We start from the raw sequence: 144,179 nt of genomic DNA on the forward strand, positions 1-144,179 counted from the left end.
ACTCAGGTGTTACTGCGGGCGACTTATCACTTGATTTGCTGTTGCTGTCACTGTCAGGTAACGGAGGATACAGCTTTGCAGGTTGTTCAAGCCGCTCAGAGGGGAGCGGGGGGGCGGACGGCTGGACCAGAGAGGAGGGAAGCGGGGGGGAAGATGGCTGGGTTTCTCTCTCTGCTAGAGACATTTCAGCTAACTGGCGTAGCGGTGTAGTATATACAGGCGCCATCACGAGCTGCTGGGCAGGTGTGAGATAAGGAGGTTTAGGGGTCTCATAAGAAGAGGCTAGGGCAGGTTGCCCAGAAGTTTTGGCAGCTTTCCCAGAAGCTTTGGCAGCTTTCCCAGAAGCTCTGGCAGCGTGCCAGGTAACTCCCATGGCATCCGAACTTGCTTCACCAAGTTCCCCATCAGAGCCCCCTTCTACCTCAGAGGCCCCCTCTGCCTCAGCCCCCCCGTCAGATTCTGTTATCAGCCCCGACTCTTCGTTCGCATCTTGCTCCGTTTCTCTCTCTACTTTCCATTCTTTTAAAGCCCCAAAGAGCGAGTTCCAGGTTACTGCTAAATCAACAGCTGTTTTATCTCCCGCTCGAATAACTTGCCAAAGTCTGTCCCCGACTTTCTTCCATGCCTTAACACTAAATGCTGTGTCGGGATCAGTGACAAAATTCTGTGATTTAGCCCACAGCAATATATTATGAAGCGCGTAGTCTGACGTATTAATTCCCTTATTTCTTAACAAAACTTTCCATGTAGACAGAACATTTTCTTCCTCTTTAGATAAATTTTGTCCCATTATTACTAGTTGGTGGCTTACCTACTTCCAGGTGTCTTGATTGGAGGGAATCAGGTCCGGACCTCCCTGTGGCTTCCACCTGCCACTCTCAGCTGCACCAACGCCGCCTCCGCCACTATGTCCCAGTGGGTCACGGTTGCCAATTGCTAGCACCCCGTATGGGCCCCCACCGACTATGTTCTTATCACGTCGGCGGTCACCAAAATGTCGCAGTCGAGGCGGTCACGACATAAAGCAGAGACCACAAGCAGTCTCAGTTGGTAACACTTGGCAACAGTTTATTAATGAAAATGGCTGATCTTTTATACACTTTCCAGTTGTTTACCCTTCTTCTACCTTAGCTATTGGCCACAATAATTCAATACCATGCCATTGGTGAAAAGTTACTCTGACTCCACCTAACTTCCGAAGAATGCTTCATCCAGCTGCAGAATGCTCTTATCTTCCTTCTCTCGATCTCCTTGGTTATGGCCTTGGAGAAAGGTCCTTATCAGCTTCTTCTTCTTCTTACTTCTCGCTCCTTTAGCTAACAGGCCCGCTGCTAGCCCCTTCCACACCAAAGCTTGATTGAAGTTGGTCAGTACTGTAGAGGACAATATAAAAATGCTTTATTAAACATGTTAATAGCAAAAGGCAGTGCAGAAATAATACCAACCTATTAGATAATGAGGATGGTCACCTCAAAAACAGGGACATAGATATCATAGCAGCGGGCCTTGCCAGGTAATAATGAGCATTGACTCCATGATTGCAGAAGGCTAATCAATCGCTTTATTATACTATATTATACTACTCTACTATTCAGAGGAAAACATTGGCCTTGCAGACAGTCCAATACAGACAGATCCAATTGGTCAATTGAAATCCAAACACCATCACCAGTGTCCAATTAAGAAATCATCCTTTGGTAAACAAATCTCCATAACACATTCCACATGTGCACAACAACAGGTGCAGCAAGTGGAGATAAGAATTGTTTCTCATTCTTTTCTCTGAGCTTTCTCAAAGCTTCTCACAGCTTCCCAGGGAAAACATGGGAGAGAGCTGTGTCTCTCTCTGTTCAGAGGATATGTGATTACCACACATAGACAAGGCAGAGATCTTTAATATTTTCTTTCCTGCTGTCTTCAACACTGATGATGGGTTCTGGGGCTCCCAGTACCCTGAGCTGAATGACCATGGCTATGACAATAATAAAATCCAAACTTGTGCAGGATCTGCTGCTCCAGCTGGATCCCTATAAGTCTATGAGGACTGATGGGATTGATCTGAGAATACTCAAAGAGTTGGCTGATGTCATCACGAGAACCCTTTCAATGATTTTTGAATGTCTTGGGAATCTGGAGAGGTCCCAGTTAATTAGAAGCTCACTTCAGTGCCTGGTAAAAATATGGAAAAGATTATTATGGGAGTGTTGTGGGTTTACCTGGGCCAGATGCCAGGCACTCACAAAAGCTGCTCACTCATTTCCATCTGAAGCTGAACAGAGGAGAGAAAATATAACAAAGGTTCATGGGTTGAGATAAGGACCGGGAGAAATTACTCATCAAATACCATCAAGGGCAAAACAGGCTCAAATTAGAGATATGAATTTATTACTAACAAAATCAGAGCAGGATAATGAGAAGCAAAATAAGCCTTTAAAAACATCTTTCCCTCCGCCCCCCCCCCCCCCCGCCCCCGCCCCCCGCCCACTCTCCTTCTATCTCTACCTCCTACCCCAATGGCCCAAGGAGACAGGGAATGGGGGGTATGGTCAGTGCATCATCTGTAGCCTCTCCCACTGCTCAGGGAGAGGAGTAGTTTCCCTGCTGCACTGTGGGGCCCCTCTCACAGGAGACAGTTCTCTGTGAACTTCTCTAACATGAGTCCATTCCATGGGCAATAGCCCCCCTCAAACTGCTGTGACATGGATCACTCTTCCATGGGGTGCAGTTCTTCAAAGACAGGGTGTTTCAGCATGGGAGCAGGGCCCCTCTCTCCATGGGTCTCCCAAAGGATCATAGCATCCTCCCAGGCATCCATCCACTCCAGCATGGGGCTCCTCCACGGGCTGCAGGTGGATCTCTGCTTCCCCATGGGCCTCCATGGGCTGCAAGGGGACAGCCTCCTTCACCATGGTCTGCACCACAGGCTGCAGAGGAATCTCAACTCTGGCGCCTGGAACACCTCCTCTCCCATGTTCTTCACCAACCTCGGTGTTTCCATAGCTGTTTGTTTCACACGTTCTCACTCTTCTCTGGCTGGAATTAAAACTGCGCAACAACTTTTGATTTCTTCTTAAATATGTTCTCACAGAGGCATTACTGACATTTCTAATTGGCCCAGGCTTGGCCAGCAGCATATCCATATTTGGATCCTCCCGGGATTGGCTCTGCTGAACATGGTGGAAGCTTCTAGCAACTTCTCACAGAAGCTACCTCTGTCACCCACCCTGCTACCAAAACCCAGGCCATGCAAACCCAACACTGAAAAACACCTGAAAGACAATGCAGTCTCTGGTCACAGCCAGCATAGTTTCATGCGGGAGAAAGTCCTGCTTGCCAAATCTGATTTCCTTTTATGACACAGTAGTCCACCTAGTTGATCAAGGTAAGCCAGTTGATAGAATCTTTTTGGATTTCAGTAAAGCTTTTCATACTGTTTCTCACAGTATCCTTCTGGATAAAATGTCCAGCATTCAACTGGATAAACATGTCACGCGGTGGGTGAGCAAGTGGCTGATGGGTTGGGCACAAAGTGTTTTAAGTGAATGGGGTTACATAAGGCTGGCTGGTCACTAGTGGGGTTCCACAGGGCTCCAGTGCTCTTCAACATCTTCATAGATGACTTGGATGCAGGACTCGAAGGGATACTAAGTTTGCAGATGATAATAAGTTAGGAGGAGTTCTTGACTACCTTAAAGGCAGAGAGGCTGTCATGGTTTGACACTGGCCTAATGTCAGGCACCCATGAGAGTTGCTCACTCACCCTCCCCTGCTACAGCTGAGCAGAGGAGAGGGAAAAAAAAATTAATGAAGGGCTCATGAGTGAGATAAGGACCAGGAGAAAACAATTCAGGGCAAAACAGTCTCCACTTAAGTTGCAAAGTAAATTTATTACTAACAGAATCAGAGGAGGATAATGAGAACTAAAATAACCCCTTAAAACCCTTTCTGCCCCCCAGCCCCTCCCTCCTTCCCACTGACTGCAGGGAGACAGGGTATGGGGTTTTTTTGGGTCAGTTCATCACTTAGATTTTCTTCTGCTGCTGTGGGGGAGGAGTCCTTCCCCTGTGAGACTGTGGGGTCCCTCCCATGGGAGACAGTTCTCCGTGAACTTCTCCGACATGGGTGCACTCTCACAAACAGCAGCCATACTGCTCCTGCTGCAACACGAGTCTCTCCCACGGGCAGACAGTCCTCCCAAAACTGCTGCGATGTGGGTCTCTCATTTCATGGGGTGCAGTCCTCCGAGGACAGGCTGCTCCAGCCTGGAAGCAGGGGCCTTCTCTCCACCGGGTCTCCCACTGGACCACAGACTCCTCAAGGCATCCACCTGCTCCAGCATGGGCACCTGCCCCACAGGCTGCGGGTGGATGTCTGCAACCCCCATGGACCCATGGGCTGCAGGGAGACAGCCTGCTTCACCATGATCTTCACGACAGCCTGCAGAGGAATCTCAGCTCCAGTGCCTGGAGCATCTCCTCTCCCTCTTTCTCCACTGACCTTGGTGTCACCATGTTGTTTTCCCTCACATGTTCTCACCTCCTCCTCTTCTCTGACTAGAAGCAAAAACTCACGACTTTGTTTTGATTTCCTTCTTAAATATGTCATCATAGCAGCATTACCAATCTCTCTCATTAGCCCAGTTTTGGCCAGCAGCATGTCCATCTTCAAAGCCATCAAAGATTGGTTCTGCTGGACATGGTGGAAGCTTCCAGCAGCTTTTCACGGGAGGCATCTTTGTGGTCCCCTGCTACCAAAAACCAGGCCATGCAAAACCAATACAGAGCTCCTGCAGAGAGACCTAGACAAATTAAAGGATTGGGCAATCACCAACAATATGAAGTTCAACAAAGAAAAGTGCCAGATTCTGTACCAGTGACAGAGCAACTCTGGATATATGCACAGACTGAGGAATGAGAGGCTGGAGAGCAGCACCACAAAAGGGGACCTGGGGATCCGAGTTGATGACAAGTTTAAGTCAGCCGTTTGCCCTGGCAGCCAGGAGGATCAACTGTGTCCTAAGGTACATCAGGCACAGCATCGCCAGCCAGTTGGGGCAGGTGATGTGCCTAGAGGGGAAGCCATACAAGAAGTGTCTGAGGTCACTTGGCTTGTTCAACCTGGAGAAGAAGAGACTGAGGGGAGACCTTATTGCAGCCTACAGCTTCCTCACAAGGGGAAATGGAGAGACAGGCACTGATCTCGTCTCTGGTTACCAGTGATAGGACATGAGGCAATGGCATGAAGCTGTGGCAGGATGGAGTTGAAAATTGGAGGCACAAAAGGTGGAGATCATGGGCTGAGCTAAGAAAAATTTACTGGAAACAGCAATGAGAAAAGAAAATGAACAGTAACAGCAACAATATCTGCTCGTTTTAGTGGGGTACCTTCTCAGAATGGCCAGAGGCTTTCCCATGTCGTAACAGTCAAGCTAGAGAGGTTGCTAAAAATCTGCTAAAGTAAATAATTTCTAGGTTTGGGATCCCCGAAGGTCTATCCTCAGATAATGGTCTGCATTTTATTTCAGAGGTAGTTCAGCATGTATAAAATTTTCACTGAATGAAATGGGATTTGCACACTCCCTGTAGACTGCCATCAAGTGGAAAAACAGAATGAATCAGACTCTCTTGAGCTAAGGGGATAGAAATTTTGCAGAAAATAAACCCCGTTGTGTTCCAGCTAGTCCTCATAGGTCAAAGGGGCTGGGTGCAGCTGGGTTTAATTTCTGATTAGAACCAATTCAGCACTATAAGTCTGGTCACATTCAATAAGATCCCAAACACACAAATAGTGTGGGTTACACTGTAAGTCTGGTCTTATTCTTGATCGCAGATTCACCAGTAGTGCAGTATACCAGTTTAACACTACAAATTTGGTTGTGTTCAGTAAGAACAACTACAATCACAGATTCACAAGTAGTGTGGTTTATTGAAGCAACAGATTATAGATTCTTCTTAGATTGATGGTGATAAATTCACTAGATCTACAAAATATAAGTGTATAACACTATAATAAAGTGCTCCCAGGTATACTCCGACATAGTCAGATGCACAAATCTTACCCAAGAGGTGCCCCTGCTTTGAGGAGGAGAGAGGAGAAAGCACATCAACTCGTCTGCAAGGTGGTCATATTCTCATTCTTGGGAGAAGTGGAGATGAGACTGCAGTCAAATATCCCATTACTGCCATCATAAATGGGGGAGGGAAGCCACTTTATATGTAAATTAGGGATATCAAGAGTAACAAAGAGAGATGTTACAAAGGCTCTGGATCTTGTGCAAGGGTGGAACAGAACTGTGATGCCTTAGTATCACTTCCTCTTTCACCTGGCCAATTGCAGGGATAAGGGCCATCCAGCATCTGCCCGACAAACTATCAGCCCCATCAGTAGGCTATCATGCTCACATTAATCCCTTCAACACATATTTTATGGCATATCTCATGGCTGTAGGCCTTATTCCTACAGATTCTCAAGAGGCAAATCACAAAATTACGTCAGGAAACACATCCTAAACGGGTGGAGGTTTTATCTGTTTTATTGTTGAGAATCAAGATAACTCTATGGGTTAGAGAGGGAGAAAGTCCCTTCAAAGTATTATATGGAAAACCATATCATGCCAGGAAATCAAACTGACCAAATGCACTTAGATGGGGAGGGGATTGTGAGAAATTATTTGCTGTCTCTTTCTCAGGCTTTACCCTCCCTGTATGGGTATCTCAATCAGTGGGCTCCACTTCTGGACTCTCCAGTACATTATTTCTCCTTCCCCCCCCATATAAGCTAACCCCCACAACAAACAAACAAACAAACAATAAGACCCCAAACCCCACCTCAACTCTGTTCCATCAGAAAACTTTTGTCCATCAAAACTGATTTATCATACCAATAAAATTTACTTTAAATAAAGCTATACATACTGTACACTTCTGTCAGAAACTCTCTTCAACTATCAGATACTGAGACAAAATAACCAAGGTTGCCTTAATGCATGATTGCCAAAAAACATATAAAAATTAAAAGATATTTGCACCTTGACACCTTGCGCTTGTGGTCAGCCTTACAAATTTGCAAAACAGGACCAGATACCATTTACAAATATTTGGCTTAACATACACAGAGACCCTTTCAGTGATTCCAAACCAATTCCAGATGAGAAATTGCTGCAATTTAAAAAAACCAAAAACCCTCTGCATTTGTTATATTGTACAATATTTGCAAACTTCAAAATAAAAGGGTAACAAAAATGAGTACACTAATTTATTTAGTACATCAGATTAATTTCTTACAAGGCTTAAAAAGACCCCACATAACACAAATCCCCACTTAAGTAGGATTAGAAACTGGTCTCATGTTGACATCTCAATCTCAGGAGTTTAAACTCAAACCATTAAGAGAAATCTTCCACTTTGAGATACAGTAATACAACCTTGCATTATGGGGACAGTGTGTGACACTTGAGGATAAAGAACTGGTTGTAACATGTACCTACGTATTAGGCAGACTATACCATATCCCAGTTCAGAACACAGTTACGGCAACTCCAGGGCTTAAGCAGCTTTAAGTTTGTTCAAATTCTGTGCTGTGCATATTCATAACTGGAACCGGTTGGCCTGGATTAGACTATTCTTATAGGTGTAGCTAGCATTTTTCAGTTAGACAATGACAACAACTCGCATTCATTTTCAGGGTCGAGACTTTACTGTTCATAGTATATGCCTTGTTTCCAGTCTCTAATCAGGAGAGCAATCTTTGAAAGAAAGTAGGTAATGAAGTTGACTTTGAAGAGAATGCTCATTGTTGAAAGCAAATGTTTTATGACATAGTTTATTGTGCAATGTTTACATCTATTAGTGCTAGATGAAAATGGAACTGTGGATAATTACATCCAGTTTACAAGAGAGTACATAGTTTTGTGCAAGTAGTAGCCAAGATTTTAACATTTAAGGTTCAATTTTGTTCTGAAAACATTGCAAAAACCATAACTGTAGTAGGATTTATGACATTGGTAGCAGAAGTCTACTGTTCAAAACTTTTTTAATCCCAAGCACAAGTAAAGGCTAGGCATAAAATGAATCAAGAATTAGCCCTGGGAGGACTGAGGATGGTTGTGGATGAGAAACTTGATAAAGAATCACAGAATGGCTGGGGTCAGAAGGGACCTTAAAGATCATCTACTGCCAACCCACTTGCCATGGGCAGGGACACCTTCCACTAGACCAGATTGCTCCAAGCCCCATCCAACCTGGCCTTGAACATTTCCAGGGATGGGGAATCCACAACCTGTGGGCAACCTGTGCCAGTGCCTCACCACCCTTATAATAAAGAATTTCTTCCTAAGATCTAATCTAAACCTTCTCTCCTTCAGCTTAAGTCCACTCCTCCTTGTTGAAACCTCCCTCATGGGTCCCCCTGATGGGGACACCCCTAAAAAGTTCTGTGCCAGGAATGAGAAACAGACAGGACTCTTGGTTTTTTGGGTCTTCAGGTTGTTGGTTTTCTCTTATCAAAAGTTCTGCATGCCATCTACATCTCAGACTTAGCATACAAAGAGAAGGCACCAGAAGCTACAAGACACACAGATTCAAGGTCTTTTAAAGCTATTTTGTCCAATTAACTCTTAAAATAAACTTTATTTCTATCTTTCCACCAATAACTAATTATTTTTCTGTCCATGCAACATCTGCATTGCAGTTCTTTCTAACCAATTACCCTGCGCTCCCAACACTGCAGAAAATGGAGTAGATGAAGAACAAGGAGATCAGATAACGCTCAAAATCCTCCATCTTGTCTCCGATCTACCTCCATACTAAAACCCCAAAACTTTAAGTTTTTCACCCTGTGATAAGCTATACTACTATCTATTTCACACACTCATAGATTCCAATTCATCCCAAAGTCTTGGAAGTTTTCTCCATGGACGAAGGTTAAAAGCAGTGTTCTCCTGGGGATCAGGACTTCTCAGGACAGGCAGAGAAATATTCCCTGTGCCCTGGGTTCCAACACTCCTTATCCTATCACTGCATACTCAGCTGCTTCAGTGAGGTGATTCTGCCCCTATACTCCCTTCTTGTGAGATCCCACCTGGAGTCCTGCATCCAGCTCTGGGGTCCCCAACACCAGAAAAGACATTGACCTTTTAGAACAAGTCCAGAGGAGGCCACAAAGAGGATCGGAGGGCAGGAACACCTCCCTATGAAGACAGGCTGAGAGACTTAGGGCTGTTCAGCCTGGAGAAGAGAATGCTCTGGGGTGACCTTATTGCAGCCTTACAGTACATAAAGGGGGCCTACAAGGTACATGGAGAGGGACTTTTCACAAGGGCATTGTCTTGGTTTGGAAAGACAGATGTCTGCTAAGAAAGGCAAGACCCTCCCCTGAAATAGAAAAATGTAAACCCCGTCCCTCCAAATTGTTATAAATTTGAAATTAAGGGGGGCTCTCAGGCAAAAATATGGTAGCAGGAATAGCAGTTCTTTATTAGGGAAGAAAATAAAAAGATAAAATAAACAGTGCAGTAAACTAAAACAACACTGACAGTGTCAGAACACAACCTGACACCCTGTTGGTCAGGGTATTGGTAGCAGTCCTATTGGAATTGTGGCTGCAGTCCTCCTGGAGTGTCAGGTGTGGTTCTGTTGGAGCAGTGAGCTTGTAGAAAGGTGTAGTCTTCCTCTGAAGATCCAGTGGAAGAGGCAGCTGTTTCTCTGGGAAACCCAGTGGAGAAGCCGTGCTGGTGTTCCAGAATCTCAAGATTATATCTGGGTAGCAATGCTTGGCTCCTCCCTCTGGGCAGAGCATCTCACAATGGGATGCTATAGTTCTTATCAGTCATGCAGTGACATTCAATAGCCTGTTATCAGCAGATGTCTCCCCAGAGGGAGGATTGATTGTGGAAGAGATAAAGAAAACTGCCCACTTAACAGAAGAAAACTGCCATACAGATGGCAAATAGAATACAATTGGCTTGGAAATGCAGGACAGGCATGCAGTGACAGGAGAAGGGGGAATTGCCTTAAGTTTGAGGAGAGGAAGTTTAGGGTAGATATTAGGAAGAGATTCTTTACTGTGAGTGTGGTGAGGCCCCAGCTCAGGTTGCCCAGAGAGGTTATGGACACCTTATCCCTGGAAGTGTTCAAGGCCAGGTTGGATAGGGTTACAAGTAACCTGGTCTAGTGGAAGGTGTCCCTGCCCATGGCAGGGAGTTAGAAGCAGGTAATCTTTAAGGTCCATCCCAACCCAAACCATTCTATGATTATATGATAAGCTGTTGTGATCAGTTTTAAATGTTCAACTGAAAAGTTGGACTATTAAAGCCACAATTTAAATGGCAGAGTTCACTATAAAAGCTGCTTTGAAAAACCTAAACCTATATATGTATTTTCAACTGCAATGTGAATTCTATAAAATATTTGGCAAGGTAGCATATGATATAAACAGCTGTATCAAAGTATGAACATATTTTTAAAAGTGAAAATTTTAGATTCTGGAATAGCATGCAAGAGGCCATTGAGCTGTGCTTTTAACTACATGTGTTTATAAGGAACAGGATTCTCAGCCTGCAGTAGCAACGGGGAACTGCTGTGCTGCTACCACACTAAGATATGAGTTACTAAATCTGCACAGATCAGGAACCTGCTGACAGTCCTCCTTCACAGAAGCAAATTTTGTTTCAGCCCACAGGGTGCCAAGTCTTCTCAGCATTCAACCTCTCACCACTGCTGTGACCTGAATTGTTCTACTTACAGCCCACAGAATTTCATCCTTAGTGCATTACAAAACCCCTACATACATTTTCACCTGGCTGGATTTGCATACATTTAATAATATTTATCTGTTATTAAAAGTAGAATATTATAATGCATTAAACTATTCTTTATCATTTACTTACCGTCAAATAAGAGGGAAGAAACAGCAGTTTTAATATATTACTGTTAGATGTTGACAATTCTGATCAACTAAGGCACAACTATAGATGCTGATCAAGTCATACTTAAGTCATTGAACTACATTTACTTACAGTGCATTAGATGTATGTATTATCAGTGAAAAAAGCAAGAAGGCCAGCATAACTTAAATATTTGAATTCTAATGTGCAATCAGCGTTAAGTGTTATGGACACTGCCCCAAGGGCATGACTTCCTATATCTGTATTATGCTATTGGACAGTGGACAATCAGAATTCACCCCAACTTCAAAATAATATACATAATGGACTATAATCATTCCAATCCCTCCGAAAATTGCATTCTGTGGCTAGTTTTTTCAGCACCTTAGTTAATTTAACTTGATTATAACTGGAAGCATCTGATTATGATTTAGGCATGCTTATTGCTGTAAAAGAAATAAGCCCACTTTTGAACTTACTGTGCAAGTATTTTAATAAGATTTGCACACATCTCAAAGAATTCTATTGTATGACTCCCTGGTCTTGGAGTTAATTCAGCCTTAGAAGAATCAATCAAAGAGGTTGCTGATGGTGTAAGGGACATATCTTCAGATTTTCCCTGTGCATCACCATCTGAATCTTTTTGACAGGATCTACAGTTGCTCACAGAATCTGATCTCTGTGGAGTTGCAGTCCCAGATTTTGCTTCAGTAATTTCATCTGGGGGACAATTGGAGAGAAGAGGAAAATTAATCATAAGAACAGCAAACTTCCCTTTTTCACACTTCCAGTCTTGATTTTCTTAAATGTTGATTAATACATAAACAGCTTTTGCAGCTGTATGTAGTCGATACAAAATTAAAGCTTATACATATATCAACAGAATTAAATGTCCTTATGCAAATTATTCTGGTGCTTTGAACTGTGCTCCAGGACTATCTCATCTAGTTTAGACCAGCACTCACCACATTTTTCATGAAGTAGTTTCAGCAGCTAATAGTCAAATAGATTTAGCTTAAACTTAAAACAGAAACATGACAGCATCATAAGGTTAAATCAAATAACAATTTGAACATTATGTAGATGCTTTTTGATAGTATTTTATTTGCTTTCTTTCTATTTGGTTATTCATACTGAGACAGAGTAAGGATCCATCCTGAACTAGGTGAAGTGTCTGGGAGAGGTGAAGGGTCTGTGGAGCTAAAGCTGAAGGAGAGGCCCCGTTCCAGAGACAGCAAGGAGACAGAGAAAGAAAAACAGAAAAACCACGGGGCGACCTAGGAATTCCTCCGATAAAGAAGAATTAGTGCTAAGTGTCATGCAAGATGAATATGTATGAACTTATTGTGAAACTGTATGCATATGCATTTGGAAGGGGGATAAAAGGAGCTCTGAAATCTTCAGGGGTACGCATGCCCTTTTGGGGAGTCTTGCGTCCGGCGCGCGTCGTAATAAAGCATACCGGGCTTTACAACTTTTACAAGTTGTGAGGTTTCTTCTTTTCTCCGCAAAACAATACTTTGTATTTCCTTATAATTCATTGATACATTAAATGCTAGCATCTACATCCTTCATTTTTGGAAGTTTTTCTCTTTAATATGCATTTGGGCTGCAACAGTTTACTTCTAAGATGGAAGCATTTCTACCTCATACTGAAGGTGATTTTCTGCTGAAGTATCTCTATTCTTACTTTAAATACTCAACATTAGTTTTGACCTGCACCTGTCACCAGAAAAAGTTATTTCTAAGAGAAGTTAGTGAACACAGAAGACATTGGGTGTTCACATCAAAGCTACATTAAACTACAGTTTGCAGGAGGGATAGAGAATGGCTAGCTGTGGTGGAGGCCAAGTCAGATCAGCTTTACTGTTGGAAGAGAGATGCCAAATCCATGCCCTCAGCTTGTATTTCCTCAAGAGTTGAGGCCAGGACTGCAGCTGCCCCAGCTGCGTGGCTCTAAGCAGGCATCTCCCCTTCAACATGAATGGCATTTGTCTTATGCTACAGTAGAGGTCAGTGCAGGAAAGGGATTAATGCCCTGTTTCAAATACTACTAGATCTAAGCAAGCACTTGCATGGTTAGAAGGGACAAGGCAAGAATTGCATTGCCAAGTCAGATCAGGTTAAACTGCCATGAGACAGCTGTAGGCATCCTGTACTATAATCCAGCCATATTCCAGTAAATCCTTTTTCCATTACAGGTTTTCCTAGGCATATCATGTACACTATTGGCTATGAATTGCTTTAGTCTACTATGCTCTAAAACAAGCATTATGGCCAGTCTATATTTGCTCCTCCATTTTCAGGAAGGTATGACTTGCAGTTTGTGCTGGTTTTCACTGGAATGGGTAGTTTTCTTCCTAGTAACTAGAACAGGACTATGGTTTGGATTTGTGCTGAAACAGTGTGTGAAAATACAGGGATGTTTTTGTTATTGCTGAGCAGAGCTTGCACAGCATCAAGGACTTTTCTGCTTCTCATACCACCCTGCCAGTAAGTAGGCTGGGAATGCACGAGAAGTTGGGAGGGAACACAGCTGGGACATCTGACTCCAACTGATGAAAGGGATATTCCAGACCATATGACATCATGCTCAGCATATAAAGCTGAGGGAAGAAGGAAGTGGGGGATGTTTGGAGTGATGGCATTTGTCTTCTCAAGTAACTGTTATGCATGATGGAAATGGCTGAACATCTGCCTGCCCATGGGATGGAGCAACCAAATTTCTTGTTTTGCTTTGCTTGCACGTGGCTTTTGCTTTCTGTATTAAACTGTCTCTATCTAAACCCATGAGTTTTCTCAGTTTTACCCATTTGATTGTCTCCTCCATTCTACCAGGGGAAAGTGAAGGAGCAGCTGTGTAAGGCTTAGTTCCCAGCTGGGCTTAAACCACAACAGAGTTGTACGCTGTGATATTGTCACTCTATAAAGGTTTTTTCTACAGATCTGTCCAACTGCTTTCAAGACTTCACTTACTGAAAGTGTATGCCCATCTTAAATTTTGTCTACTCCTAGCATTGTTGGGTTGGACTTTGTTGACAGCTAAATCCCCAGCCAGCCCTTCATTCACTCTACCCTAGCCTTAGTGCAATGGAGGAGGAGAATTGGAAAGACAAAAGTAAGAAAACTCATAGTTTGAGATAAAGAGCTCACTAAGATGAAGGAAGAAACAAAAAAAAGTCATGCAAAGGCAACCACGTGCCACCTCCTATAAGCATACTAACATGCAGCCAGTCTCCGAACAAGAGCTACCTTCCCCAAACTCCCATCCACTCAGATTTTTTGCTAAGTATGACATCATATAGCATGACATCACTTTGATCAAGCCAGGTCAGCAGTCCAGGTTACGTCCCCATAAAACTTCTTATTCACCCCCAGCCTACTCATTGGGTGCACCACAGTGAGAAAACAGAAAGACTAGACACTATGCAAGTACTGTTCAGCACTAGCCAGAACACTGTTTTAGTCACAGATCAAAACCACAGTACCATACCAGCTACAATGAAGAAAGTTAAATCCATCTCAGCCAGATGCAGTACAGCAATGCACAGCTAAAGTTAAATTTGCATGCCTAAATGCCAAACTTTATCTTCACTAGGAAAATATGTTCCCATACTTACTTCATATCTAAAGTTTAAATTTGGGGGTGAGGCCACAAAACCAGTTTAGGTTGATTCAAAACTCACCTCCAACAAACCTTCCCCTTTTGCACCAGCAATATTAGTGCTGGTGCAGACACAAAATGGAGCAGTTTGAGAGTTGATATAGCTAAAAAGTGATTATTTAAGGAATGAAACAGCTAACCATCTGATCATAGGAACACTAGATAAGGAAGGAATAAAGAAACATTAATACAGATCTAGCTTGGCTTAAACTAATAAAGGGCAACACTGACATCACTTATAAACAAGTAAGTTAAGACATGTTTGCATTTAAAATTTTTCCCCTTACAAGTTCATTGACTTATGTAAGTCTTTACATACCATCAATGCTACGGAAGTCCAGTAAGTACGTCCTGCTATCCACCTGATACAACTGTAGACTCATTTTGGAATATGCACTTGTTACTGGATTCTTGCTTCGAACACGCAGATAGTATGGATTTACAACCTAGTACACAAGAGATTTGACTTAGTAACTAGAACTGTTTTAGAAGCACTGCACATTGTTTTTCTTATTTCAAGTCACTGATGTTATTAAGTGATTTCAGGTTTACCTGACAGAGTTTTTATTACCAACAAAAACACACCAAAAAAACCTCAAACAAAACACCCTACTCAACATATTTCCAGAGCCCCAGTAGAAAGATTAAACACGTTAGCAAGATTATTCCTGCCAGCATAAATGGCCTTCCTCCCCAAACCCTTCCTGCACAGCAAACACAAGTAGTCAGTACAGGCATACAAGACTATTTTCCACAGCACAGGAGAAGACAGTTTCATACTTCAAGGCTATGTTATTACACAGTTCAAAAAAAATTTACTGTTGTCTGCTGCAAAGACCCTTTATTCTTTACCTTCCATTCATAATCCAGTTGTTTAATTGCTCGACAAACTTCAGACATGATATCATTTGGTCTACTCTGACTCCGTATTCCCAAGTGCCACTTGGCTCTTCTTACACCTTGGTGTTTTGACTTCTGTGGATTCAGCTCATCAAGAGTATGGCGGGGACGTGGTGCTTCAGCTACTAAGAATGGCACTCTTTCAGGATGAGGTCGAGACAGATTGTGATAATCAAGAAAAAAATCCAGTGGGCTTGTAGCCAAGTAGAAGTCTTTGGCCTCATTCATTATTCTCCTATTATCTATAATGAGGTGATAAGCAACCACTAAAGGATCCTGATGATTTTGGCTGTACAGACAACTTAGCACTTCTTCTTCAGTGCATTCAAACTTCTCACACACTTCTTTTAAGGCTTCATCATCAATCATGGTAGAACTATATGACAGGTCTTCAGGAAACAGGTACTTGGGAAGGTCCTGCTTAAACCATTCATGTTCTCTAGATTTAAAAATAAAATCTGAGTATCTATATGCAAAGCAAGCATTTTTATTATTAAATTATTTTTAAAATAAAATTATTCATAGTCTATACAAAAAAGATCAACAGTTGTCAATACAAGTCCCCTTCTGTGCAACACAACAGTACATAGTGAAAAGTAATCATCTCCTTCACAAGATTTTGCTAGACATTTTGCAGGAGACTGAAAAATGCCTCTTTCTTCTAAGGGTTTCAACTACCTGATCTTGAATAATATCTTTCTATAAGTCAACCAGCTTTTTATATAAATAGTTGTGGTTTTGGCCTTGGGTTTGTAGTTAGAGGTAGTAAAAAGAAAAATAATTTTAGTTTTGAGATATTTTCAACTGAAATATATATGCTACCCAATCAAAGTTGTTCCTCCCCAAGTACATACATAAGAATACTTAACAAATTAAAGAAATCTTGATACTGAATAGTTTTTTTTAGTAGATGTTTGAACACTGAAGTCACATGCTTCCCACCCCCAACAAGCTGCCTATGAGTTTTCCATTCAGAAAACCCCTGCTGTCTCTTCAAGCCTTAAAGAGTTGAGGGAAGGCTACAGAAGAGCTGATCTGTACCTCTTTACTAGTGTGTCCATAGGCTAAGAGTGAAAAGGAAATATATAGAAGGAACCAAATACTTAGGTTGCTCAATCATACAGAAATAAATAATTTTGTGTGCCTAGAGTAAGCTGTTTAATTAGTCAAAGGATATGATATTATGCTAATTTTATAAGTATTCTATTCTATAGCATAAAGAATTGCTACAGATTTAAGAGCAGTTATATTGATCAAGCTCTAGTCAGTATGAGCCTGAGAACATGCTTTAGCACAACTGAATTGGTCAAAATGTACTTGCATCATATGAAAGCAATTAACTTAGAAGTAGAAAAAGCATTTCCTATATGATTATAAAGCACAGCTCTAGCTGAAAAACTGATTATTTTGTCACTGTTTGTTACAGTGGGCCTCTTTGCATGCACATACTGCTAGAAAAATTAAGGGAGTCAAAGTCAAAAGTTTATCTTTTAAACTGAGATGATGTCTCATAGCTAACAAGACAAAATTGTTTAGGATTCAAAAATCCATCCATGCTCTGTAGGCAACAATTTTCAACATATTTTTTCATATCACTTGTCTTTCGGACTTATTTAACATGACTTAGATGAATGGATAGGAACTTAGCTTAAGTTTTACAATATTTAGTTCTCAGTACTTTGATTTCTGTAAGGCTTCTCAATGACTTCTATGCCTCAGTCTTCAACAGCAAGTGCTCCAGCCACACCCCCCAAGTTAAGCAAGGGAGTGGGAGAATGGAGTCCCTAAGCCCATTGTAGAAAAATATCAGGTTCAAGACTATGTAAAGAACATGAATGTGCACAAGTCCATGGGACCCAATGAGATTCATTCATGGGTCCTGACGGAGCTGGCAGAGAAAGTTGCTAAGCCACTATCCATCATTTTTGAAAAATAGTGGCAGTCAGGTGAAATTCCCAAGGACTGGAAAAAAGGAAATGCAATTCCCATTTTTAAAAAGGGGAAAGCAGAAGACTCAGGGTACTACAGCCCAGTCAGTCTCACCTCTGTGCCAGGCAAGATCATGGAGCAGATTCTCCTGGAAATTATGCTAAGGCACGTAGAAAACAGAGGTGATTGTGATTTGGTGATCTTCTGTGACAGGGCTACAGCATTGGTAGATAGGGCAGAGCAACTGGCATCATCTGCCTGAACTTGCGCAAAGTGTTTGACACAGTCCCGCATGACATCCATGTCTCCAAATTGGAGAGACATGGATTTGATGGATGGCCCACTCAGTGGATAAAGAACTGGCTGGTAGCATGCAAAGAGTTGGGGTCAACAGCTCATTGTCCACATGGAGACCAGTGATGAGTGGTGTCCCTCAGGGGTGGGTACTGGGGCCAATATTGTTCAACATCTTTGTCAACAACATGGACAGTGGGATCGAGGACACCCCCAGCAAATTTGCTGACACCATCGAGCTGTGTGGTGCAGTTGACACAATGGAGGGAAAGGATGCCATCTAGAGGGACTTTGACACACTTGAGAAGTGGGCCTGTGTAAACCTCATCAAGTTCAACAAAACAAAGTGCGAAGTCCTACACCTGGGTCAAAGAAATCCCAGGCACACCTACAGGTTGGGCAGAGAAGTGATTGAGAGCAGCTCTGCAGAGAAGGACTTGGGGGTGATAAGTAATGAAAAATTCACCATGAGCTGGCAGTCAGTACTCACAGCCCAGAAAGCCAATGGAATCCTGGGCTTCATCCAAAGGAGCATGGCCAGCAGGGTGAGGGAGGTGATTCTCCCCCTCTGTTCTGCTCTTGTGAGACTCCACCTGGAGTACTGCATTCAGGTCTGGTGTCCCCAACATAAAGACATGGATTTGTTGGAGCAAGTCTAGAGAAGGGAGACTAACTTGATAAGAGGATTGGAGCACCTTCTCTATGAAGACAGGCTGAGAAAGTTCGGGCTGTTCAGCCTGGAGAACTCACATCACCTTCCAGTATCTGAAGGAGCCTACAGGAAAGCCAGAGAGGGACTCTTTGTTAAGAACTGTAGTGATAGGACAAGGAGTAATGGGTACAAATTGAAAGAGGGGAAACTTAGGTTAAATATTAGGGAGAAATTCTTTATTGTGTGGGTGGTCAGGCACTGGGACAGGTTGCCCAGGAGGTTGTGGATGCCCCATCCCTGGAAGTGTTCAAGGCCAGGTTGGATAAGGCCTTGAGCTATGGAGAGTAAGACAGAGAGTACAGTGGAACTGATAAAGGAGCCTGATATCTTAGGCCTGATTGAGCAGAAACCATAGGAGAGACAGACACAGATAACTGCTCCCTGGTGTAGAAGCGACCAAGAGACATGTTGTGAAACTTTGTGATAAGATAATGATTACCAGGCAACGGATGTCATGCGTAACCAACAGGAGATTGTTACCAAAAATAGAACCCTATATGTGTCATACAAGTCAATCCTAAATAAATACTTTGTATTCTCAATAAAAATCATCTTCTGATCCAAGTTCAGATGTCCCTGTCTCTCCATCGTCAATAACTGGTAGCCCTGTGTGAGGAGCAAGAACCAGCCTATCTGGCTGCAGTCGGCAAGACCTCAGAACTGGAAGTGCTAGTGCCAGAACCAGGAGTGGGCCCAAAATAATCTCTCCACAAAGAAGGAGGTGAGTCAGGGGGAACATGGGACAAAGCATGTCTAAAGAGAGAGGCATTTTTAAACTAATGCTTGCTTTTCTTGTAAAACATTGCAAGTCCTTGCCAAAGCTGGACTTCAAGCTCATTCTAAAATGGGTGGCTGTTAAACGTTCTGACATCGCTGCCTCCTCTATTTTTACAAGTGCTGTTTGGGATGATGTGGGAGTTAAGCTCTATGATTTAGCCACTATAGGACACAAGTTTGCAATGTGTATGCTCCCATCCTGGATAATGAATTTTGAGACATTGAAAAAGCAAGAGCAGTCTCAGGCTGTATCCTCTGCAGATACTGCTGGCCTCCTACCCCACTCTGACTCTCCCTACCCACTTGAAACTGGCCCTCTGATACTGAAGAGTGGCTGCAGCTATCAACCTCCCCTCTGCCCAAATAAAGGAGGGGAAGGCATCTTGTCTCATGGTTGTTAACAGCCTAGATTGCTACCTGCGGCTGTAGCAGTGAGGACAGGGACCCCATCGACCAGGGACCTTCAGATAATAAGACTGATCTATTGCCTCCTGATCCTCATGATAACTGGATGCAGTTAAAGAAAAAGGCTCTTAAGGAGGGGGATTTTGATATCGCAGCGAAAATAGTTGTGCCAGTCAGGCTTTGCGGTGCCAGGGGAAACAACCCACAGTGGGAACCCCTTGCTATTCGGAAATTAAGGGACTACTCCACACGGCTACAGAACATGGGCTAGGGTCTCCCTATTTTGTTAATCTTTTACAGTCTACATTGTCAACTCATCCTATGACCCCCTCATAATTTCAAGGGACTGGCAAAAGTATTATTAACCCCAACTCAGTATGCTATTTTTGATGCTCAGTGGAAAAAGGGGTTAGAAGTTTTGCTTGTAAGGTTTGTAGGGCATACAAACCAGAATATCACAGCCCTCATGATTGACCACCTGGCCGGGGAAGGGGCTCACTCAGACCCTGTGGGGCAAGCCCGCATTCCTAGAGAAGCCCTTGAGGGCATTACTGAAGCTGCGCGTATCGCATTTTTAAAGGTTCCTGATGCTGCGACCCCCCAAAAAGTATTTACTACTCTAAAGCAAGGACCAGCTGAATCTCATATGCAATTTATTGACAGCTTAAAACAAGCTTGTGAAAGACAAATTGAGAATGACATTGTCAGAGAGGTGTTGCTTTTAAAATTAGCTGTTGAAAATGCTAATGAGGACTGTAAAAAACTGCTTAAGTCCTTGCCTAAGGAGGAACCCACCCTGCTGGAAATGATTGAAGCATGTAATTGCCTCAGCACACTTCAGCATACAGCAACAGTTACTTATGAGGCTGTGGGGGCTGGTATAGCTAATGCCTTTACAGCTTTGAAGATTATGCCAGGGGACCCACAAACATGCTTCGGGTGCAAAAAATCTGGGCATTTGAAAAAGGACTGTTTCCAAAAGGGGGAGGCCAGATCCAAAGCTCACAGTATTTGCCCTCAGTGCCATAAAGGAAGGCATTATCCTAATCAATGTCATTCCAAGTATGATTTTGAAGGGCACCCGATATAGAGAAACCGGAGCTGAAGTACGGGGTGGCACCGCGCACAGACACAAATGCCCCAGTGGATGCCTCAGAGCGGAACACAGCAAGCCTCAGTCCAGCCACTGCCACAAGCAGCCTTTGCCGGACCGTTGCGGATTTACAACTCACCACACCAGGAAGCACCGGACTGGACCTGGCAACCTCCATCACAGTAACATTACTTGATTCATCTGTTCATTTGCTTCCCACAGGAGTTTTTTGTCCACCAGGGCAGCATATGCATGCATTGCTTTTAGGTTAGTCATCCACCTCTTTGATGAGACTGTTTGTTCTCTCTGGGGTTATAGACTCTGACTCTGACTATGAAATTATGATTATGGCCTGGACACCTCAACCACCTTGCACCATTCCCCAAGGAACTCGAATAGTTCAATTGATTTTACTTCCCCAAACCATGAGCGTACCGTTCACAGACATAACGCGATAAGGGGAATTTGGGTCTACTAGGACACCCAAGTATGCTGGGTACAACCTATATTAGAACAATGCCCCTCATGCCGATGTACCCTGACATTAAATGGACAAGAGATAACACTTGTCAGTCTCATAGACACAGGGGTTGATGTTACAGTTATCTCTCAAGCTAAATGGCCCTCACAATGGTCCCTTGCTGAAGTGCCTCAGGCACTTTCAGGCATTGGAGGGAGCAGCTGCAGGTATCAAAGCTGGCACTTGATATAGATCAAAGGCCCTGAGGGACACCTCACCTCAGTCAAATAATTTGTGTTACCAGTGTCGATGGTGCTATGGAGGAGGGATGTTCTCTACCAATGGAACTTTAGAATTCAATCAGATTTTTAATGGGGGCCATTGAAGCATGCAACACTTTAAAACCAACCTGAAAAACAGAAAATCCAGTTTGGGTGGATCAATGGTCCCTACCATTGCAAAAACTGTGTGCATTAATGGAGTTGGTCCAACAACAACTCCAGAAAGGACATATTGTCCCTTCTACCAGTCCTTGGAATTCTTCTGTGTTTGTTATCAAAAAACAAACTGGCATGTTGCATTTACTCCATGATCTTAAAAAAATCAACGCAGCTATGGAGGACATGAGGGCATTACAGCCTGGTCTCCCACCTCCTACCACGATCCCCCAAAACTGCCACTTGACTGTTATTGATTTAAAAGATTGATTTTTTAATATTCCTTTACGTCCTGATGATGCGCCTAAATTTGCCTTTTCAGTTTTAACCACAAACATGCAGGTTCTCTTACAGTGATATCACTGGGTTGTTTTACTTAAAGGCATGAAAAACTCCTGTACTATTTGCCAGTGATATGTTGCTAAGGTCCTCAAACATGTTCGTCAACAAATGCCTAATATTCTCTTTTATCATCATATGGATGATGTTCTTGTAGCAGCTGAAGAATGGGAAGTCATGGAGAAAACCTTAGCCCTTGTTACATAAGCTGTAAATAATGCAGGGCTTTGCATAGCTTCTGAAAAGGTCCGAAAACACCTCCCATGGAGGTATTTGTGGTGGCACATTGGAGTCCATTCAATTTCCCCCCAAGCTCTGCAAATTCAGACAAACATTCGCACCTTACATGATGTGCAAAAACTTTTGGGAGCAATCAACTGGGTGTTCCTTGATAGGAATTTCAAATGCAGAGCTAAGTCCTTTGAATTGCTAAAATAAGACTCAGACCTTTTATCACCTAGGTAACTTTACAAGCTCAGCAGGTGCTGCAATGCGTATCTGATACCTTAGTAAGCCAACAAGCCGAACACTGGGCATCTGAACTGACTTTCTTTTTAATAATTTTGCGTCCAGCAAAAAGGCCCCACACTTTGATTTATCAATGAGACTCCAAGGCACCAGACCCTTTGTTTATCATTGAATGGATTTTTTTACCACACCAAATGACCAAAATCATCAGTACTCAACATGAAATTATGGCCCAATTAGTTGTTAAGGCCTGACAAAGACTCACTTCTGTTGAGGGAGTGGAATTTTCCACTATTTTCCTATCTCTTACCACCTTTTATTAGAATTGGATATTTCAGGAATCAGAGGATGTTCAGATGGCCTTTGCTGAATTCAGTGGACAAATCTCAATACATCCTCCAAAACATAAGCTTTTAATACCTCTATTTCAATTGATAGAAAAACCAAAGAAGAGTGAGGTTCCACTTCAAGCTTTAACAGTATTCATAGATGGTTCTGGTCGCTCTCATAAATCAGTGGTAATATGGAGAGATCCCTCTTCTAGTGCCTGGAGAGCAGATGCATCCACAATTGAGGGGTCTCCCCAAATTGTTGAACTTGCTGCTGTTGTCAGAGCTTTTAAAAAATTTTCTGTTCCTTTTAATGTGGTTACAGATTCAGCTAATGATGCAGGAATCGTGATGAGAGCTGAGGCATCAGAGAGGTTGAAAATTAACAACTTTTTAATTGGTTGCAGCTCCTTGTTTTTTTCTTATAAAATAGAACGTCCCTTTACTTTGTTATGCATATTCGATTGCATATAGACCTTCCCGGATTTTTGGCTGAAGGGAACAGGCAGGCTGACCTTTGAACAATGCCTGTACTACAAACTGTTCTACCTAATAAGATAGAACAGGCTAAATTGAGCCATTCTTTTTTTCACCAAAATGCTGCTGCTTTGCTTTGACATGATGGCATTACCAAAGCCCAAGCTTCAGCAATTATTGCTGTTTGTCCTGATTGCCAAAGGTGTTCTTTTCCCTCTGTTGCAGGTCTTAATCCCAGAGGGCTTCAGAGCCTTCAAATCTGGCAGTCAGACTTTACCCATTTTTCTGAATTTGGCTGTTGAAAATACATTCATTCCTCTATTGATATCTTTTTTGATGCTCTTTTTGCATCAGTCCATTCAAGGGCAACAGCTAAAGATGTCTGTAGACACTTCACTGCTGTTTTTGCAACTCTTGGTATACCATCTGAAGTAAGGACAGACAATGGACCAGATTATACTTCCCGTCAAGTTACTATTTTTTTTGCCTTGTGGGGAATTATGCACAAAACAAGTATTCCTCATTCCCCAACAGGCCAGTCTATCATTGAACAGGCTTATGGCTGCCTCAAGCATCTCTTAAGTCAACAGAAGGGGGAACCGGAGATGGCATCCCTGCCGAGAGACTACAGAAAGCCCTTTATGTTTTCAACTCTTTGCATTGTTCTTTGATGGACCCCAACCCACCGATTGTTCGACATTTTAATTGTAATTTACAATTACAACAAAAGGAAAAACCCCTTGTTTTAGTGAAGGATCCAGAATTCAGTAAAATACTGGGGCCTTACCCTTTGGTCACCTGGGGTAGAGGTTTTGCTAGTGTCTCCACAGAGAATGGTCCCAAGTGGATTCCAGCAAAGAATGTGAAGCTGTTTACAGAACCTTTGACTGCATCATCAGAAGATTCACCTTATCACCAACATCAGAGGAGAATCCTTGTGAACAGGATCTAGCCACATCAGCACCTGTTTGACCTATGCAAATGTGTTGAATATGGGATACTGTGGTACTGCACATCTCATAAAAGGCAAGGTGCTTGCTGTCAATGTGATCCAACAAGAAGCAGCAAAAATAACACAAATTCAACGATTAGTGTGTGGGTATAAGTTGGATCTACCTGAACAATTGGAAATTACTCCAAACCAGTGGCTTATTCCTACTGAGAATAAGGATAAATTATGACTTCCTGAATATTATAGTATTTACTGGGAATTGTTTCTAGTGCTCAGACATTGCCTGTTAACCAACCTAAAACAGATGTTTGGGTAACCTTGGTGAATGTTACAGGACAAGATATGTTGTGTTTGGCCACTGCATCCCCTGATAATCGTTTTTCAACATGCCTTGCTGCTCTGCCCTTAGACAATTGGCCTTGCCTGAGTCAGGCAAATACAATGTTGCAAAACAGCAATCATGCTGATGCCTGGGATCAATGGACCCCTTATTTTCCCTGGTGTCCCTTGAGGCTCGAGAGTTAGAACTTCTGGGCTCAGTGAAAATGGATCTTTGTAAAAGGTTTAATTATTCTGGGAAAAATCAGTCTAAGGCTTGGGCTGTTTCCCCTCATGAACCTGTGTATAAAAATGCGAGCACATGGTGTAATTATACATCCAGGATTATTTCTTGCTCAACCAATGCTCCATTACTTTTACCTCCTGGAGTATTTTTAATTTGTGGGGATTGGGCTTGGCCTGCCATCCCATCGCATAATAAAAGGAAGACCATGTAGCCTTGGGTGATTATCCCTTTTAACCCCAAACACATCCGTGATTTTTTGTCACGGTACGATAGGTTGGATTCAAACCTATATAGAGGACCCTCAGCCAACCCTGTTTAAGCTTAGAGGCAGGCACACCACTGGCCAGAGATCTAAGTGGGGAGAGATCTCAACCCATCAGCTGTTTTAACATGGGACTTTCAAACCCCCTATATAAAGAGTCTTCCATAATAAACCGCTGCTGTTTGTCTCATGATCTTCGGAGAGTTCATGTCATTTGTCTGTCTCTGACCACGACCTCACGTAACACGTGGTGCTCCTGTGTGAGGACACAGCCATCTCTGTGTACAGTGCAGGGGAGACAAAAACAGCATAGAAGCCAGAGAAGCTGGAAGAGCTGAAAAAAACCCCCAAATGGCAGAGGAGCTGAAAAAGCTGAAAAATAGAAGAAAAACCCCACCGAAAAAATCGTGGCTTTGTCTCTGTGCAGGATCATCCAGTTATGAAGGTATGGAAACTTCTTCTAGAGGAATGGGACGTCGATTATGATGAAGAGGCACTGTTAGCTTTAATAATGTGGGCTAAGAACCACGGATTGGACACAACTAAAGAGGCGGCCCTTGATTTGAATACCTGGGTGCGAACTGGCCAATTTATAATTCAAGCAGCTTCCAGAGGTGATGAAAGCCCAATAAAAGTTATAAAGCCCCGGAAAGTTATTTTAGATTTGATGAGTGTTGCAGTAAAGTGGAAAAATTATAAGAAAAAGGCCTCATAATATCAGGCCTGCTCTGTTAGCCTGTCATTTCTTCTAAGGGAAGCTAGCCCTTTGCAAGTTCCCATGTGAAAGCAATCCTGGTGTGAGCAGTTCGTTAGCATAACAATCTATTCCTGCGTGAAAAAACAACTAGCCACCTCTATGAATTGTTTTTACACCGTCATAAAAATGAAAACTATCTCTCACAAACAACTTTTCCTGCATGTACACACCGGGGGTTTGAGTGACCAGTCAATACAGGATAACAACTTGTTACTAACCAATAAAAGTAATTGGCAAGAAAGCTACTAACCAATTGGAGTCACACATGAGGTCTGTAAAACTGTATAAAACCGAGTTACATGAATAAAGAAGGGGCTTTTTCCACGATGAAGAAAATGGAGTCGGCATGATTAATTCCCATAGATGAGACTGTTAAATACCGGAGCACATGGTGAGGACTGGGCACCAGAGGCATTAGTGGGGGAGTTGGGCACCCTTCCAAGCCCACAGAGCATGTAGCTGGATGAAATGGTCACCCTGTGGGGCTCTGCCATCCTGTGCGGCTGTGTCACCCTGAATGTGCCCCCTGCACCAGCACCGTACCCTGGCAAGCCACTTTCCACAACCCCCACACGTGGCAGTGCTCCGGTGCACGGACAAACTGCGTCAGGCAACAATGAGCCAGATTATGCGATCGCTCCACGTGGCAGGGCTTCAGTGTGTTTCCACTATGCAACAGAGGGGAGCGGAAGAGCTCAGAGTGGCAGCAATTCTGCAGTGGCCAGTGGGGCCCCAGCAGCAGGCGGAACCACAGCAAGCAGCGAAGGTGCGCCTGCGCCAAGATGCTGGGCGGTGCTGGAACACCCTGTTCCCATAGCACAGGGATGCAGTGTGGTGCCAGAACGCCCTGTGCCCACGCTGTGGGGGTGCTGTGCAGCACCAGAGCACCCAGTGTCCACGCTGTGGGGCTGATGTGCTGGGTCAGACCACACCGCCATCTTGGCTGAGCATCCTGTGACCATGACACAGCTCCATGGGGCTCCCGGGATCACCCCCTCACCACCGGAGCTGCCCACGCCCATCATCACCATGGAAATGCCTGGATCGCCCCTGCCTGGAGCTGGTTGGCTCAGCCCACAAACTGCGCCCACAGTCCCAGCTCTGCTGGTCACGCCTGCTGCTGCAACACAGGGATGGGGCCCAAGATGATGTCACTAGAAATGCCTGGATGTTGTCACTACATCACATCCGGAAATGCACCGAAACCATGAAGTCCCAGCACCACGATGCTGAGTCCCGCTCCCAGCCCAGCACCTGTCGCTGCCATAGCACCATCACACCTACAGCCAAAGTTCTAAACCCAAAGAAGCCCTTGCAACCCTGCTGACAACAGCTCCAGCCTCTCTGATGTTCCGAGCAGAAACCATCCCCACTTGTGACCTGGTAATCTTCTGGATGGAGGTAAAACAAAAAGCAATAGAATGTGGGGATAGAGAGGGGGGCTGAACTAATTTTTGTACCCATGTATTCACCATCATCAGAGGACTAGCAGTGAGAGGGGGAGCAATTGCAGCATTCCCAGTTGTATGAGGTAATGGGACAACACCCGACAAATATGTGCCCTTTAATTGGCAAATCCTTTCAGAACTATGCCAACTGGCTGTTAAACACAGGTTAGGATCACCTGCTGTTGCAAATAGGCTTCGATTTATAACTGCTAGTGAATTAACCCCCTATGATACGAAGCAAATTGCAAAATTACTCTGTACTGCAGTGCAATATATGATGTTTGAATCAGCCTGGACGTCTTATGCAGAAGACCAGGGACTGCAAAATTCAAGAGCTTCACAGCAGGACCCATGTTTTGGGTCAGGGATTTCTCAACCTATGGGATTGCCCCCCATGGAAGACCCAAAAACCCAAGTACACCTGGACCCCTTAATCCTAGCCCAAGCAAAGGACTTAGAAATGCGAGCTCTAACAAAAAGTACAAATATGCCTGTGTCTTCCCAAAGTTATTCAAGTATAAGATAAAACCCCAACAAACTATATATGTGGTTCATAGAGCAATTACAAGATGCTGTGGAAAAACAGATAGCAAACAGAAAAGCAAGGAGCCAATTAATACTACAGTTAGCACAAGATAATGCAAATGAAGACTGTAGAAAGATAATAGATGCATTATCTAAAGAGAATCCATCCCTAGAGGATATGATAAATGCATGTCCTAAGGTTGTAACTGTATCTCACAACATGGATATGTTAGCTAATACTATTACAGCTGCTGTTAAACAAACTCACCATTGTTACAGATGTGGACAACAAGGCCATGTGAAGGTAAACTGGTCACACCAGTCCATATCACAGGGGACATTTCAAAGACAGCCCCAAATGTACTAGATGCAGGTAGAAAGTGACCAAAGACCTAATATGGTCTGTCCTGCCTGAGCCCACAAGCAGCATCCTTCTGACGGCCTGTGTAAGAGATGGTCCGAAGTTTCCCTCTTTTGCCCTACGACCGTTGCAAGGACAGAGACCAAGACCCTGAAGACCCTGACTGGAGTTCTGGCCTGGTTGAGGTAAATGATCACCAAATGATTGTTTGCAGGTGTGCTTGCTGTGTCACCACAGTCTTACACCTGCTTCATGCTACCTGCTCATCACAATAGCCCATGAATTTCCCCACCTTTTGGCCAGATGCCACCCTCTTTGGAGAAAGTCTGACTTCCTAGGGTAACTATAGTAGGAGTCCTAGTAAAATATTTGTACTGTATAAGTGGCCTTGCCCTGATCCTAGTTGTTCTAAACGGGCTGCAGCTGTGATGTCCTTAATTGGGCAGCATCTGTGGCTAATGAAGATAACTGGGATAAAAGGGGGTGGGTTGGCCAGTTGGGGAGAGCTTTGGAGAAGCCCTGATGAAGAAGCAGGAGCAACACTGCTGTGAAGAGCTGTGTGTGAGAAAACCACCCAGAAGGTACGAGACTTTAGAACTATGATAACAACAATAAGAGAACAACAAGTGGTGATCCCGACGTGATAGAAGATAGGACAGCCGAGAGCTGTGGCAGCCTGAGAGCTGGGACTCTAGAAATATAACAACAATGAGTGGTAATAGAAGATAGGACAGCTGAGAGCTGTGGCAGTCTGAGAGGTGTGACTCTAGAAATATAACAACAACAAGACGTGATAGAAGATAGGACAGCTGAGAGCTGTAGAAGAACGTGGCCTTTGAGTCGAGGAGCTGTGACAGCCAGGAGCTGTGAGAAGTATGGCCTTTGAGCAAGGAGCTGTGTGTGTTGTACATGGCCTTTGAGTCATGGGGAAATGTATGTATTGTACTTTAATATCTGTATTGTATTTGAATATCTATAAGTAAAAGAAAAGGGGGAAATATAGTAGGAGTCCTAGTAAAATATGTGTACTGTATAAGTGGCCTTGCCCTGATCCTAGTTGTTCTAAATGGGCTGCAGCTGTGATGTCCTTAATTGGGCGGCATCTGTGGCTAATGAAGATAACTGGGATAAAAGGGGGTGGTTTGGCCGGTCAGGGAGAGCCTTGGAGGAGCCCTAATGAAGAAGCAGGAGCAACACTGCTGTGAAGAGCTGCGTGTGAGAAAACCACCCAGAAGGTACAGGACTTTAGAAATATGATAACAACAATAAGAGAACAACAGGTAACTTTGGTGATCCCGCATGGAAAATCCCTCATCTGCCTCACAACCACCATGACGGACGGAGGATTGAAGCCCCCTCCCAAGGACTAAGACTGAGACCCTTATAATTCCAACACAGGGGCCCAGGCCTGACTGAAGTGGGATGTTTGCCAACTGTTGCCTGCAGATGTATTCTCCGGACCAAGAACAATGGGTCCTGCTCACTGCTGAAATTGACTTGCCCTGCTTCAGAACATGGACTGTCTGTACCCATTTTTCAATAGACTTATTTCTCCATTGTCTTTTACCTATTGCCCCCTTGTCAGAGGGCTATAATGGACCCCTGAGTTAACCAAGACTTTGAGATTCTCCCTGACGCAACAAGACAGATCTATTGGCTGGACCATGAGGATTTTGTCTCTCCGTTGGTAGCTATTCCTCCCCCCTTTCTCTCTCTCTCTCTCTCTCCCTCCTTTATCTCCTTTCTAATCCTTCTATTGCATTTGCTGTGGGCACTCAATAAAAGGTGCATTTGTTTTGATTAATACTGAAATCCCCTCTGTGTTGTTTTTGCACTCTGACATCAGTTAACGAACCATCACGACCCCTGCTTGTACTAGCGGATCGTGACAGCCTGTCAACAAACATTGTGCAGCCATGTGTGGAACAGTGATGGAAACAACTTGCTTACCTCATGGAAATCTGGGAGTATTGAAGTGACAGTTCATTTAAGGACTTTCTTAGTTTACCAATTGTTTTTCTGTTTACAAACTGTTTTTCTGATAATTGGGTTTTTCTAATGGTTCTAAGGGTTAAATGGTTTCTTAGTGGTAGAGTTAAGTTGTAACTTGTACCTATAAGTAGTTAACCTTTGGCATATTAGCCTGAAGGGTTGTGATCTTGCCTAACAGCTCCTGGAAGTGAGTGCTACAACTCCAGTGGTACATGGGACAGATTGCTGGCTGAGGGGAGCTAGGTTTGTCAAATTCGGTGGAAAACGTCATTTAAATTAGACCCATGCTGTCTTCTGTCACCCTGTCTGCAAAGGGCCCTTGCAGGTAGGATAACAGACAACATTTTACATTTTTTATTAAAAAGGAAAGGAGGAATTGTCACAATACAATAGGTTGGATTCAAACCTATACAAGGGACCCTCAGCCAACCCTGTTCAAGCTTAGACGCAGGCACACCACTGGCCAGAGATCTGGGCAGAGAGATCTCAATCAATCAGCTGTTTTAACACGGGACTTTCAAACCCCCCATATAAAGAGTCTTCCATAATAAACCGCTGCTGTTTGTCTCATGATCTTGGGGGAGTTCATGTCGTTTGTCTATCTCTAACCACAACCTCACATACCAATTTTTCAGCATAAATATCCCTCTATAAAGTTAAGCAAACCTTACATGCTTTTGACAAAGATTGTGATGACCGGTCTGATTTTTGGTATAAAGGACAGCAATGGGCAGCATCGTTTTTCCCCCGGTGTAGCAGCAAGAAAAGTTTTAGGATTACTTAACAAATTAGGTTATTGGCTAGCTAGACAAACTCATGCTATGTCCTTAGCATTAACAGGACTTTTAGCTGATGGTGACTCTATTAGACATGCTACTTTGCAAATTAGAGCAGTGATAATTTTTTTGCTTTTAGCACAAGGACATGGATGTGAGGAATTCAATGGAATATGCGGCATGAACCTGTCCAACCACTCTCAATCAATCCATGCAAGCATTCAAGTCCTGAAAGAGGGTGTAAACAAACTGCAAGTAGATGATGGATTTGATTGGCTAGGTAGACTTCTGGGGGATTGGGGACTTGGTGGATGGATAAGAAATTTAGTTAAAATAGGCTTATATGTATTAGACATTATATTATGTATTGTTATGGTTATTCCTTGTATTTTACAGTGTGTGAAAAAACTAATAGACAAGTCACTTGAGTGTATTTTTAGTTGAAAGGAAAGGGGAGGTATAGACACTAAGAGAGAGTACAATGGAACTGATAAAGGAGCCTGATATCTTAGGCCTGATCAAGCAGAAACCATGGGAGAGACAGACACAGGTCCCTGGTGTAAAAGTGACCAAGAGACATGTTGTGAAACTTTGTGATAAGATAATGATTACCAGGTAATGGATGTCATGAAGAATGTGTAACCAATAGGAAATTGTTACCAAAAATAGAACCCTATATAAGTGTCATAGAAGTCAACCCTATATAAACACTTTTTATTCTCAATAAAAATCGGCTTCTGGTCCAAGTTCAGATGTCCCTGTCTCTCCATCGCCAATATTAAGCAACCTGGTCTAGTGGAAGGTATCCCTGCCCATGGCAGGGGGGGTTGAAATTAGATGATCCTTAAGTCCCTTCCAACCGTTTAACATTCTATGAAACTACTTTCCATTTTAATGAAGTAGTAAGGGATATATGTAACACATTTTTTGTTTTGCTGAAAGAAAAAACATTGCTAACTTGATAACTTCCATTCCTAAATGAGGAAGCATCTTCACTAAGGTAGTATTTCAGAGCTCTCTCCTTAGAGCTTCTTACAAATAAAACAGGAATACCTAACTATGCTATTGCATGAACCTACCTTTTTTTTAATTCTACCCACTGTTCACTTGTCAAAATGGTCACCCTCTCCATAATTCTATCTTGAAATCTGGAGTCCATGATGGCTATCTCTATCTGCAGTCTTAAACTTATCAGTAGTCTATGTAGCAATTGTCACTCATACACAGGTTCATGGCAGGGTTTTCAAGCTAGAATAGTGAGTGCCATCTTATACATGGAATATTCAACCTCAATAGATTATTTTGCTGAGTCTGCAGAAATATTAATAAAATCAATAGTTATCAGGTTAAAGAGTCATAACTTCCCCTCAGACATTTACAATACAAAACAGCAGTTCACATCAGCAAATATTTTTCTTGCCCAGAGAAGTCAATACCGTACAGTTTTTGCAAACCATTCTGCAGGTAAACAGGCTTGCTTTAGCACTCTTAAATGTAGAATTTCACAGAATTTTTATATGCAACATATATATTTGTTCTACTCTGACCACCAGTAGATACTTCATTGGCCACAGGAGATCAGAGCCAGAGCTAAAGCCAAAAAAACAGAAGTTGAATTTTTCATCTCAGACTATGATCCAGGGACAAGCTATATAAATGATTTCTTTGTTCTGCATATTTTCATTTAAATTAACATTCCAGCCTCCTCTGATCAGATATCGGTTAACATTTTACCTAATGTTTCTGATTGTTGCTCTCTTCATTGGATCTACTTGCAGCATGTGTTTCAGAAGACTAGATACAGATGGATTCAGGTATTGAGGGGTATAAAAGATACCATCACATATCTTCTTAAAAAGGGTTGGCACATGATCATCATCAAATGGAAGTGTTCCACATAACAAAGCATACAGAATAACTCCACTGCTCCAAATATCTACTTCTGGACCTGCATATAATCTGGGAAAAAAGTTAAATATTAGCAATTTGAGCTTAATACATTCAAATAGATTTTTTTTTCTACATTCTTAAATTGTATCATGTTAATCAAGAGTATATGAACTTTGGACAACTAATCGGCACTCACTATACCATTCAGTACTACGCCTTGAACTCGTGTCTTTCCTCTTCACATATGTAACAGAAACTAGAAAAGTACTTTGTTTTCCTCTCTATTGCATAAAAATAATCCACAGATACAATTTAAGATAACGGCAAACTGAAAGAAACTTGCAGCTACTACCAAGAAAGCCCGTGTTATACATTGCTATCACTCTTTGAGTGCAATCTATGTAGTCATCTAGTCTCCAAGCCTTGGAGGCTAAGAAGTTTAAGACAAGTCCACATAGCAGAACTTGCCACATCTTCTATGTTACTGCATTAATAAAACATACATTTGGCCTCCAGTCAGCAAAAGATATTAGGGTAGTGAGCTGAAAGCAGCATATTTGACAATCACTGAGTAAATTCAGACTGAATATAGATTCTATGGCAGATATTTCACTGCTACTCAACTTCACAGTATACTTTGTCTGTATTTCTATCTGTACCTCTACTTCCAAGATCTGAGCTGTAAATGAGATTTTTTTAAACCAATTCAGGGACACTGTACACACTGTATTTGGGACATCAGACATCACCTCCACCTTACAAAAACTATTCAAAGCTCGGTCAAAGTCTTAAATATTTATGAAAAATTATCAAGGCAATTAAGAGTTCAGCCCACAATTTCTTAGTATAAAGCTTGTGAATTACACTATTTTGTAGCCTTTAGAATTAAGCAGCAAAATGACTGAAGTACATGCACATATGCACCCAATAGAAAAGAAGCTCATACATGTATCCAGTAGAAAAGAAACTACCTTCCTGAAATTACTTCTGGTGCAGCATAGTTAGGGGAACCACAGCTTGTTCTTAAAAATTCTCCATCTGACATCATATTTGAAAGACCTGAAAGTATATAAGAATAACTACTAAAGATTCACAGAGCAAAGTGATTTTACACTAGAAAAGATCACTGATAATTCAAATTAGAAAGTTAACTAATTTACCTCAGTAAGGAGGCAAAATTATTTGGAGTGATTGAAATTTTTATATGAGAAAGACACATGATCCTGCATTTAGTTTACCAGAAACTTGAGTAACATCAATCTATTATTGCACACAACCTAGGAATGTTCAAAAACATATTAATTCCAAGACAAAACCTAATCCATTCTGGATTACACAAGCATGACAGAGAACAAAGCTGCTCTAAAGGAGAGAGCAACATAGTAATACAGGATTTTGGTCATTAACACAAAAGTGTCTTAAAAACCATATTCTCTTCTAAATGCCAAAGAGGAAGATGCTACCACAGAATTGCCTAAAATTCTTTAAGAGGTTATATAGAATAAGGGAACTCAGGAGTGCATACAGCCTTGCCACAATTTAGACACCAAGAACTTGCTACCAGTCCTCACAGCAGCTGCGTTAAATAGCTACTATAAACAATTAAGCTTCTGATTACTTAGGCAGCTGTTATAAATTACAATATAGTATTGGCTTTCGCATTAATGTGTTAGCTTCTGCATGTTATTATTAATCACAAAGATTTTGATATGGTACAATTCATCATGTCTTTTAACTGCTTTTTTGTATAGTATAATCTGTCAGTTTATGTATGCACCATATAGCTTATATAAATAGTAGCATGATAAATATATCTCAGGCCTTAGCATAATATTAAAATAAAGACTATGTAATGGTAACATACTTTTATTCATGTAACTAACTCAGAGAATGGTGTAAAATAATTATGTTCTTTCTCACATTTGTGGACTATCTTCTCTGAATGGTAACAGTGACAAAAACCAGAGCACCAAGAGAAGAATTTACTGAGTCTTTGTTTCAGAGGGTGTAAAAACAACAAGATGGAACCATGAGAAAAAATAAAATATACTGATTTAATCTACAGGATGGCATGCAGACAAGTCAAAGGTTAAAACCAAGCAAAAGAATTCCTGAAACATCTAAACTCACAAGAATGTTTGAATAATGTATAAATGCTCACGAATATACATATAATGCATGTAATGTAACAGTATATAAGAACATTGTTTTAAGCCAAGTATGTTTTTGGCATATTGCCAAACACCCCAGCGCTGCATATTGTCCCTTTTATCCCTTGTTAAAGTTTTAAAAATTTCAGAGAGTAAGCTCTGTTTCTCACAGCAGTTATATAGCTAAAAGCACAGGAATTTGCAAAACTGTTCTTATTTTACCTTTTATGTTTTAATTACATTTTTCAGTCTCATCTGTAGAGCTTTTTAAGTCAAATTAGAGCAGTTTCTTAGAAGTAGTGTATTTTACTAGAGCAATGTAGTTCTTAAATATGATGAACTTTCCCTGCACTGTACTTAAAAGAGAGCTAAGCATCTGCATTTTATAGATAAAGAAACAGACAATCAGTTTTGAAGTGGCAAGGTGGGGAACTAAGTCTACTTAGCATTATCAGAGAAAATATTAAGCTGTGTCTTTAAGAACCAGCAGTGCAGCCAGGAACAGAATGGGGGGGGGGTGTTTTGAGGGAGCTTTTAGAGTCTGTTGGAACAAGCAGCTTGCCCCCTTTTGCCACATGGTTTTTGCTTTGCTGGCTGTTTGGACTTTGCTTAAGTGGAGGGGTTTTTTGGTTCTCTTTTGATTTGTTTTTCCTTGTCTCAGAGACACTGCAGTTAGCGGTTTTGAGCTGCCTTCGGGTGAATTCTACAGCTGCCAGTCTGCAGCCAGGGCATTGCACCAACCTCCCCATCCCAGTCCAAGTCGATGGTGACTCATCAGCAGCACCCGACCAAGGAGAAAAAACTATGGAAGTGGAGACTTTAGCAAAAGCTGTGACGAAAGAGAGAGAGGTGAGAGCTCTGCTTCGAAGGTGGTTGTTTTGGGTTTGCAACTGTAGCCACTTGTAAAGACTACATTTAGCAATTAGAAACTGTTTCAACCTGAACTTTGCAAACTGCCAGCAGCAAGAAAAGCGAGAGAGGTCCTGTGGTCAGGCCAGGATCTAAATTAACAGGATCTAAATAACACCAGAAATGTGATCAGATATAAAATAGCAATGCTTACCAAAATCAGCTATCTTGGCATTCATGTGTGCATCAAGCAGCACATTTTCAGGCTTCAGATCTCTATGTACTACCATATGCCTGTGACAGTAATCCACACCAGAAAGGATTTGCTGGAACAGATGTCTACTTTCCTTTTCATCAAGCTAAGACAAACAAAGGTTTTAAACAATTTTGAGACAGTGGAAGGATAACTTGATTTTCCCTTATATGAACTGAAGGAAACTTTTCAATGACCAAAAGCTATCATTTATAGTTTTGATATTTTATACAGCAGATGTTATATACTCAGTAATTAGAAATATTAGCACCCAAACATTAATTTTGTCTAATTAAAATATCAATTAACTTAGATATTTAAGCATGATATAAGATTAAAGTTGACAAAAGCTGATGACACTCAGTATATAAGTGATAAACTTTGGATACAGTTCATGTTCCTATTAGCAGCTAGCCCTAAACAGCAGACATAACTGGATATTTCCTATAAGCATACCCTAATCTGTGTCAAAGTTTTCTCAGTCTAACAACTAACTAAAGATATCCTGGATATCTAGATGTTTTGTCAAAAGTGACTTTAGGACTTTCACAGAAACCAGTCTAATAGTAGAAGAGGGTAATAAGGGCACAACAGTAGTTTTTCAATAATAGTTTATACTGAAGAAAGTTTACAGCTACTCCAATTGGGTAGTATATCCATCCAGTTTCTACACAGTAATTGTAAATGAACAGATCAGTATCATTTATTCTTCAGTAGACTGGAAAAATGCTACAAAGTCACATACAAAGATTTGAAACATGATGATATATAACCATTTTTATTTTCAAAACAAGATATAGTCATAAGGTATATTTTAATTGCTAACCGCAAAATTAATGCTGAATACATAAGAAACAAACCTTAACAGGAAGATTGCAAAAGCAATAATAGAATGCAAGTCATTGATTTGTAGAGTTAGACTACTTCTTACCCTTCCATTTTTACAGATATAATCAAACAGTTCTCCTCCTGAAACATATTCCATCACCATGAAAATGTCAGTTGGTGTACTGATGACCTGGTACCTGATAAGAATAAGTATCTGTTAGTCTATGCACTCAGTAAAACCAAAGTTTTGCAAAGAGTCAGATTAAAGGTATACTTGAAAAAAATTAACAGCCCATTTACAGCTACTGGAATGTTAATATTTTTCAGAAGCTATTTCCTCTCCTTTCACTATGTGATACCATCATCGCCAAGATCACCAGGGAATTGGTATTTCCCACGAGGAAGATCAGTCTTTGTACTTTCAGAGGACTACTCTGAGTCCAAATGTTTTCTGTGAAGCCATATACAGTGCTGTCTCACAGACATTTTAGTGTAATCAGGAAGGGATTCGAAAGGACTTTGCTAGTGCCTTAAAAAGCACACACCCTTCAACTTTAACAGGCAAAAACCCCTTGCCTTGTCATAAATAAAGTATACTTCAAGACTTGAAAAAATATTCATGATGATTGAAAGCAATTATCTTTCACAAAGAGACCTAAATTTCTCATTAGTACTTAAGAGCATTAACACCTTGGTTATATTTTTATCACTATACTTTAAAGTTAGCTTTGAGGTTTTGAAAAAACTAGTTTATGATCAAATTCTCCACTTAGGAGATTGATATGTTTTCTACATATCCTTACCTAAAGGTTGTTTAGTTTTTTTTCTTCTTCCAGCAGTCAGAAGAGACCAATTTTTAACATAGCAAGAAAATGCACACCGATAAACCCTCCGTCAAAAAATTCAGATACTATATTAAGAAGACAGGAGATAGCAATTGGATGCAAATGAATGCTTCAAGGTACTACACTTAAGCATACAATATCCCAATTGTAAAAAAGTAATTGAATTCACCCATACACTATAGAACTGAAATGTTCTTCCAAATGCTGATTCTAAGACAAGGGGAAAAAACAGACATGCTCCAGCTAACAGAGAAGTTTTTCTTGACAGCAGTGAGTTCAGACTATCCAGGTGAATGTATGTGTGCATGTATATATGTGTGCATGTATCTATTTTAACAGCTTAGCATTGTAGTGTAACATTCCAATAACATCTTATAGTCCAAGATGTTTTACCTTTACTAATTTTCTCTCAAATACCTTGGTTGAAAGTGTCATGCACTTGAACATTCTGAAGTCATCACTAAGACACTCTACAGAAATAACACTGTAATCCTTTTAATCCAAAAACTACAGTGCAACCTCATTTTTAACACCCCTACTGTTAATGAACTTTTCCATAGTTGTGAAATTATTAAGCTCTATGCTTCAGGCAAACATAAGCAAGCTTTTATTTTAGATCTTCACGGTCATTTTCCATCCTCTAGATAGTGAGATAGTGAGCAGTGCTGGAAGATAAACCTCTTAGCATCACTGAACAGAATGAGCCATTCTGCACCTCATATTTTCAGCCTCTTGGAAGATTCAGTCATGTTTCTCTATAGTCAGTTCATTTTTGTAGTTATGGAAAAAATGTGAAATAGTTACATACCTATAAGTAAGGTTATCAAACCACACAGCATAGATGACCAGAATGCACAAAGAGGCAATTTACATAGGAAAACAAGATGCATTCTATTTCTAAAGGTCAAAAACCACAACAGGAGATGCTCCAAAGGTTTTTATTTAAAGCATGGTATAAAAAGAAAATCTTTGTGAGGCAGCTTTGCAACTGCATATATTGGTAAAGCATTGTATGAAAAATTTTAATAAAGCATGCTGTTCCAAATTAGACATTGCCTAATTTGTAATATTCAGCTGAAATAATCTCATTACCTTTATGCCAAGTATCTTGAGCTGCTACCTAGTGTTGCAGATAGGTAAAACCTTAAAAAATGAAGGCCTTATAAAATCATGGATCACTCCTGTTACTTTGGCTAAGTAGAAAAGGACTATGGGAGTGACTCAGCTGAATTAGAGGTAGAAAAACAAGTTATATAACCATTATGTGTTCACATCGTGGTGTATGGTGGTTGCTTGGATTATGTTTGTTGTATTTTAAAAGTATGTAACTGAGAAAAGCTCATCTGCTTAAAAAGGCCTGGTTTTTGCAATAAAGGAGCTCTCTTTTGCACCTGCCTGAGGAGTCTGCATCACTCTGCTTCATAAAAACCTAGCAGTTCCCTAATACAGCTAATAGCACAAGCATCATGATCCAAAGTCACCAGCAAGTCTATCTACACAACATTATCAATTATAGCTCTGTGACGGTGGTCACAAGGGGTTTCAGGTGAAGAGAGAGGCGAGAATGTTGATTCCATGTTCAGAAGTCTTGATTTATTATTTTATGATATATATACTACATTATAACTATACTAAAAAGAAATAGAAGGAAAAGTTCTCAGAAGGATAGCTAAGCTAAGAATAGAAAAGAATGATAACAAAGGAGCTCTCTCCAACTCTGTCTCAGAGAGAGCTCAGTCCTTGATTAGCCATTAATAATAAACATCCAAGATGGCCCCATAAAAATCCACCTGTTGCATTCCACAGCAGCAGATAACCATTGTTTACATTCTTTTTCTGGGGCCTCAGCTTCCCAGAAGGGAAAATCCTAAAGAAAGGATTTTTATGAAAAGATGTCTGCGACATAGCTCAAATGCTATTTGCATTCAGGCTAATAACCCTTCTGTTTTGGAAATGCAGAATGACCAATTCAAAAGCTTGGGACCCATCAATTTTTCCATCATCTCCTTTGTCTTGACCTTTCTCTCAGCATGCAGAAGAGAAAATTCACCCCATAATTCCCCAATAATGAAATTGAAACCTCAAACTTGTTAAGATGACTTAGAAGTTTGGCAGCACCAGAAGTACACATTCTTGTTCCAGCCCAAATATCTCAATTGGCACACTTACACTTGGTATTTTGTTTTAGCTAAAGTAATATACTTTGGACTCATTCATGAATTCTAACTGGCAGCACTAGCAGCTCTGTAGCCAAATTTATCAGCTCAATAGTCTCCTGCAAACTGACCCACTGAAGAAGTCAGTGTGATCTGACACAATCAAATTTAGCTCCAGTATAAGTGCTGTTGCCAAATGAGTGTATAGGGATGGCATATATCAGTGAAAGCATGATCAAAAAAAAAAAAAATACTCTGCCAATAAAGAAAACCTTAACTCCAACACCACAATTAACAGTGAAAGTCACCCATATTCTAAATTTGCCCTGCTAGATGTACAGGTTGACTTTATAGAAAAAGTACAAAAGTCAATAGCATTTATAATTTATTTCCTCAGACCAGATACAAGGTGTCTACTCCGGGACATAACTGTATTCTGAACTCTGTTGATGAGCTACTGATCAAACAAATGTAAATGGGCACACTGTAAATATTGCATTTATTTAGTTAAGCGGCAACAGCTATATTGAAGAGCTCTGAAACATGAGATCACATTTAACAGACTGCACATCTTTCAGGAAAATCTTGTAGAGCACCATCTACACAGGAAGAGAACACAGCACTGACCAGCACAACCCTAAAAATTTTTGAGTAAAAAAAACACAACAAATTTACTATCAAAGTACCCTTTACAATCTTGTACTGAACTCACTTTCCAAACAGAAACAAAGCTCAAACATTACCAGAAAAAAGAAAACAGAAGCAGCAGCTAAAACAACTGAGATTGATGTTACTGTAAGCATCCATCATGCCACTACCTTCTCTATACCTGCCCAAAGAATTTGTAAGTAAAGAACTAATGGAAGCCCTCTGCCCTGCAGAATAATGAGTTTTGTGAAAATGCATTACAAAGTACACCAAAAATGGTTGCATAGTTGAAAACTGGTTACTTTCCTTAAAGTATACCACTAATAGTATTGCCCTTTAAACATGTTTCAGACCAGTGAGAGCAAGGGACTACTGTTTAAATAGCTACGATTATAGCAAGCAAAACTTACAGTTTAATTATATGAGGATGTCGGAAGAGTTTGAGGTTCTGGATCTCCCTGCGAATTTTTCCTACAACATCAAGGCTGCGAATCTTCTGTCGATTTAGGATCTTCACTGCGACTTTATGCCCAGTTAATTCATGTTTACCAACTGCAAGAAACAAGGCCAAGGAATATCACAATTAAGATGTAAGCATTCCACATTAGCTCCATTATCCTTGGGGAGGTTGAAAACCAGATGGCACATTGTTTCTTCTGCCCTACTCCAATTTCTCCCAGAATTCTATCATTAGAAGATGACCTGGATATGTAGGAACAAACCTTAAACCTAATGCTCAGAAGTCTTGCAGCATGACTATGTTTTTGCACTACGGTAAACATAGCATTTTATATCCCAAAACACTGCCATCCTTTCTAATTAAGGAGACCATTTTCTTTCCCTGTACAAGAAACTTCAAGCTTTTGGCTCACTTGGCAACCTGCTCAGACACACTCTTCTATTTTATCTGCAAGGATAATCTTACTAAGGACATCACCACTATCCTTTCCTCAAGAAGCCCATTTCTGCAATTACTCTGAATTACTGCTAAAAGTATCTAGTCGGTTTACTTAATAATTACTTATCTGTCTTTGGAACAGTCTAACCCTAAATAAGCTCCACATTCTGTGCAGCAAACACCAGGGCTTTATTATATAAAATAAGTGACAAAAGTTATATGAAATGCACAAAATAAAATCCAATAGTAACTGTGAGAAGCAATGCAAACATGCAACTTCTTACATTCCTCAGTTTCTTTCCTACTTCTGAGAGAGTTTCATTTTTCTTTCAACAGGGGAACTTGAAAATGTAAAACATTTCCTAGACAGGTAATCCTCTTCAATTCCTTAATTTTGCAGGTGCTATTGAAAGTAGATATAATAGAGTTGCTAAGAATATTTTTCTTAAACTCAACATTGTATTACAGATAAACCACAAAAGGTATCTCTTCCACTAGAAGGCTTCACTATCTGCATTAATTTCTGCATGCAGTGATACAGCACTAATACTATAATTAACTACATCACTTTCATCCACCACCCTGAATCCTACCATCTGAAGACGAGCCAGATTCCAGACACACACCTACATGGTTCATCCTTGTCCCCTTGAATGGACATTAGTAACAAACCTGTGCTGAACTCAAAATTAATTACAAAGATTACAAAGATAATCTTCACTTTGCTACATAATGTAATAGCAAATACAAGTTTTTCCACATGCATTTAATCAAGACAAAAACATTTGTACTTTTTCTACTGTAAGGCAGCTTTGCAGCTTTATTATTGTGTGTATGCTATCACATTAGAACTAAACTGTTAATCCCCTGGGCAGAGCATCTCACAATGGGATGATGTAATTTTATCAGTCATGCAGTGAGACTCAGTGGCTCATTAACAAAAGATATCTCCCCAGGGAGGATTAGTTGTGGAAGGGATAAAGAAAACTGCCCACCTGGTTTTAAGAGTGGGCCAATTACAGAGGATAACTGTCTCACCTCTAACAGATGGCAGTAGAACTCTCATCCCCCACCACATCTTGCCTTTGAAAGCCAAGACATTATCCACCCCTTATTCTATTACCATGTGCATCATGTCCAAATCAATAAACTCTACACAATATAACCTTACGCACAGATCTCACTTAAGATTGGGTTTCCCTGTGGTACACAAGGGGCTTCTCCATCTTTCTGCATTATCCACCAAGTGTAATCAGGTCCTTGAGCAAAACGGATGGGTTTGCCTTTGCCTGAGGTGGGAGTAATCCAAACAGTCTTTTCTAAAATACCTTTCACATGTACCACAGAGACTTTATCTCCATCCACTGTGTGCAAGGGCTCAGACTGGGCAGGACCAGCTTGATTGATGGACCCTTGGGTGTTGACCATTCAGGTGGCTTTTGCTAAATTCATTTCTCAATTTATGAAGATTCCCCTGCCAAGTGCCTTCAGGGTAGTCTTAAGTAGTCCATTTCACTGTTTAACTTTCCTGGCAGCTGGTGTATGATAAGGGATATGATATATCTATTCAATACCATGTTCTCTGGCACAGGTGTTTATAAGGCTGTTCTTGAAATGGGTCCCATTGACCAACTCGATTCTCTTAGGGGTGTTATATCTCCACAGGACTTGGTTTTCCAGGCCCAAGATGGTGTTCTGGGCAGTAGCATGAGGCACAGGGTAGGTCTCCAACCATCCTGTGGTGGCTTCCACCATGGTCAGCACATAGCGCTTCCCTTGGCAGGTTTGGGGAAGGATGATGTAATCAATCTGCCAGGCTTCCACATACTTATATTCCGACCATCGCCCACCATACCATAGGGGCTTCACTCGCTTGGCCTGCTTTATCACAGCACATGTCTCACAGTCATGGATAACCTGATAAATACTGTCCATGGTTAGATCTACCCCTTGGTCTCATGTTCACTTATAGGTAGCATCTCCGCCCTGATGACCTGTGGCATCATGGGCCCATTGAGCTAGGAACAACTCCCCCTTATGTTGCCAATCTAAATCTATCTGTGACACCTCTATCTTTGCAGCCTGGTCTACCTGCTCATTGTTTTGGTGCTCCTCATTTGCCCAGCTCAGTGACATGAGGATTTACATAACAGACTTTCACAGATAGCTTTCTAACCAAGTGGCAATGTCTTTGCACTCTTCAGCAGCCCAAATTGGTTTTCCTCTATGCTGCCAGCTGGCCTTTTTCCATCTTTCCAGCCAGCCCCACAGAGCATTGGCTACCATCCATGAATCAGTATAAAGGTAGAGCTTTGGCCATTTCTCTCTTTCAGCAATGTCCGGGGCCAGCTGAACAGCCTTGAGTTCAGCAAGTTGACTTGATCAACCTTCTCCTTCAGTAGCTTGTGCAGCCTGTTGTGTGGGGCTTCATATGGCTGCTTTTCACTTTCTTTTCATCCCTATGATGAGATGCGACAGGAACTGTCAGTGAAAAGAGTGTATCGTGTTTCTTCTGCTGGTAGTTGGTTGTAGAGTGGTGCTTTTTCAGCCCATCTTACTTGTTCCTGTTCCTCTTCGTCAGTGAGACCAAAGTTTTCACCTTCCAGCCAGTTTGCAATTATTTCCTCCAAAATCCCAGGGCGATTCGGGTTTCCAATATGGGCACACTGTGTAATGAGGGCAATTCATTTACTCCATGTGGCGTCAGGGGTGTGGTGGGTAGAGGGAACCTTTCCTTTAAACAACCACCCCAGCACCAGTAGTCGGGGTGCCAGGAGTTGTGCTTCTGTGCCAATCACCTCGGAGGCAGCTTGAACTCCTTAATAGGTGGCCCAGATTTCCTTCTCTGTGGCAGTGTCGTCGGTTTTGGATGTTCTGTAACTTCGGCTCCAGAATCCCAGTGGTCGGTCTTGAGTCTCCACAAGCACCTTCTGACACAGGCTCCAAGACAAGCCACTGTTTCCAGCTGCAGAGTAAAGCACATTCCTCACCTCTGGTCCCTGCCTGACTGGGCCAAGGGCTACCGCATGAGTGATCTCCTGCTTGATCTGGGCAAAAACTTGCTGCTGTTAAGGGTCGCAGTGGAAATCATTCTTCTTGCAGGTAACCAAGTAGAGAGGACTCACAATCTGGCTGTACTCAGGAATGTGCAAACTCCAAAAACTTGTGGCGCCTAGGAAAGCTTGTGTTTCCTTCTTGCTGATCAGTAGAGACATTGCAGTGATCTTATTGATGATCTCAGTGGGAATCTCATGCCATCCATCTTGCCACTTTACTCCCAGGAACTGGTTTTCTCAGGCAGGTCCCTTGACTTTACTGTTCTTGACGGCAAAGCTGGCTTCCAGCAGAATCTGGATGATTCTCTCTCCTTTTTCAAATACTTCCATTGCCATGTTCCCGTAATGTCCTGGTTGACTATAGGACGCTTTTATCCCCAATCATCTGTTCTGTTTATGCTGAAAAATAAGTTTTGCACCTTTAAGACTCATTCCAGAGAATGAAGAGGGGACAGAAGAAGCACGCAGTTTGTTTTCAGACACTGCACTCACTCCTCCACATTCCTGCTCCTGGACTGCTGTTGTCTACGGATGGACAAACAGCAGGACAAAGCTCTCCTTTGTTGTAGATAGTTTTAGCTAGCTGAGGGAAAGAAGTTCCCGCGACTGTAGTTTGTTTTTTTACCCTTTTCTTTAGACCTGTCTAAACCTGCTCTAGACTGAACACCCAGAAGAGCACCGGCAGCTCGCACCTGTGGCCCACTGGGCTGGGCCTGGGCCACGACATTTCCAGCGCCGGAGAGACTGATAAGAGACTGAGTGAGCCAAGCTGCAACCCAGGGAAGGGACTTTTCTGAGTTTGTCATCTTTTTTGGAGCAGCAAGAGGTTTTATTGTTTAATAAACAGTTTTTTCCACTTTTCTCCGAGGAGGTATTTTTTCCCAAACTGGTTGGAGGAGAGGCCAATTGAATCTGCTTTTCTAGAGGAATCCCTTTAGGGGTTAACTCCAAAATTTGCCCTGACAAATACATCTAGTGGCATTTAACGTAGAGGCCTTCATGTAGTTCTAGTCTCTAGGGTTTTTTGAGGTTTTAGTACCTTTCTAGTCACTAAGATTATTGTCTCTAACACGTAACTTTTACAGTAGAGGGGCAAGGATTAGAATACCTATTGTGCTGGGCTTGGTGATAATGACTTACTGAGCGTTTACGAACATACTGAAGTATGCTTATCCCACACTGCTAAATACTGTAAAGCAGCAGACAGAGGAAAAGGGGCAGGGAGATAAATAAGCAGCTACTCCAGTCACTCAGGCTGCAGCCAACACCCCAGCTACTCAAGTTGTAGCTAAACCAGACAGTAACCCTAAGCCACTGGCATTCCCTGCAAGAAAGAAGCACACAAGCAAAACCAATTGGCCAGTGACTGACAGTGATGATCCAAAAGAAAAACCCTCAACACCAATTACAGATACAAAAGCCAAAGTTTAAGCATTTAACATAAGATCAAAAGCCACTATTGAGTCCTATTCCCCGAAAGACCTTAGTAGCCTAAAAAAAGATTACACTCAAAGACCTGATGAATCTCTAATTAGTTAGTTAGTCCGTCTTTAAGATTCTGCAGGCAAAGTTACAATTTTAAACAGTAGTGAGACAAAGCATTTGAGATCCCTGTCACATAATCCCATCATCGACCAAAGAATGATAAGGAGAGCCAACCTTCTCAGCCTCTGGGCACGGGTCCTGGAAAGTGTAGCACAAAGATATCTGTATACAAATGATCTCTATATGCAACAAACTCAGTGGAAGACCATAGAACAAAGAATTCAACACTTGAAAGAAATAGTAGTAGCAGAAATTGTCGTCTCAGATGACATAAACACTGTAACTTAGTACCATGTACATCCGTGATGCAGCAGAAACTTGTATGACTTAAGCAACAAGAATATGCTTCTACTCTAGCAATAATGAAGCAAGATAACAGTAAAAATCTGTGCTTGATATGGCAAAAACCTTCTGAGCATATGCAGATACTATACATAGCCCAACACATGCCAAAATCACAACAGTAGAAACACGTCTGCAGAAATTAGAAGATCAGATAAAAGAAAATCACAAGAAACTCAGAGAAGAGATTAAAGAGAACTTTCTCCAAATCTCAGCAGTACAGTTCAGAAGCTCTAGTATCCAATGCAGAAGTTCCCCACATAGAGAGAAAAAGTACACCCTGTCGCAGACATCTTTTTCACTAAAAATCCTTTCTTTAGGATTTTCCCTTCTGGGAAGCTGAGGCCCCAGAAAAAGAATGTAAACAATGGTTATCTGCTGCTGTGGAATGCAACAGGTGGATTTTTGATTGGACCATCTTGGGTGTTTAAAATTAATGGCCAATCAAGGACCGAGCTATCTTGGACAAAGTCCGAGAGAGCTGCTTTTTGTTATCATTCTTTCTTTTCTATTCTTAGCTTAGCCTTCCAAGGAAACCTTTTCTTTCTATTTCTTTTTAGTATAGTTATAATATAATAGATATATCATAAAATAATAAATCAGGCCTTCTGAACATGGAGTCAACGTTCTCGTCTCTTCCCTCACCTGAAAACCCCTGTGACCACAGTCACAGTTGGTGACCCCTCGACTGAGGAAGACATTCATCAATTGGTGAGACACCAGAGGAGCATTGCTGCACTGGGTAAACCCCGAGTGTATGGCGTTGATGGTCACCTCACAAGTGACCACAGAAGTGGACTCTAGCCAGGAGCTGAAGAACTGATGATCCTGATTTGGACGGAGTTCACAGCCGAGGCTGACCACAAAGAGAACCTTCTGAAAAGCCTCCAGGAAGATGTCCGGAAAGCTCAGCAGCACCATGCAGCTGGCCAGAGAGTGCTGGACACTGTCACAAGGTACTTTTAGCTTTTCCCCTCCTGAAAATGCTGCCCTTCGCAGTTTGTGGCTGCAAATGTGGAGGACCCCTCCCACAGAGGCAGAGGTTCTTTTCTCCCCTTCAGAGCAGAAACTTGTTACCCTATGGCACAAATGGGGTGAAGACAATGTAATTCTCCTGTTGGAGAGACATTTCTATGAGTTTTTTAGATGGGCAAAGCTCTTTGGGTTTTTTAAGGATGTGCTGTATGCCCTTGATATGTTCGTATGGGAATGCATGGAATCCATTTTCCAAGCCGTTTGGGACCGTGGTTTGGGGTACACCCGCGTTTACCCAGTGTTCGGCGTACTCTTTTCGATCTTGAAACGGAGAGCAGCTGTTTTTCCCTGGATTGCTAACTGCACGGGGCAAGCCCCATTTCCCCCAATTCCCGCAGGAGAGGACCCTTTGGAGGGGGACAATCTGCTGCTTCCCAGGCCCCCTGAATCGCAGCGGGGGGGTGAAGTTTTTCCCGGAGCCAAGGAAGTTGTTTTCCCTGCATTTTCGGAGCATGCTCAGACAAAGCTGTCTTCCCCCCCGCCCCCCGTTCCTCTCCGGGGGATCCTGAGTGGGCTGCGCCGCCCCTGGCAGCCCTGCAGGTCCCGTCCCGGTTGGTCTCTTGGACCCCGCTCGCCCTGCTTGGAGATGGGGGAGGCCTCAGTCTTCAAGGTCCCGCCTCCCGGGCCCGCTCTGCGGCTGCCTCCCCAGCGGCTCCGCCCACAGCTCAACCGGATCCTGCGTCTACGACCTCCAACACACAGCTTCCTGCGGCTGCGCCAATATTGCTAGGCAACGGTGATCCAGCGCTGCTTCCGCCACTTCTCACGGCTGTGCCGGTGTTGCTAGGCGACGACGACGACGCTGCTGCTTCCAACCCAGTGGAGAATGCATTCTCTTCGGCCTCGCTGCCCCCGTCAGCTCCCCCGACGGCTTTGCAGCCTTCCGCCGAACCAGTCCCAGTTCAGGATGCTGCTGAAAAGGACGCCAAGCCCACGGGACCCTCGAAGCTGCCCGTGGTCCCACGGCCCCCGTGGCGGCTGCCGCGGTGGCTCCTGCATCCAGCGTGACTTCCTCCCCGAGTTTTTTGGATTGTCCCGGAGCTGCCCCTGCAGGGGGAGCTGGGACAGGGGAAGAGGGCGTCAGCCTCTCCTTCTGTGGAGGCATGGCCTGACAGCTGGGTGCGGGGGCAGCCCGGCTGCCTGCTTTCAAGATCAGCGTTCTTGGTGGGTTGGGGGGTGTTTGGTTGGGAGTTCCTCCTTGGAGGTTCCAGAAATCCCTGCTGCCCCTCACGCGCCCCAGAGGTGAGGGGCAGGTGGGTCCCGAAAGTTCTGCCTTTGGTCCCCCAGCCCAGAGGGGGTGGGGGTGGTACCGGGAGGCAGATGGGAGGAACACCGTTTACACTTGCATTGCAGAGGTAGAGGGCACAGTGGAAAGCCATCATCGCTTGCTTGCCTTGGGGAACAAACATTCCCAGACACGAGATGAAGATCCTTGGGACAGCTTCAATTCCCCTGCTGCTGGCATGCCTTGGTGATTTTGGGGAAAAGAAGCGTTTCATCACTCGTTCTGCCATTGTACTGGCAGCAGAGTGCAGGTCTGTGACTATGCAGAGCCTGCCTCGGGGCCTAGGCCTGGGGCTGTCTGGCTTGGTTGCTTTGGCCAGGGCCACCTCCTGGTCTTGTGTTGGCTTTGGGGGCTTTGCTTCCTCCTTCAGGTCCTGGGCCATTGTTTTGTGGGCCAGGTCTGGGGTCCCTGATCCTTCGACATGGGCCAGGGCCCCCCAGGGCCTCTCTCAGGCTCCTTTGCTGCTGCTGCTGCTCTTTCCAACAAAAAAAAAAAAAAAAAAAAAAAAAAAAAAAAGAAAAAAATGAAAATTAAATAAGTAAAAAGGGTTGAAAGAGCCGGCAGCAGCTCAAAAGCATTGAAGGGCCAAAAATTAGCTTCAGCCCAAGTTGTTCAGTAAAGGGCTGTGGCCAAGACATTCCACATTCCAGAAATTTTCTCAAATTGTTTGAAATTGTTTGATGACTGTCAATGGACTTTTGATAACTATTGATGGATTTTTCTGTAGCAAGCCTGTTTCAGGACCAAAAGGGACTTTCAGAGATGGCAAAGAGGAACATGTTCAGTCCATAGACTTTTCCTGAAACTTGGCTGTTTGGACTTGAATTTTCTTTGCATCGTTTTTGCATTTTCTTATATTGTAGGGTTGTTTTGGTGAGATGATAGAATTTTATGTTCTACAGATGAAGAAATTCCCTGTTCATTCCACACCAGCACTTGACTGAGGTTTGGATTGGCAAAAGACAACCTGTCAAGTGTTTGTTCTTTCCTCTGCATGAGCCCAGCATAGAAAATTACAAACACTTTTCTTTTTAATTGAACTAAATAAAAAGAGGTGACATTTCGGAGACATCTTTTTCACTAAAAATCCTTTCTTTAGGATTTTCCCTTCTGGGAAGCTGAGGCCCCAGAAAAAGAATGTAAACATTGGTTATCTGCTGCTGTGGAATGCAACAGGTGGATTTTTATGGGGCCATCTTGGATGTTTATCATTAATGGCCAATCAAGGATCGAGCTATCTCGGACAGAGTCTGAGAGAACTGCCTTTTGTTATCATTCTTTCTTTTCTATTCTTAGCTTGGCCTTCTGAGGGAACCTTTTCTTTCTATTTCTCTTTAGTATAGTTATAATGTAATAGATATATCATAAAATAATAAATCAAGCCTTCTGAACATGGAGTCAACATTCTCGTCTCTTCCCTCACCTGAAAACCCCTGTGACCATGGTCACAACACCCCACGAGCTGAGCTGTAGTTCTTCCTACATGATTGCAGAGAAAACATAAAGCGATAGGATGAAAAATCTTCTAATACTCTAGCACAACAGGAGCGTGAATTGAAAGAAAGGAAAACTCAGAGAAATTCTACCAAAAAAGAAACAATTCCAGTAGCCCATAACCAAACAACCATATAAAATGATGACAACGATATTTTTGATCCCCTTAAAAAACCCTCCAAAACATATACCCAAAGAAAAAAAGATAACCAGGCTTTGAGGGGCCCTGCCTCTAACTAAGTAAAGACTAGGGAAACCTGTGTTTTTTAGACTGTGTAGATTCATTAGCCTAACACATCTAAACCACAAAAATATAAAGCTTTAGTTGGCACTAGAGCGCAGTACACATTAATCCCATCAAGACATGTAAGGGCAATATCTGTTTCTATTACTAGTGTAAGAGGAAGATCAGAAAATTTTACTTTAGTAGAAACTGAAGCGAGCCTGACTAGAAATTAGTAGAAGAAACACCCTATTGTGACTAGCCCAGAACCCCCATACATTTTAGGCATCGATTTCCTCCAAAGTATTTCAAAGACCCAAAGAAACTCAAATAAGCATTTAAAATAGCAACTGTAGTAACAAAAGGCATCCAACGATTGAACACCTTACCTAGACTACCAGAAAACCCATCTGCAGTAAGACTCCTAAAAGTAGAAGAATGAGTACCAATTGCCACCTCAACAATGCACTGCCGACAATACTGAACAAATCAAAATACCATGATCCCCATCCACAAAATGATCCATGAGCTAAAGAACCAAAAAGTAGTCAGCAAAACTCACTCACCCTTCAACAGCCCCATTTAGCCTGTATGTAAATCTGAAAAAAAATTAACTGAAAAAAAATTAACTGAAGTAACTCCACTGCTAAGTTCTGCTGTGCCAAACATACTAAAACTCCAGTATAAGCTAAAGTCCAAAGCAGCAAAGTAGTACACCACTATTGATATTACCAGTGCATTTTTCTCCATTCCTCTAGCAGCAAAATAGAAACCTCAGTTTACCTTCACCTAAAGAAGAGTGCAGTACACCAAAAAACAACTACCCCAAAAGTAGAAACACAACCCCACCATCTGCCATAGACTAATTGCACTAAACTGCACTAAAAAAGAGTGAGACTCCAAAACATCTACAATATGTTGATGACATCATTGCATAGGAAAATGTAGCTTTGACTTTAAAATTTTAGTGGTTGCTTTTGAGTCTTACTAGGCACTTTTTGCTAAAGGCTTTAGGACAAACTGTGGCTCTTGGCTGCAGAGTAGAGGACATTTTTTACATTTGGTTTTGTCTTGACTGGGCTAAGGGTTACTGTGTGAGTGATTTCTTGCTTGATCCGGGCAAAGGCTTGCTGCTGTTAAGGGCCCCAGTGGAAATCGTTCTTCTCGCGGGTAACCAAGTAGAGAAGGCTTACAATCTGGCTGTACTTAGGAATGTGCATTCTCAAAAAACTTATGGTGCTTAGGAAAGCTTATGTTTCTCTCTTGTTGGGTGGTGGAGACGTGATCTTGTTGATATAAGTGGGAATCTGACGCTATCTTGCCACTTTACTCTCAGAAACTGGATCTCTTGAGTAGGTCTCTTGATTTTGCTCTACTTGATGGCAAAGCCAGCTTTTAGGAGAATTTGGATGATTTTCTTTCCTTTCTCAAACACTTCTGTTGCTGTCTTCCCCCACACAATGATGTCATTAATATATTGCAGATGTTCCGGAGCCTCACTCTTTTATAGTGCACTCTGGATTAGTCTATGGTAGATGGTGGGGCTGTGTTTCCACCCCTGGGGCAGTCAGTTTTAGGTGTACTGCATGCTTTTTTAGGTGAAGGTAAACTGAAGCCTGCATTCTGTTGCTAGAGGAATGGAGAAAAATGCATTCGTAATATCGATAGTGGCATACCACTTTGTTGCTTTGGACTTCAGCTCATACTGGAGTTCTAGCACGTCTGGCACAGCAGCGTTCAGCAGTGGAGTCACTTCATTTAATGCACGGTAGTCTACAGTCAATCTCCATTCTCCTTTAGATTTACGCACAGGCCAAATGAGGCTGTTGAAGGGTGAGTGGGTCTTGCTGACTACATCTTGGTTCTTTAGCTTATGGATTATTTTTTGGATGGGGATTACGGTATCTTGATTTGTTTGGTATTGTCGGTGGTGTACTGTTGAGGTGGCAATCGGTACTTGTTGCTCTTCTACTTTCAGGAGTCTTACTGTAGATAGGTGTGGCATTCACATGCCCTCTGAACAGAGAGAATATGTGAGAGAAGCAGAGAAAAGAGTGATCAAAAAAATTATCTCATTTGCTACTCCTGTGTTTGTGCCCATGTGGAATGTGTTCTGGAGATTGTTTACCCAAGGTGATTGCTTGATTGGATTCTGGTGATGGTTGTTTGGATTCATTGACCAATTGGATCCACATGTGTGTCGGGACTCTCAGGCAGAGTCATGGGTTTGTTAGTGTCGTGGGGTGACAGCCTTTATCCCAATATCGTGTGTTGTGTCTGGCAGCTGTGTTTTTTCTCTCTCCTCCCCCCCGGCCGTCTTGCTGCGGCGGGGTGGGGAAGAGAGGAGGGAGTGTGTGACTAGGCACTTTCGCTTTTGGCTTTGGCTGCTTGGCTTGACTAGCCATTTGCTTGCTTGCTTTCTGCTTTTTGCGCTGTTTTTTTTCCTTTTCTTTTGTCCCCTCTTTCTTACCCTCCCCTGAAGATACTGGACCGGCTCCGGACCTGACCTGAGAGCTCCAGGACACCCGGAGCCTGCTAGAGAAGCTCAGCGCCCTTCAGAACACAGTCTGGTCTCTTTTCTTTTCTTGTGTTGGGGAGTGTTCTTTTGTTACTTGTAAATAAATAGGTTTTGTTTTCCCCTTTGCTCCTCCGAGAAATTCCTTCCCGAACCCGGTGTTGGGGGAGGGGTGGTTGGAGGTTTGTTTTGTTTTGGGGGGCTCCCTTTTGGAGATTTCCCCTAATTTGTCCTAAACCACAACAGTTAGTTAGTTAGTTAGTAGTAAGTATGATATAGTATAGTATTTCTCTTTAATATAGTTGTAATGTAATATAGTATATTTTTAATAAAGCATTCCGAAGCCTTGGAGTCAGATGCCAATCATTCCTGTGATGAGGGCACCCAGCAATTACTATAGATGGGTTTTCTGATAGTCTAGGTAAGTTGTTCAATTGCTTGACGCCATCTGTCTTTACAGCAGCTATTTCAAATGCCCATTTGAGTCTTTTTGGGTCTTTGAAATAATTACTTTGGAGGAAGTTATTCTTAAAATGTATGGGGCTTCTGGGCCAGTCAGAATAGCGTGTTTCTTCTACTCATTTCTAGTTCGGTTCAGTTTCTACTAAAGTAAAATTCTGTGATCCCCTTGTCATATCATTAATAGAAATAGATTTTGCCCTCACATGGCTTGATGGAACTAATGTGCACTGCACACTAATGTTGACTAAAGCTTTATATTGTTGTGGTTCAGATGTGCCAGACTAATGAATCTGCACAGTTAAAAAACCAGGTTTTTTTTCTAGCTTCTACCTGGCCAGAGGCAGGGCCCCTCTAAGCCTGGTTATCCTTCTTTCCTTGGACATATGTCTTGGAGATTCCCTTAAGGGGATCGAAAATATCATCATCATTATCATTATATATGGCAGTTTGATTATGGCCACTGGAGCTGCTTCTCTTTTGGTAGAATTTTCTTTCTGAGTTTTGCTTTCTTTCAATTCACACACCTGTTGTGCTACAGCAGCAGTAGATTTTCTATTCTATTTCCTTGGGGTTTTTTTCTGCAAACATGTAGGAAGAACTACAGCTCAGTTCGTGGGGTGTCCCTTCTCTCCCCATCTGGGGAACTTCTGTGTTGGATACCAGAACCTCTGATCTGTACTGCCGAGATTTGGAGAAAGTCTTCTTTTATCTCTACCCAGAGTTTTTTGTGATTCTCTTCTATCTTATCTTCTTATTTCTGCAGAAGTGTTTCCACCGCTGTAATTCTGGCATGTGTTGGGCCATGTACAGCATCTGCATATGCTTAGAGCTTTTTCACTAAATTAAGCACAGTCCCTTCACTGTCATCTTGCTTCATTATTGCTAAAGCAGAAGCATATTCTTGTGGCCTAAGTCATATAAGTTTTCGCCACATTACGGATGTACATGGTAATAAGTCTGGATTTACAGTGTTTACGTCATTTGAGAAGACAATATCTGCCACTGCTATTTCCTTTAAGCATTGAATTCTTTGTTCTATGGTCTTCTACTGAGCTTGTTGCATATAAAGATCATTTGCACACAGATATCTTTGTGTTACACTTCCCAGGACCTGTGCCCAGAGGCTGTGAGGGTTGGCTCTCCTTCATCATTCTTCGGTCGATGATGGGATTATGTGACAGGGATCTCAAATGCTTCGCTTCACTACTGTTTAAAATTGTAGCTTTGCCTGCAGCATCTTAAAGACAGACTAACTAAATAATTAGATTCATTGGGTTTTCGAGTGTAAGCATTTTTAGGCTATGAAGGTCTTTCAGAGAATAAGACTTAATAGTGGCTTGTGATCCTGTGTCAGTTGCTTAAATTTTGGCTTTTGTATCAGTAATTGGTGTTGAGGGTCCTTCCCCTGGATCATCATCATCGGTTAGTGGCCAATTGGTTTTGCTTGTGTGCTTCTTTCCTGCAGCGACTGCCAGTGGCTTAGGCTCACTGTCTGGTTTAGCTACAACCTGAGTAGCTGAGGTGTTGGCTGCAGACCGAGTGACTGGGGTAGCTGTTGATTTATCTCCCTGTCCCCCTGCTTCTCTCTGCTGCCCTACAGTATTTAGCAGTGTGCGTTAAGCATAGGCCAGGGCCCAGCTTATTGTAATGAGCTTTTTCTCTTTAGAGTCATCATGGCACTTCTCTTTTAGGTATTTCCCCACTTTATTTGGCTCTGAATTTGTTCACATGGAGAATCCTAGGCACAGGGTCAGAAAATTCTTTCAGAGCTTGGCTCATATATTCTTATTCTCTACACCACTCAGGATTTCCCATGCCTGGGTCTACTTCTGGGTCAGGGGTCTCATTAGCTCCTCTGGACATCTCAGCCCTCATTCTAGAGAAGTTGTAGACCATATAAAGGAGGCTTACCAGATTAAATACTAGAAAGATGGTCTCTTTAACATTCAGGGGAAACTGAACATTCTCAAAAAGTGACATAACAGATTCAAAGGAGAAGAAGGAAAGGAAAGGCTGGAAAGCCTCATTCCCTGCTCTTTCTCTGACAAACCGGGTGCAATTACAAATAAATCCCCAGACATACTACCGGAACTGGGACACAGGGTAGGACAAAGAAACCGTAAACCATACATATCGTACACAGACTTCACTATCTTTGTAAAGGCCCTATAAATCATTATCAGTAAGCCCAGCACAATAACTGTTTTAATCCGTGCCCCTCTACTGTAAAAACTACATATTAGGGAAAATAATCTTAGTGACTAGAAAGGTATTAAAACCTCAAAAAAGCGTAGAGACTAGAACTACCTGAAGGCTTTTCCCTACCCCAAGAGACATTATGAATTCAGGCAACATGGCTACTGACTGCTTTAACCCACTACAGAGCAAGCATAATCAACATGCAATCAATAAAGGTTTTTTCCACCTTCTCGGGCCACACGTTGGGAGCCACTAGATGTATTTTTCTTTGGGAGAGAACCCCCAAAGGGATTCCTCTAGAAAAGCAGATTCAATTGGCCTCTCCTCCAACCAGTTTGGGAAAAAATACCTCCTCGGAGAAAAGTGGAAAAAACTGTTTATTAAACAATAAAACCTCTTGCTGCTCCAAAAAAGATGACAAACTCAGAAAAGTCCCTTCCCTGGGTTGCAGCTTGGCTCACTCAGTCTCTTATCAGTCTCTCCGGCGCTGGAAATGTCGTGGCCCAGGCCCAGCCCAGTGGGCCACAGGTGCGAGCTGCCGGTGCTCTTCTGGGTGTTCAGTCTAGAGCAGGTTTAAACAGGTCTAAAGAAAAGGGTAAAAAAACAAACTACAGTCGCGGGAACTTCTTTCCCTCAGCTAGCTAAAACTATCTACAACAAAGGAGAGCTTTGTCCTGCTGTTTGTCCATCCGTAGACAACAGCAGTCCAGGAGCAGGAATGTGGAGGAGTGAGTGCAGTGTCTGAAAACAAACTGCGCGCTTCTTCTGTCCCCTCTTCATTCTCTGGAACAAGTCTTAAAGGTGCAAAACTTATTTTTCAGCATAAACAGAACAGATGATTGGGGATAAAAGCATCATATAGTCAACCCAGGAGAGCATGAAAAGATGGTCCTGAGATTATTAGATTAACTAGCAACACATCTGACACAGACCTGGAAAGACTGCTAAAAACAGTAGACCAGTGGTTATCAAAGGGGTTTTTTTCAGCTCAGATGTAAACAACTTTTCCTAGTAGGGATGCAGATGCTATGCAGTAGGCTAGAAGCCTTGTAGAAATAGAATAGAAATTAAACTTTCCCTCGATGCCATTCACTACTGGTGAAAAAATTGCATTGTTTTAAGCTGTTACTGTTGTGTTGTTTGTGAGAATTGTTGAAATATTGAGGTATGCAAATTGAAAACATTGTTTTGCAAATGAGTTAAACTAGATTCAGGTTGTAGTCTTAAAATACACTGGTGGGGTTTTTTACGGTTAACCTAATGGATTTCTCATGTACCTAGTATAAACAGTAAAAATCCTGTTGTATTTAATGTGTTAGTTGTCTTTTAACATAATAGCTTTTTTTTTTCAGTGTAATGTTTCTATTGTATGTTCTTTGCACGATCTCTTTCAACTATTGGCATGTTTTGAAAAAATTACTGATGTTTCAAGTATTACCATGTTTCATTTAAAATTTGCCTTCTTTTAGTTTAAATTCTTCATCTCAGAAGCAGCATTAGATATGGGGCGTCTGTATGATTGAAAAAAGTGGAAAAGTGGGTGAAGAACAGATTATCCTCTCTAGAAATTGAAAGTGATGTCATGGACAGTGTTCTGCATTATAGCAGAACCAAATTGTACCTGGAAGTTGCTTGTTAACTTTTGTATATGTTATAGAAAATAGGGATATATTTGACTCTAAGAATATCTAGGAAAGCAGTGGAAGAACATCTTGATACTAAAGCCTGTTGACTCCTGTTTTTTTTCAAGGCTGGCTTATAAAGTGACACCACCACCCCCAGCCACTGGGGAGCAGTGTGTGAGCCAGCACAGACAGGATACAGGAACGATCACAAAATCACAGCTCAAATGCAGGGAGTATATTTATTTTCATTACCTCACCAACTGGGAGATACCCAAAGCAGCACCTGGGCAGAGGCACACAAGCAGGGGCAAGGGCACCACAGAGGAGGTCCAGGCTGGAGGATCAATGAACCTGTTGTTTTCACCTGTTTATCAAGTGTAGTGTACCACTGTGCTTTCGTCTTTTGCCACAGCAGGGCAGGAATCTCAAACATGTTTGCTAGGGTGCCTCTGAATCTATCACAGGCCTATTTTATCTAAACACAGATATTCTACTTGTCAAACACACAAGGCTAAACAATTATTAACGTGACATATGTATTTTTCTACTCTCCAGCTGCAGGTCATTCAAGCATGTTTGCAATCCTCATCTCCAATCTTCTGTTATTTTCCCACATTCCACTCTCTCAGTCAAGGGACCATTTCCAATGGGGCTGGCAAAGTTGGAGATGTCCATTTGGGCTTGCGGGGTGTAGGCCAGGGTAATTTACAGAGGCACATAATAAACACATATAGAAAAAGGAATAAACATATTCCTATAATGATAAAATCATAGAATGGCCTGGGTTGGAAGGGACATTAAAGATCATCTAGTTCCAGCCCCCTTGCTGTGAACAGAGAGACCTTTCACTAGACCAGGTTGCTCCAAGCGCCATCCAACTTGGCCTTGAACACTTCCAGGGATGAGGCATCCACAGCTTTTCTGGGCACCCCATACCAGTGTCTCACCAGCCTCACAGTAAAGATTTTTTTCCTAATATCCTAATATTTCGTAATCTAAACCTACTCTCTTAGTTTGAAGCCATTCCCCCTTGTTCTGTCACTACATGCCATGGTAAAAAGTCTCTGTCTTTCTTGCAGGCTTCCTTCAGGTACTAGAAGGCTGCAATTAGGTTACCCACAAGCCTTCTCTTTTCCAGGCTGAACAATCCCAATTCTCTCAGCCTTTCCTCATAGGAGAGGTATTCCATCCATCTAATCATCTTGGTGGCCTCCTCTGGATTTGCTCCAACAGGTCCATGTCCTTCCTGTGCTGGGGACCCCAGAGCTGGATGCAGCTCTGCAGGTGGGATCTCACCAGAGCAGAGGGGCAGAATTCCCTCCCCTGACTTACTGCCCCTGCTGCTTTGGATGCAGCCCAGGACATGATTTGCTTTCTTGGTTTGCAAGTGTACACCTTGCACTTGGTCTTATTAAACCTCATGAAGTTCCCATGGGCTGCTTCTCAAGCTTGTCCAGGTCTCTCTGGATGGCTCCATCCTTCAGGTATGTCACCTGCACCACTCAGCTTGGTGTCATCTGAATATTTGCTGAGGGTGCACTTGATCCCTTTGTCTATGTCATTGATGAAGATATTAAATAACACTGGTTCCAATATGGACCCCTGAGGGATACCACTTGTCACTGATGTCCATCGAGATTCTGAGCCATTGACCACTACCCTCTGGATGTGACCATCCAACCACTTTCTTATCCATATAGCAGTCCATTCATTGAATCCATCTCTCTCCAATTTAGAGAGAAGGATGTTGTTGGGGACCATGTCAAAGGCTTTACAGTAGTCCAGATAAATGATATCTGCAATCCTTGCCTTGTCCACTGGTATAGTCATGCCATCAGAGAAGGCCACTAGGTTGGTCACAATAATGCTTTGAATCAGGTGTCCCACTCATCCTGCCAGGGAATTAAACTACTCAGCTAGTCAGGCACCACCAGTAGATTCTTTCATTTGATGCATTACGTCCTGGAGACATTGAATGTTGTCCCCTATGCTGGCTGATTCATCAATTACATTGAAGTGACATATGCCTTCAAAATTGGAGCAGTGTTTATGGTGTCGAAGAAGATGGTCCACCACCAACTGATTTTGTAATGTTCCTTGGCACACAGCTGTTACCTACTCAGAAAGAATAACAATGAAGAACATGGATATCAAAAGCACTTGCATAGTATAATTCTGTAATATAGCTACTGGGATTGGCATGCCAATGGAACGTTTTCAAGAGATCTGCTATGGTATTCGCAGGGTGCCCCAATGAAGGAAGGAATGATGAATCTGACTTCATGTTCTCAGAAGGCTAATTTATTATTTTATGATACTATATTATATTAAAGAATACTATACTATACTATACTAAAGAATACTTACAGAAAAGTAAAAAGATAATAAAGAAAACTCATGACTCTTTCCAGAGTCCCGACACAGCTTGGCACTGATTGGCCAATAAGTCAAAATAATTCACACCAGAAACAAATGAAACAATCACCTGTGGATAAACAGTCTCCAAACACATTCCACATAAGCAAAACACAGGAGAAGCAAATGAGATAATTATTGTTTTCCTTTTTCTCTGAGGCTTCCCAGCTTCCCAGGAGAAAAATCCTGGGCGAAGGGATTTTTCCAGAGAATGTGAATGTGACAATCTGCAGCTGTTAATCCTCCCTCAATACAAAAGGCAGACAAGTTAGTTACAGTAGAGGCCAACTAAATGCAAGTATTTACATGTTAATCTCATGGAAATATATCCATGACATGTGCTTATAGTACAAGACTGCAAAGCATGATGAGCCAACCTGTGATAAGGGAGTCAAATAGGAATGTAAATTCCTTCTAGTAATACATATGCTATTACTCCAGCTCCTTCAGCTACTATTGCTCTGAGTTTGATAAACTGATATGGGGTAATTGCCCACATATATTGAAGAGCTTCAATTTGATGTTGGGTTTGTGACACCAATAACACCGCTCAAATACTGTCTCCTCTAGATAAGGCCCTGTTATTCATCAAAGATACCCAAAATAGAAGAACTTGAGAATCTGATATCAACAGAGGATGTAAAATAAGAGAAGCTGGGGTACAGAACCATATGGCATTCTGAGGGGGTTATTCTATGAATCTTCATGTCTAGGCTAATAGGTTGCAGTCCCACCATGCAATCTACTGGTGTAAACAATTTCCTTTGCCTTCTAGGTAATAATTTAGGAGAGATACCATCCGGAAGAAATTCAGTCCTTGCCATGTTTGTATGATCATTGGATGTTTGATTATGAATACTCCAGCTGTTTAACAAGAAAGCCTGCTTTAGTAAGATGTGAACACCACTGTTGTAAAATTTTAGTACTGGTTAGCTTTTTAAAATTATTTCCTCAATATTCCATTTGTTCTTTCAGTCAATCTTTGCATTTGGTGAGAAGGTATCCAGGGTTGAATATATGATGCTTTTATCCCCAATCGTCTCATTTTGTTTATTCTGGATAATAAGTTTTGTACCTTTAAGACTTGTTCCAGAGAGTGGAGGGGGGAGAGAAGAAACACACAGTTTTTTCATACACTGCTCTCACTCCTACACATTCCTACATTCCTCTGTCACCCTGTTTTTTTAAGATTTTCTAAGCCTTCTGATGTTGACATTCTTGTAGTGAACTTTCTCACACACTTTCTGTAAATTACTCACTGTTTTGCATTCCTTTATGGAGGAGGAGAGAGTTGATGGACTGTTGGTTTGACCAGTGTCATTGGAGAGGTGTCACTGTCACCCTCCAATCCACTGTCACTTTTGTAAAACTATAAATACTGGAGTCAGAAAATAAACTTCCCTTTTTTCCTTCACCTTAAGAACTGTGGTGGGCTTGTGTTCTTTCGTGTCCTAAAGCGACATCTGGTGACCGCCGAAGTGTATTGCAGCTTAGGCTGAGACACAGCGGACTGCGGTGAGTTTTTTCCCTCCCTCTTTTTGGTGCTTTGCCTGCTGTTCTTGGGGTAATGGCAACCTCTGTGGTTTTCGAGGATGATTCCCTCATTTTGGAACTCTGGAGGGGGGTCCTGGAGTGGAAACAGGTTTCTGTTTCCTGGGATGATTTTGAAAGATTGATTCTGTGGACCCGAGAGTGAGGGTTCTTTTCAGTTCCTGGGAAGGTGTTCTCCAGGGAGGAGTGGTCTCTCGTGGGGGTCCACCTCATGGAGACCCTCTTTGATGATTGCACTGTAGACATGGGATCACTGCTGGTGCAGTGGAAAAAATGTGAGGAGCTTTGGCGGGGGTCTGGTTCTGGTACCCCTTGGAGTTCCCAAGGAAGCCCTTCTGTCTCAGACGTGGACGAGGGGGAGTTTGAGTTTCTGTCCGATGTGGTGTCCCCCTCCCCGCCCCAGGACGGTGTGCTGGGGGGTGACGATTGTTCCCCCAGGGTGGATTGGGCTAACAGCCAGCAGGTCCCGGGTCCAGGGGGCGGAGCCCGGTGGGTTTCTGGGGGCTCTGTGGATTCAGCGGGCCATCCTCGCCCCACCTCACCCCGCGCAGGTGGCAGGGCGGGGAATGGGTTGCCTTCTCTTTGTGCCTTCCGGGCCTTGAAGTGTCAGCCTCCGCCTCGACTTGAGTCTGATTCGGTGACGACTTGTTGCCCAAATTGCCGTGTGTCCACCATGTTCCCCCTAAACGCGGCAGGGGCCGGCAAGCTCGTCCCCGAGTCGGCTTCCTCAGTGGGGGGGGCGACATCGCCCGTCTCTGGGCCTGCACAGCCTGCTGAGCATGCGCAGTCGGTGAAAGCAGCCGGGACCAGGTCATCGGTCGGTGCTCCGCCTGGCCCCACTCCGGTGGGCGGGCAGCCCGCTCCTCTGCGCTCGGTGGGGGCGGTGCCCACTGTGGAGCCTTGCAGCCTGGGGCGGGCTCTCATAGGGGGCTTACCGGGCTCCCTTGTGCCGCTCCACAGTGACGCGGCTCTGCAGGCCGCGCCTCTCTCGGCATCCTGCTCCTCCGCTGTGTCGGGGGCCAGGGGCCCCGCGCTGGTGTTGTCCCGGCCCGTGCTGGATTCGCAGGCCGTGCCGGCACCTGCGCCCGCCGAGGCGGCCCCTGCCGGAGCTGCAGAGCAGCAGGGGGCTGGTGTGTTTACCTTTAGCACAACTGCGGACACGGCCGGCGGGAGGCCGGTGGGTGCCCCGGGCCATGGCGCTTTCTCGTCAAATCATTGGACGCTTCCTGCGTGCCAGGTGACTGTGCGTCCGAGGCACCCCGAGCGTTTCTGGCGAGAGGCCAAAACCAAGACTGACGAGATGAATGAGCCTGTCTCCTCACGGCATCTGCAGGGTGGCGGAGTGGGCTCCTTTGGTTCTGCCGGTGCTGCAGGGGGCGCAGAGGTGAGTGGTGTTGACCTGGCTCCCAGTCGATCATCCTCTCTTGTCCCCGTGAGGCCCAAGAGCGGGGACACAGCAGATGCGGTGGCTTTGCCAGGGGGTCCCCAGGCTTTCCCTGTGCTCAGGGTCGTTGCTCATAACACCCATGAACCCCTTTCATATAAGCTGGAGAAGGAACTCCGTGAAGTGGTTGCTCAGCATGGTTGTGGGTCTGCGGAGGTTATGCAGACTCTCCGGAGGATTGCTATGGATGTGCTGACACCTCAGGATCTCTGTCGTGTGGCACATTCTGTTGGGAATTTAGCTGACTAGAGACTGGAAAAGTACAAAACCGTGGCTAATTCCAAATCCTGCACCTGTAAGATAGTGTGTCCTTGGGCCTAGCTGTAGTATGATACCAAATAGTGAAAGAGACATGAGAAAAGAGAGATGTAACCCCTAAGGAATGAGGAAGAGTTCATGGTATAGTTTAACCAATAGATTGCTTGGCTTACAGAATATTCATAAGCTTATTATTTGCTGTATAAGTGTTTGATGCTTTCGTCAATAAACTGGACCTGTGATGAACCAGCTGGTGTCCTGGTCCCCTTCCTTCGAAAACATTCTCTTTTTGACCCTGTGCAATTTGGTGTTTTTGAGACCAAGTGGGCTCGTTTGCCAGCCCAAGCAGTGGTGCAGAATGCTACACTGGCGCAGCAGGACCCCAGGTATTGGGTTGTTGCTGACATGCTGATGGGGACAGGGCTTTATGAAAGTGTTCAGGGGCAGGTTGGATTTGATCCCCTGGTGCTTGACCAGTGGCACACACTGGGCATGGCAGCGATTGTTCAGACCCTGGAAATGGCTGCTCCGAAGCAGCTGTTTTCGACCATTTTCCAGGGGGATGATGAACCTTTCATGGCATTTGCGGCAAGGCTGATTGCATCCGTGGAGAGGCAGGTGCCTGATCCTGTGGCAAGGAGCATTACGATTGCAAACCTTGTCAGGTGTAATTGCAATGCTGCTTGTAGGAAGGTCATAGTGGCTCTGCCTGGTGTTCCCACTATCTCCGAGATGGCGGAGGCCTGTGCGGACATCATTCCCTGGCATCAGAAGTTGGCCGCTGTGGCTGCCGCTGTGCAGCCAGTCTGGGCAGCACCACAGGGCAGGCAGCCACAGCAGGGGACTGCGCAGGCTGGCAAGAAGCGGAGGAAGAAAGCGCAGAAGGTCAAATTCCCCATGTTCTTGTGCAGTCGGTGTGGTAGGCTGAATCACATGTCTAATGTTTGCAAGGCGACTGTTCATGTTAATGGCCAGGCTTTGCCAGGCTCGGGAAACGCAAGTGGAGCGCGCAGGAGGGGCGCGTGCAGACACAAGCTTCTCTCCAGACCCCGGAGCCGATGGAGGTCTCCTTTGCCAGCTTGCAGCTGGCACCCACGGATCAGCAGGTGTGGATGTCTGCACCGCAGCAACAGTTGTCTTAGAATCTTCTGAGATATGCAAGGTTTCCCCGGGTTCCTTTGGTCCCTTGTGTGGGGGCATGAGTGCTCTCCTTATGGGGAGCTCTAGTGCCACCCTTCAGGGCATCATTGTTCACCTGGGGCTCATTGATGCAGATTTTACAGGGAAGATTTGTGCCATGGTCTCCACATCCACCCCCCCCGTCACAATCCCAAAAGGGACGCGACTTGCTCAACTTGTGCCTATTAAGTCCTCTGTTCACAGGACAGCTGACCAGTCACGTGGAGCTGGTAGCTTTGGATCCACTGGGCTGCCTCAAGTTCACTGGACTGCTGTCCTGACCAAGGACCCTTCCGAGATGCTGTGTATCCTGTCTGTTCCTGGTGCGATGCCATCAGAAATCCACCTCCGCGGGCTTCTCGACAGCGGTGCTGACGTCACAGTTCTCTCCCTTGCTGCCTGGCCCCCAGAGTGGTCCTTGGATCCAGAGGGGACGTCTGTCACAGGCCTGGGAGGGACAGCGCAATTCTACATGAGCCAGCGACCCGTGCTGGTCATGAACCCAGAGAAACAGACGGCCTGGGTTAGGCCTCATGTTACTTCTACTCCTGCCAACCTCTGGGGGAGAGATGTTCTGTCTGTTTGGGGGGTGCGCATTGGGGACAGATTTTTGATGGGGGCCACTGCAGTGAAGGGCGCAGAGCGTCCTACACCTCCTATACGGTGCCTGGTGGACAAACCTGTCTGGGAAAAGCAGTGGCCCCTCCCTCAAGATAAGTTGGACGCCCTTCTGAATCTGGTGCAGGAGCAGTTGGACCAGGGTCATCTGGAGCCTTCTAACAGTCCCTGGAACACTCCTGTCTTCTGCATCAAAAAGAAATCTGGGAAATGGAGGTTGTTGCAAGACCTCCGAAAGGTTAATGCCGTGATGGAAAGCATGGAAACATTACAGGCAGGCATGCCATCGCCTACCATGCTTCCCACAGACTGGCCGGTCCTCATTGTGGATCTGAAGGATTGTTTTTTTATGATTCCTTTGCATCCTGATGACAGACCGAAGTTTGCCTTCTCGGTGCCAGCGATTAACGAGGCTGAGCCCGCACAGAGATATCAATGGAGGACATTGACTCAGGGCATGCACAATTCTCCTGCCATATGCCAGTGGTATGTGGCCCGTGCCTTGTCTGGAGTTCACAAGCAGTTTCATGATGCACATCTGTATCATTATATGGACGACATTTTGGTGGCCACGTCCACTGAGGATGAGCTGCTGAGGATTCAGCCTCGGTTGCTCGATGCTTTGCATGCTCATGGACTGCAGGTGGCTCCAGAAAAGGTTTAACAAAAACCACCTTGGAAGTACTTGGGGGTCAAAATTCTGGAACGGACAATCTGTCACCAGGAGGTGCAATTTGTGCACTCTGTGAAGACACTGAATGATGCCCAGAAATTGATAGGTGTCATCACTTGGTTACGTCCGTACTTGGGACTAACCAATGCACAGCTGTCTCCTCTGTATGATTTGTTGAAAGGAGACTCTGATCTCAAGTCACCTGGCACACTGACCCCTGAGGCGCGTAAGGTGTTGGAGGTGGTTCAGCAAGCCGTTTCGGCTTGTCAGGTTTATCGCATTGATCCCTCCGTTGATGTCACTGTGTTCATCACCACTCCAGATTCGCATCCCACAGGTATCATTGGCCAATGGAGTGACAAATGGTCTGATTCCTTGCACGTTCTAGAATGGGTTTTCCTGCCCCATCAGCCGCAGAAGACGGCAACTGCATTGTTTGAGCTGATGGCTCACTTGATAATCAAATGCCGACAACGGTGTTTGCAATTGGTGGGTGCGGATCCTGCAAAGATCATACTCCCAGTGCAACGGGAGGATTTTGACTGGAGCTTTGCAAACAGTGTGTCCCTGCAGAGTGCTCTGGAAAATTTTTCAGGGCAGATCATTTATCATCTGCCCAGCCATAGGCTGTTGCATATGGCGAAATCCACACAAATTTCTTTGCGGCCCAAGAATAGTCAGCAACCCGTGCAAGGACCCACTGTCTTCACTGATGGTTCAGGGAGAACAGGAAAGGCTATTGTTACCTGGAGGGACAGATCTGAGTGGCAGGTTCTGGAAGGCCATGAGGATGGGTCAGCCCAATTGGTTGAACTGAGGGCTGCTGTCATGGCATTTGAGAAATTTTCCCAGGAACCTTTCAACTTGGTCACGGATTCTGCCTATGTGGCTGATATCGCACAACGGTTGGGTCATTCGGTTTTGAAGGAGGTCAGTAATCCTGCCTTGTTTCATTTACTGAAGACCTTGTGGTGTGCCACTGAGGCCTAGGTTCATCCATTTTATGTTCTGCATGTGAGGAGTCACACCGATTTGCCAGGCTTTATAGTAGAAGGTAACATGAGGGCTGACAAGTTGGCTAACCCAGCGTGGGTAGCGCCTCAGCCTGATACACTCGCACAGGCCAAGGCATCGCATGGGTTTTTCCACCAAAACGCACATACCCTGCAGAAGCAGTTTCAGCTGACGCCAACTGAGGCTCGTGACATTGTTGAGTCATGTGATGACTGCCATGCGCTTGCTCCGCCTTTGCCGGCAGGGGTAAACCCCAGAGGCCTTAGGGTCTTGGAGCTTTGGCAGACCGATGTCACCCAGATTGCCGAGTTTGGCCGGCTCAAGTATGTGCGTGTCACTGTGGACACGTTCTCCTCTTTGATGTGGGCTTCGGCTCACACTGGGGAGAAGGCCCGTGATGTCCTTGCCCACTGGAGGCAGGCCTTTGCTGTTCTGGGCATACCTTCTGCTGTGAAAACCGACAATGGTCCTGCTTACGCATCGCAAAAGGTGCCGCAGTTCCTGCAGTTGTGGGGGGTCTCTCATAAGTTTGGTAACCCTCATTCTCTGACTGGTCAAGCTATTGTAGTACGCGCTCATGGTACTCTGGAGTGGGTTCTTCAAAAACAAAAACGGGGAATGCAGGATGAAACCCTGCAGAGTCGGTTGGCAAAAGTTTTATGCACAATCATCTCACTGTGCCGCAGAACTCAAATAACCCTGTCATTTTGAATCCCCATCTCTCGTTGCAGGCTGCTTACAAGGCACATCAGCCTCGAGTGAAGGTTCGGGTGCGGAATTTAGTCACCAAACAGTGGGAAGGTCCCTATGACCTTATCGCTTCGGGGCGCGGGTATGCTTGCGTATCCACAGATACTGGGGCACTCTGGGTACCTTCGAAATGTGTTCGCCCTGACCTGCGACCGCAGAGGCAGAATTCAGCTGATGAGCAAGATGGAAACCGTGACCAACCTGAAAGGCATCAAGCGGGTGAATCATTGAGTGATGACTCGGATGCAGATGATGAGAGTGATCACTCCGATGATTCCACCCCAAGTGCACACTGAACATTGTTCATGTTTTCTTTTTCACATAGTTCATTTTCTTTTCTCTTTTTCTTTTTTAAATGGAAAAGGGTGAGATGTCACCCTGTTTTATAAGATTTTCTAAGCTTTCTGATGTTGACATTCTTGTAGTGAACTTTCTCACACACTTTCTGTTAATTACTCATTGTTTTGCATTCCTTTATGGATGAGGAGAGAGTTGATGGACTGTTGGTTTGACCAGTGTCATTGGAGAGGTGTCACTGTCACCCTCCAATCCGCTGTCACTTTTGTAAAACTATAAATACTGGAGTCAGAAAATAAACTTCCCTTTTTTCCTTCACCTTGAGAACGGTGGTGGGCTTGTGTTCTTTCGTGTCCTGTAGCGACATTCCTCCTCCTGGACCGTGTTGTTTGTGGATGGACAGACAGCAGGACAGAGCTCTCTTTTGCTTTTAGTTGGTTTAGCTCGCTGAGGCAAAGAAGTTCCCTGGACTTTTGATTTTTCCCTTTTCTTTGGACCTCTTGAAACCTGCTCTGGACTGAACACCCAGGGGAGCACCGGCAGCTGCACCTGTGGCCCCCCAGGCCGGGCCTGGCCTGCGACATTTCCAGCACTGGAGGGACTGATAAGAGACTGAGTGAGCTGAGCCGCAACCTGGGGATGGGGTTTTCTCAGTTTGTCATCTCTTTTGGAGCGGCAAGGGGTTTTATAGTTTGATATTGTTTAGGTTTTATTGTTTAATAAACAGGTTTTTTCCACCTTTCTCCAAGGAGGTATTTTCTCCCGGATCGGTTGGGGGGAGGGGCAGATTGAATTTGCTTTTCTACCGGAGCCCCTTTGGAGATCCTCTCCCAAATTTGCTCTAAACCAGGACAGAAGGTCCATAGTGAAGAACAAGTTGTTCTAGTGCTTTAATTCTATTATGTTGATTAGCATATTTAGTCGGTTTAGCAAAAAAATTGTCTCGATGCTGTATCTACAGCAGAGAATACATATCACCACCTTCTAGACAAGGGCAGGGGGCCAATGTAATTGACCTGCCATGTATTCAAGGCCCACCAAACCTATTTTATCCTTGCCCATGGCCTATATTATGTCCTTAAATATAGCTGAGTACAAACAGTATAATTACATACACATGGCTATAAATGCTTAACGGCAATGGAACAGAAAGCATTAGCAAGATCTATTACCACCTTCCAGGGTTGTAAATTTCTTCTTTTTTTTTTTTTTTCTTTTTTTTTTTTTTTTCTATGAGGGTAACCATGTCTGGCAGTGTAACTGCAAGGGGGGGTGACTTTCTTAAATTCTCTATAATCTGCAGTCATTCTCCAAGTGCCATCTGTTTTTTTAACAGGCTGCCAAATAGGATTGTTAAAAGCAGTCATGGTTTCCTTAACAATTCCCACTTGTTGAAGTGCCTGAATGATTGGAATAATTTTCTATTTTCCCTAGGAATATGATATTGTTTTGCAGTTACAACCGTGTCAGGCACAGGCAGCACAATGGGATCCCACTTTGCCAATCCAATCAAAACTCATAAATTCCAGTTGCGAAGTCCTGAAGCAGAACCAACTGTTTAACATTTCAACTGTTTTTCCTGCCAACATATCAATATCCACAATAGATTTTTTTTAAACTGGGACAGTTAACACAGTTGTGGTAAATTGAGTGGCTTTTCCTATTAAGGTAACCTTAGCTCAGAGGGCTGGGGTTAAATTCCCCTAAATCCACAGGTCTGTGATGCGGCTTCTTTATTAGCGATATCATTATGTAATACAGTAACCTCAGCTACAGTATTCATCAGAGCTAACACATGAAAAACTCCCCAGACCACCACTTTATAATTAAAGGAGCATAGGGACATTGGTTCCCCTCACACTAAGAGACTACAGTGGTAGCAATTTTGGGGGACCTGCCAAACCTTAATTTCTGACATTTGGGCATTTTCCAGGTAGTGCTTTGCCTTGAGATGGAAGTTGGGAGTGGGGCTGGAGTGGTTGACTTTTTTGCATAGATGCTAACTTTTGCTGTTGGTGGAACATTTCTGATGCCATAATCTCATTTCTCAGCTTAGTGGGGATACCTTTTTACAGACAGGTTTCTCTAACTTGAAGACAGGTTTGTTGCTTTCTATGCAAATTAGTTCTCACATGCAGTCTTTCTGGAAATGGGTCAGAGGTTTTAGGGGTCTTGGGTGGTCTTGGTCCCCCCCTACAGTTCATGCCCACTACTCAGCCTCATTTCCTCATTTCTGTGCTTGTGATGTGCTGTGTTGTGCTTATCTCCAGGAGTTACAAGAATGTTTGTCCCAGAGAAGTGCTGTCCTACTTCTGCATGGCCCCTTCTCCAGCCACATCCTGTTCTTTCCTACAGATTACCAACAATCCTTGGTTGGCTCCACTGCTATCTGTCTATTGGTGTTGGAGACATACATATTAGCCCCTTATCCTCTGGGATTCTACACCCTGTCTGGATTGCATGCTGTACTCACTGCACAAGACAACTGTTATCATAATGCTCCCAGGCACAGCAGAGTAAGGTGATGAGTAGCACAGCACTACAGCAGCAATTAAACAAAAAGTGGTCACTAACAAGCACTAGATTCTAAGAGGCAAGTGAACCCCACGGCAAGCACAGGAGCATGCCCATTTATACACTGAACTGAAATAACAGCCACAAATTCGATCTAGCACATCCCCAACAAACCTGTTATCTCGAACCCCTTATGGCCTATATTGGATGTCAAAAAAGGACTGTTGTGGTGGAGCTACTGTTATAATTTTAACATGTCCTTGAATGTCACTCCTGTTGATATTTCATCTAATAAAATTAACTTGAAGGGCTAATAATCTGCCTTATTGACACACTTTCTTTAAAAAAAACCCCAAACTTGCCAGTTTTATTATTGCTCTATTTCCATAATTCCCCTCAGTGTACCTTATTTGGTTTAAGTTGGGTTTTCTTTTAGGCTGCTTTGTAGTTACTGATCGTGTGAAGAGTACACACATATATGTATGAACATCACTTTTTAAGAGTAGAGGTGATAGTAAAAGATTTTAAAATCATAGAAAATTTGGGGAGCTAGAAAGAAAGTTAGGCTTAGTAGGCCCTGGGAAAATGTTAAAGGTAGGCCCTGGGAAATGTTAGGCCTTGTATTTGCTAGATCATGTGAAACTGCACCTGTGTAGTCAGTATATGATAAATTATATAATTGTTAGATGTGATTGGATATAATTATTGTTTAAAGAATCATAAGAAACTATGTTAGGGGTTTGAGGGGGATCACGAGAAATCCATACTTGGATAAAATCAATGTATACAATAGAACAATGTAAGTTTAATAATTAATATGTAAGTTATATAACAGTAGATTATAAAACATGTATGGCTCGAAACCATGTCGGGTTAGATTTGGGTCTGTGAACCCCTGACACCCAGAGCTCTTTAATAAATGCACCTGCATATAATCATTCCATGATTATGTGTTCCTGAATGCTAACATTTTTGGCGACCCTAGATGGAACCCTGTGAGTGCTGCTGAGCGAGTTTGCGACTTGATCACACTCCAGCCAGCACCAGGGGATTCTCAGGAAGCCCATCGGCCGCAACCGTCTCCACTGCTCACAATGTCCCCGGGAGAGAGGTAAGGTGCTTTTACTCTGGTTTGATTGCCTGCCAATAAGACACAGTGAAAGCTATGCTTGGTCGGGCTAAGGAATTCCTGGTGGTATTGCCTAGGTGTCGTCCGTTAGACAATCGCGAAAGCATTGAAGGCTCGGCATTTGCGGTTTATTGTAGTTGTAATATGGAGAAGCTTAAAAGGATGTTGGGTGGCAATGCCCCCATACCGCAAACTTCTCCTTTGAGGTGCTTATTAGCACATTAGAAACAGAGTAATTTTGGGGAAGAGTTGTGTAAGGCTAAGTTGACTGATTATTCTAATACATGGTGGCCAGAATATGTCTTGGAGGATGGCGAAAAGTGGCCAAAGAATGGGTCTTTGCAATATAACACCATTTTGCAGTTGATGTTGTTTTGTAAGCAAGAAGGAAAATGGGATGAGGTTCCGTATGTTGATTTGTTTTCCCATTCGCAAAGTAAGCCAGAATGGCATGTTGAATGTGGATTAATGGTGGTTAGAGCATCTGCAAGTGATCAGTGTTGGGTTTGTGTAAAAGAGAAACATTGTCTAGAACACTTGGCGTTGAAAGAAAGTCTGAGTAGGAAAAATGATACAGATGTTGATTTACAGGTAGTTCCAACAAGACCAAGAGAACCTAACCCTATCCTGCCTGCTTCACCTGCCCCTATTCCACCGTCTGCTCCTACTTCACCTAATTCTATCTTGCCTAGCCCTATTTCACCCTTCTCTCTTTGGCCTCCTTTCCCGCCATCACCTGATCTCTCTTCCTCGGGAGATGATCAAAATCTAACTGTGATACAAGGAAGGGGGGAGGATGTAAGTGAAGGAGATAGCAATAGTGGAGGTGAATCAGTGACACCAGTATCTCACAGGACTCGAAGTCGGTAAAAACTTGCCCTGGTCTTGGCTAGAAAAGACCTGGGCAGACAAAAGCGGACCGTGATTGCTTCCTTGCAACAAGGAGTAGGAGTGGAGGGGCCAGTGTTTGTAAAAGTGCCTTTTTCTCCTGCAGATTTAGTCATTTGGAAACAATCGGCTGGGACTTATAGGGAAAATCCTGATAAAGTGGCACAGGTGGTAAAAATGGTTATGAAAACTCAGAATCCGGATTGGGAAGATATACAAGTAATATTAGATACTTTAATGGATTCTACTGAGAAAGAGATGGTACTTTAAGCAGCCAAGGAGAGGGCAAGGGAAGATATCAAAAATGGACTCATAACAGGAACTCTAGATGATAATTTTCCAACCAAGGATCCAGGGTGGGATCCCAATGCACCTGGGTGTTGGAGATTTTTTCAGAAATGGCTTAGAAGGCAGCTGTGAGGAGTAAAATTCTCACAGCCGGTTTCTGTAAACAGTAGAAGTTCTCAGGTTGTTTTTAATTACAAGTAGAAGTGACAAACATGAAGACCTTGAGAACCTTGCATACCAGAGTTCTCAGGCAGCTTTCTCATAACAAGTAGATATTCTATCTTTGGCTGTTTTGGGAAAGCAAAAATAATTTTGAGAACCCAAATCTTGGTATTGGAAACATAAGGAGGGGTTGGTGTGTTATCTCTGACCTATTGTGAGCTCGGGTTTGCAATATGCATGAACTTAATTAACACGGTTATAAAAAGTGATTGATTGAGTGAATAAACAGAGTCGATGCTGATCAACAAGGATAGGTCTTCTCCCTCCATCTTTAATACCTGGGCATATGCGGAGGCTGAAGAAATATCAGGAGTGGGTCCAGATAGGAGTTAAGAACGTTGTGCCCAAGATTATGAATTCGTCTAAACTGTATGAGGTCCAACAGGAAAAGAAAGAATCCCCTACTGCGTATTTGGAAAGGCTTAAGGAGGCAGCGAGAAAATATACAGATCTCAGAATAGACACAGAACAAGTGAAGGTTCAACTTGCTCTCCTATTCCTGGGGCAGTCACAGGATGATATCATAAGGAAATTGCAAAAATTAGAGGGGGAGGAATTAAGGAATCTGGATAAACTCCTTGAGGTAGCCTGGAAGGTATACAATAGTAGGGAAAAGGAGGCTGCTAAAAGGCAGCAGCAAAATCTTTTGGCAGTAATACAAGGAAAAGGGAACCCAGATTTCAGGGGATGTGGCAGAGGTGGTCATGGACTGGGTAGAGGTGGGTTTGGCAGGGGCTGTGGAGGACTAGTCATGCAAGGGTTAGGCTTAAATCAGTGTGGTATTGCAAGCAGGAGGGGCATTGGAAGAGAGAATGCCCAAGCAACTGAACAACCAGTTTAACCAGGGCAATCAGTTCCAGCACGAAGATGTTGCCAAGGCAATGGTACTAGGAGAATATCACAGCTGACTAGAAACGAAACAACCCACATAGGAACATTTAGTGACTTTATTATTAGGTGACAGAGAGGTGAAATTCCTGGTGGATACAGGGGCCACGTATTCTGTACTAAATTATTTGCAAGGGCAAATTGAGGACAAGCAAACAACAATGGTTGGGGCCACAGGGAAGCAGGAAAATCAGCCATTCTTGCAACCCTTAGATTTGTGGTTAGGGAACAAGATTTTAACACTTGAATCCTTATATGTACCTGAGTGTCCAATTCCGCTTTTAGGGAGGGATTTGCTGGCGAAACTTGATGCGGTAATAACCTTTGAGAACGGGAAACTTCTAATGAAAATACCTGAATCAAAGATGGGGCAAATTTTAATGATCAAAGAAAAAACAGTCCCCTCTATCCCTAGGGAAGTAGAAGATGCAGTGATCCCCTCTGTATGGGAAACAGATGTACCAGGAAAATCTAAATTGGTACAGCCAGTGCATGTAGAGTTAAAAGAAAGGGCGAGGGCTGTACAGGTCAAACAGTATCCCATAAAACCAGAAGCATGGCAAGGAATAGCAAAGATTATTGATAAATTCTTGAAATACCAAATTCTAGAGGAATGTGAATCAGAATTTAATACACCAGTATTTTCCAGTGAAGAAACCAAATGGTGAGTATAGATTAGTGCAGGATTTGAGAGCAATAAACAAAATAACAAAGGACATTTATCCAGCGATAGCAAATCCCTACACATTGCTGACATCCATAAAAGAGATAAATAAATGGTATACTGTAATTGATGTAAAAGATGCCTTTTTCTGCATACCTCTTGACAAATAAAGTAGGAAACTGTTTGCCTTTGAGTGGGAAAATCCAGGGAATGGAAGAAAAACCCAGCTCACCTGGACACGACTTCCACAAGGAAACAAGAACTCGCCGACTGTATTCGGAAACCAACTGGTGAAGGAGCTGGAGGTTTGGACTGAGAATGGGCAAGTACCAAGAGACCAATACCCGTTGTTGCAGTATGTTGATGATATACTGATTGATACAGAAGAAAAAGCAACCTGCATAAAGGTAACAATTGAGATTTTAAATTCACTGGGAATGGGAGGTTATAAAGTATCCAGAGAAAAGGCACAAATTGCCCAACAGACTGTGATCTACCTGGGATGTGAAATTTCACAAGGGCAACAAAAACTCGGTACTAACAGTATCCAAGCTATTAGTGCTGTTCCAGAGCCCCAGAATCTACAGAAGCTGTGAGTCTTCATTGGGATGGCAGGGTGGTGTCACCTGTGGATCATGGACTATGGACTAATTGTGAAGCCCCTGTACAAAGCCCAGAAGACACAACCATTCACCTGAGGCAAACCACAGAAAGAAGCCTTCCTAAAATTAAAAGAAGCACTGACAACTGCTCCAGCATTAGGGTTACCTGATCTGTCTGAAGATTTTCAGCTGTTTGTACATAAAAGGCTGTGCCTAGCCCTGGGAGTCCTGACCCAACATTTAGGAAGCTGGAAAAGGCTGGTGGGCTATTTTTCCAAACAACTTGACAACGTAAGTGCCAGATGGCCCACATTTCTGCGAGCAGTCACAGCCACTGTGATGATACAAGAAGCCAGGAAGCTCACTATGGGAAGGCACATAGATATCTATGTACCACACATGGTAACCACTGTCTTAGAGCAAAAGGGGGGCCATTGGCTATCTCCAAGCAGGATGATAAAATTCCAGGTAGCCCTGACTGAGCAGGATGATGTCACATTACAGACAACTAACCTTTTGAATCCAGCTTTGTTTCTAGGTACCACAACTGAAGAAGGCCCATTAGAGCATGACTGTGTAGAAGTAATAGAGTACTGTCATGGACATATTTTATGAAAAATCCTTTTGCTAGGATTTTTTATCCTGAGAAGCTGAGAGGCCTCAGAAACAAAATGTAGACAATAATTATCTGCTGCTGTGGAATGCAACAGGTGCATCTTTGATTGGTCTCATAGGACTGTTTTTAATTAATGGCCAATCACAGTCCAGCTGTCTCGGACTCTCTGGTCAGTCACAAGATTTTATTATCATTCCATTCTTTTTTATTGCTTGCTAGACTTCTGATGAAATCCTTTCTTCTATTCTTTTAGTATAGTTTTAGTATATAATTTTCTTTTAATATAATATATATAATAAAATAATAAATTAGCCTTATGAAACATGGAGCCAAGATTCTTGTCTTTTCCCTCATCCTGGGACCCCTGCAAACACTACCATATAGTACACCTATTCCGCGAGAGAAGACCCGAAAGACGTCCCGCTAGAGCAGCCAGAGTGGGAGCTATTCACAGATGGGAGCAGCTTCGTGGAGAACAGAACCAGATATGCTGGATATGCGGTTACAACAATCAGTACAGTAGTGGAGGCAAAAGCACTACCACCAAATACATCTGCCCAGAGAGCAGAACTGGTTGCCTTAACCAGAGCACTAGAACTAAGTGAAGGGAAAAGGGTAAACATATGGACTGACTCAAAGTATGCTTTTGGAGTGGTGCATGTACACGGAGCACTGTGGTAAGAAAGAGGACTACTGTCTTCTCAAGGTACGCACATTAAACATCAAGATGCGGTCCTGCAATTGATAAAAGTAGTACAAAAACCTGAACAAGTGGCAATTATACACTGTAAAGCACACCAATCAGGAAACTACAAAATTTGTGAGGGAAATCGAAAGGCAGATTGGACAGCCCGACAGGTTGCTTGAGAAGTGCAAGCAACAATGGCATTGATACCTTTAAAACTTAATGTATCTCAATTCAATTTGCCTCCAAAACCAAAATATGCAGTAGAAGATGAGAGATTGGGACGTTTGCTAAATGCACAAAAGAATTCAGAAGGGTGGTATGTGACTGCACAAGGACAGATAGTGGTACCCCCCTTGATAATGAGAGAAGTTCTATTGAAGTGGAGGGAGAAGACCCACCTTTCTTGATCAGCATCGACTCCGTTTATTGACTCAATCAGTCACTTTTTATAACCGTGTTAATTAAGTTCATGCATATTGCAAACCCGAGCTCACAATAGGTCAGAGATAACACACCAACCCCTCCTTATGTTTCCAATACCAAGATTTGGGTTCTCAAAACTTATTTTTGCTTTCCCAAAATAGCCAAAGATAGAATATCTACTTGTTATGAGAAAGCTGCCTGAGAACACTGGTAGGCAAGGTTCTCAAGGCCTTCATGTTTGTCACTTCTACTTGTAATTAAAAACAACCTGAGAACTTCTACTGTTTACAGAAACAGGCTGTGAGAATTTGCTCCTCACAGTTGCCTTCTAAGCCATTTCTGAAAAAATCTCCAACAAAGTTCTACAAATTAAACATAACAAATGTCATAGGGATGCAGAGGCATTGGTAAAATCACTAAAGCAAAGTTTAATCTTGGTACGGATGTTAACAATGGCAAAATCAGTAATGTCAAAATGCGAGATCTACTTGAAGAACAACCCAGTGGCTAGATGGCAGGCACAGCTAGAAAGGATTCGGATAGGAATAGAACCAGGGGACTATTGGCAGGTGGATTTTGTAGAATTGCCAAGAACTCAAGGATACAAATATCTGTTAGTGAGGGTTGACACATTTTCTGGATGGCCAGAAGCCCTTCCCTGTTGCACAAATCAAGCAAAGGAAACAGTTAAGTGGTTACTACAGGAGATTATTCCCAGGTTCGGGGTACCTCTAGGGATATCATCAGACAGGGGGCTGCATTTTATAGCCACGGTAGCAAGAGAACTAAGTAGATTGCGGGGAATAACTTGGGACCTCCACACACCGTGGAGACCCCAGTCAAGTGGACAGGTAGAGAGGATGAATCAGACACTAAAGAGGCAAATCAGTAAAATATGCCAAGAAGCCAAATTGCAGTGGCCCCAAGCTTTGCCAATAGCACTGTTGAGGATTCGGATAAAACCTAGGAGTGGAATGTCAGTCAGTCCTTATGAGATATTGTATGAGAAACCATATGAATCTCCTGAACCTAATCCAAACGTACATGTCACGGGAAAGCAGGAAGTGTATAATTATGTTCTGTCTCTCGGGAAAACTTTAGCTCGGCTTTGGAACGTCCTCGTGTGGAATAGGCCACTGACTCTTGAGAACTCAGTTCATGACATACATCTGTAAGATGAGGTGTACATTAAAAATTGGAACGAAGAACCACTGAAAGAAAAGTGGACTGGACCCCATCAGGTACTGTTGACCACCTTTACAGCAGTCAAAGTAGCCGGTGTGGACCCCTGGATTCACTATACCCAAGTGAAGAAAATCCATCCCGGATCATGGACTGTGTAAATTGTGGAACCAACAGAGCTGCAGATAAGATGTGTTTAATTGCGTCAAGAATGTAATCAGTAATTGTGTCAATGCTCATTTTATGGTTATTAGTATCTTTGGGATGTGGAATGCAAAAAGATCAACTAACCACTCTTCATTCTAGAATGAAGAGAGAAGTACAAGCAGAAACACAGGTGATAAAAGTTTCTAATGCAATTTGGGCTAACAATATAATGATTGGACTAGTAGAAGACTTGGCTAAAATGCAAAACACCAGCAGAATTAACTGCTTGTCTGCCAATACCAAAGGCAGTGGGAGACCCAATAAGTTGGGGAATCATAACATCAAAATTACCTGAAATACAAAAGAACAAAACAATTGAATGTAAACAGGTACCGGAGTTGAAGCAAATAGTCAGAGAAACCTGAAAAGTAACAGGAGAGTGGATGACACCTCTGAAGAAACAGGACTGTATTTTAAGTCATGGCAGGGTAGGACAAATCATAGGGTGGTGGGTTAAAGACATCACAAATTGAGAATGCTTTTTGCCACACTATAAAAGGATTATAGGGAATATTACAGAAACCACTCTGGTATGGAAGTGTGAGGCCAAGGATCAGAAAGATCAGATAGAGCCTTGGGACAGTGCATGGTCCATGAATATACTTCAAAAATTCCAATATAGGGCAAACACCCCTTGGTGTATTAAATGGGAAGGTTCCAAGAATGAGACAGATCCAGCAGTAGTGAACACTGCCACTAGTAGTAGAATGAAGGCAGACAAAGTGAGTTGGTGGGCATGTAATAAAACTTATGATTGCACTTCTGATGATATAGAGATAAAACAAATGCCACCCCTGGTAGTAACCCTACAAATTGGTTGTGCCTGCAGAGGGATCAAACATAAACAAGGTAAAGTGAATTACAAAATACTCATAGGATGTACCAAGAGTACAATCCAAAGTCCAGGACAATTTGTATGGGCAACAAGTGATGGCACCTGGACAACACATCTGCCTGTAGATGGGAAAGTAAAAGAAATTAATTTGGGCCTCCCTAATTTATGTCCAATTTGGAAAAAGTCCCAATTTAATGGAAAACGTGAACTTCTGCAAATAAGAACAAGATGAGACGTTATAGACAATGAAAATCAGGATGACACTTGGCAAGAACCCTCTAGTGGAGTGAAATTTGGGTGGGCCCTAGAGTCTTTGCTCGGTCCCATAGCAAACTACCAGAATAGAGAAATGTTGTACAAACTTACAGGTCAGGTAGATAGACTAGCAAGAGTCACCCGGGAAGGATTTAAAGAACTAAGCGTACCATTACAAGCCACCACAAAAATGACTTTACAAAATCGACTGGCCTTAGATTTGTTACTCCTGAAAGAGCATGGAGTGTGTGGATTTTTAAAGGGATGGATTGATCATTGCTGCCTCCACATCCCAAATGTAACTGCAGATGTAGAATATGACATCAATCAGTTGAAACAAATAGAGCATGAAGCACAAGAAGAGCAAAAGGATTTAACTACAAGCTGGTTAGGCAAAATCTTCAAAGGGTTAGGGTAGAATGCGAGTTCATGGATTAAATCTATCATTGAGAGTGTGATAATCTCACTAATTGTATTCTTAGCAATTTGGTTAGTTTACAACATCTTAAAGGGAGAAATACAGAAGAAAACGTCCTGGAACTGAAAAATAATAAAGGCACTGACACGAGATCCACACCCACCATCTTCCGGTTCTCCAGTTCATGACAGCATCCATGACAACGTTTACATCAACCATGAATTTGAAGAACATACGTATAAACTTAGAAACAAAGGACTATATCAAGTGAAAACATTTGCACTTATAGTGAAGTGAAAATGCTTTCAAAGGGGGGGAAATGATAGTAAAAGATTTTAAAATCATAGAAAATTTGGGGAGCTAGAAAGAAAGTTAGGCTTAGTAGGCCCTGGGAAAATGTTAAAGGTAGGCCCTGGGAAATGTTAGGCCTTGTATTTGCTAGATCATGTGAAACTGCACCTGTGTAGTCAGTATATGATAAATTATATAATTGTTAGATGTGATTAGATATAATTATTGTTTAAAGAATAAAGAGAAACTATTTTTGCAGTTTGAGGAGGATCACAAGAAATCCATGCTTGGATAAAATCAGTGTACACAATAGAACAATGTAAGTTTAATAATTAATATGTAAGTTATATGACAATAGAATATAAAACATGTATGGCTCGAAACCATGTCGGGTCAGATTTGGGTCTGTGTCCCCTGACACCCAGAGCTCTTTAATAAAAGCACCTGCATATAATAATTCCGTGATTATGGGTTCCTGAATGCTACCCGAGGGAGAAATCACTTTGTGGTAAAATGCAGCATCGTTCTGCATACTGACTTGCCTACCATAAGTGGTCTGAGAATTTATTTAGGAACTGAAAGCAAGTGTTAGTGTTCATGGACTAATGCTCTGTTTCCATAAAAAAAAATGCGTTATCTTGTCCCTAAATAATGTGCTATGTTGTTTTCTTCTTGCTCTAGCTGTACTTCATAAAAAGGGCATATTTTATCTGTGATGCACTAGTTTCCTTCTTGAGCACACATTCATTTAATACTATATCTGTGATTGTTTTCCTGTAATCTTTAGCAACTTCCCTTTCTGGTGATTGATATGGTTTCATCAATTGACAATAAAAGGATAAACTAACAATTATTTTTTTTATTTAGGATTTTTCTTGAGAGCTCATGTAATGTACCATATGGCTTCTTGAAAGTGGGTCTTTAGTTTTAACAGTGGTGTCAGCCCCAAAAGATGAGTGGGAAACCCAGTGCTTAATAATTCTTAAAGGGCTCCTGCTGTCAAGATAGCTGTTAGTTTAATTCACTCTGCTATTTACCCTTTTACCCTCCCACATAACTGGGAAAACATCACATCAGTACCAGTTTAGCTTTTCACCTGGCTGTGCTAGCCTGAGTCGAATAGTGACAGGCTTAGCTCATTTGACTGTCCCTCAGATGGGCAGTCATGGAGAAGAAAGCTGTTTCTAGCCAATATCCAGTCAAAGCTAAAACACCACAGAGCTGAAAAGCTGTGGTGTAAAAGAGTACTGGACCAAAATCAGTTATGTGTTAAAAAACCTGATGATTCCTGCTGCAGTCAAATGCAGATGTCCAAATTTTTTTAATAGTTAGACTTTCAGTGATTTGTACTGAGAAAATGAGGGTACAAATTACCTTTGTAAATATTCAGAATTTGTTCAAGGATGTAGGTTCAAACCCCTGGTCTGTATTGCCTGCAAAACTGATGTAAATTGGTCTTCCTGATTAAGGCAGTGATAAGAGATCTGAGAATGGACAATGAAGATCAGTTTGCTATCTAATGTTGCTGTGCAGCAATATGCCTTTGCACAGCATCACAGCATTAACTCTTTTTTTTTTGTAAATATTAATGAAAACATTTAGCTCCTATTTCTAATTACTACCTTCCTCTAAGCCTTGGGTTGGCCATTTGGCATATGACAGAAATGCCTCATTAGACACAGCATATGCTTGTTCAGCTTTTTTTCTACAGCCTTTATGACTAGTATCTGCATTTCATAAGAATGTCATATTTACTCTGAATGTCCTCGTGATCTGTTTTTTTTTTCCAGTTGAAAGCCAGGTGAACTAAGTTTAGACACCGTTGCTCTGCATTTAAACAGTTCAAACGAGTCATTGCTGCTTTAAGACTGCCTTAGAAATGTTCATGTTATGCATAGCCATGGCAAAACATGAAGGCAATTGGCATTATCAAAGAATAAAGAAATAGAAGGAAATGTTATATCTGTAAAGGGAGTTTTTTGCAGTGATTCTTTTGAAGGACTGATAGCTCATTGAGGTTTAGGGTGACTAATATAAATATATTTTGATTGCTTCTTATTTGTGAGGCTTCTTAGGTAATTTCTGTCAAGAGGTAATACAAAGTAGCTTTCATAAATATAACACTGGCTTCTTTTCTACATGATATTATCTGAGGTGTTGCTTTCAGTTGTCTTTATGCAAAATTCAAAAGTAGTCACCAGTCTGTTACCAGTTAGTATCTGCTGTTTTGCTGATACTAGATATTTTGAACTGCTTCATCTCTCTTAGGTTGCAAATGCAAGATGTGGTGGGGGCTGTGTATTCTATTTACCATCTGTTAGAGGTGGGACAATTATCTTCTGTTAATTGGACTACCTGTTAAAACCAGGTGGGGCAGTTTTCTTTATCTCTTCCACAACCAATCCTCCCTCTGGGGAGATATCTTCTGTTAATGGGCCATTGAGTCTCACTGCATGACTGATAAAAATTACATTATCCCATTGTGAGATGCTCTGCCCAGGGGGAGGAGCCAAGCACTCCTACCTGGATATAATCTGAGATTTGGAACACCAGACACAGCCTTTTCCCACTGGATTCCCAGAGGAGCAGCTTTCTTTTCTACTGGATTCCCAGAGGAAGACCAGGCCCATCTACTCCACCACTAGACCTTCAGAGGAAAACTACACCCTTCTACAGGATCACTGCAGCCACCATTTATTCAGACTGCTACCAACACCCTGACCAACAGGGTGTCAGTTCATATTTTGACTCTGTCAGTGTTGTTTTGTATTACTGCATTTTTATTTTTATTTTGCCTAATAAAGAACTGTTATTCCTATTCCCATATCTTTGCCTGAGAGCTCCTTAATTTCAAAATTATAATAATTCAGAGGGAGGGGGTTTAACATTTTCCATTTCAAGAGAGGCTCCTGCCTTCCTTAACAAACACCTGTCTTTTCAAACCAAGACAGATTTTGGCACCTAACGTGAGTCATGAGGGCATCTACAGAAAAAGGGTGAAAAAGGAATAACAGTTCTTGAGTAACCTAATTTTTTTCTGCTGGATTAAGAAATCTCATTAGGTATCGCCATGTGGTCTAGCTTACCCTGGTTTGAGTGGCACGTGGTCATGGCTATATTTCTCCCATTTGCAGCCCCTTATCTAAACATGGGTCCTATAACTTCAGGCTACTGTGGCTGTTATCCAGTTTGCTTTATGGGTTAATGAGGTGAGGAATTAATAGATTTTTAACTTCCTCTGGAAGGTGGGCACATTGATTCAGAGCTATCACACACTAACTATATGTTTTTGGGGTTACTTTAATAATGGTACTTACTGTGAGGAAATTACACTGGGGGAAATTTTTTTTCCAACCCTTCAACCAGCTCTTTGGGTCTACCCCACCAGTTTTCAAAGGGTTCAAATCTTCTCTAAATGCTAATGATTTCATACAGTGGTTGGTGTTGCTGATATGTCTGTTAAGCCTGTTCATTTTAGCATTCAGAGATAAGGGAAGATTGACTTGGATAACCACCCTGATACCTACCCCAGAGAATAGGGATGTTGCCCCAGAACCTGACACTGCCCCAGAGACTAGGGATGCTGCCCCACCGCCTGACCCTGCCCTGCAGCCCACCTCAGAAATTAACCACCCAGACTGGGGCTCTGGTGAAGGAGATACGCAAGATGGGCCAGATGCTGAAGAACTACATTTCCCCAGCTGGTGAGAAACCCTCTCCCTGCCTCGAAGAGGGAGAGTCTGATGGTGCAGCAGTGGAACCCACAGATGTTACAACTACCCAGGTTCCAGCTGAACCACAGGGGCAGTCACAGCCAGCAGCAGTCGCCCCCTGTGGAAACGAGGAAGTCTAAGATGAAATCAGAGCACCCAGATAATAAGGATAAGAAAGGAGGGCCCTCACAACCCACAGGGGAGCCAACAGTTGAGATCATCACCGAGTCCCTGAGATATGAAATTCTCCGTAATCTGCATAAAGACATTGTACAATGGGAGCGTGAGGCTTATACAGCCTGGCACAGGTGTGCAACTGGATGGTGCTGAGGCAAGGAATTTGGCACCCTTGACCCAGGACTCAGGTGTGAATCAGGTATTTGTAAGGGAGCCAGGGCCCCTTTCCCTCTGGGAACAGCTTTTAATGAGTGCAAGGGAGAAGTTTGTCCACAGAGAGAGAATGCAGGAGTACCATCATAGAATGCGCTAGGAGACCCTTGAGTGTTAGGAAGGATGAAAGTTTGACAAGAAGGTCTCACAGATATGTATGCTTAGCAGAAAGATTTTTAAATGCAGAGTCTGATGAAGGAATAGAGATGGAAGCAAGTTTTGATATAGAAGAAAAGAATTGCTGAGCTAGTCTTACTGGCTAACCAAGGAGGCAAAGGGTATGTTAGTTAGAAGGGGTTTTTATGGCTTAGAGCAAAGGATAAACCCACCTCAAACAAGAAGATGTTTTCACCAAGCAGAAAGATAGCACAGGCAAACAAGTCAGCAAAGTTGCAAGTAGAAAAAAGGTCTCAGAATTTTCCACTGCAAGAAAACTGAAAAACAACTTCTAGTTTAAACTCTAATGTACTAACTTTTAGTGATTGGAGAATAGTAATGTGAATATGGTAATTATAGTAGTTATGATAGGCTATAGATAATAGTTAAGGTATAGATTGGTTCTACTATATTAAGATGCTAAGCAAAGAAAAGTATATAATGCATTGTAACCAAAACCAAAGGGTCTCCAGGCCTGCCTGCAGCTGGAGCTGACAGCTGTAGGCACAGGTTCTGTCGCCCACGACCCTGGACTGCTGTAACCTCTTGGATGGAATAAACTGCATTTTGGAGAGCCGCCTGGAGTCCCACATCTCTCATTTAGGCTCTTACACTTGAAGAAGGGATCCAACAGCTGAGAGAAGTGGTGGTACTGGAAGTACTCTTTGAGAGGGATTGATGGCATGATAATGACCCCAACAAGGTCAGGTGCACAGGGCAAATGTTGTGGAATCTGGCAAATCTATGGCCATCTCAATACACCACCTTGATTGCAATGATTAATGCTGATAACAACTGATACAGTGGGTTCTGTCACCAACAAGCTTAGAAATTACAAGAGTATGATCAATGGCCCAATGCAGGCACATGTCTCTGCTGTGATTAAGGACCTCAAAGAAGGGATGAGTGAGGTGGTGAAGGAGGAGGTGAGGAGGAACAGTTCCCATTTAGCACCATTGTGAGTCACAGGCCCCGAAGTCACAGCCCAATGTCTCCCAGCTAGAGAGAGAGGGTACACCTCACGAGCTGACCTGTGGTTCTTGCTGCGCGACCATGGGGAAAACATGGGAAGGTGAAATGGGAAACCCACTTCTGTCCTGGCAGCATGGGTGCTTCAACTCAAAGAGAGAAACACTAACCAAGCGAGTTCCACTAAAGTGAAGGTAGCCTCAACCTCCCATGACTGAGCTGCTGGGTATGATCTGTCAGATCCCCTTGAAGGAACCTCTAGTATGTATGCCCAGGAATAAAATTATAACCAGGGTTAGAAGGGCCCTGCCTCTAGCCAGGGAGAGGCACTGGAAAACCAGGTCTTTTAGATGGTGTGGATCTGATGGCCTAGCACATCAGAGCCATAAAAATATGAAGCATTCGTTGATACTGGTTCACAGTGTACCCTAATGTCATCGGGACATGTGGGGGCAGAACCTGTTTCCATTGCCAGGGTAATGGAGAGATTGCAGCTATTGACCCTGTTGGAAGCCGAGATGAGTCTGACTGGGAAGGAGTGGCAGAAACATCCTATTGTGATAGGCCCCGAGGCCCCATGTATTCTGGACATAGACTTCCTCTGGAACAGCTATTACAAAGACTCAAAGGGACACAGGTGGGCTTTTGGAATAGCTGCTGTAGAGGCAGAAGACATTAAGCAATTGAACACATTGCCTGGACTATCAGAAAAGCCATCTGCAGTAGGACTTCTGAAGGGGGAAGAGCAACGAATAGCAATTGCCACCTTGACGGTGCACCGCTGGCAGTATTGGACAAATCGAGATGCCTTGATCCCCATCCACAAAATGATCCATGAGGTAGAGAGCCAAGGGGTGGTCAATAAGGCCCACTCACCCTTCAACAGTCCCATTTGGCCTGTGCGCAAGTCTGACAGAGAATGGAGATTGACTGTGGACTATTGTGACTCGAATGAAGTGACTCCACTGCTGAGCACTGCTGTGCTGGACATGCTGGAACTCCAGTACGAGCTGGAGTCCAAGGCAGCGAAGTGGTACGCCACTATTAACACTGATAATGCATTTTTCTCAATTCCTCTGGCAGCAGAATGCAGACCGCAGTTCGCTTTCACCTGGAGGAGCGTGCAGTACACCTGGAACCGACTGACCCAGGGGTGGAAACACACCCCCACTATCTGCCATGGACTGATCCAGGCTGCACTGGAAAAGGGTGAAGCTCCAGAATAACTGCAGTATATTGATGACATAATTGTCTAGGTTTCTTGGTTTAGGGCAAATTTGGGAGAGAACTCTTAAAGGGGTTTTTTTAGAAAAGCAGATTTAATTGAAAGTCTGCCCATGTCCCTAAAAGTAAAGCCAATAAAGAGCACCAAAACAATCAGCAAGTAGACCAAGATGCAAAAATAGAAGTATCAATAATAGACTTAGATTAGCAACACAAAAAAAGTTATTCCTAACTCAATAAGCCCATAATACCTCAAGTCATCAAAGTAGAGATACCACCTATAAGTAAGCATGAAACCAAATAGTGAATTTAACCATAGACAGTATTTCTCAAGTTATCCATGACTGTAAAACATGTGCTACCATCAAACAAGCCAAGTGAATAAAGCCCCTGTAATATAGTCGACAGTAGTCCAAATACAAGTATGGAGAAGCCTGACAGATTAACTACATCACACTGCCCCAGACACGCCAAAGCAAGCCCTACATACAATAATAGAAGCCACCACAAGATAGTTAAAAACTTACCCTGTGACTCATGCTACAGCCCATAACACCATCCTAAACCTTAAAAAGCAAGCCCTTTAAAAGCATAGTTGTGGCAGTCATATTTTCTGGAAAAATCCCTTCGCCCAGGATTTTTCTCCTGGGAAGCTGAGAAGCCTCAGAGAAAAAGGAAAACAATATTATCTAATTGCTTCTCCTGTGTTTTGCTGCGTTGGAATGTGTTTGGAGATTGTTTATCCAACAAGTGATTGTTTAATTGGTTTCACGTGAATTGTTTTGACTTAATGACCAATCACAGTCAAGCTGTGTTGGGGCTCTGGAAAGAGTCACAAGTTTTCATTATTATCTTTTTAGCCTTCTGTAAGTATCCGTTCTTTATTCTTTAGTATAGTTTAGTATAGTATTCTTTAATATAATATAGTATCATAAAATAATAAATTAGCCTTCTAAAACATGGAGTCAGATTTATCATTCCTTCCTTTGTCTGAAAACCCTGCAAAAACGATACATGGTACCCCTGAGAGGACTGAGTCAGACAACAAGACTCATTTCAAGAACAGCCTTATCAACACCTAAGCTAGGAAACATGACATTAAATAAGTATACCATATCCCCTACCATACAGCAGCTACAAGAAAAGTAAAGAGGTACAATAGACTATTAAAAACCACCTTAAAAGCATTACGTAAGAAATCTTTCAAAAATTAAAAGCAACACCTGACAAAAGCCACCTAGTTAATTAACAACCAAAGCTCTACTAACCGAGTTGGCCCTGCCCAATCTGAACTTTTACATAGAGTAAACAAAGTCCCAGTAGTACATGTCAGAAGTTTGTTAGAGAAGACAGTTTAGATCAATTCTGCCTCAAGTACAGACAAACCCATTCGTAGAGTTGACTTTACTCAAGGACCAAGTTACACATAGTAAATAATACAGAAAGATAAAAGAACACGATGCATACATCAAAGAAATCTGATTGTTGATTAGAAACTATATATAAATATCACTGTTTGCTGAATGTTACTGCCATTGTCTGTGTATAACTGTATATTAGATGTATAATATATATGTTTATAAATTTAAAATATATATTAAATTTAGTAGCAAGCTAACAATATGGGAATGAGGGGTAGAATGTCCTGAGTTAACTATATAATATTTTATCCCAAATCATACGTTCTGTTTATGCTAAATAATAAGTTTTACACCTTTAAGACTTATTCCCGAGAGTAAAGGAGAAAGAGAAGAAGCACGCAGTTTGTTTACAGACACTGCACTCACTCCTCCACATTCCTACTCCTAGACTATTGTTGTCTACAGATAAACAAACAACAAGACAAAACTCTCCTTTGTTTTAGCTAGTTTTAGCTAACTGAAGCAAAAAAGCTTCCCAAACTGTAGGGTTTTTTTCCCTTTTATTTAAACTTGTTTAAACCTACTCTAGACTAAACACCCAAAAAAGCACCAGCAGCTCACATCTGTAGCCCACCGGGCCGGGCCTGGGCCGTGACATTTCCAGCGCCAGAGAAACTGATAAGAGACTGAGACAAGCTACAACCCAGGGAGGGGACTTTTCTGAGTTTGTCATCTCTTTTAAAGCAACAAGAACTTTTATTGTTTGATATTATTTAGATTTTATTGTTTAATAAACAGGTTTTTTCCACTATTCTCCAAAAATTATTTTTTCCCAAACCAGTTAAAGGAAGAGCCAATTAAATCTGCTTTTCTAGAAGAACCCCTTTAGGGATTGTCTCCCAAATTTGCCCTAAACCAAGACACATACTTATTTCTCCCCTTGATAGAGTGAAGCATCTTGTCTCCCTTATAAGGGTATCAAGTATTAATATTTGTGCAGCAAAACATACATACGGCTCAAGAATTAAAAATATCTACTTTCATTACATATCTGATGATGATTTATATAAATGCAGCATAAGTCGCTTCCAACAATTATTTCTGTAAATACAGAAGAGAAAAATTTTGCTTTTCCCTATGATTACTTCCCATTAGAAGTCCCTACCCCAGAGAAGTTAGCTAATACAACTCCCCTTTCCTGAAAGATGTTCACAGCATCAGATAATATTTCCACACCACCACACCCAGTCTACATCATTCAGAATGTAGCCCCGGCCACCACCCTGTAGCCACTACATCTGGGGGTGAGGCTCCAGTTAACAGCCTGTGAAATGCCTTCTTGCAGTCACCCCAAAAACATGTCAGCCCTATATCACTCTCCCTAACCCTTTTCCCACCACCCCTGTCAGCCCCCGGTGCTAGGGCAGTCACATGCCAGTGACCCACCGGGCTCGACAGATACAGCCGGGCACTACCCCCAGTGAAACTCAGACCACATCCCCAACACTCTGAGAAGGAAACAGAGCAGGACCAAGCCCAAACTAAGGTGGCAGTCCAGCCCCAAGATGCCCCACCACTCTGATCAGGCCTCAACGGTCACCTGATTTCAGCCCTAGAGGACTGGCTGCCGTCAGGCGACCATAGGCAGCCATGTCCCTCAGCCGGAAATGGAGACTCTGCTGCTCAGCCCAACACACCCACCCAGCGCACTACACCCCGCAGCCCAACTGAACCATGCACTCCGTGGAGCAGGTGAGTCTCCCACTCCCTGCCACTCACCTTTGACTTTGCCGAAGGTACCGACGCCGAGCGTGTCGCCCAGGATATAGTGCCCAATCTTCACCCGGCCGTGCTCGTGCTTCTGTTTATCCGCCACTGCCGCCGCCATCTTGAGCCTAGGGCCGAGCCTGCTCATAGAGTGCGCCCGTGCCGCAGTACTATCAGGGGAGGAGCAAACAAATAACACTCATCAACCCAATCAGGAAGTGATCTCATCACTTATCACTTTCCTGCCCTCCCCTGGGGCAAATCCTTGCTGTTGGGTGGGGGAGGGCTGGGTCAGCTCAGTGGCACCCTAAGGGGTGAGGCTTCTGCAGGTGGGCCCTGCCGGCAGGGCATAACGGCGGGATGGAAAGAACAGCCCCCGGAAACTGTGGGGCGGAGTGAGGGGGCTGGGGTGTTTTTATGCCACCTTCCCCGGGAAATATTGGAAATATGCAAAGATTTCAGGACCGGGAGGGAAGGCGGTCATAGAGTGCTTCTCAGCAGCGGTGGCAGTTTCCCTCAGCTCTGGCGTGGTGCAAGGAGCTGACCTGGGCCCACTGGCATCAGAAGTGGCACTGCCTGGAAGTTTAAGCTCCCTCGTATTCCTGGCTAGCACTGCAATCGCCCGCGAGGTCTGTGCCTGTAGGCAGTGGGAAGCTAGGGCTAACCGCTCCCCCCAATACGGGTTGTCCTTCCTGATGCTAAAGTGAGGAGATGTGTCGAACATAGACATACTTTCAATTGAGAAATTGTGATAGCACAATGAGATGGCTAGGCTGTCTGCATTGTCACAGCCACAGGGTGCCATGCAATGTGCTGCTGCACACTGCAAGGCCTGCCTGTGGAGAGCATACAGCAGCTCTCACTGGGGTGGTGGCTTGTATTGATTTGCACACCCTGGTTTTTGGTAGCAGGGGGACCACAAAGATGCCTCCTGTGAAAAGCTGCTGGAAGCTTCTCACCATGTCCAGTAGAGCCAATGGCTGATGGCTCTGAAGATGGACATGCTGCTGGCCAAAACTGGGCCAACGAGAGAGGCTGGTAATGCCTCTGTGATTAAATATTTAAGAAGAAAATTAAAACAAAAGTCATGGGATTTTGCTTTTAGTTAGAGAAGAGGAGGAGGTGAGAACATGTGAGGGAAAACAACATGGTGACACAAAGGTCAGTGCAGGAGGGGGAGAAGGTGCTCCAGGCACCAGAGCTGAGATTCCTCTGCCAGGCTATTGTGAAGCAGGTTGTCCCCCTGCAGCTCATGGGTCTATGGGGGATGCAGACATCCACCCTCAGCCTTTAGGGTAGGTGCCCATGCCAGAGCGGGTGGCTGGCTGGAGGAGGCTGTGATCCAGTGGAAGACCTGGTGGAGAGAGGGGGCCCCTGCTTCCAGGATGGAGCAGCCTGTCCTTGGAGGACTGCACCCTGTGGAAGGAGAGACCCACATCGCAGCAGTTCTGGGAGGACTGTCTGCCCATGGGGGGAGTCCACATTGCAGCACGTGCGGTATGGCTGCTGCTCGTGAGAGTGGACCCACGTCGGAGAAGTTCATGGAGAACTGTCTCCCATGGGAGAGACCCCACAGTCTCACAGGGGAATGAGACAGAGTGGAAATTATCCAGAGTAGAAATCCATTCCTATTTAGGTAAAAAGTACATTTTGAATTAAGTCTGTAGCTTGTGAACATAGCTGTTTAGTCTGACTGTGCGTTCTCCCAAAAAACCTATGTTCGAAGAAACTGCTTCAGCTGAAGGACAGAGATAACGGGAGACATAGAGGCTGCGGGAGGAAGGACAGGGTGTCCCACGAGTTCTTTTTGTGCTTTCTGATAAAAAAAACTAGCCGCAAGTGTAACGCGAAATCAGTAAAATGAATATTTATGAACCTGGTGTGAAATTCTATGCATATGGATTGGCAATGTAATATATGGTAGAAATAATTCATGCTATTAAAGAATGTATGTTCTAAAGACTGTAAAATCCAAAACGTGTCTCTGACCACATACGGCCAGAGAAGCAGATGTCTATTCAGATTCCAAAGAATTCCCTGACACGGCTAAGATAACGATCGATGCTTTAGCATAAGAATAGACGCTTCCAGGACGATGATCACCGGTATGAGTCATCAGAAACCACCTAAGAGCAATCATCGCCCTGTCAATTACATCAATCAAGATAGCCAGGGAGCCAGAACTATACATCTGAATACATGGCTTCCCCGGAGCCCATCACCACTAACTATCCACCTGGAGACAATCTTTGTCCAGGTCTGCACACTGAAAGAAACAGCCATGAATGCAAAGACTTACAAAAGAAATTGGAACTCCTTCGCCTCGGGCACAATAAACTGTATAAAACCTCACCACAAGAAGCAGATCTCGTGAATGGGAGGGATTCTGATGTGTAGAGGTCAGATCCAGGTTCACCCAGTGCCGATCCCGGGCCCGATGCTGTCTCTTTGGCTGTGGTGGTTTCGAAGACCGTAATGTGTTCGCGCAGAAAGATTAATAAATCTTTTTGCAATTTTTGATAATTTGGCTCACGATTGATCATTTATAACAGTAAGGAAGATAAAAAGAGATCTGGAGTTCCCAGAGGTACACTTGTGGGGGGGGGGGGGCTATGCAAAGTGACTCCAGGACCAGCATGCCATGAGAAGCTACTGCTTCTAGGTTGCTAAAAAAGACCCCCAACCAAGAGTTGAGAGATTTGAGTGATGTCTGGACATCAGGAATGGAGTGCTGAGCCTGCAGAGATGCTGAACACCTTCGTAGTCCCTCTCACCCTGAGCACAGGAGTCGTCCCAACGCCAGGAGCAGACAGAGCGGGTCGGGGAAAACCAACATCCGAAGGGGTCACCACGCCCTAAAGGCTCCCACGAGGACTGGGCCCCCAGCTCTGCCCCTAGTGGACAAAGCTGCGCATGTCCTCCTCCTCGTCGCCCTGGGAGAGATGATGGGAGACTGCAGACCCCTCCGAGCTGCCCAATCCTGAGCTGATCACTTTTAATAAAGGCATTAAAAGGAGAAAAAGTCTCCTGCCCTGTTTATTTCAATCCCCACATGCGTCCAGTGCTATAATACACATACCAGCTATACAACTTTCACAAATTTGTGGAGTTTGTTTCCTTTTCCGCAATTCAGGGAGGACTCCTTTCCCAGAGAAAACCTCAGGTGACCAAAACTCCCACACTGTATCCCTGTGTTGCTGATGGGAAGGAGGGAGGGGCTGGGGGGAGAGGTGTTTTTAAGGGCTTATTTAACCTCACATTATCCTCTTCTTTTTCTCTTAGTAATAAATTTCTGTTTCTGATAGTAATAAATTTCACTTTGCAACCTTAAGTTGAGCCTGTTTTCCCCTTGAAGTGTTTTCTCCCGATCCTTATCTCAACTCAGGAATCCCTCGTTTATTTTTTTTTTCTTTTCCCTCCTCTGCCCAGAGGTAGCAGGGGAGGGTGTTGGGGATTAGGTTTCTTTCCTTTTGTTCGTTTTTACTTGTAGAATTTTTTTCCCATTAAGTTGCTAGGAGACACTGACAACTGGGTACTTAAGACAACAAAGAAGTGGCCAAAGCCTCAGGGGAGGAAGGCATCTGGTTGCATCTCTCTTTTTTGGGAGTTTCTTTTCGAGGGGCAGATACCGTGAGAATTGGGCAGGTAAAGGAGCGAGGGCAGCTACTAGGCACTCTCTCGTTATCTGTTTTGGAGCAGGACGGTCGAAGCTGCTGCTTAGGAAAAAGAATTCGCTGCCACCGCCATAACCCAGCCCAAAGCCTCTGCTCATGAGAGGAACAACTGAACTAGGACCTTATTATCACCTACCTCACTAAAAGAGGGACGCATCACCATCTGCTCGGGTGCCCGGGAATCCTGAGCTCGCCTCTCCCTGCCCTGCTGGGAGCCGGGCCGCCGCTGCCCCGCCCCCACCGGTTCTTCGGCACTGCTCTGGGTTTCTCCACGCTGTAGCCCTGAACCCCCTCCCCTGCCGGGACGTCCCGCATTTCCAGCTACCGCCGCAGAGCTTCTGATACATCTCGTCCACCACCCCAGGATTTTTGCTCATTCCTGCCGTTCCAGCTTGGTGCTCCTCAGAGTCCTGCTGGGGCATCGGGAGTCACCAGCGCCCCTGCCGTCTGTGACCGTAACTGCACCAAAGGGGAAAATGCCTGTGGCTGAGAAGGCTGTTACTGGGTTTGTGGTTCTGGTTGTTGTTAATGCCATAGTTGTTGTAGTTGATTTGCCTTGTTATACATACTAGTAAAGAACTGTTATTCCTATTCTCATATCTTTGCCTGAGAGCCCCTTAATTTCAAAATTATAATAATTCAGAGGGAGGGGGTTTACATTTTCCATTCAAGTGCAGCTCCTGCCGCCCCTAGCAGACACCTGTCTTTCAAACCTAGACAGAGCATGCGCGAGTGACTCTTGTGGATGCCTGGCATTGGACCAGTGTCAAAACACAACATGGCTGAACACCCACATGCAGACAGGGTTTCAGGCACTAATAATGCAGTGTGTTGCATATGGTTAAAAAAGCATTTTTTCTAGTAATAGTCTTAAATATGATTCAGAGAACATTCAGTATTACTTGTTACAGTCATGAATTTAACAGTTGGAAAACTAATTTGGATCCCTGAAAAGTCTTTATTTGTTAAAGCATCCCCCTAACCTAATGGGACAAAATACTAAAACCCATCTGTTCATTACTATGGAATAAAAATACGAAAGCTTTAATAAGAAATATGGTATGAAAAAAAATTTCATAAAACATTACAGACTGTGTATGGTAATAGTTATGTACAGAATCACAGAATTTTAAGGGGTTGGAATGGACCTTAAAGATCATCTACTTTCATCCCCCTGCTATGGGCAGGGACACCTTCCACTAGACCAAGTTGCTCCAAGCCCCATTCAACCCGGCCTTGAACACTTCCAGGGATGGGGCATCCACAACTTCTTTGGGCAATCTGTTCCAGTGCCTCACCAGCCACACATTAAAGAATTTTTTCCTAATATCTAACTCAAATTTCCCCTCTTTCAATTTGTACCCATTACTCCTTGTCCTATCACTGCAGTTCCTGATGAAGAGTTCCTCTCCAGTTCCCTGTAGCCCCTTCAGGTACTGGAAGTTGCTGTGAGGTCTCCACAGAAGCTTTTCTTCTCCAGACTGAACAGCCCCAACTTTCTTAGCCTGTCTTTGTAAGGGAGGTGCTCCAGTCCTCTTAGCAATATCGTTGGTCCATCTCTGGATTTGCTCCAACAGTTCCATGTCCTTCTTATGTTAGAGGCACCAGAACTGTACTCAGTACTCCAGATGGGGTCTCACAGGAGCAGAATAGAGGAGTAGAATCACCTCCTTCATTCTGCTGCCCATGCTCCTTTGGATCCAGCCCAGGATTCTGTTGGTTTCTGGGCTGTGAGCACTTACTGCTGGCTCATGGTTTTTCATCACCCATCACCCCCAAGTCCTTCTCTGCAGGGGTGCTCTCAATCACTTTTCCCCCCAACCTGCAGATGTGCCTGGGATTGCTGTGACTCAGGTGTAGGATCTTGGACATAAAGGGGGCTGATCTAAAGTACCAGTGAACACTATGCAGAGGCTTAATTCTAACTCATAATCCTCAAGTTAAGATTATTATAATAAGATCTCAAAAGATCATTTATATACTGTAAAATCATTGAGGCAGTCAACCTTTCAACATTTAACAAAACACTACAAAGAACTGAAGCACTTCAGAAACTATATCTAGTAAAGCTTTTAGTCCAAATATGACTGACATGTAATAGTGAGCTACCTAAGCTCTTTTGAATAGGTTTGACGTAACCCAAATTAACTGATCTCCTGCCCTGTGGGGGCCTGAATACATGTTGTATTGTAAGATCTGTGTGGGTCCGAGTTGCTCCAAACGAGCTACAGCTGCAAAGGCCTTAGTTGGGCAGCAGCTGTAGCTCGTGATGGTAACTGAAATAAATAGGGGTGGGTCGAGAGCCCAGGAGGAGCTCCTGAGAAGACAGGAAGGATTGTGCTGCAGAGAATGGAGAGGAGCCCCAGCAGAAAGGCAAGAACAACACTGCAGTGAAGATTACAACACTGCCCCTCACCAAGAATTTTAAAGGAGATTAAAATACAGCAGCTGTTAAACTGTTCATAAAATTCATTCTTGGTATAGCTAAAATTCCCCCTGAAAGGAAGTGCGTAAGTTTTCAAAGTGACTGCAAGCCATTGCAAGTTTCAATCAGTATTACCTTGATATGTTTTATATTATATAAATGCTCATTTTTCAGCAGTGTGATACAGCATAATATAATTTAGGCTGAAGAGCTAACAGATAGAAGCAGCAAATAGCTAATCACTTGCCTTTTCAATATTATGTTTGTGGGTCAGCATAACAGGCTGTGGGATGATGACCGAGAATCTAGGCAAGGGCTAAGACTTACTATCTATCTGCAGCCCACACTGCATTCCCTCTGTGTTATTTTTGTAGATGGATATCTGTGTAGCTGACATCAAGAAAGGATGAGTTGGCTAAAGAAGGTCCTGTGGAGATAGGATGCTCTTGTTTTGGCTCAAACTAACAGCACAGGACAGAACAAAGTCATATGACTGGAACTTGACACCATGGCCAAAAATTAACTTTTGCCTGATTAAGGGTCATTAAAATGCACACCCCTGCATATGTTAATAAGCTTAATGAAGTACATGGTACCACATATATGACAATACTCAACTCTTAACTTAGATCATGCTATACGTTGCATAGGAGGAGGAAGATAATATAGGGCTATATATAAGGAGGGTAGAAATTTCACTTAGTGAGGAAGATGCAAATAGACTTTGGAGACAGTTGATGGGCTACTCTCCTCTCCTCTCCCTCCTCCCAAGCAGGGACACCTTCTTGATAAGATTTTGTGTACGATTATTATTACTCAGGTTAACACAATATTATTATTCCAAATCTGTATTTCTGTTCCTTCAATATATCCCATTATTTGTGAGTCTGTGATCGATCACAAGATTCTTATTGAATGCAACCAGACCTATATGATCAGACTGGTAAACTGCACTATTTAAAAATCTGTGCTCATGGAAGTTCCTACTGAACAGGACCAGACCTATAGAACTAAATTGGTTCTAATCAGAAATTAAGCCTGGCCGCACCTAGCTCCTCTGATCTCTCTGACCAGCTAGAATGCAAGTGGAGTTATTTTCTGCCAAATTTCTTACTTTTAATGCAACACAGGCTGCTCAAAACAAAAATCCCATGTTACACAAAGAACATCATATAAGACTTTGCAAAGCAAAGGTTTTCATTCCCACCCATAGTCAGAACACCTGCCATCCAACAGTACTATAGTTTAAAAAGCCTTTAGTGCCTTGCTGACCTGTTTTAAGATGCTCTGAGGGGTTATTCTCACTCTGAGAATAACAAGACATTTATGATTACTTCCTCTTACATTTGTTTCCCAGTATATAATCAAACAACACATTTTAGATGCATTCCTGAGCCCTGTGAATACATAGATGTGCAATATGTACAAAATGTATTTTTAAGTTAACAGCTTTGACACCACTTACTTTCAATCTCTCAGGACCAATTAAAAGCAGAGTGAGTACAATATATTTGTTACATGCTAAGAGAACAGCAGGACAATATTTCTCTTTTTGTTTACAAACAGCCTAAGTAGATACACTCAATTATCCAAAAGTATTAACTATACTTCATTTAAAATATAAGAAAGTGCAGTCAAGGGCACTCTAATTTCAAACCCGGCTGAAAATTTCTTCAGTGATCTGCACAAGCTGATACATTTGTGGACTGCTAATCCTTCAGTATTGACAAAGCAGTATGCTACTTCTATAAATTCATATGAAACCAAAGGAATAATAGAACAGCCTCAGAAGCTTAAAATATTAGAAGTTTTTGATGGTTTGTTGGTTGTTTGGGTTTTGGTATTTTTTTGGGGGGGGGGAGGAAGAGAGGTGTGTGTGTTAAGCATTTTCTCTCTAAAGCATCTGAAATCCTCTAAAGCCTTGCAGGGATTACCATCTTCTAAAATTCCAAAAGTTTTACCTTACAATCACGTTTTTAAAGCTGAGTTTGAAAGCTAGCTGAGTGACACAGTAACACATCATGTAGGGTGCAAGTTTATCAGGTACCAATCCATAATTCAAATGTATCTCAAAGTCATGGACTTCTGTATCATACTACCTACCATTTAATGTTTTCACCCAGCATAAAATCCTAGAATCATTTAGGTTGGAAAAGACCTTTAAGACTGAGTCACACTTAACCCAGCACTACCAAGTCCACCACAAAACCATGTCCCCAAGTGCCACATTCACATGTTTTTTGAACACTTCCAGCAATGGTGACTCCATCACTGCCCTGGGCAGCTTGTTTCAATGCCTGACCACCCTTTCAGTGAAGAAATTTTTCCTAATATCCAACCTAAACCTACCCTGATGGATCTTGAGGCCATTTTCTCTTATCCTGTCACTTGCTACCTGGGAGAAGAGCCCAATCCCCCACTCAGCTATAACTTCCTTTCAGGTAGTTGTAGAGAGCTTTAAGGTCCCGCAGAGCCTCCTTCAGGCTAAACAATCCCAGTTCCCTCAACTGCTCCTCATAAGACTTGTGCTCTAGTCCTTTTACTAATTAACTCTGATCTATTTGTGTATCAACAATAACAAATCTCCAGTCCCTTCATGTCTGGCAGTATGTGTGCTCCAGACTTGGCAGTTTCTTTTTACCCAAGCAATGACCCACTGAATAGGCAATACTTTTGCAGGCCTTTCAGAGCCACAAAACAGTGAACAATGTCTCAGACTGAGAATCCCTCTTAAACTATTCCCTCCCAGAACAGCACTTAGAGCCATTATTCAATTACCATCTTTGCGATAAATTCTGACTCTACATGCTAGGACACAATGAAACTCAGTCCATAGTGCCAATATTTCATTTCTCTTGCAGGAAAGGTGAGTAACATACAACCCTCTTTTTAAATTCAGCACAGAGATGATGGCCCTTTTCAAGGTGAAGGTGCTATCAAATGAAAAGTCAATTAAGGGATTATTTATAAATAATTGCTTCAGTGCATACCATCAATAATTTGTATGTGTAAATACATGCATTTTCAGGAATCCCATGTGTAGTGGGTTTGCATGGCTAGGTTTTGGTAGCAGGGGGGCTACAGGGGTGGTTTCTGTGAGAAGCTGCTGGAAGCTTCCTCCATGTCCAGCAGAGCCAATGTCAGCTGGCTCCAGGATGAATGGGCATAACATATTTAAGAAGAAAAAGAAAAAAAGTTTTTGTGCAGATGTAACTGTGGCCAGAGAAGAGTGGAGTGAGAATGTGAGAGTAACAGCCCTGCAGACACCAAGGTAAGTGGAGAAGGAGGGACAGGAGGTGCTCCAGGCGTTGGAGCTGAGATTTCCTTGCAGCCCATGGTGAAGACCATGGACAAAAATTCGCTCCACAAAAACCAAAATAATATAATCATAACACAGAACAAAAATGGACAACTTACACAAAATCCACCCCTTGTCCCTTTGACACAATTACAGCAATTCCCCACGATCATTCTACTCTCTAATATTGTTCGGTACTTGTTTTGCCCATTACCTCTCTCAATTACTATCCTTATCTCAAAATCCTCATGATCTGAGTGATGGCACCAAAAAGACTGTAGTGGGTTGACCCTGGCTGGATGCCAGACATCCATCAAAACCTCTCAATCACTCCTGTTCACAGCTGGACATGGGAGAGAAAATATAACAAAGGATTCATGGGTTGAGATAAGGACAGAGAGATCACCCACCAAATACCATCACATCATGGGCAAAACAGACTCAAATTAGAGAAATTAATTTATTATTAACAAAATCAGAGCAGGATAATCAGAAGTAAAATAAGACTTTAAAAGCACCTGGATAAGGATAATGGTGGTTATGACTAGTTCATCACACATGGTTCCTGCTGCTGCTCAGGGAGAGGAGTCCTTCCCCTGCTCTAATGTGGGGTGTGGGGGATGGGTCCCGGGATGGGTCCCGCCCACAGGAGACAGTTCTCCACGAACTTCTCCAGCGTCCTTTCCACAGGCAACAATCCTCCCCAAATTGCTCCCACGTGGGTCCCTCTCCTCGGGGTGCAGTCCTTCAGGCACAGCCTGCTCCAGCGTGGGTCCCCCATGGGGTCACAAGTCCTGTCAGGAAACCTGCTCTGGCATGAGCTACTCTCTCCATGGATCTGCAGGTCCCTGCTCCAGCACGGACCTCCCAGGGGTTCACAGCCTCCTCTCAGGCATTCACCTGCTCCAATGTGGGGCTCCTCCACCAGCTGCAGGTGGATCTCTGCATCCCCATGGTCCTCCGTGGGCTGCAGGGGCACAGCTGCTTCACCACGGGCTGCAGGAGAATCTCAGCTCCAGCGGCTAGAGCACATCCTGCCCCTTGTCCTGGTTTTAAAAACTCATCGGGGAAAATAAGGCCACTCGAGCCGCCCGCTTTTCTATAACGTTGAAGTAAATACTAAGGAAGATTGAAGCCAAAGTCACAATTTACTAAAGAGGCTTGCAATAAACACAGCAATAATAATAAACGATTGTACAAAAAGAAAATGGTATAACCAACAAAGGCGATATGAAGCCTGAAGCAATATGACCAAGGGTTCTGCGGTTTAACACCCTCCCTCCCCCGCTGCCAGAAAAAAACAAAACAAAACCAAAATAAAAAAACCAACCAAACACCCCCCAGCCAAAGAAAACAAAAAGCCAAACCAAACAAAAAACCCCAACAAACGAACCGAAAATACAATGACTAAACAAACCCCCCAGAAGCTCGGTCGTCCAAGCCGAGTCGACTCTCCCTCCGCTGAGTTCAGTTCGGCACCAGGGTCCTGCACCGCCTCTACCACCAGTCCACTGTGCTGGGGGTGTGTGTGGGTCGGTTCTGCCGCTTTGCTGCCTCTTCCCAGTACCCCGCTGGACTCCTTTTTCGGCTTGGCTAGACTCAGCTGATATCGGCGCCGCCGTCTCTCCTTAGCCCTTCGTCCTGCAAAAACGTCCTGGAAGGACGGGGAAAGAGGGGAGAAACGGCAGGGCGCAGGGTGCCGGGGTCCGCAGGCTCCTTAGCTGAAGTGAGCCAGTCAAAACTTGCCACATTTGTTTCCGGCCGTGGCATTTTCCCCCTACCGGAACTACTCCCCCCAGCAGTGACGTGACTAGTATTAAATACACAGCGCTAAAAGCGTCACCCCTCCTTCTCCACTGATCCTCCTCTTCTTCCTCCCTTTCTAATTGATGATATGGACCTGTAGCTCGTCTTGTTCATTTTTTTTTTTTTCACTACTGGGGCAATAACTGTAATTGTTCTTTGTGTCCCTATCTCAGCCATTATTATCCTCAAATGCAGTTTGGGTTCCTACCTCAACTACAGTCCTCTGAGAGTACTGAACTGAGGCTCAATAGGCACAGGCCAGGCCCCAGTACAGGGTGAGGGGCTGCTGGTTTTCGGTGGGGTAGGCAAGGCACACTTCTATCAGTTGACAGGTCAGTTTGTCAGGGTTGATTACCTGTTCAGGTATAAAGTGACAGGTAATGGGAGGTGAGAACTGCCCTAGGAACCTGCCCAAATCCTTCCACCCACCCTCCCAGTCAGGAACTGGATGCCTCAGGGCAGATTTCAATATCTGCTCACCTTAAGTTTGTTTTCTCTCACATCAGGATGACACCAGATTCCATGAACTCCATAGTGTACCAATGGTATTAGCTAATATCGTTAACAGCATTAAGCAGTTTACATAAGGATGAACAATGACCACGGGAAGCTGCATTATAAAAGCCTTCACAGCAATCTCAGGCAGGCAGAGGGAAGTGTATTCCCTCATTGTTCACATAAGACAGTTCCCCCAGCATAACAAGGCCATCAGTGTAAGGGCAAAGCATAGAGCCATTGTTTGTGTTACATGTTTCCAAACTCAGCAAAACAGAGATAAGGAGTGCAGCTGACAAACTCCATGCCCCCCATAGGAGCTTGCTACTTGATAACTATTTACTATAGGATGCTTTATATATTTATATAAATTTAACTGCACTTGTCTCACCCCACAGGTTGTGTGCTGAAAAAGGACTGTAGTGGGTTGACCTTGGTTGGATACCAGGTGCCCACAAAGCTGCTCTATTGATCCCTTTCCCAGCTGGACAGGGGAGGGAAAATAAGATGGAAAACAACTTGTAGGTTGAGATAAGGTAGTTTACTAAAGCAAAAGCAAAAGTTTGTGCACACATGAGCAAAGAAAAAAATGGGTTTATTCTCTACTTTCCATTGGTGAGTGATGTTCAGACACTTCATGGGAAGCAGGGCTTCAGCACACAGAGTGGTTGCTCTGGAAGGCAAACACTGTAAAGTAATGAATACCCCCATTCTTCCTTCCTACCTTAGCTTTTATATCTGAGCTGATGTCAGATACCTTTGGGTAATTTAGGTCAGCTGGTCTCGTTGTGTCCCCATCCAGGATCTTGTCCACTTCGAGCCCCTTGATGGGGGAATGTTGGAGAGACAGCACTGATGGTGTGCCAGTGCTGCTCAGCAGAAGCCACAACACTGGTGTGTTATCAGAACCTTTCCAGCTCCCAATGCAAAGCACAGCACTGGGAGGGCTGCTGTGGGGAAACAAACTCCAGCTCAGCCAGACACAATATACCATGTTTCACTGAAGTAAAACATGTACAAAAGATGACATTTTCTGGATAAGACAATTTATTTTAACAAATACATGTATCTTTATGATGAACTGGAGGCTGCAACAGCTGCTCTCTTGGGCTTTGGCGTGGCTCCCTCACGGAATCCATTCCTACAAGTAGAAATATGGTCATCATTTTTTGAAAGGTTGACTTTTGCTCCAAGTTATTTTCCAAGAAGCAATGTTTCAGATCAGGTTCACCAGCTTTTTTCAGCTTCTCTCAGTAATGCACTGAAATCACTATGGAGTTCATATGTTCAGTGGTTTTTCTTAAGAAACATAATTCACAAACTGTTTGGAATAAGCAATATGGTTTTCTCTCTTTTCTACTGAAGTAAATGACTTCTTCAAACAGGAAGATTTCATTAACTGAGTAAACATTGCAAGACTGAATTCGATACAGCACATCCACTGAAGGCATGCCTAACTTTATGTTCCTACTAAGCAGCTCGGCAAAAGATTTTGCATTTGTTAGCACTGAAGTGCAAGTCAATTTCTTACAGAAATTGACCCCAAGCTTACTTTTGGAGATGACATTTCTACTTCAGCAACACTTGGTAGAAATCAGGCTGCAGTTGCACATTGTAAGGTGTTTTCTGGATGCTTCTGGGTAAGACTATGCTTACCAAAAAAACACAGATGAATGGATCCCTCAAATACACCTAGGTCCGGGACTTAAAAGACTTACTTTTCACTATTAAATCTAATCTACATTTTTAGGAAAATACTTTTGAATTGCTTGGGTTTTTTCATCCATCTTTCTGGTGTATCAGGCCAAAAGTTACAGAGCTGTGCTTTAGTACATGGAGGTCATATAAAATGAAATTCTTAGCAAGTTTAACAGTACAGTACCTTTTAAGTACAACTCAAAGCTTTATAACAGATTTTAGAAACCTGTAACTCAGAATCAGATGCTACTTACTAATTGTACTCCAAATTAAAGAGCAACCACTGAAGTATTTAAATCCTTTTCTTGTGGGCAAGAAGGGATTGGGATGCGTTTCAAGAATTGTTTCTTAGAAAAATCCAACTTCAGTGCAACCATCAATTTCAGACTCCCAAAAAGAGGTGATGCTACACAAAGTATGCCTTTTCAAATGTGAGTTGTGAGTGTTTTATTACAATACCCTCTGTGTTCTGTACTATCTACAATTAACAGAAGCATCAGAGTTTGCTATACAGCCTATATTTTAACAATGAACGAGCTTTTTATAATTGGCAGTATATTCTTTTGCAGATATGACATAATTTATTTTCACAATATATTTTAAAAGAAACACCATACCTCATCAAGCATACTAAATAAGTGGTAACTTGGAATGATGAATTTCATAATTCAGTGAAATCCATTGAAGATGTCAGATTACACTAGTTTGTAATAAAATGTTGTACCTGAATCGACGGTAGACCCTTTTCAGGTGCCTCATGCGACCAGTACCAGTGGTGTTGCGTCTTTTAGCCTTTGCACTCCAGTTATCTAGAACACAGAAATTACTGTTATTCATGTACACCAAATAATTAGTTGCATGGTACATTTGAATAGCACAACTATTCAATTTCACAGAAGAAAAAAAAATTATAAATTAAGTAAATTATTATTCAGTAATACTGCATGTTAGCTGAAAAACAGTTAAATCAGTATTAATTTCAAAAAATTTCCTACCACCGTAAGATGATACAGTATTCTTTCTTGGTTGGAAAAAAGCCAGATTATTGAAGACGACAAAAAAACACAAGTTTTCAAACTCAACTCTTACTTACAATTTCTCTTACGCTTAGCAGGGTAACCACATTTCCCACAGGTAGATTTCTGCAGATGGTACGCCTTGGACCCACACCGACGACACAAGGTGTGTGTCTTATTTCTTCGCTTACCAAATGATGATGTACCCTTTGTCTGAGAAATATTTCAAGACATTGCACATTGTAAATATCACTATCACATAAAAGTCATGTAACTCAAAACACAGGCTTCTCTAAAAAACACTCTTAAATTCACCAAGTTCAGTAAACATGGCAGAGGCACACTGATCTCTGAAACACTGACTCAGTTTCTTTTATAGGTATCCTCCATTTCAAGAAACCAGTTTCTTACACTTCTCTTTGCCATTCCTATCCTTCTGCCCAGTGCTGAAATAAAATGAAGCCACCGAGTGGTTATCTCCAACTCCTTTCTCATCTCCCTCAAATTTATCGGTGATGAACAGTAAACTGCTTTTTCCTGAAGAAATGTATTTATTTTCATAGATTAACCGTACACTCACAAGAGGCTTTGGCAATCAAATTTCCTCTTACTACGTTCTCTGAAAGGCTCCCTCATCACTGGGAAGAGCGCTGTCCCGGCCAGGCCCGCAGCAAGCACGGAGGAGACCCCGAAGGAGATCCCGTGGTAGCACAGCCCTATACCCCATCGTTGCCTCTTCGCCCAGGACGCGATGTCCCACGCCCCCACACAGGCCAGGAACGGGGCCTTCAGGCTCAGGTCCCAGCCTCGTCTCCCCGCAGCGCAGCCCCACCGCCGAGCCCGGCCACAGCACGGCGCAGGGCCGCCCCACGCCCCAGACGGGGCCCACGGCCTCACAGAGCCCGGCACGGCGGCGGATGATGACAGATATCGCCGCACCCAGGTCCCTGCACTCACCATCTTCTCCGGGGGTTAGCACCAAAGAGACTATGCCCCGCCCCGCTTCCGCTATAGTCCGGCAAGTGCTTCCGGAGACGTGTTTGGGACTGTTTGGTTGGGCATGGAGGAGGCATCCGGTTCGGTGGCCCAGCTGGATAGGCCCGGCCCGGCCCGGCCCGGCTCGGCAGAAAGTGAGTGCTCTCCTTGTCTTAGCCGCATCTCAAATTGTACTCAGGAGTCCCCCCCATGTGATGTCCCCTTCCCGCCGGGCCCGGACTACTGGGATAGGCAGGGTCCCTGAAAGCTGTGGTGTCGTGAGCGAGACCCTCGGGGGCCAGACCCCAAAGGTTCCTCGGTGACATCACACAAAACCTGGTGCTTATTAGGGCGACACAATGTGTCCTAGGCCATGGTGCAACTGGTCCTGGAAATTATTAAGGGGTATTTATGTGTAAATTTAGCACACCTAAGTTGCCTTATTAGGACATAATTTTTAACTCTAATGCATCCTCCCTGCAATAGTACCCATGCTGCTATTTACAGGTGCCTACAGCTCCACTTCAGGCTGCAGAATCAAGTCCTGGCCTTATTTCTACGTCAAGTGAAACCTATTTTCATGACTGAAATGAAAATTTCCCCTTCAGGGACAGGATATTTGTGGCTGTAATACATACTTTCAAAGTGAACTGCTATAAAAAATAGGCACGCTGTGCTTGTGAGTGTACCTCCCAAGCCCCACATACGCAAGGTGACAGTCTGCCTAAAGCATTGCAATGGACATCATTAATGTAAAATTGTTTTTTATTCCGATGCACCACTTAGATTCTTACATGCCAGCCGTTTTGGTTTAACCCCAGCCAGCAACCAAATCTCGCACAGCTGCTTGCTCACTCCCTCATCGGTGGGATGGGAGTGAAAATCGGAAGGTTAAAAGCTAGAAAACTCATGGGTTGAGATAAAGACAGTTTATTAGGGAAAGTGTGAAAAACACATTCATTCTCCTGTGAAAATTTAAACAGTTTAATAAAGGACAATAGGAGACAAAGACAGTAAAGCAAAGATTACAGCTGGGTGTGCCTTGGCACTCAGCCAAGAGCACACCTTCACCTTCATGGATACCCCTTAAATACCTTTTCTATTATATCAGCCTGTTGCATATTCATAGACCCTTATGCGTATCCATAAGCTAGTTTACATATTCCAGGAACTATTTTACATGGCCCCTCCTCGGGTCCACCTTTTTAGAGCATGTGTGTTTCTTGGCTGTGGTTTTGGCTCCTTCTCCTTATCACTTCCAGTTTGGGCTTTGGTCCATACTTTCTTTGGACAGCAGATGCTGATAGCTGGCATATCAGTAGCAGGGTCTTCATTACATGTTCAGTGGATGTTATCCCGACCAAACAGGCAGTTCACTCCTAACTATATCAGCTACCCCTACTACTATATCTAAGTTTTTTGTTAATAGCAGAAATAAAAGCAAAGTTATTTTAACATTATACATATAACATTCATCCTAATATTTGCGAAAAGCCAACAACATAATATGTACTTATAACAATCTATCCTCTTCCCTTTTTACAAATCATTTGGCTTGAACAGTATTTCTTGTTTTCCATCCTCCATTATTTGCTTATTTTTTCATAAATCATTCTTGCTTCCTCCAAGAGGTCTTCCATATTTTGTTTCTTTAGCACCATAATCTTTTGTGCAGTCCCAGATGTAGTCAATTTTGGGTCTATAGGCATTGTTACCACTTGCTTGCCCCAGACTACACTGGAGATGAGCTGAATAAAGCAGGGGATCAAGCAGGGAAGAAATATCAAACCAGCTGTAGCACATAAAAGGAAGAAGCCTAGTTTCTTCCACCATTCTATTCCCAATACTTTATGCCACCAGCTAGTTTTTAGCATTGATTCCCATTTTTGAACTAGTACATGGGCGATTTTTCTGATATCATTGGCTATATCCAGGACGGCATCTCCGTTATCATCTATTTTCAAACAACAATCTGATGTATTAAATTTTCCACAAACACCCCCTTCTTCAGCTAATAAATAGTCTAAGGCCAACCTATTCTGATAAACAGCAGCTCTTGTTTGGCTATGTTGCCTTGATATTAATTCCATTGCCCGACCAGTTCTGTTAGTTATCTTCACAACTGCTTGGAGTCTTATAATACAATTCAACATATAAATTGGGGTCCGACATCCCCAACTCCCATCTGGTGCCCAGGTGGCTGGCCCATATATTTCCACTATGTATTCTTGGGGCCACTCCTCATCTCCCCATTTTTGGGATCCCCCAATCAAGTCCCTTTTATTTCTTTTTAGGTCCTCATAAACTGGTATTCCCAATTGATCTCCATTTGGTCCTGGTAGAAGAAAAAATCCTGGCTGTATAATTCCCAAAGCGCAACTCCCTCTCAAACTAGAGGGGAGTCTTGGGTATGCTTTCTTTCCACATATCCAAAATAAGCCATCTGGTGCCTTCCAATAATAATTTTTCTGTTTATTTATATTTTCCCAAAATTTGGATATTTCTGGGATCCCAGAATAAGGATTTTTGCCTGTATAATTTCATTGAAAAAGTCCAATTTTGTTTTTATATTTACAATTCCTCTTTTTCATTTCTCCTCGAGTCCAATACTGAGTTGGTTCCTCTGGGATCCACCATGTAGAAGTTCCATTGCTAACTTTATATCTCTTACAGGGAGTATTTCCTACTTCATTATGAACATTTTTCCAAGTATGTCAGAGACATTCCTCTCCTATCACTGTTGAGCTTAAAATCCACCCTTCAGGTCAGTTTTCCCCCCTTGTATTTGCCGGGTTCCACTTAAGGAGTTCAACTGAGCCTAAGCTACTGCCTTTCCATGGCCATTCTTCTGACATCAAAGCTCCCCCACAAACCCAGCAGTAGGTTATGTCAAGTTCCTTACTGTTGGGAATTTGGCTGGCTAAAGACTGGAAAAGTACAAAACCGTGGCTAATTCCAAGTCCTGCACCTGCAAGATAGTGTGTCCTTGGGCCTAGCTGTAGTAGGATAACAAATAGTGAAAGAGACATGAGAAAAGAGAGATGTAACCCCTAAGGAATGAGGAAGAGTTCATGGTATAGTTTAACCAATAGATTGCTTGGCTTACAGAATATTCATAAGCTTATTATTTGTTGTATAAGTGTTTGATACTTTCTTCAATAAACTGGACCTGTGATGAACCATCTGGTGTCCAGGTCCCCTTCCTACGACACCTTACTTATTCTTTCCCCTAATTCCACAAACAGATTTTTCCCCAGTCTTGAGATATCTATTTCCTTTTCTAATTGCTGTTCAAGTTTTGTATATAAATCTTGAAGTGAAATTGGCACAGATTTTGATTGCTGTACTGGTTTTGCCTTTCTACTTACTAGTTGTTCTTTAATCAAATCTTGGACCTTACTCCCACTAGCAAAAGTGAAACAAACCCATCTCTCTCCTTTAGGACATTTACTTCCCAACCTGTTACCACTTGTTCCCAAATTCTCCGCAATCCACTACTTTTTCTCATTTTGTATACAATTGCCTAATTTGGATGGGTTATAATAGCGACTGTTGATATGGGTGTGTGTAATAAAAAAGGAACCTTGGTGTCTTTCCATATACAGTTTTCAGTAACATCTGTGACATGACTTTGCCGGTATCCTGAAAGGGAAAAGAAAAGATGAGTGACAGAAAAAGGAATAATAGAGGTCTGGTATGGCTTATACTCCCACCTCCCATGCCTGTGTGGTTTCTACCCATAGCAGGTGTATATGACCTTCTCGGTGGTGAGTACAGCGGCCAATCCAGTCTTGCCCTCTTTTTTCTTGTCACTTCCTTTTTGCTAATTTCCAGGCAAATAGTTTTTGACATTCCTTAACTGTAGTTTACCACCGTTCTTCAGGTATTTCCCATTCAATAGGCACTAATAATTCCCATCCACAAAACAAAGTTATTATTTCAGTTGTTTTGAGTTCTACCTCGATAGACAATAGATTTGGCACTCAACACTTCCAGCAAGGAGAGCATCAGTTGTGTGAACTACAATACCAATTTTTCCCATAATTTAAACATTTACATTTAACCCAGCTAGCATGTCCGGTATTTGGAGGAATCAAACAGGGTATACGATATGGCACTGATGGAAGTTGTAGTTCCTCCTCTTCTTAGTATAAGTCAAATGCTAAGGTCAGAATACAAGAACTCTCTGTCCAAAACAGTCCTGATCCTCCTGTTTGAAATGGAAGTATCCCTCCCCAAGGAGGGTATTGGAGGTGTCTCAGGAGTTATCCAGGCGGTACTTAAAACCACTGATATATGCTCGGCTTTATTTCCCAATTAAGTGTAATTCTTCGTACATTCCTTGATTCATTTGGGTCCTCCCAGTTCACTACCACCTGGTCCCCACTTGAGAGTCAATTTGGTATCACCCGATTTAGATGTTATTGTCCATTCCTTAGGTTCTTCCACAGGTCCTTTGATTCTGCTGGTGTGGATCCACCCTTGTTCCCTGGTCCGGATCGCTGCCTCAGTCGTCAGTAGTACCTGAAAAGGACCTTCCCATTGTGGAGTTAAAGATTACTCTTTCCATGTTTTCACTAGTACCCATTCCCCTGGATGAATATTATGAATTTTAAATTCTAAAGGTGTAGTTTGAGGGATTATCCCTTTCAACCGCAAATTTTCAGGAGTTTTTGCAGTTGTGGTGACATATTTTCTAACACTCATTTCCCCTACTTCATAAATAGCAGTTTCATGTTGGGTGGTCAGAAAGGGTAATCTGAACATCATCTCATAGGGTGACACTCCCAAGTCTGACCTGGGTTGTGTTCAGACCCTCAATAGAGGCAAAGGTAGGCATTTTACCCATGACATCTGGGTTTCAATCATTAATTTTGTTAAAGTTCTCTTTAAAGTCTGGTTCATCCTCTCTACCCAGCCCAAACTCTGTAGATGCCATGGGATATGTAATTCCCATTTTATTCCCAAGGCTTGATATTGGAATATGAATCCCAATATAACCAGTTAGATGGTACCTGGGCCAGTTCTGACCCTCGCTGCTGGGCCAAAGGCAGCACTGTGGTGTTTTACCCCAGAGATACCTTGGCTGCTGGAAAGTGCAGCAGGGCACAGACGCAAGTCCAGGCTTGTCAGGACTCCGTTTACCTCAGGAGAGAGAGCTTCTGGTGATGGTGAAGAGAAGGAAGGAGTGGATTCTGCTGGAGGGTTATATCCAGATGTTTATTCCATGGTCACAGAGGTCTGAGCTGGGGCAATTCCTCCAACAGAATAGAGGCCGCATGGTCTCATTAACCTTTTAAGCTCAGGGCAGGGGAAGGGGAGGGGACAGGTGAGCTACCAACCAGGTGAAGGGGCAGGGTCTCAAGGGACTAGGGACACCTATCACACGACGCCTTGCTGGTATGTTAGCCTGATTGACAGGGCACACTCAGCGAGGGGCGAGGGGGAAGGGAGAAGGTAAAACAGGACCTTGCAACACACCGCAACATCTCCCCCTAGTTTTGTTTAAAAAGAAGAGGACTGTGTTTATGGTGCAGAATGATTGCCAAACCATGGTTGGTAAATCGGTTCTTCTTCTACAGGAGGGTCAGTGTTTTCCACTGAGGCCTCCAGGTCATCCACTGGAGCACTGAGGGCTTCCAAATGGTTGACCTCAGGAGGGGGAGATGAGCTTGAGATTAACTTGAGAACCATGCGTTTGATTAGTCCAAAAACAATGCTAAAAACTACAATAACTATAACTAAAATAAACAGCACTAAAATTACAGTTTTCAGAATAGATCCCAACCAGCCCGCGAGTCCACAGCCTTTGAACAGTCCATTCAGCCCGTTGTCAGTTTCTCTGTTGATGTCTGAGAGCCTTTGTCAAGGCAGTCCATATGTGGTTTGGGCTGCGATAGGAGATCACAGGTGGGATGATCACGAGTAGGACAGAAGCAGGCTCGGTCTCATGGCATCTCGAGGCTTCACACGAACAGTGGGATCTAAACTGGTACAAGGAACTTGAGACAGACATATATTACAAGCTATTCCAGATAGGAGGCTTAAATGGAAATTCCTCCAGAGAACGTATGTGGCGTTTTCTACTCCAGGCAGCGTGAGCAACCTGGGGTGCTTCTGCAGATTTCCCTGAGACTTTGGGAACATAGGGCTTTACCCATTTGGAAGGAACCCACCTTAAACCAGAGGGGGTGGACACACAGGCATATCCACGTCCCCAAGTAACCAATTTGTAAGGTCCCACCATTTTCCAAGTCTCAGGGTCCTTTACTAAAACTGGAGGTTTTTCTTTTATCAACCTATGACTGCTCCCCCCAAAGTGGCGTAGGATGGGTGGGTTCAGGCTGTCAAAAGAACAATTCAGAAAATTGATTGTGAATAGTGCCCTGGATAACCGGATGTGGGGAGGTTCTAGCTTCAGAACCTGTTGTTGCTGGTCCAGGACCCTTTTAATATCACGGTGAGTTCTTTCTACAATGGCTTGACCTGTAGGGGAGTAGGGGATGCCAGTTTTGTGCTCTACTCCCCATTGCTGCAGGAAGCTCCCGAATTCCTTGGATTTATAAGCGGGCCCATTATAAGTTTTCAGCTCCTTGGGGATGCCCATGAAAGAAAAAGCCTGTAAGAGGTGCTTAATAGCATCAATAGATGATTCTCCTGTGTGGGCAGAAGCATAGACCGCTCCAGAAAAGGTATCTACACTAACATGAACATATTTCTGCCGTCCAAAAGCCTGTATGTGTGTCACATCCGTTTGCCACAGTTCACAACTGTTCAGTCCCCTTGGGTTTGCTCCCGTACTCACTGTAGGGAGTGCATGTTGTTGGCAATTTGGGCACGTGGCCACAATCGCTTTGGCCTGTTCTCGAGTGATGTTAAACTGGCGAACCAGGCCAGGTGCATTTTGGTGGAAAAGCTGGTGGCTGATTTTTGCCTGTTCAAAAACATTTGGGAGAGTGGCCATCACTGCAGGTGCAGCAAGAGCATCTGCCCTTCTGTTGCCTTCAGCGATAAACCCTGGCAAGTCAGTGTGTGACCTGACATGCATCACATAAAATGGTTGCTCTCGGTGAGTGACTAACTTTACCAGTTTGGAAAGCAATTCAAAAAGTGCAGTGTTAGATACATCTTGCAGTATTGCTTGATCTGCTCTGGATACTACTCCTGCCACATATGCAGAGTCCGTAATCCGATTAAATGGTTCTGAGAACCTTTCAAAAGCCCTAACAACCACAGCCAATTCAGCAACCTGAGGTGAACCTTCCACCTCAGCAATGTCAGTCTCCCACTGCTGGGTTTGAGGATCCTTCCAAGTCATAACGGACTTGTGGGACCTCCCGGACGCATGTGTAAAGACAGTTAGAGCCCTTTTTAAAGGTCTCCTACTCAGAGCAGTTCTTAATTTTAAAGTAAATTGAACATCTTGTTCAAACAATTTGCAAGCGGGCCGTGCTACCGAAAATTGTCCTGAGTAGGAATCCAGAGCAAACTGCAACACTTCATTTTCTTGAAACAATTGTTCCAGTATTTTCATAGTATTTTGACCTGATTTTAACTCAACTGGAATGTGAATGCACTTAAAATCACATCCCGCTAACTCCCTGATCCGGGTCCTTGCTTTCCGGATCAGTTCCGCTATCAGTTCCTGAGGCTTTGTCAGTCTCTTGGACCTTTTGTGACTGAGGAAAACCCATTCTATGATCAAGAGAGAGTCCCTCTGGTCCCGGTCCTTTTTTGGTGTGTCCTTTTCCTTAGGTGTTTGTTTTTCCTCCCACTGGAAAATAATTCCATGGAGGTGTGGCAACTTAGTTCAAACGATAAATTTGAATGGCAGGTCAGGCCGGCATCGGTGGGCCTGTCTTGTGGACATTGCAATCTGAACCTTTTCTAGAGCTTTCCATGCCTCTGGGGTAATAGACCTAGGAGCACCTGGGTCCTCTCCCCCTTTCAATAAATTGAAAAGAGGGGCAAGGTCTTCATTAGTCAGACCAAGCCATGGTCTTACCCAATTCAAAGACCCACACAACTTGTGGACATCCGCAAGGGTCTTGATCCTTGGATTGATTTCTAGTTTTTGAGGAACAATGGTCCTATTTCCAATTTCTAAGCCCAAATACTTCCAAGGTGGCATCTTTTGAATTTTCTGTTCCTGGAGCTCGAACCCTGCAGCAATCAATGCATCGATCGTTAGGTCAAGCGCATGTGTGAGCAAATCATCATTGGGGGCACCCACAAGGATATCATCCATATAATGATAGATGATGGCCTTCTCTGCGGCTGCACGCACTGGGGAAAGCAGGGAAGAGACATACCACTGGCAGATAGCTGGAGATACCTTTAATCCCTGAGGAAGAAAGGTCCAATGGTACCTTTTCATAGGAGCTTCTGAATTGATAGAAGGGACTGAGAATGCCAAACGCGGTGCATCGTCAGGGTGCAATGGGATTTGGAAAAAACAATCTTTAATATCAATAACAGCTAATTTCCAATCTTGGGGAAGCATTGTTGGAGATGGCATACCAGGTTGGGGAGAACCCATATCTTTAATTACATTATTAATTTGTCGGAGGTCACAGAGGAGTCGCCACCTCTTTTTGTCAGCTTTTGGGATGACAAACACTGGAGAGTTCCATGGGGACATGGTCTCCACAATGTGGCCCTTTCGTAGTTGCTCTTGTACTAGTTCCTCAAGCACCTTTATTTTTTGTTTACTGAGTGGCCACTGTTTTACGTCAACTGGTTTGTCTGTTTTCCACTTCAGTTTTTGGGTGGGGCGCTGTTGTTCAATGACTGCTGCACAAAAATGCTGTGGAGAGTCTGGAATATCGATTGTGACACCCCACTGGGCCATTAAATCTCTCCCAAACAAAGGTTCTGAATAATCTAACACAAATGGACAGATATTTGCCAATTGTCCGTTTGGACCCTCGAATTGAATAATGCTTTTGGATTGTTTTGCCAATTGCAGACCTCCTACACCTCGAAGGTGACCAGCAACATTTTGTAAAGGCCAGTGTGCTGGCCAGTCTTGTACTGGAATCACTGTGCAGTCTGCACCTGTGTCTACAAGCATCTCAATGCGTTTAGACTCCCAACCCCCACTGACATTGCACCACAATTTGGGTTTATCTGTCCCAATAACTTGGACCCGGGCGACTGTGGGCCCTTGTTTTTCGATATTTTCAGGTAAAGATGGCACAGGGATAGCTTGAGCAACAATTTGTCCCTTGGGAAGAAACAGGGGTGGGTGGAAACAGTGCAGGCTGAGAACAAATTGCTTGGGATCTGATGTTGTCATTCCCGGAGCAATTTTGATCTCTTGTGGTGTGTGTTTGCTGTCCCCAGTGATGATGTACTTACAACGAATTTGGTTCCAAGTACCCTTCTGTTCAGGATTTACAGAGACAAAATGCCAGTCAGTGTCCTTCAGGTGGAGTGACTCTGTCAGCTGCAACCTGTAAGGCTCATTGACAGAAGATGCGGTTAATACAGAATCACTTAAATCACAACAAAGGTTATTTTGTTTCACTTTCAACAGTGGACTAGCAGACTTGGTCTTTGAAGCACCTGCTTCACTTACACAAATGTTATAATATTATCGCGCGCTTGGTTTGTTTTGCTACCCTTATTCTCTTGGCCTGCTCTTTTTGTGTCTGTATGCCTGGCAGGCTGGCGCTTTATTTTCAGTTTTTTTGTTGTTGACCCCCAGGGAGGGCTTGTAGTTCTCCTCCCCTGCCATTTCTAAATTCATCAAATTGCCTTTTCAGGGGGCACTGGTTACTCCAGTGTCCTAGCTTATTACAAAGCAGGCATGGTTTAGTGGGCTCAACCATTGCTGGTCTCCGCTGCTGCCCAGGGTACTGCTGTGCTGAGGGAAAAGGTGCAGGGCTGGCAACAGCGACACGCTGAGGTGGTCTTGGCAGCAGCCTTGGTCTGGTGTCTTCAGCCACAGTCATCAGAGGCACTTTCCTGTTACAGACTAAAAGCATATCTTTTAATGTAGGGGGAGGTTCCATGGGAAGGCTCAGGATTGCCGCTCGACACTGTTCATTTGCATTTGTAAAAGCTATTTCTTCTAAAATTGCTTCCCTAGCATTTTCCTTTTTAACCTGTATTTCAATGGCTCTAGTTAGCCTTTCTACAAATTTCAAAAAAGGTTCTGATGGTAGTTGTTTGATTTTACTATAGGGCTCAAAAGGCCCCTCAGGTTGGAAGGAAAAGAATGCTTTTTCAGCTGCTTCTTTTACTTTCTCCAGTGTTTCTGCAGGAATTGCAGCAGCTTGGATTGAGGGTAAAGACCATTGACCCTCACCACAGAGGTGCTCCATGGTGATAGGGTTACCACTGTTGTCTTTTGCTGTGTTTGGATCAGCCTGTAAGCCTGGGAGAGCATCTTTTAGCAGTTGTTTCAATGCTGATTCCCATAATTTGAATTCCGTGGATGTCATGAGACATGAAAAAAGCTGTTTTAAATCATGTGGAATTACAACAGTCCTACTAATTCAGAATTTAAAAGGCCACAGAAATATGGACTGTGTGGACCATATTCTTTATGAGATTTACAGATCTCTTTAATCAATTGTCATCCAAAAGAACTCCAATTAGCAGTTGGGGCTGCTCCTCCCTGAGCTGCAGGCTGAAACGTAACAGGAGCCAGTGACAACATGGGACTGTGCATTGGGTCTGCTGTCCCCTGCTCTGTATCCCTGGAATCAGAAGCATTGGGATCACAGCTACAGGTTTGGGGACAGGCAGTGGGTGTGTCCCCACCGTGGGAACCCGGGGAAGGGGGCGGGGACAGGGAGCCGGCAAGGGGCGGGGAAACCGTGGGAACAAGGGGCGGGGTCAAGGGGCAGTCAGGGGGCGGGGATACTGTGGGAACAGGGGGCGGGGTCAAGGGGCTGGCAGGGTGTGGGGACGCCTGGTGACATCACGTCAGCAGACGCCCCCTGGGAGGAGTAGAGGGGCGGAGCCGAGGGTACTGCAGGAAAGGCGGGGGGAGGGGGGAAGGGGTCACGAGGAACAGGAGGAGAGGGGGATGGGGCAGGAATTTTGGGATGCTTAGGCCGATTTTGGGAGGAAGAAGACCAGGTTTGGGAAGATGCCACATGGCATCCACCATCTTGTGGACCCCCTAGGGACTGGGGGCCATTTTGGACATCACTGCTCTCCGGAAACCTAACACGTGCTCTGGGTTTTAGAGGAGGGGATACAGGGGCTTGGGAAAGCCATGCAGCCTGGCCAGGGCTTTGTGAACAAGACGACTCAGGTATTCTTGCACTCTCTGGGAGCTGACTTCCCAATGAGTGTGCTCTCTTTAAAATACCAAGTTTTGGGGAAAGAGGTTTAGGGGTTTTAGAGAGAGAGGGAGGAACAGGGAGAGCAGGGGTACATGGCTTTACATTTGGCTTTTTCTCCATTTCCTTTTGTTTGAGCAATGCTGTTCGAATTTGTAAACTCCAGAACACAAATTTAGCTGAGGGTGATTTGCCAGATTGTCCTAAGGTTATCAATTCATTCCCAACTTTATCCCAGAATTGAATATTGTGGATTTCTTCAGGGGAAATGTTTGGGAACTGCAGAAAAAGCCATCTTATAAACTGTTTCAATTTTCCTTTAGAGAATTTCACATTACTCTTGACTAAAATGCTAACAATATTATAATACACTCCCCTTTGTACAATGCTAAGTTTGGAACCCATGTTAGATGTAAAAAGCAAAGTACTTAATCCCGCCTGACTAAAAACAAAGCTAAAATCAGCTACCAATTTCTAAAAAAAACCACAGATAGAAAGCGATAACAAGCAGACAAAAGCTTCACAATGCAGCTGTATATACTGCTTTTAAAATTCCCGGGCAGCAGCAGCAGGGCACGCCCTGCCGAGCCGAGGCAGAAACAAAGCCTCCCCCGCCGTGGAATGCAGCCCCCCCGCGGAGCAGAGAGAGCAGCCACTCCACGTGGCAGCCGAAACCGGGAACGCCCCCCCCGCCTCGTGCAGAGAAAGAGAGAGTGTCCTCCGCGGAGCAGAGAGCCGAGAGCCCCCCCTCCCCCGGCCACGTGGAAAGAGAGCCCCCCCCCCTCCCCCGCGGAGCAGAGAAAGAAAGAGAGTCTCCTAACACGTGTTCGAGCACGCTGCTGAGCCGGGGGGGAAGGGCAGAGAGCGATCCCGCTTCGGCGCGAATTCTAAAAGACAGTGAAACGCGCGGCAGAAACTAAAGCTAGAACGCTATGAATTCTCATCTGTGGGGCTGCGCAGCCAAAAATGCCAAGGCAAAAAAGGAACAGAACTCGCGGCAGAGTCTGTTTTTGAGCTTCTGCTCTACCGAAAGCAGAGATACTCACGTGAAATGGAAGCTGTAGGCTGGGTGTAGGCAGGCAGGTCTCCACCGGAAAAGGACCTCTCTCTGGGTGCAAGAGAGGCTCCCCTTTTCTTCCTCTGGAAAATCTGCTCACCACAATGAAGCTGGACTTTCCATAGGCGCCGAACAGTCCACGAAACTTTTTCTGGGAATATTCCCAAAGTCTCTAGCTGAGGGCGATGCAACCAAGGCCCTTCCAGCTGGATGCACGGCTGGCAGAAACTTCTCTGAGGTACTGCGAGTCTGTTTTCGGGCTGCGGAGTCACTTTGCCCGCCTCAGGGACGCCATTATATTGGAATATGAATCCCAATATAACCAGTTAGATGGTACCTGGGCCAGTTCTGACCCTCGCTGCTGGGCCAAAGGCAGCACTGTGGTGTTTTACCCCAGAGATACCTTGGCTGCTGGGAAGTGCAGCAGGGCACAGATGCAAGTCCAGGCTTGTCAGGACTCCGTTTACCTCAGGAGAGAGCTTCTGGCGATGGTGAAGAGAAGGAAGGAGTGGATTCTGCTGGAGGGTTATATCCAGATGTTTATTCCACGGTCACAGAGGTCTGAGCCGGGGCAATTCCTCCAACAGAATAGAGGCCGCATGGTCTCATTAACCTTTTAAGCTCAGGGCAGGGGAAGGGGAGGGGACAGGTGAGCCACCAACCAGGTGAAGGGGCAGGGTCTCAAGGGACTAGGGACACCTATCACACGACGCCTTGCTGGTATGTTAGCCTGATTGACAGGGCACACTCAGCGAGGGGCGAGGGGGAAGGGAGAAGGTAAAACAGGACATTGCAACACACCGCAACAGCTTGAGTTATTTACTGTAAGACTTTTGATGTAAAATGTGTTCCTCTGTCTGAGTCTATCCTATTAACCATTCCATACCTGGGAATAATTTGTTCCAAAAGGGTTTTACATACTACATTGGCTGTGGCTCTGACAGTAGGAATAGCTTCCTCCCAATTATTTAGATGGTCTATTATTGCTAATAAAAATGTCCATCTCTGCACTTGGAGGAAGTTCAGTAAAGTCCACTTGGATACTTTGAAATGATCGAAGAGCTGACTCATGGCCTCTAAATTTTGTTTTCCTCATTACCTTTTGTGGGAACCCAGGGCCCAGGGAACATTTCTCTGTCTGCTCTGAGGGGTTCTGAACCCCAGAGAAACACTGCCTTTAACCTTTGCCCATGCAGAGGACTACCGGGACTTCGAGATAGGCTAGAATCTACCAAAGTGAGAAATAGATTATAGTGAGTAATATAGTATGTCACTTGGGTGAGAAATCTAGGTTTTGGGATTTTTAGTATGGTGTAGATAGGAAGCAAGATGGAAGAATTTGGGTGTAGTCCCTGTCTTCTTCTTCATCTACTCCATTTCCTGCAGTGTTGGTGGCACCGTGTGATTGGTCAAGGAAAGCAGAGTGCAGAGCTTCTGCGGACAGTCAAGGGATGAGTTATTGGAAGATAAGTAGAAATAATGTACATTTTAAGAGTTAATTGGATGAAGCAACTTTAAAAGACTTTGAAACAGTACATTTCAGGGCCATTTTGTGGTGCTTTTCCAGCATGCTGAGCCTGGTGTGGACAGCATGCAAAACTTTATATCAGATAACAATAAACAAGAAGCTGAAGACCGAAAACGTCCCGTGCGTCTCCTTTTTCCTGGCACAGAACTGCTACAGGAGGGTTTCCCCCATCCAGAGAGCCCTAGAAGGGCCCAACATAAAACAAACATCAATAACTGGTGCCCCAACAACCTTTTTATTTACCTTTTGACAAATTATGCACCTTTCAGTTACTTGTTTTGCCAATTCAAAAATCCCAATACACCCATAATTCCTTAGAAAGTAATCACACAGAGCTTGAGTACCCCAATGAGTTTTCTGATGCATGTCTTCTAATATTTTCCTAGTAAGTGGCTTATTAAGTAATTGTCTCCCATCAGGGAGTTTCCATTTCCCTAACTGATCTTTCTCTCCCCCTATCCTACTTAGTTCCCCCTCTTCCACCTCACTAAACTTTGGAACTTTCAATTCTTCGTTATCTGGAGTCAAAATTACTATAACCCTTTTGGTCCCATTTTCTGCTGCATCTCTAGCTATTGGAATAATTATCAATATAGCTGGATGGGATCTGCCTGGGCTTGTCTGGCCTTTGCTGGTTGACCAAAAGGCAGCAACTGTGGTGGTTTCACCTCAGGGACACCTTTGGCTAGCTGGATGTTGCAGCTGGGCACTTGGAGGCAAGTCCAGACATGCAGGAGCTCAGTTTTACCTTGGCGGAGAAGCTTTAAGGCAAGGATGAAGGAAAGGAGTCGGTTCTGCCAGAGGATTTTCAATCCAGAGCTTTATTCCTGGCCCACAGGCCTCTGAATGCAATAACAGCTCCAACAGAACTACCCGAATCGCGTGGTTGCTGTTCCTTTTAACCCTGGGGAGAGGAGGAGGGAAGGGGTAGGGATCCCACCAACCAGGTAGGGGGGGAAGTCTCAGGGGACAAATGACACCTGGATGGCCCAATGTCCTCCAGGGGTGTAAGGCATCTTTTGAACTCTGCCAATCACTCGACACCCTTCTGGAATACCAGGACTGACAGACAGCACTCAGTAGGGGGCAAAGGAGGGGGAGGGAGAGGTGGCTGACAAACGTGGGGAAGGACCGGGATAACTGAGGCAAGCTATGATATCACACCGCAACATCTAGCCTCTTGATCTACCAAATTATTTCCTCCTATTTCTAAAGTCATTCATCTTTGGTGTCCTTTAACATGTACTTCAGCTATTTCTTCAGGCAATTTTAATGCCTCTAAAATCTCCAAAATGAGTCCTTCATGTATCAGTCCCTTTCCTTTTGAGTTTAGTAATCCCCTTCCCAAATTTTTCCAAAGGTGTGCATTACCCCAAAAGCATGCTTTGAATCAGTATATATGGTTCCTCTCTTGTGTGCCAAATATTCCAGTGCTCTTTTTAGAGCATATAATTCACAAGACTGAGCCAACCAATTTGAAAGTAATTTTACTTTTTCAGTGGTCTGAATCATTTGCCCATCAACCAATGCATATGCTGACATTCTTTTTCCTTGTATGCATCTGGGTGAACTATCAATATATATTCTTTCCCCTTCTGGGAGGGCTTGCTCAGCTAGATCTTCTCAAACTTTAGTTTGGTTTTGTATAATTTCTAAACAATTATGTGTTAAATTACTTTTTGGTTCGCCATATAAAAATTGTGCTGGATTCAAACTTTTGTTTACTTCTGGTGTTAAGTCATCACTGTTTATCAAAATAGCTTCATATTTTAATATCCTAGAATCTGTTAACCACTTTTCAGCTTTTTGATTTAACACATTTTGGGCTGCATGAGATGTACACACAATTAGTTTACTTCCAAAAGTAAGTTTACGGCTTTCCTCCACCAAAATAGCAGCAGCTGCTGTAGCCTGAATACAAACTGGCCAGCCATGGCTCACTGGATCCAACAATTTTGATAAATATGCTATTGATCATTTTATTCCCATCCATTCTTGGACTAAAACTCCATGAGCTACTCCACCTTCCACATTCACATACAGATGAAAGGGCTTTTCTAATGAAGGTAAGCTCAGAGCTGGTACCAAGGCTAGTTTCAACTTCAATTCTTCTAATTTATTGTTATCTTCCCTACTCCAATTTATATAATTTCCCTCTGTCAATTTTTCATATAAACATTTTACTCCCTGTGTATACCCTTCTATCCATAATCTACAATATTCCAATAATCCAAGCAGCCTTCTGACTTCCTTCTTTGTAGAGGGAGGGGGAAGAGATAAAATCCCTGCAACCCTCTCAGGATTCAGCTTTCAGCTACCTTTGGTTATTAAGTGGCCGAGATATTTTACTTCTGGTTCCACAAATTGTAGCTTCCCTTTTGATACTCTAAATCCTTTTCCCCCAAGAAAACTAAAAAGTTTTATAGTAGCCTCCCTTATGTCAACTTCCTCTTCTCCTGATAGTAAAAGATCATCCACATATTGGGTAATTTGCATTCCAGGAGTGGAGAAAGTTTGTAATATTTCCTCTAAAGCTTGTCCAAATAGGTTTGGAGATTCTGTAAATCCCTGTGGTAACTTTGTCCATCTTAGTTGCTGTTTTCTCCCAGTACTTAGATCCTCCCATTCAAAGACAAAAATATTTTGGCTTTCCCCTGCTAATGGGCAAGCCCAAAAAACATCTTTAAGATCTACCACACTAAACCACTGATGCTGGGGTGGGACTTTACTTAAAAGAATATAGGGATTGGGTAGCACTGGGTAATGGGTCTGAGTTCTCTTGTTAACTTCCCTTAAGTCTTGTACTAATCTAGAACTCCAATCAGTTTTTTTTTTTTTACTGGGAGAATAGGAGTATTATGAGGAGACACACAAGGTTCCAATGTTCCATCCTTTACCAATCCTTCTATTACTGGCTTTAAGCCTTCTCTTCCTTCTATGGATATAGGGTACTGATGAACACGTATGGGACATTCTTCTCTCTCAGTCATGACCCTTATGGGATCAATATTCAGTCCCCCCCTATTTTTTTCCCCAGCCCAAACCTCTTTGTTTATCTTTTCCTCATCTTCTTGGCCCAGCTTTAACACTTTAACTGTCATCTTTCCTTCTTCTGGTATGACCCCAATTCCTAGTTGCACCTGTAAGTCTCTCCCCAATAAGTTGCTGCCTGCTCCAGGAACTAATAAGATATCTCTTGTAAATAGCTGTTTTCTCTGGAGTGTTTGGGTCCAATCCAACTAGCTCTGGACCCTGGCCCCTTGCAGCCTTTACAAGGACAGAAGTAAAAGACTGGAGGTGCTCTTTTCCTCTCGGGACCAACAATCCCACAGCTTTATTGTGGAATTACTCCAGGGGATCCTAGATGGGAAGGAGGTAGTGTCCCAGGAGAGAAAAAGAGAGCCTGGGGGTCTCCTCTCAGGAGATTTAAGCTCAGGGAAAGGGGGGTGGAGGAAGGGGACCACAGCCAAGTGAGGAGGGGGCGAGGGGAGGAGTAAACCTGGGACAAACCACTACCACCGGGGCTTAGGGGAGGGAGCCCATATGATAAGAGAGGATACAAACATACTATTCAGTGCAATAATACAAAACTCAGTGCAAAACAACTAAATAAACTATTTAGTGCAATACAGCAATCTCTCATCCTTATTCTGGTATCCCCTTCAATTACTACATTTTTAATAACAGTGACTTTAAACGCCTCTCCTTTTGCTCCTGTTACCTTCACAGTGTCATTACTGACATCACATCCCTTAGGGATATTTGCCACACAAGTTCTCTCTGCCCCAGTATCAAGTATTAATTCTAATTCCTCCTATTGAGGGCCTACTTTTAAAGTTATCAAAGGCTCTAGATGGTACTTGTCCCCCGGAAAATAGAGCCCATGACCTCCCTATTCCTCTTCTGGTTGTATCTCTTAGAAAATTTTCAGATCCTTTCTTAGGTGAGGGCATTCCCTCTTATAGTGCCCTTCTTCCCCACAATAATAGCAGGCAGTTCTAGATTGCTCCTGAAATTTTGATTGTGCCAGGATTCTATTTCTTCCCTTTTCCCTTTCGCTAAAACCCAAGTGTTTGGGGGTGGTACTTGGGGGATTTAGATTCCTCTGGAAATTGCTTTGTCACATTGTGGCTATCATAATCTTTGCATCCACTTTGGCTTTTTCTTCATCTCTCTGGACATAAACCCTCTACGCTTTTTTTAATAGATCATTTAGTGACTTATCATGCCAATCCTCCATCTTTTCCAGCTTTTTTCTAACATCCAGCCAGGCATGAGAGACAAAATTAACTTGCAATAGAACTTGCCCTGCTATAGTTTCAGGGTCTATTCCAGAGTATTGTTTCCTATTCTTTCAGAGCCTTTCCAACCACTCAGTTGGGGTCTCTTCTTTTCCCTGTTGTCCCTCAAAGGCACTTTTAACATTTTGCCTTCAGAGTGCTACCTCTTTTATTCCTCTGATTATCAGATTATGATAATCATTCATATGTCCTCACCCAGACTCTTCATTTTGGTTCCACCCTGGGGGTGGGTCGAATGAATTTCTATATGCGTGTGTGTGTCAAACACTGTGTCGCTGTATGGTTAATGCATTGTGTGGTCAGTGCACTGTGTTTGTAATCGTGCAAGTGTGTAAGTGTATGGTGTATAAAAGAGAGTAGATCTACAGGGCTCTACAGTGGGGGGGGGGGGGGGGGTGAGTACTACCCGTGCTTGAAGCAGCTGAGTGAGGCCTGAGGCTGCAGCAGGCTGTGGGGGCAGAGAGAGAAGTGCCCCGCAGAGAAGCAGAACATCAGTGACGGTATTTATTGTGTTTAAATGTAGTGATTTGTGTAGGTTTGGTACATTTTAACTGTGAGTATGAGCTCAGAGAGTTCCTTTGCCCTGGATGTTTGGACTTGATCTCTAGAATGTGTGCTGTTATTTTGATTGTGTCCAGGAAAAATTGATGAGAGTAAATGCCGAATTATGGTATGCTGTGTTGTGTTGAGAAAAGTGAGCACTTTGAGAAATATGCCCTTTCCCAGTGATTTTGTGTGGTGATTTTCTTCCGCTGCATTGTGGTAATTTGATTCTCAGATTGTATAGTAGTGTTTGTGGAGATTTTAAGATTTTGTAGCAACAAGAGTAGCATTTTACACAGAAGAACTATGGTATGGTGATTTATGCTTAACTACGATAAAGCGAATTAAAGGAATTCCAAGAATCCTCCCCCTCACAGCAATTCAAGCCTTGGCTCTACTGAATTTGAGATAAAGGGGGAGGGGGGGGGTGCATGTGTGTCTGTGTCTGTGTGCATATCAGAGTTTCGGCTAGGACAAGCACAGCCTTTTTGCAAGGCAGTAAAACAAGTGTAAGTAGACACAGTGCTTAATTAGACTGTGCAAGAAGAGAACTAGAAAAGACTGGTATTTTGTAAAACAGAGTTTAGATAGAAGAGATTAATTAGTTTATGAGACTTCAGCTGGTACCATAGCAAGTCTGGACTGGGAACAGCCTGCTGTAGGGATTTAGAGTTCTCTGTAATAAACAGAATAGTCCGCCTTTGCGGGCAATTCCTCAGAGCCTTTGGTGCATCAAGAGGCTGGCACGCTGCGTGAGGTGACAGTGGCTGTCCCCTGAGCACAGGGACAGCTCTGGCTGCCCTGTCTCCCCAGGGAACACGGGAATGACCTGTGGGCAAAAGCTGGATGTGCAGGTATAATTGCAGTGCGGTGTTTGTGAGAAACGCTGGTATTGCTGTTCTAATAAGTGTCAGGGCACATGCCCCGAGTGTAAATCAAAGGTTTCTGATCAAGCTGATTCAGAACCGAAGATGTTAAGGCTCATGTGTGTGGGAATCACATCTGATAGCTGCCACCTGGAGCTGTGTGTGTGTAGGAGGAAGACTGAGAAAATACTCTGAAGCTTTTGATGCCAAATTTTGCCCCAAACAGGCAGAGTGACTGCCTAATCAGACTCAGCTTAAGTCAATTAAGCAGGAGGTATTTTTATTAGCGACGCGTCGGAGAAATCACAAAATGGATTTCTGAGTTCACATAGCAAAAGCAAGCCTTATATACAATTTTGGGTATAGGATTACATCAGATCAGATACATAATCATGCATATTCATATGGGGTGTGGTGTAGGCGGAGCGTGGGCGGAGCGTAGGTGGAGACATCTCTTTTGGGGAATTTTCAGGTGGTCGTTCCTGTTGCCTTCATCATAGACGGGGTCTTTCCGATGAGTCTTCCTCTTTAAACTTTTGAACTCTTTTCCTAATTTGGTCAATTCCCGGTGTACTTGGCTTAGATCCCGTGGCTTGGCAAAACCCTTAGGGTCGTTTTGACATTGCTGGCTCTAAACCTGCTTAGCTTATTAGTTTCTCCTATACCTACCTCTTCCCCTGTCATGATGCTCTACCTTTTATCTAATTTATTGCTCTGTTTTCCTAGTGCTGTGCTTTCTCCGTGTGTTCTAGTGCTAGGCCCTTCTTTACATGCTTCTCATTCCATGTTTTAACCCATTACTTCTGGAAGGCTATCTGCTTTAGGGCTTCATTTCCCCCCTTTTTCTTGTAACTTACGAATTCTTTCGTCAAGTTCTGGTCCTACAGGACGCTGATAGGTTCGTACCATTGCCCAAATCATTTGGGTCCTCTTCATTATGCCCCTTAATCTCCACTACAAACAAATGTTTGTAAGAGTTAGTAATAACAAAGCTACAATTACTACTAGCATTGGGTGCACCAGGTAATGGAAGACCTGTGTAGCTGTTGGGGAGTATCCTGTAAAGATGTCCCACCAGTGATGCTGGCCTACTTGTTCTACTTCGGTCAGGACATTCTTTATCTTTTCTGAATTGTGTTCTACCTGCCATACCGTTCGTCTAGTTGTTTGATTCACCTTTTGCACCAATTTCTTTACTTCAGGGTGTGCAAGCATTGCTTTGAGAATTTTGACGTCCATCCCTATTTGTAATTTCGGTATCTCTTGATATAGGTTGAAATTTGCGTTAATTAGCTGTTGGGTAGTTATTGGGACAGTGTAATGAAAATCACAACCTATGATCTTGGTAAAGTTGCATACACAAAAGTTAGTATTGTTAGTCTCTTCTAGGCAATTATCTATAGTGACGTTGTCACAAGCTGTCCTTACGCAAGCACACCCATTTCCTATATAGTAAACTTGTGATTGGGTTCTATTATGCGGAAGCATTTCAAAGGTGCATACACTATCCTCGGCATCTAAGCATAAATCTTCTGCTTCTACCACGGCGTTTTCGCAAACATAGCCTACATAGCCTAACTGTCCCCTAGGAATACATGCTTCTGTGCTAATCGATTGCCACCTCTTTTTGGTATAATCATAACTAGCCCAGACATTATGGTCTATTGGCTTGACAATGACACCCTGATGTATTGTCCCTAGAGTGAGGATGGGAAAGATAGCTCTTTCCTCTGCCGCACTAATGGTGAGGACATAGGCTTCAATGTGTTCTTGTTGGGGTTCATAAGTGAAATTTACTAATTGCCACCAGGCTTGGTGGTCTTTCTCGAATTGTGTGGTGTGATTGTCCTTTAATATTGTTTCCCTTATTTCTTGAGGTAATATACCTGACGTTCCTTCTCTTATTATTATTCCTGCTGCTACTGATTGTACCCATTGTTGTGTCTGAGGACATTGGATAGCGAGAGCAATATCTTTGCTAAATTCCCCTGTATAATCAACAAGCTTCACAAAATCCTCTGCAGTATGGTTCGCTACCATGGTTAGTAATTTTACTACTAGCGATTGTGTTTCTGCTAATGTAAGCATGGATGAACTGAGGGGCATCTTAAGCTTTCCCAGGTTCGTCGTGACGGTGCTTAATTTGTTCACTAATACCTCTTGATCTATCGTGTTTAATATACCAAATCCGGTGCCGACCCACCCACTAAGATCTCTTTGTGCCCTCCTGTGATAAGACCTTGTCGCTAGCCATGCATTCCATCCCTTGAGGCTTTGCTGTATAAATGGGCGGCAATCCTTCTGCAAATGTGTAACATCGGTATGGATGTTCATCTGCACCTTCTTCAGAGAATAAGTGGGGTCTAATAATAATTTTAGTTCATTAGATTTTCTTATCACCTGAGGCCCTATAAAGGTCAGGTTATGCACTATTTTACATTCCACCGGTGGAGTGATTTCTTGGGGTAAGTCTAGATCTGGATACAATGGGATCATGTCTTCCGATAATGCCACCTCATATTGGACAGCCCGTTGAGGGAAGCTAATACCTCGCTCCAGCGTTTTCAATTCCCTTTCGCATGTGAACATCATCGACTGATCTAATCTAAATGCCATCTCACACTGTGCCCTCCCTTCCTCAGGACCACTAGATACTACGATCTTTCCCGCAGGAGAGAGAAGAGGGTAGAGGTCAAGGGTTATGTTTCGAGGATGTAGTTCCCCATGCGAATCTTCCGTATAGATTACCGAGTTTCGCGGTTGTGATCCGGGTGGATCTTCTCGGAAGTCACTCCACTGACATGAGATTGGGCTCTTTTGCTGGGTCCAGACAGTGGGCTGGCCCATCTTCACTGGACTAAAGGTAATTAAGTTATGTTCAGGGGCTAGCATCAAGGGTTTAATTGTTAATACTAGCCGCCTTGTTCTCCCTTCTACCGGGTCAAGTTCTCGACACCCAATTTGGATTTGGTCTCCCTTGTATGCTACGATGGAGGACTGATCCCATACTTTACTCGGATATGGCTGATTGTTACGCAGAGCATAAACCTCGAAATAGGGTCCCTTCGTTTCCAACTCTGGGTGGATACACTGGTGTGCATAAGACCATGGGTCTATTGGGGCATAGTCTTGGGGAAGAGCTATACTTATCGAAAGTCCAATGATCAAAGTTGTAAGGGTTTGAGGTGAAGTCAGGATCATGATGTCTGCTCTTGTTTGTTCTCCGGAGCTTTCTTGACCCGTGAGTAATGGATCCACGCAGGTCGCTCCTTGATCCGAACCGCGGTGAAGGTAGTCAGCAGCACTTGGAAGGGTCCTTCCCACTTCTCTTAGGGGTTTTCCTAAAAGATTCTTAACATACACCCAGTCACCGGGATTAAACGGATGCAATTTGCAGTCAGGTTGTTTAGGTTGGTGCTCTATCATTACAGTAGCATTCTTATCGAACTGCTTCCCCACCGTAACTACATAATCGTAAATGTACTGATTACCAATTTGGTCTATAGCGTCCCCATTTACAACTTGCATAGCATAAGGTCTACCATACAGAACTTCAAATGGGCTTAACCTTTCTTTTGACCTTGGTTTGACTCTTAGCCTCAGCAGAGCAATAGGCAAAGCTTGATACCACTGCAAATTAGTCTCCTGGCATATTTTGGCAATCTGCTGTTTGATAAGATGATTCATCTTTTCTACTTGCCCACTGGCCTGTGGACGGTAAGGCGTGTGTAATTGCCATTTGATTTGTAATGCTTTGCTTATTGCTCTCACTACTTTTGCACAGAAATGTGTACCCCTATCTGAAGAAATGGTCTTCGGTACTCCAAATCGTGGAATAATTTCATTCAATAACACTTTTGTTACTTCTCTTTCCTTATTTGTCCTGCAAGGGAATGCTTCAGGCCACCCAGAAAATGTATCAGTTAATACCAACAAGTACCGAAACCCCCTTTTCTTGGGAGTTCAGAAAAATCAATTTGCCATACTTCACCTGGGAATTTACCTCGATTTATTGCTCCCTGGTGTATCCTAGTCCCTGTATTCGGGTTGTTCTTCAGGCATCGCTCACACTGGGATGTGACATGTTTTATGGTGGTAAATAATTTTGGCCCTGCTATCCTAGCTTGCAGGTACTGATAGAGCGGATCCAAGCCCCAGTGGGCTTTTTCATGTTCTGCTTTTACAAACTGCCACCTCACGTTTCCTGGTATTACTAGCTGTCCCGTTTCCAATCTACCCCAACCATTTTCTAGTATTTTGCCCTTATTCCTTTGAATCCATCTATGATCTGATTCCTGGTAATCTGGCTGGATGTTGGTATCCAGCTCTCCTGGTATTAGGGCCATTACTTTCACTTCCCTAGCCCTTGCGGCAGCCAAATTAGCTTCTGTATCTGCCTTCCTGTTCCCTATTTCTGGAATAGTATTACCTTTCAGGTGTCCCTTACAATGCATTATGGCCACTTGTGCTGGGAGTTGGACCGCCTTTAGCAATCGTAGAATCTCCTCTGCATGCTTGACTGTTTTCCCTTGCGTAGTCAGCAGTCCTCTTTCTCTCCAGATGGCCCCATGGGCATGCACAACGGAAAAGGCATATTTAGAGTCAGTCCATATATTAATTTGCATGTTCTCTGCCAATTCTAGAGCTCGAGTCAGAGCTATCAGCTCTGCCTTTTGGGCTGAAGTCCCCGCAGGCAAAGAGTTTGACTCAATTACTTCTTCTGTGGTAGTAATTGCATAGCCAGCCAGTCTTACTCCCTGCTTCACAAAGCTGCTGCCATCCGAGAACCAGTTGTCTGCATCTTCGAACGGCTCCTCTTTGAGATCCGGACGACTGGAGTAGACGGCTTCAATTGTTTCCAGGCAGTCGTGTTCAATGGATTCTGCTGGGGCTCTTCCTTCTAGAAATGAAGCTGGGTTCACAATGTTAGTTACCTGAATAGTTACATCATCTGATTCAGCCAGGATGGCCTGGTATTTTAGGAATCTGGAGGGCGACAACCAATGATTGCCTTTCTGTTCCAGCACAGCCGACACAGTGTGAGATACCAGCACAGTCACCTTTTGACCCAACGTGAGCTTCCTGGCCTCTTCTACGTTAATTATCACTGCGGCTACTGCCCTCAGACAGCCTGGCCATCCTTTACTTACTTCATCTAGCTGCTCGGAGAAGTAGGCCACAGCTCTCTTATGTGGTCCCAACTGCTGTGCTAGGACTCCTAAGGCCATCCCTTGTCGCTCATGGGAGAACAGCCAGAATGGTTTTGATACATCTGGGAGACCTAAGGCTGGTGCTCTCATTAGTTCCAGCTTTAACTTCTTGAAGGCCCCTTCTGCTTCGGGAGTCCACACTAGGACATTCTTGGATCCCTTCAACAAGTCATACAATGGTTTAGCGAGTATTCCGTACTGGTAGATCCATAGCCGACACCAACCTGTCATCCCCAGAAAGGCTCGCAGATCTCTCACCGTCTCTGGTTTAGGCATCTGGCAGATGGCCTCTTTCCTAGCTGCTCCCAGGGATCGCTGTCCTCTGGAGACTTCGTATCCCAGGTACACCACTTCCTTTTGCACCAGCTGTGCTTTCTGTTGAGAGACTCGATATCCGCTTAAACCCAGGAAATTTAGCAGGGAAATGGTCCATTCAATGCATTCTTCCTCTGTCACTGTTGCTATTAGGAGGTCGTCTATGTACTGCAAAAGGGTACCATCTCCCAGCGGCCTTTCTCACTGTTCTAATTCTTTGGCTAACTGGTTCTCAAAAATCGTGGGGGAATTGGCCCATCCTTGGGGTAATACCGTCCAGGTGAGTTGGGTCTTTCTCCCTCTATCTACAGACTCCCACTCAAAAGCAAAGATCTTTTGACTCTCAGGTTTGGGTTCCACACAACTGATTGTTAGGCTTATAGCTGTAATCAGTTGTTCCTCATTTACTTGAAATTCCAATTTGTCTTTGATGAACTTTATTACGGCTCCCAAGTTTTCCAATAGGTCTCTCCCCAATAAGGGTTTTGGCGAATTTGGTAAATACAGGAACTGGTGAATTCCCATTTGTTTCCCAATTTTGTATTTAATAGGTTTCAAAAAGTAAGCCTTTTCTGGTTGGCCTGTTGCTCCCACAACTTGTACAAATTCATCACTTTTAGGTACCAATTCTTGATTTAAAACCGAAAAGGTTGGTCCCGTGTCAAACAAAAAGTTCAATTCCTTTTTACCTTCCCCTAGCTCCATTTTAACCAGTGGGTCTGCTAGGGTACGGCCCACCGGTCCCCCTAATTCACTATCCTGATGTGTGGTAGTAGTAGTGGCCATCAGCCTTTCCCTTAGTCGGGGGCATTCTTGCTCCTAGTGTCCCATTTCTAGGCAGTAAGCACACTGATTTGGCCCTACTCTAGTTGGGTGGGGTTGGAACCTCCCCCTCCCTCCTATTGGGTTGCCTCTACCTCTTCCCCTAGTTCCAGGTTCCGAGTAACCTGTCTTCTGAGCTGCCACTGCTACAGCCACTACTCGAGCTATCTTCCTGTCTTCCTTTTTCTTCTCCTCAACTTCTCCTATCCTCTACCTGAATTACTATATTCAGTTTCTGTGAGCTGTTCTCTGCCTCCCTTTCACGTCTCATCATTCTTCTCACTATATCTCAATTCAGAGACATCGCCCCTCAATTTAGAGACGTCACTTCCCAGTGAGTTACTTTTGTCCCCAGTCCTTGGTGTGCTGGTTTCCATTCTACAGATGCCTCCACTTCTGGGTGTGTGGTTATCCCCATATGGACTGAGTTCGGGCAGGCTACGTGTCTCCCTTCAGCTCTCCGCTCCTGACGGACTGCCTTCCTCCCCTTCGACTTCTAGTCTGGGTGGGCTGTCAGCATCCATGTAGCTTCTCGACCCCTGTAGACTATCTAGTCCCTGAGGGCTGCTTATCTTCTCATCGATCCCTGATTTTAATGGGGTACCCCCCCCGAATTCTTCCCAAGTCTTTCCAGTGCTTTAAGATACATCCTAAGGGGGTTTTCATATTTACGTCCTTGCTCTGTTGACCTCCCATGGCTATTTTCTGTGTCTGCGTTTTCGGTTTAATCTCTTTCTCGCAAACACTGTATGTCAATTTATTTTAACACTTCATACACACAATTTCCAATCGCGTCTCATCCACTCTCATCCACACCCAAACACTTTAATCCAAACCGTCCTACCTTTCCGGTCTATCAAAGTACACCGCTTTACCCCGAGATGTCGCTGGCAAACCTATAGTACCGATACTGGTCAACTTCGGGCTATTACACACCCGTAAAACAGCTGTAAACCAAGGTACAGTTTGCAGATGATATCACAATAAATTCTTACACACAAAAAGGTTACAGTTAACACAAAATACCAAATCCTTTACGAGATTCTTGCAAACAACATAACAGTTAAACAAAGGTGTAGCACAAATGTATCTCCTCAAAACCTTATCAGAGAAAGGGAAAAATTGGACAAGGTCCCGGACCTGGCTGGATACGTTCCCAGGCGTAGTTTAAAAATTCAAACAAAGCAACAACGCTTTTAAAAATTCAAACAAAACAACAGCATTAAGGAAAAACATACACCCTTTTAACAAATACTCTTTTCCTTTCCTTTTTTTCTTTTCCTTCTCTTTCTTCCTTTTTTTTTTTTTTTTCCCTTTTTCCTTCTTTTTCTTTTTCTTTTTTTTCTTTTTTTTCTTCCTTTTTTTTTCCTTTTTCCTTTTTTTTTTCTTTTTTTTTTTTTCCTTTTTTTTTCCTTTTTCCTTTTTTTTTCTTTTTCTTCTTTTTTTCTTTTTTTTTTCTTCACTCTTTTAACAAATACTCTGATTCCAAATGGGGACTCAAACCCCGATACCAAATGGGGACTCAAACCCCGATACCAAATGGGGACTCAAACCCCAATACCAAAACCAATACCAAATGGGGACTCAAACCCCAATACCAAATGGGGACTCAAACCCCAATACCAAAACCAATACCAAATGGGGACTCAAACCCCAATACCAAATGGGATTATGCCAAGGCGTCCCTATGGCTCCCGTCGGGCGACTACGTCTAGTCCCCGTTTCCCAATTAAAGCGCTTTGTTCCAAATTCAATATGCAATAAACAATTAAAATACCTCTTAATTGGAGCAGGAGATGCAGGAAACCCCTCGTCCACCGAAGAGCGCTGGTCCGGGGGGGGGGAGTCTCTTCTGACAAAAATCTGTCAGGGGCGCCCGAGGGTCCCGGCCCCGGACCCAGCTCCGGAGGACGCTCAAGGGTCTGCTCTCCCGTCTGGTTGTCCCATCTGGGTCGCCAGAAAATGATGCCAAATTTTGCCCCAAACAGGCAGAGTGACTGCCTAATCAGACTCAGCTTAAGTCAATTAAGCAGGAGGTATTTTTATTAGCGACGCGTCGGAGAAATCACAAAATGGATTTCTGAGTTCACATAGCAAAAGCAAGCCTTATATACAATTTTGGGTATAGGATTACATCAGATCAGATACATAATCATGCATATTCATATGGGGTGTGGTGTAGGCGGAGCGTGGGCGGAGCGTAGGTGGAGACATCTCTTTTGGGGAATTTTCAGGTGGTCGTTCCTGTTGCCTTCATCATAGACGGGGTCTTTCTGATGAGTCTTCCTCTTTAAACTTTTGAACTCTTTTCCTAATTTGGTCAATTCCCGGTGTACTTGGCTTAGATCCCGTGGCTTGGCAAAACCCTTAGGGTCGTTTTGACATTGCTGGCTCTAAACCTGCTTAGCTTATTAGTTTCTCCTATACCTACCTCTTCCCCTGTCATGATGCTCTACCTTTTATCTAATTTATTGCTCTGTTTTCCTAGTGCTGTGCTTTCTCCGTGTGTTCTAGTGCTAGGCCCTTCTTTACATGCTTCTCATTCCATGTTTTAACCCATTACTTCTGGAAGGCTATCTGCTTTAGGGCTTCACTTTGTAAAGAGAAGTTTGGGTGGAAGCGAGATAGGGCAAGGAGAAAGAGATGGTGAGAACTGACCAGAGCAAAGAGGTTCCTACATTAGCCCCTATTAGGAGGAGCTCACTGGGAGAAGGTTGCCACTAAGAGCAGCTCAGAAAATAAAAAGATTTGTAATACTTCATTGCCGTTAGTACTGTTTTAAAATAGGAAGATAAATGGGATGGGGTTTTTGTATGCTGATATGTCTTTTTGTTTTAAGAAATCACCCAGAATGGCAAAGAGACTGTGAGATCAGACCGCCCTCTGGTCTTGGCCCTTGAAAAAGAAAACAAGGCAAAGAGAAAGCAAATCAAACATGTTGTTGAGCATGCAGCATAAGATAGCAACGTATGAAGTCAAGCAAATATTATCATGCTGAAATGCAAAGTGATTACAGTTCGCAAAATGAGTACACATGATTTGTTAAAGGCTCCTCCTAAGGTAAAGGAGGAAGGATAAAGATGACCTCCCAAAAAGGAGGTCACATTTTAGTCGACACAAGGGCCATATATTCAGTTTTAAATAAAGCTTCAGTACCTGTGGCGTATGTTTATGTTGTAGTGTGGGGAATGAACAACTGGCCAGTCTGAGAAAGCACACTTGTGCAAACCTTTAAAGTAACATGTGTGCTATGTGTACTTAGAAGCTTTTGTACAATTCGCTCAATTTGCTAAACATTCTCAAATGAGAAAGGTTACTCTGGAGGCAAATGAAGATGTTAGGCTTAACATTAACAGACACTGAAATTAGGAAAGACATTAGTAAGGAGATATTAGAATAAGTAAATAAGTGTTTTCAAGGGTATGGGCCTCTGCTGTACCAGGGAGAGTGAAAAATGCCCCCCCATGGTATTCAAACTTGAGGAAAGAACACAACCAGTGAGAGTTGAGTAGTACCCTCAAAAGGAAGATAGGGAAGGAATCAGCCCAGTAATTGATAGTACTGGATTGAGGGCTGTCAATAAGATAACACAGAATTTATACCCTGTGGTAGCAAATCCATATACTTTTATAATTTGTTTAGCACCTGAGCTAACCTGGTTCACTGTTTTAGGCCTAAGAGATGCCTTCTTTTGCCTCCCTATCCATAAAGCCAGCTAGAAAATTTTTGCATTCAAACACAACTCACATAGTCCATGTGCCTGTAGGTTTCAAAATTCCCCACCCAGATTGGAGAACAGCTTGCAAAAACCCAGAGTCCCGGGAAGCTCCACAAATGGAAAGGAGGCTGTTGCAGTACGTGGATGATCTTCTAGTAGCCACTCGGGCGAGGGAAACCTTGACAGTAAGCCTTTTGAATTTCCTAGGACTCCTAGGATACAGAGTCTCAAAGAAAAGGACACAGGTAGTGAAACAGAAGGTAATCTAAGAAGGTAATCTACCTGGGCTAAGAAGTGAGTGCTGAGCAGCAGATTTTAAGGCAGGGAAGCCATATGCCAAACCTCAAAACCCCAGACAACGAAGGAACTCCGAACCTCCTTAGGCATTGCAGGGTAGTGCCAGCTGTGAGTTTATAATTATGGACTGTTCGCCAGACCCCTCTATGCTCTTATTGCCAATGGAAACAGATATCTTCAGTGGACAAAAGAAGCCACACGGGCCTTTCACCAGCTAGAGAGTGCCCTCATGTCGGCTCCAGCTTTGAAACTTCCAGATGTAAGTAAAGCATTCTTTCTATTTTTCCACGCAAGGAATTGCCCTGGGAATATTGGCTCAAGACTTGGGCCCATACCAGAGGGTAGTTGCTTACTTCAATAAGCAACTAGATGCAACAGACGAAAGATGGCAAGGTTGCCTTAGAGCTGTAGCAGCAGTTGAGCTGAATATTCAAGAGGCACGCAAGTTTACCCTGGGACAAAAAAATGACTGTGCTAGTGTCCCACACAGTGTCCGCAGTACTGGAAGTAAAGGGTGGCCACTGGATTTCACCAGAGAGGGTTCTGAAATACCAGGCCATCATGGTAGAGCAAGATGATGTAGAGATAGTGGTGACTAATATTGTCAACCCAGCTTCTTTTCTCAGTGGAATCAAGAAGAAGCAGTACACCATGATTGCCTAGAGACCATTGAAGCTACCTACTCCAGCCGCCCAGATGTAAAGGACACTCCTCCGGACGATGCAGAGACATGGTTCACTGACAAGAAAGCGACATTGCAAAGTACACAGTGACTACCTGTAGAGAGGTAATAGAGTCTGGACCCTTACCAACCGGTACCTCTGCACAGAATGCTGAGATAAATGCATTGACCCTTTCCTTAGAAACAGCAAAAGGCATTCAGAGTCGTGCATGCACATGGAGCCATCTGGAAGGAGAGGGGACTGCTAACCTCACAAGGGAACAAGAGACAATCCAGCTGCTGGAAGCAGTTCAGCTACCTGAAAAAGCATATTAAGGCACACCAGAGAGTGAGCTTAAAATTGGAGGAAAGAAATGAGCTGGCGGATGGAGAGGCAAAGAAAGCAGCAAAGGGTGAGGTACAGATTTTCCTCGAAGGTAAGCCATAATACAATAATACTAATCAAAAGAGACGTACAACTGCAAGGGGTGGGCTACCATTGAAAGAGAGCTAGTAATCCCTTCCCATTTTCGTGGTTACTAGTGAAGGAAGAGCACTAGAAAGCACACTAGGGCCTAACTACTTAAAGCCTTTTATAGAGTGTGGCTCCTTTCTCGAAATGACCAAGGCTGCGAGTGATACAGAGTGCACTGGAATGAAGTGTTGACTTTGAAGTAGTAATTCCCACAGGCTTTCTAGAACACACATCTGATTGAAAGAATCGTTGTCAGGAATTTATATGCCACTATCACTCACGTGAGCTGATAATGTGATCCTTGCCTCCAGACTAACCTCAAAATACCCCCCGGGCCAAAACTCGGTCAGACTGGGAGAGGCCATGGGCCTGTACAGCAGTGGCAAATTAACTTTTCAGGACTCCCAAGGAAAGGGGGGTATCAGTATTTACTGGTATTGATAAATACATTTTCAGGGTGGCCAGAATCATTCCCCACCAGAACTGTCAAAGCTCAAGAGCTGACCAGATTATTATTACAAGAGATAATACCACGCTTCAGAGTTCCAGCCACAATATCCTCAGATAGAGAATCATATTTCATTTCCAGAGCAGTGCAACAGATCAGTAGCCACCTGGGCATAGATTAGGAACTTCACGCTCCATACTGCCCCAATCAAGTAGCCAGGTAGAGAAAATGAATCATTTGATTCGGCAGCAGATTGTAAGAGTGGGGCAAGAAGCTAATCTGCCCTAGCCCAAGCTCTTCCACTAGCACTGTTGCAAATTCGAACTAAACCTTGAGCTAAAGGAATGCTGAATGCTTTTGAAATGCCTTATAGAAGACCATATAGAATACAAAGGGAATGTCCAGAATGTCCACCTACATGGTGGCATTAAGCAAACAGCTCAGAGAAATTGAGAAACATGTGGCTGGAATTCGGAGCAGGGAGTTAGATAGCCAGGGGATGATGTATATGTTAAGTCTCTTACAGAGAAGACTTCGGAACCACAGTGGGAAAGACCACTGCAAGTACTTCTCACCACCTTCACTGCAATCAAAATCAAGGAGCAGAATGCCTGGATCCATCACTCTGGAGTGAAGAAAGCCCTAGAAGTCCCTTGGAGAGTGATACCAGAAGGGAATGAACTGAGACTAAAACTTACTCGGGCAAAATGAGTATATTGCGGTTGGGGGTAGTTCATATTTTAGTTTACAGAATTGTTTTGTATGTAATTGTAACTGAAGTTTCAGAAATAAAGAGTACCTCTATCCAAAGCAATGCTGAATGGCCTTGGTCCTAGGCTTTTAATCAGTATACTAGATTCATGGGAGAACTTTCTGAGATAAAAGATTTAAATGTATCTTCTGTAGTAATCCACGAGAATCAGGTATATGAGGAGCAAGAATGGCAGGAATGGGAACTGTGGACACTTCAAGGGATCAGAGGAGAAGAAATCAAAGTAAAGTGCTGGGTCATTGTTGGGAATGTAGCTGCTAGAAAATGGAAAAGTACAAAACAATGGCTAATTCGAAGTCCTGCACCTGCACAGATGGCAGTGTCCTTGGGCCTAGCTGTGGTAGGATAACAAACAGTGAAAGAGACATGAGAAAAGAGAGATGTAACCCCTAAGGAATGAGGAAGAGTTGATAGTATAGTTTAACCAATAGATTGCTTAGCTTACAGAATATTCATAAGCTTATTACTCGCTGTATAAGTGTCTGATGCTCTCTTCAATAAACGGAATTTGCTTATCACTCATACTGAGTGTCTGAGTCTCCCCTCACCGACAAATGGCTCGACCCCGGCAAAGGCCTCTCATTCTCTGCAACAGGTCATCAATAGGACGGCTTATGAGAGACCAGATGTAATTAGGGTTCTCAACCTCCCCTGGTGTATATGAACACCAGGAAGTCTGTGATAGCCTAAGTGAATCAGACTGTTGGTGTAATTTCACCTTGATACAGCCTGTAAAAGTGACCTGCCTTTGAGCTCGCCTTACTATCAGACTTTCATTTAAATTCAAAGTAGACACTGCACTTTTTACAACAGCAGGGCCTTATACAACCCATACTAGTTCAGACTCTACCCAAACTTGAACCTAAAGTGTATGAAATAGGCCCCTACCTAGTAAAGAACGTGAGAGAACAACAGCTATTATTCAATCCAGAATGGTCTCTGAAACGTGTGGAGTTGATAATACAAATTAACATCCCAAAAATCCAACCAGCCTGCTCCTCCTTCCTAAAAACATCCTTTGAGGGGTGGACAACGTGGTTACAAAGACAGGTGTACCTCAGGAGCAGAATAAGAAAGGATCTAACTGGCATACTAGAGACAGGATTAGGAGTTTTAAATGGAATTGATTTAGAAATACTGATGAATAAACTGGCCACTGCAGCAGGTAGCCTACCAAAATCCAAGCAGCCTTTACAGTCATCTCTTGGCATTAGGAACTAGCCAGTGGCAGATTTCAAAAGTTCTGCGAAAGTAAGGAAGTAATAAAAGGCCAAGGACCAAGACCACAAGTTAATAGTAGAAGCACTTAGTACAGTTCAAGATAATGTGTCTTTAGCTTTCAGTTGTATACAAGCACAGTTATAAATGCAAGCAACAGCAGCTCTGATCATACGAGGAGAGGGTGAAGGTAATTTTCCAGCTGAAATTCGGAAAATTGTGTGGGATAATGCAATTGATTTTGAAAAGAAGTTTCAATCCTAGTAGACTATAGTAAATTTCACCTATGATCCCGCTTCTAATGTGGCCACTGCCTTTGTGCTTACCATACGTAATGCCACTGTTTACGTTATCTGTCCCATCATTGCACTAAGATTAAATAATGAAAAAACAGTGCTCTACCCTTCAGAACATAGAATGTAGGCATGAAAAGTGAATGAAAATTGGCAAACAGTAAACTTAGAATCCTGCATTACTAGAGAACAGCTGGGATTCATTTGTGAAAGCAATACTATTAATGCCCAAGATGTGTGTCTAGACACTGAGCAGAGTATTTGCCACTTTGAAATTCATCCCATCACTGACCAGAAAACTGTGCTCATATATACTGGAAAAGGTTGTGTTTGCCTGAGAACTGCCTGTGCTGCTGTAAAAATTGATAGCAATGATGTTATTTTGTCTAGTAGAAATCATTCTAATTTCTGTATTTGTAATTTTGTTAAGATTATCGGGTGTGATTTTTCATACTCAGCACCAGTGACATCCCACCAGCTGGTTAAAACCAATTACATAATGTATCACAGACTATCACCTACTCCTATTGGGATGGACCTTACATTAGTAAAACAATTAATTAAGCACCCAGACCTACTAAAGATCTTGAAGAAAAACTCAAGGAAGCAGGGAGAACTCTCCAGTGTGATACAAAAAGAAATAACTAGAATTCTGCAAAGAATAGAACAAAATGCAGATCATCACTAGTGGGATGTGATCTTTGGGTTGTCACCAAGTGGAAATGGAATCTTTAATAAGTTGTGCCATCCTACTGTAGTTTTGTTAATACTAGTGAGAATAAGTTTAGGATTATCCATTATCAAACGTACATGGTAAAGCACTAAAGTACACTTGTTGTCATAGGAATTTGTACGAAGTAAAAGAATTTACTTCCTCCTTTTAGGAAAGGGGGGAATGAAGCAAAGTGAAAATTTTCCAGGATAGAAATTCATTTTATTTTAGGTGAAATGTGCATTTTTGAGTTGAGTCTGTGGTTAGAAATCGTAGTTATTTAGCCAGACTGCAAGTCCTAAGCTCAGTGAAGTTATTTCAGCGAAGGACAGAGATAAAGGGGAGGAGACAGAAGATGATAGAGAGAGACAGGGACTGCTGTAAGGGCAAGTCAGCCTGACCTCGGAATTGTTTCTGATAAAAAGGAACTAGTGGTAAAAGTCACAAGAAACCCATAAAAATGAATATGTATGAAACTATTGTGAAACTGTATGCATATGTATTTGAGAGAGAGATAAAAGGAGATCTGAAGTTCTCAGAGGTATGCACGCCTTTTTTGAGGAGAGCAATCTCCGCATGCGTCCAGCGCTGTAATAAACGTACCAAGCTTTACAACTTTTACAAAGTTGTGAGGTTTCTTCTTTTCTCCACAAAACACTGGTAGACTTGTTGTGAAAAACGCCAATCACTTGTTTTTAAAATTTTTAAAAGTTTAATAGTAATAAAATGGTTAAAAAGAATAGTAACACAATTAGAGTAATAACAATTTGGACAAATTGAATTAAGACAATATGAGACAATAAAAACAAAGAGTTACGGACATCCGGGTACCTTTTTCTGGGCATCACGAGCCCGAAAAAGGACACCTGTTAACAAAGGATTAACCCTTAAGAACAACAGCCTGTTGCATATTCATACACTTCATACGTGATGCATAAATTCCATTCAAACACAGGATTCCGTCTGGTCAGTGTCAGCTTCTTCCTTCTAATCCTAATAGTGCCTTCAAGGCCGGAAGAAGTTCGTTTCTTCTGATAAGAAGGCAATAAATTCCCTTTCTCTAAAAGATTTAGGTGTCTTGTGGCTGCTATCTCGCTGCAAGTCCTTTTTGTTAAACAAAGCATCTTACATAGCATAGTGTCCTGGGGTGACATTATCATGCTTGTATCCCCATTCCTCTGTTCGGTGCCTTTAAGACCGGCTCTGAAGAGTGGAAGTTTTGTTGGGGTTTCTCTTATCAGGGACACAGAGAGAGCGTACATCGGGCTGTTTTTTTTTCTTCTTGCTTAGCTTGCTGCTTTGCTGGCTTGCTTTTCTGCTCTCGCTTCTGCTTCTGCTCTGCTTTTGCCTCTGCTTATTAGCTAGTTTAGTTAAACAGTCCACATTCCTTCCTGCACTGTTTCTCCTCTCCTGTTTCTGTGACCATCTCGAACCTGCTCCGGACTGGGACCCAGGAACACCGAAGGTTCGGCTGCAGTGGCTGGCCCAGCGCCGGAGGGACTGAGAACAGAGCAACCACCCCCCCCGAAAGAGACTTTCTGATTTTGCCATCTTTCTCAGAGCGGTGTCATCGGGTATTGTTCATTTTGTGTGCTGGGGGGTGCTGTGTCTGTCAAATAAACAGGTCCTTTCCACCTCTCTCCAAGGAATTTTTTCCCGAACCGGTGGGGGGGAGGGGCCGTGTGGGTTTTGCTTTCTGGAGGGGCCCTCCTTTGCAGATTCTTTAACAAATTTGCCCTAAACCAGGACAAATTTTTGGCGCCAAACGTGAGGCGAGAGAGAGAGTGGAAAAACCCTGTTTTGACTGCATTTTGACTGCTATTACTCTGTTTTTGTTTAAATCAGCTAATAGCCATGCTTTTTGGATTCATAATGTCTATTGGGGTGAAGGTTTGCATGCATTTCTGGTCCCTAGGGTTTTTTGAGATTTTAATACCTCTCTGGTCCCTAGGTTTATTTTCTTATCCAGAAATAGCTTTAGTATTGCCCCTAATACATAGTTTTTACATCAGAGGGGCTGTGACAAGAATAGCTATCCTGCTGGGTTTGGTGGCAATAATGTGCAAGAAGTTTATAAACATGCTGGGGTCTGCTCCAGATATGAATGGTTCATGGCTATGGTTATGCATCCAGTTTGTCGCAGGAGGAGCAGGAGGGAATGAGGTTTTTCAGCCTCTGCTTTCCTCCTTCTCCTATGAATCAGTTGCATCACTAGTGAAGGATGTTCAGTTTCCCCTCAATGTTAAAGAAACCATCTTCCTGGTATTCAATCTGGTAACCTTCCTCTATACAGCCTGCTGCTTCTCTAGAATGAGGGCTGAGATTTCTAGACGGGCTGATGAGACCCCTGACTCAGGAGTAAACCCTGGTGTGGAAAATCCTAAGTGGTGTGGGAAATGGGAGGATATGGGCCAAATCCTGAAGGAATTCTCTGACCCTATAGTGTGGGATTTTCCCCATGAACAAATTCAGAATCCAGCTGAGGTGGGGAAATATCTGAAAGAGAAGTACCAGGATGAGCCTAAGGAGAGGAAGGTCATTGCAGTGAGCTGGGCCCTGGCATATGCTTATCGCACACTGCTAGATACTCTAGGGCAGCAGACAGAGGCAGGGGGGCAGGGAGATAAATCAGCAACTGTCCCGGTGACTCAGGCTGCAGCTAACACTCCAGGCTCGAAGCCAGCAGCTAAACCCATGGCTGTTGCTACCAGCACTAGAAGTGGGAAATGCACAGACAAGACCAATCGACCAGTGGACGATGATGATGATGATGATGATGATGATGATGAAGGAGAAGGAACCTCAGTGCCTCCTGACCTAAAATCAGGGGTCAAAGCAGCAGGTGCAAGATCAGATGCCAATATTGAGTCCTTTTCCCTGAAGGATCTTTGTGGCCTACGGAAGGATTACACTCAAAGGTCTGATGAATCCATAATTAGTTGGCTGGTCCGTCTCTGGGATGCTGCAGGCGAGGCTACCGTTTTGGATGGCACTGAAGCCAGGCATTTGGGATCCCTGTCACAGGATCCTGTCATAGACCAAGGAATGATGAGGGGGGCTAACTCTCACAGCCTCTGGGAACAGGTCCTAAGAAGTGTAGCAGAAAGATACCTGTGTGCAGATGATCTCTATATGCAGCAAACTCAGTGGAAGTCAATAGAGCAAGGGATCCAAAGCCTGAGAGAAATTGCCGTGGCAGAGATTATCTTCTCAGATGATGTAATAACTAGGAACCCAGACTTAGTACCATGCACCTCTGTGATGTGGTGAAAACTCGTTCGACTTGGGCCGCATGAATATGCTTCTGCCTTAGCCATCATGAAGAGGGATGAGAGGGGTGAGACTGTGCTTGACATGGCAAGGAAGCTCCGAGCATATGCAGATGCTGTACATGGCCCGACACATGCCAGAATCGCAGCGGTAGAAACACGTCTGCAGAACTTAGAGGATAAGATAGAGGAGAACCATAAGAAGCTTAGAGAGGAGATTAAAGACCTTCTCCAAATTTCAGCAGTACAGATCCGAGGTTCCGGTATCCAAGGCAGACATTTCCCAGATGGTGAGAGAAAATACACCCCACGAGCTGAGCTGTGGTTTTACCTGCGTGATTGTGGGGAAAACATGAGAAGGTGGGATAGGAAACCTACCGTTGTTCTGGCACGACGGGTGCGTGAACTGAAGGAAGCCACCAGGAGGAAAGCAGCTCCAGTTGCCCATAGCCGAACGGCCAGGTATGATGATGATGACCTGTCTGATCCCCTCGAAGGAACATGCAAAACATACACCCAGGGAAAGAATGATAACCAGGCTTAGAGGGGCCCTGCCTCTAGCCAGGTAGAGGCCAGGGAAAATCGTGTCTTCTGGTCTGTGTGGATTCGTTGGCCTGGCACATCGGAACCACAAGAGTATAAAGCTTTGGTCGATACTGGTGCGCAGTGCATGTTAATCCCATCAAGACATGTGGGGACAGAGTCTGTTTCTATTGCTGGTGTGACAGGGGGATCCCAGGATTTCACTTTGGTGGAAGCTGATGTGAGCCTAACGGGAAATGAGTGGAAGAAGCATCCTATTGTGACTGGCCCAGAGGCCCCATGTATTTTGGGCATAGACTACCTTCGAAGTGGTTACTTCAAAGACCCAAAAGGACTCAGATGGGCATTTGGAATAGCTGCTGTAGAGACAGAGGGCATCCAGCAATTGAACACCTTGCCTGGGTTGTCTGAGAATCAATCTGCAGTAGGATGCCTGATGGGAGAAGAGCAACGAGTGCCAATTGCCACTTCCATAGTGCATCGATGGCAGTATAGAACCACTCGAGATGCTGTGATCCCCATCCATAAGATGATCCGAGAGCTGGAGAGCCAAGGGGTGGTCAGCAAGACCCACTCACCCTTCAACAGCCCCATTTGGCCTGTGCGAAAATCTGAAGGAGAATGCAGATTGACTGTGGACTATCGTGCATTGAATGAAGTGACTCCACCACTGAGTGCTGCCGTGCCAGACATATTAGAGCTCCAGTATGAGCTTGAGTCCAAGGCAGCAAGGTGGCACGCCACTATAGACATTGCCAATGCATTTTTCTCCATTCCTCTGGCAGCAGAATGCAGGCCTCAGTTTGCCTTCACATGGAGGGGAGTGCAGTACACCTGGAACCGACTGCCCCAGGGGTGGAAGCACAGCCCCACCATCTGCCATGGACTGATCCAGGCTGCACTGGAAAAGGGTGAGGCTCCAGAGCATCTGCAGTATATTGATGACATCATTGTGTGGGGGAACACAGCTGCGGAAGTGTTCGAGAAAGGGAAGGAAATCATCCACATCCTCCTGGGAGCTGGTTTCGCCATTAAAAAGAGCAAAGTAAAGGGACCAGCTCGTGAGATTCAGTTCCTGGGAGTGAAGTGGCAAGATGGATGGCGTCAGATTCCTACAGATGTCATCAACAAGATCACAGCAATGTCTCCACCCACCAATAAGAAAGAGACACAGGCTTTCATGGGTGCAATAGGTTTTTGGAGGATGCATATTCCTGAGTACAGTCAGATCGTGAGCCCTCTCTACCTGGTCACCTGCAAGAAGAACAATTTCCAGTGGGGCCCTGAGCAGCAACAGGCCTTTGTCCAGATCAAGCAAGAGATTGCTCATGCAGTAGCCCTTGGCCCAGTCAGGACAGGACCAGAGGTGACGAATGTGCTCTACTCTGCAGCCGGGAACCATGGCCTATTCCTGGAGCCTTTGGCAGAAGGTGCCTGAGGAGACTCAGGGTCGACC

At 43.6% G+C, this 144,179-nt stretch overlaps 2 protein-coding genes and 1 non-coding gene across 7 annotated transcripts; all 3 read right to left on the reverse strand.

Moving 5' to 3' along the window:
* Positions 1 to 1,043: 1,043 nt before the first annotated feature.
* Positions 1,044 to 101,580, reverse strand: LOC135459266 (5'-AMP-activated protein kinase catalytic subunit alpha-1-like). Of its 5 annotated transcripts, none has more exons than XM_064735039.1 (12): positions 101,414 to 101,580; positions 99,806 to 100,042; positions 89,004 to 89,161; positions 40,834 to 40,975; positions 36,878 to 36,971; positions 35,908 to 36,052; positions 33,666 to 33,753; positions 32,539 to 32,763; positions 15,399 to 15,885; positions 14,866 to 14,992; positions 11,362 to 11,602; positions 1,174 to 1,373 (listed from the first exon to the last, which is right to left on the reverse strand). In XM_064735039.1, the coding sequence occupies exons 3-12, from the start codon at positions 89,137 to 89,139 to the stop codon at positions 1,313 to 1,315; spliced, it is 1,746 nt and encodes a 581-aa protein (XP_064591109.1). In that variant the 5' UTR covers positions 89,140 to 89,161; positions 99,806 to 100,042; positions 101,414 to 101,580; the 3' UTR covers positions 1,174 to 1,312. The 5 variants fall into 5 exon arrangements, with proteins under 5 accessions (XP_064591110.1, XP_064591112.1, XP_064591109.1 ...); XM_064735041.1 differs by lacking the exon at positions 101,414 to 101,580 and adding an exon at positions 2,217 to 2,269 and having other exon boundaries at positions 1,253 to 1,373; positions 99,806 to 100,769; XM_064735040.1 differs by lacking the exon at positions 101,414 to 101,580 and having other exon boundaries at positions 1,044 to 1,373; positions 99,806 to 100,769.
* A 133-nt stretch (positions 101,581 to 101,713) lies between these two features.
* On the reverse strand, positions 101,714 to 104,498 carry LOC135459267 (large ribosomal subunit protein eL37-like). The gene is made up of 4 exons (XM_064735044.1): positions 104,361 to 104,498; positions 103,481 to 103,616; positions 103,112 to 103,196; positions 101,714 to 101,830 (listed from the first exon to the last, which is right to left on the reverse strand). Exons 1-4 carry the CDS (start codon positions 104,361 to 104,363, stop codon positions 101,761 to 101,763), a joined length of 294 nt encoding a protein of 97 aa, XP_064591114.1. The 5' UTR covers positions 104,364 to 104,498; the 3' UTR covers positions 101,714 to 101,760.
* LOC135459279 (small nucleolar RNA SNORD72) lies at positions 101,932 to 102,012 on the reverse strand. Its single transcript, XR_010443001.1, has one exon. It is a non-coding gene; the product is annotated as a small nucleolar RNA SNORD72 (small nucleolar RNA).
* Positions 104,499 to 144,179: the final 39,681 nt, after the last annotated feature.

The sequence above is a fragment of the Zonotrichia leucophrys genome, chromosome W (genome assembly GCF_028769735.1).
Source record: "Zonotrichia leucophrys gambelii isolate GWCS_2022_RI chromosome W, RI_Zleu_2.0, whole genome shotgun sequence".
NCBI classification, from domain to species: domain Eukaryota; kingdom Metazoa; phylum Chordata; class Aves; order Passeriformes; family Passerellidae; genus Zonotrichia; species Zonotrichia leucophrys.

Excerpts from the sequence above, each read along its gene's own strand:
- LOC135459267 (XM_064735044.1), bottom strand. Across the intron at positions 103,197-103,480 it reads TGCTAAGCGTAAGAGAAATT|ATAACTGGAGTGCAAAGGCT; the intron begins GTAAGTAAGAGT and ends TCTGTGTTCTAG. Across the intron at positions 101,831-103,111 it reads AGGGTCTACCGTCGATTCAG|GAATGGATTCCGTGAGGGAG; the intron begins GTACAACATTTT and ends TTCTACTTGTAG.
- LOC135459266 (XM_064735040.1), bottom strand. The coding sequence starts at position 89,139 with ATGAGCAGGCTCGGCCCTAGGCTCAAGATGGCGGCGGCAGTGGCGGAT. Across the intron at positions 32,764-33,665 it reads CCAGAAGTAATTTCAGGAAG|ATTATATGCAGGTCCAGAAG; the intron begins GTAGTTTCTTTT and ends CTTTTTTCCCAG. Across the intron at positions 14,993-15,398 it reads AACTGGATTATGAATGGAAG|GTTGTAAATCCATACTATCT; the intron begins GTAAAGAATAAA and ends CTTGTGTACTAG.